Source organism: Streptopelia decaocto, assembly GCF_964273445.1.
Source record: "Streptopelia decaocto genome assembly, chromosome: 7".
Lineage (NCBI taxonomy): Eukaryota > Metazoa > Chordata > Aves > Columbiformes > Columbidae > Streptopelia > Streptopelia decaocto.
In genome coordinates this window covers 29,191,383-29,335,561 of record NC_138661.1, presented here as the reverse complement: position 1 = coordinate 29,335,561, position 144,179 = coordinate 29,191,383, and the positions used below count along the sequence as shown (strand labels likewise).

At 37.2% G+C, this 144,179-nt stretch overlaps 2 protein-coding genes across 16 annotated transcripts in view; both read right to left on the bottom strand.

Moving 5' to 3' along the window:
* Nucleotides 1-56,502, bottom strand: part of HECTD1 (HECT domain E3 ubiquitin protein ligase 1) — a 64,835-nt gene extending 8,333 nt beyond the window's left edge. Inside the window, exons 1-34 of one of the 8 annotated variants that reach the window (XM_082059282.1) lie at nt 56,334-56,502; nt 53,848-54,134; nt 35,939-36,173; nt 34,915-35,142; nt 31,221-31,502; nt 30,687-30,975; nt 30,291-30,367; nt 30,101-30,199; nt 29,646-29,760; nt 28,863-29,037; nt 27,288-27,426; nt 26,920-27,090; nt 25,995-26,217; nt 25,862-25,906; nt 22,572-22,835; nt 22,384-22,460; nt 20,937-21,071; nt 20,569-20,715; nt 20,096-20,190; nt 19,570-19,675; nt 18,459-18,593; nt 18,234-18,373; nt 17,333-17,656; nt 16,693-16,859; nt 16,336-16,512; nt 12,581-13,417; nt 9,182-9,403; nt 7,306-7,439; nt 5,120-5,276; nt 4,054-4,276; nt 1,456-1,510; nt 1,031-1,213; nt 487-697; nt 320-405 (exon numbers count right to left, since the gene is read on the bottom strand). In XM_082059282.1, the coding sequence (XP_081915408.1) occupies nt 320-405; nt 487-697; nt 1,031-1,213; nt 1,456-1,510; nt 4,054-4,276; nt 5,120-5,276; nt 7,306-7,439; nt 9,182-9,403; nt 12,581-13,417; nt 16,336-16,512; nt 16,693-16,859; nt 17,333-17,656; nt 18,234-18,373; nt 18,459-18,593; nt 19,570-19,675; nt 20,096-20,190; nt 20,569-20,715; nt 20,937-21,071; nt 22,384-22,460; nt 22,572-22,835; nt 25,862-25,906; nt 25,995-26,217; nt 26,920-27,090; nt 27,288-27,426; nt 28,863-29,037; nt 29,646-29,760; nt 30,101-30,199; nt 30,291-30,367; nt 30,687-30,975; nt 31,221-31,502; nt 34,915-35,142; nt 35,939-36,173; nt 53,848-53,987 (6,093 nt within the window). In that variant the 5' untranslated portion in view covers nt 53,988-54,134; nt 56,334-56,502. The remainder of the gene's footprint in view (nt 1-319; nt 406-486; nt 698-1,030; nt 1,214-1,455; nt 1,511-4,053; nt 4,277-5,119; nt 5,277-7,305; nt 7,440-9,181; nt 9,404-12,580; nt 13,418-16,335; nt 16,513-16,692; nt 16,860-17,332; nt 17,657-18,233; nt 18,374-18,458; nt 18,594-19,569; nt 19,676-20,095; nt 20,191-20,568; nt 20,716-20,936; nt 21,072-22,383; nt 22,461-22,571; nt 22,836-25,861; nt 25,907-25,994; nt 26,218-26,919; nt 27,091-27,287; nt 27,427-28,862; nt 29,038-29,645; nt 29,761-30,100; nt 30,200-30,290; nt 30,368-30,686; nt 30,976-31,220; nt 31,503-34,914; nt 35,143-35,938; nt 36,174-53,847; nt 54,135-56,333) is intronic. The other 7 variants (XM_082059286.1, XM_082059283.1, XM_082059287.1 and 4 more) reach the window with 7 other exon arrangements.
* A 19,322-nt stretch (nt 56,503-75,824) lies between these two features.
* Nucleotides 75,825-143,124, bottom strand: HEATR5A (HEAT repeat containing 5A). Of its 8 annotated transcripts, none has more exons than XM_082058470.1 (38): nt 142,970-143,124; nt 133,613-133,698; nt 131,878-132,107; nt 130,617-130,828; nt 125,986-126,094; nt 125,309-125,458; nt 124,900-125,071; nt 122,794-122,954; nt 120,101-120,356; nt 118,815-118,970; nt 117,708-117,958; nt 113,766-113,877; nt 112,713-112,865; nt 111,248-111,347; nt 110,390-110,499; nt 106,027-106,190; nt 105,745-105,920; nt 104,193-104,298; nt 102,815-103,005; nt 102,203-102,362; nt 100,960-101,149; nt 100,219-100,388; nt 97,171-97,197; nt 95,204-95,342; nt 93,933-94,115; nt 92,856-93,095; nt 91,943-92,124; nt 90,108-90,176; nt 89,534-89,713; nt 87,317-87,551; nt 86,623-86,871; nt 84,800-84,927; nt 83,742-83,889; nt 82,798-83,070; nt 80,298-80,522; nt 79,246-79,400; nt 77,706-77,919; nt 75,825-77,446 (listed from the first exon to the last, which is right to left on the bottom strand). In XM_082058470.1, exons 3-38 carry the CDS (start codon nt 132,001-132,003, stop codon nt 77,145-77,147), a joined length of 6,174 nt encoding a protein of 2,057 aa, XP_081914596.1. In that variant the 5' UTR covers nt 132,004-132,107; nt 133,613-133,698; nt 142,970-143,124; the 3' UTR covers nt 75,825-77,144. The 8 variants fall into 8 exon arrangements, with proteins under 8 accessions (XP_081914596.1, XP_081914598.1, XP_081914597.1 ...); XM_082058472.1 differs by having other exon boundaries at nt 79,246-79,397; XM_082058471.1 differs by having other exon boundaries at nt 93,933-94,112.
* Nucleotides 143,125-144,179: the final 1,055 nt, after the last annotated feature.

Sequence of the window (144,179 nt, the reverse complement as noted above, 5' to 3'; positions counted from 1 at the left end):
TGTTTTTGAACCTTAACACAATTAATTACCTCCGTTACAATGTCATCAGGCAGGCAGACATACACTACGTGTCAACATGCATGTTCTTTTTCATAAGCAAGCGATACAATTGTATTGCAACTTTTATTCTTAGAATGCTTTTATTTAGACTAGCCTGTTCTTACAGAATTTCCTCATCCAAAATATAGGGAAGTATCATATGAAACAATTTGAAAGTCAAAATAGCAAAGAAGCTAATAATTTCAAAAAGTTAAAGTACACTAGAGTCTCAAAAACAATATTACATAGATACATTGTGAATAACACATCAATGTAATACCTCAATCTGTTGCAGAATCTTTGTAGTAATTTTTTTGCTTGTGAATTCATCTGGTGGAAAGTTAAACTGCGGATGCTCATCACCTTCTGAAAATATCAAGAGAAAATTTGGCCTTTATTTTGTTTTCATTAAAACATTTCAGAAGCTCTGCTAGGTAACTAACTTACCTTCTTGAGAAGTTCGTGCTGTGTAAGGGTCACTGGCAACTATATACAAAATGCGAAGTAACTGCAGAACATCTTCTACTCCACAGGAGTTCTGCCCACTGCCAGCTTTGGCCTGAGGTTGTTCCTTTGCCAAACTAAGGATATCTGAATTTTGAAGAGTAGAAATGGCCCCTTGATTTAATCCAGATTTTGATCCATGTTCACAAAAATCCTGTAAAACAAGAATTGTTAAGAATGAAAACTTTGTGTTACTATCTTTACGACTGTGCACTCCAAGTTAGTGATGTGAAAAATGAGAATGGTTGCTGTGTTTAACCTCAATGCTTAGATGAACTGTGGATGCTTCAAATCATGATTCGAATGCATTTTAACTTGACTATATTTAACAAAAGACATACAGGGCAGCAAAAACTAAACTTGATATTGGCATGTGAACATTCGACTTTCCTATCCATGTCATATCGCTCCTTCACAAGATCTTTAAAGCTGCAAAACAAAGCACACAGCCATTCATAATAAAAAAAGGTTGGATGCAGACATATACCTTGTATGCAGCTATGAGCTGGGAACAATTTCTGTTTTTCCTAATACTTTTATTAGTGCCGGTTAATTTCCAGTGGCGCAGGAAAGCTGAGTCTGCATTCTTCTGCAGGTAGGTTATCAAGTCATTCTTTGGTAATTCGTCAGTGCCAAGGTACTGCTCCACATGCTCTACTGACCAGCAACCCTACAACAGGAACCACCAAATGTTGGTTTTTCCTGGTTGTAAAGTCTTCAAGATTTCACATGCATTACATACTGTCTTTTTTAAAGGAGCATGCATTTACAGATGTACTCACTCATATCCTTTAAGTAACTGAAAACTGTTAGTTTTTTTAATGTAGCATTTTGAAAACTGCAATTAGATTTGTTTTGCTTCTGTTTAAACATCCATGAAAACATATACAAAAGCAAAGAACTAAGTCTTACCATTTTTCCACTTTCTTTCTCTTTATCAGAATCCTTCATTTCTCTGTACATGATTCTAGACATCAAAACAAGAAGTTAATACTTCATTCTCATAACACAACTTCTAAATTCTGAAGTTATACACTGACTTGTTAGATATTAATTATATTTCTATAATATGATGTAAACCAGCAATAGCAGCTGCTCTTTGCTGCACAGAACATATGGGATACCCTCATGCAGCAAAGTTCTTAAACTCATATTTAATTTTCATTATGCCAATATTTATCTTGCAAAGTATTAATTTATGTTTCCTTAAGTGAGGTTTGAATAATCAAACAAACTTCATCATGCAAATTTCCCAGACCAACTTTAGGTTCTTCACTAAACACACACTAGCTCTTTGAAATTTTGGGTAGTTTGTTGTGTATTAACTTAAGAGATACACATACTTACAACTATTTCTCATGCTTTCCAACTAGAAAACACTTTTGTTACAGCACACAATTTTTGACATAAGACAACTTAGAAAATAGGTGTAATATACAAGCACTGATGAAATCTAAGATATGGAGTTTAAAAATGTGCAGCCACATCATGGCCGTTTTTGCTTTCATATAGGTTAGTTTCCTAGTATGACTGAAGTTACATTGGTGTAGTAAATGGAAAATAAACACAATCATATAGTTGTATAATTTCTGTCTATTACTACAAAGCAAGTAAGGTCAAATTAAGATAGAGAGAACAGTTGAGGTTGGAAGGGACCTCTGGAGTCCTAGTCCAAAGCTCCTGACTCAAATGTTATGTTTAAATGGAATTTCCCATATTTCAGTTTGAGCCATTTTCTTCCTTGTCCTTTCACTTGTCACAACAAAGAGTCTACACTCTGCCTTCCTTACTTTCCCCAATCAGGTATTCATATACATTGGTAAGATCCTACAAACCTTTTGTTCTCCAGGCTAGACAGTCCCAGACCTCTCAAACTCTCTTTGTATGACTTTAAGCCCCCTAATCATCCTTACGGCCCTTTGCTGGACTCCCTCCAGTGTCCACACGTCTCTTGTATCGAGGAGCCCTGAACTGGACAGACCACTCCAGATGTATCTCACCAGTGCTGAGCAGAGGGGGAACATCCCCTCCCTCAGCCTTCCTAATGAAGCCCAGGATGCTCTGGACTTTCTTTGCTCACAGGTTGCAGAGCTGGCTTGTGTTCAATTTTATGCCCACCGGGACCCTCAGAGCCTTCTCTGCCATGCTGCTTTCCAGCCACTTGGCCCCCAGCCTCTACCAGCAGCTATTTCTCGCCAGCAGCCAGACTTTGCATTTGCCTTTGTGGAACTTCATGAAGTTCCAGTCTCTCTATTCTTCCAGCCTGATGAGATCTCTCAGAATGGCAGCACAACTATCTGGTGCAACGACGACTCCTCCCAGTTCTGTCTGCAAGCTTGCTGAGGGTCAGCTCTGTCCCATCATACAGTTCATTAATGTAGATGTTAAACAGTACTGGACCCAGTATCAGCCTCTGGGGTACACCACTAATGACTGTCCTCCAGCTGGACTTCATACCAATGATCACAACCATCTGAGCCCAGCAGTTCAGGCAGTTTTCAGACACTATCTAGTCCATACTTTATTAGCTTGTCAATGAGGGAGAAAGGGTTGAAAGCCTTCATAAAGTCAAAGAAAATAGCATCTGCTGCTTTCTCCTCACCACTGGGCTAGGTTATCGGATTGCTTAAGAATTATTTCCTTTTCTTAAATCCATGCAACCTACTCCCAATCACCTTCCTGTCCTTCACTGTTTGAAAATGGTTTCCAGGAAAATTTGCACCGCTTTTCCAGAGATGAAAGAGAGAGTGACCTCCCTATTGTTCCCTAGATCTTTCTTGCCATTCTCGGGGGTAGGAATGACACTTTCTTACAGTCCTCAGAAATGTCTCCCAACCACCACGACCTATCAAAGATAACCAAGGAGTGGTCAGCTCTTGTGGGTGCTTCCCCTTGGGTCTCAGGGACTTGTATGTCCAGTTTCTTAAAGAGTTCCCTAACCTTTGCTCTTCACATTCCTCAACAGATCCTGGGACAGTAACAGATGCTGGGACAATATTACCCTTGGGTCACTTGACCCTTCTTCCATCTCTTAAATGCTTCCTTTTTTATGTTTTGAATTCTGTTGAGAGTTTCTTTTTCATCCATGCAGGTCTCCTACTGCCTCTGCCTGACTTCCCACATATTACAAAGGATTGTTCTTGAGCCTGGAAGAAGTAATCCTTGAAAATAAATCAATCATCTCTCCTGACCTCTCTATAGGACTACATCCCCATGGGATTCTTCCAAGCATATCCCTAAGCAGACTAAATTATGTTCTCCCTGTCAACTGCTTGACTTTTGGAATATTGTTAACAAGTCACAGTTGAGCATTAGAGGTTAGGACTTTTTTTGGTTTGTATTCAAAGCATTAGCTTTAAAACAAGTAAGAACATCCTGCCATAAACACAAGAAAAACTAATTCTAACATTGCTTCCTATGGAGTAAGAAGAAAAACTTCACAGTGTTTCACACCTGCTCCCTAATCAGTCACAGTGTTCTCTACACAGAATAACAAACTTGTGAGCTTACGTGTATGTTGGCTCCCAGATACGTCTAAGTTTGTCAGATTTCACATTGCCATTACAGGAAAGCTGTAACAACTTCTGTACATAGTAAAAGATGGTAGATCGAAAGTTTGTTAGGGGCAGCTCTACTTCTCGAGTTGTTCCAAGACCTGAAACTTTCAAGGTGAGCGCTAAACGTGGCGAAGGCATGCACTCAACCTCTTCCCAGAGTTCTGCATGAGGTGTACCTGCACGTGAAAAAACATTTGAGAAGCTGTTAATACAAAATCTATAATGCATGACAAATTGGCTTAAACACAATAAAGTGGCTCAATAAGGAAATGTGAAAATTTTCTGCACACATGCCAAAGAGATGATGCTGAGTTGTAACTATGAACTGTATCTAAGGGCTGTAACTGCAACACTTCTCTATATGTGAGTAAAGCTAACAAGAATTTTTGAACTATCTATTGATCCTTAAGTCTTGATAACATCCCCTTTAATACTATCACAGCACATGCATTATTTTCATACACACTATCTTCTTGTTGTAGGAACTTGTTTCAGTTCATCAAAATCAACAATGGCTTGTTTCCATATAAGATAAAGCTACACATTCCTTTCTGTAATGAACGTTGACTATACTCGCCCTGATAAACAAGAATGAACTAAGGAACAAGACTGGGTGCTTTGCTAGTGGTCATACAGACTGCTCAGTTTCTGTGGTAGTTTCCCTTGCCTCCGCTTTGGACTGTTTCAACAAGCCCTCTCCAATCAAAGCTGCTCTGGGTAGCTCAGCACACAGATTATTCCTTGCAGGTTGAACCAGAGATAGCAAGAAATATATCACTAATCCCAGTTAATTCCATGAGTATGCTTATTTTACATAGCGCTTAATTTACTTTTCCCTCAATAATGCTTGGAGCTGCAGAGTTAGATGAAACTCTCATTCAAACAGAGAAAAGCCACACAGCCACAAAAGCATATTGTACTGGTTAATGGTGACAGGAACTCCAGAGCCCAATGGGCCTTGAACAGTGGGTCTCCATCTTAAAGCCAGATCAAGTATCACAAATGTCCTGTCAGCACACCTGGTGGAGGAATTTCTAGGTCAGTTGTTTGTTGAACATTAGTACGACCAGGTCTTGGGTCAAAAGCAGGAACCAGAGCAGAAAACTGCCGTTTCAATACATAATCATCATCCCATGTTCTTCGGCGGCCACCTTTGGTTTCATACTCCTCCTCTTCCTAAAAAAAAAAAAAAAAAAAAGGAGTTGCTTTTAGATTCTGCTACAAAGAATCTTTTAATAAAAAACTTAAAACTTAGGGAATAGAGCAGTCATGTAAACTAAAACTGACATAAAAAAATATCAAAATGGCACATAACAGCATTAGTTCTGTTTAACTGGTCAAGCAAGAATCAAGAGAACTATCAAAACCACAGACAGAGAAATCAGCATAAATGTGTAACCTTACAGAAGGTGTATTTACAGTTTCGGGAAAGAATTAAACTTTCCATAAAGCACCAGAACATAGGGAAATACAGAGTAGTGTAGACCAGCAAACTTAATGTACATATCTTGTGTATTCTACAAACTTTGGAGTATCAAAGATGCGAATAAAATCAATGGTGTCAAAATTAACACATTAACTTTACTGAAACCAAGAGGTATTTTTTTGAAAGCATATACTTATATTGTTATATAAAGTATACACATTTTATCCAGAGATTAAATCAAACACCCAAATACTGAAACTATTATGGTGAAGAAATCTGATTTTCAATAACCTTTAGCAAGTATTAGTTGCTTACGCCTCTTCTACAACAAGCTTTTAATCTGTTCAACTCCTCATTGACAAGAATTACACACTACAGGGTGTTTCAAAAAGATGGACCCAATTTGAAGTCACTGTATCTTTGCAACCATGAACCTCCCATGAATGAAACTCTTACCACTGGAAAGGGTGGGACACAGAGTTTCAAGTGATGAGCACCAGATGCCTCTCCCAGCACACAAACAGCCCCCAGCCTCAGTCACTGGCACGATGGCAACCCCATCAGCTACACTGCTTTGAAACTGTGTCCATCTTTTTGAAACACCCTGTGTATCAGAGGGAACACGACTGGAACCCAACCAAGTAAAGCCAAATTTTCTCTTTCAGATCCAATTCTCTGCAAAGACTAATTTAGCTATTTCTGCTTCTTCCCACGAACAACAACAGTAACATCATGTAATTTCTGAAAAGTGATCAACAATCCACAAATAAGTTTCTTGTTTGCATTGTAGATTCATTTAAGTAGCACTGATTTTTCCTTTCCCAACTTTGCATCTTTGTGCAGAAGTGAAATAATAAAATATTTAGTAATATACTTGAGTTTCTCTTAAAAACGTAATCTCAGGAGGTTAAAATGCTAAATATTTTAAGTTGTGCATATTAATTACAAGAGGAATCTTCTATCATTCCATAAAGCAATATTCACATTTATGTAATAAACATTAAATTATCATCTTATATTTTTCCTCTTGGACCTTGCAATATCCATTCTGGTCACTTCAATAGTGGTAGAAGACCAGGCATTTATCATACCACTAAAGAAAAACCAAATGAAAAGCCAGAAGTCACAGTAACGTAGGCAAGACCTATATGGACTAACCTGCTGGGTGTTGCCTCGCCTTTTCCTTTTTTTTTTTTTTTTTTTAAACATATACATATATATATATCTCAGGCTGTTTTTAAGGTATTAATTCTGACCTGTAAGGTCTCAGCGTGTGCTGGCATTCAAAACCACTTTTCTCTGGAATAAATGTTGAAGGTGGTACCATCAAATTTGTACAGAAAGGCTACTATCACCAATCTAGTGCTCATTTGAATGCATGAGAAAAACAGCTTTCTTAATACTCAAAATATATGCAAGAACGGGGAAAAGGGACAATGAACTGCCTTCATAAAGTAGTATTGAGTTTGCAGCCCCTGAAAAGTACAACACAATTTTAACTTTAGCATTTTATTTAGAGTCTCAATGGATAGGCACTCCAAACTAGTAGTCCTCAATCTAAACACATCTGTTTTAATTAACAGAAAGATTATAGCTAGGACCTGATATTGTAAAAAAAAAAACAAAACACAACAACAACAAAAAACCAAACAAAACAACCCCCCCAAAAAAAAAACAAAAAAAAAAACCCAAAAAAAAAAAAACCAAAAACACAACCTTGTGCATTTTTAATGCATCTGTTACTCAATAAAGATATAATCTATGCTAAATATACTGTACCATAACTTCCTCATATTCTTGATCTTCTTGGTTATCATCTTCATTTTCATCATCTTCTTCATCAGGTTCAGGTAGATCCTCATCATCATCTAACTCTGCCAACAGAGTACTAGCTCGGCAGCTATCAAGAAAATCTATAACACATATATATATTTATATACGGAACAGAAGGCAAGAATAACTTTTAAAGCAAAATTTGGAAAATTAAGGAACAATAGCATTGGGAACACTGAAAAAACAAATCTCACAAACAAGCAGAAGAGATAACTAAAATATTGCTTATGGCATAAAAAGATTAAAAGCTATGATAAAAGCATACACCTGACAAAAAGTTCAGGAGTCCAGTCAATAGCATAACTAAAAAAGCACTCAACATATGTATAATTAAGAGTTATCAGCAGGACAGATCAGTTTCTCATTTGCTTATATCAAACATTTTAAAATTACACTTATGTTAAATTTCAAAAGATCACAAAAAATGCTACACAAATGTATACTGACTCTATGCTTAATTAACTTAAAAAATAGGTTAGTGATGTAATTTCCACTAAGAATGTGTGCCTTAGGCCTCAAATTACAATGTAAAGGGCATATAAAATAAACATTTTAAAGTGATATTTTTAAAGATTCAATTGCTAATTAATTTCTGTAACAAGAAGCTCAAGACAAATATAAAGTTCAATTTCACCCCCTTTGGACTAAGACTTAAAAGACAACCCCCAAAACCAGAAGTTCACAGCAATCCAGGGTGGACTGGGATGAATCTTTACATTTTTCTATATGCATATAAACTATCTATACCAACCAAACACCCTTTGAATTGTTGCCAATGCACCAACAGAGACTTGAAGGTAACTCTATTTGCCCAGCTGTTTATGATATATTTTAAGACTTGTCAACCAATCAAAATACCAAATGAGACTTAAAAATTAAAAGAATAATGGAGATGGCATATGTAGGTATTTTAATTGACCACCCCCAAGCAGCTCAATTCCAATATCCATTGAAATTACCAGGTGTTTTTCAAGCAATTTCAATAGGCTATAGGAAAGATGACAAAATAGAATGCAACCTTAATCCAATCCAATTTTAAACAAATCAAGAATCTTCTATTTGTAGAACATCTCACAATCCAAAAAACTTTACATTAGGAAGTATTTTGCCATATCTAGCCCAGACTTTTCTTGACTTCATTTCATTAACTTAATTTCCCCATATTATCAACCTAGTTAACCAAATCATCTTTCACAGTATTCATATCCTGCAAATAAATTCTGTTCTAAAGTCTGTTTCTCACAGAGTGCCCACATAGGTCTGCATTTTGTTCCTTGAATCATATCATTCCATCTTCTAAGTAATTTTCATTTCTGTGTTCTTTCCAATTTGTTTTGCAATTACTATTATGGTACTGAGATACCTGGAACCTCACCTACTATTTTAAGCGTATGATGTGCCTAATGGCAGAGACTTTTCAATCACTGAGCAACATGGGGTACCTCACACTGAGCCCGTAGCATGCCTACACAACACCATGAGAAATAATATTTTTATTTTAATTACAAGTTCATATGCAAACTACATTAGATACTAAACTCATTTGATTAAGGAAAAGATTAAGTGCCTAAACAAACTATACCATAAATAATAATATGGGACAGAAAATACTGAAAATAAAGATTTGAAAACATAAGGAAATAATGCTACATTAACATTATTTTACTTACTGCCTTACAGAACTAGTAATATACAAACAGCTCTATTTTCAAATACTTTTCAGTAAATAAACTACTACATGAGCAAATCATAACAATGGGAGAAAAGGGGAAAAAATCATTAATGGGAAGTCTGCTTATGTTCATTTAAAAATGAAACTTACCATATAAAGAATATTCTGCCTCCTGACCTGTATCGCTCTCACTAGATGTTGATGTTAGGCTAGTAGTTAGAGTATTACTAAGCGACTGACCAACAGATAAAACTGTAGTTGCTGTAGCTACATTGCTGCTGCTAGTAACACTGGATGTAGACATGGTCACTGTTGATGTGGTACCAGTTGTAGTCAGATTAGGGAAACTTTGGGCACCCATAAGAGGAGAAGCTATAGATAAAGATATGGTAAGATAAAATAAATAATTTGATGACTTGAAGAGCACAATTTACATGCATGAGTCCTGTGTTGAAAAATATATTTGGGGTTGAAAAATTATCAGATGGCTTATTTTACAATAAAGAATAACAGACTAGAGGGGAAAGGTTTCCCAATGCAAACGTGCACCCTACAACGCAAACGCCCACTTCTGAGCATATTCCCTCACATACATTTAAAACAAATAATTTTATTAAATAAATCCCCAAATCCCATTGTACATCTGAAATAATTTCATTTTCAACATATGAGAAGTATTTCAGAAATCTGTTATTCCAATATTGTGTCTGTCTTTAAGCCTAAAATTTAATTGAACCTCTAAAGTGCAACATAATTAAAATCATACAGGGAAAACAGTTTAACTATATATAAATTAATTGAGAACAGAACATAACAAGTGTGGAACTTGTGATTTTTTAGGCATTTTTCTAAAGTTCTTAAAGCAGCTCTGACTTATCTTTCACATAACTATTAGCACATATGTTAATGATGGGCAACAAGCCTGAGTTGGCAGTTCTGCAAAACATGTGACTTATTATCTTTCTTATGTTGACTTATATTAATAATTTTCAGAATAAGCAACAATTAAAAATTTACCTTTACTGCACATTCAACTAAAACACAGTAAAATACATTTTAGTTAACTGAAACAGGACTAAATCCACTGTAAGCTCAATTGAAATAATTTCAGGTACACAACTGAGTACATGTTATAGTAACTACACATTTGCATATCAATCTTCAGAACATTTTCTCACATGCTTATCTTCAAACACAGGAGGTTAACCACATTTGCATGTGCAAATTTGAGGGGCCATCTTTACTTAAATTTAAACCTTATGTTTTTCAATCTACCTTTTCTAAAATCTATTGAATGCAAGTTTTACAGTTTTAAAGTAAACATTTTTGTTACTGCAGCTTCTGTAAACTGAGGCACTGCTATCTTAGAAGAAAATTAGTTTCAGTTCTGAATTTCAGACTATTATTATTGAGGTTTGCAAAGGTTACTACCCCTGAAGAAGAATACAACTCAACTGGGATTCTTCTCCTAAGTGCATTTGGTAGCTTTTTGAAAAAAATAAATTTTACTGTTTCTATTTTTGTTGTCTGTTAGATACTTTGTGGTTTTTTTTCCCCTTAGGAATGTAAGTAACAGCTTGTAAAGAGAAACACAAACAAACAACCAAACAGCAAAGTTGACCGAAGCAGCCATAGTGTTTGAGATTACTTCTATGTGTGAGGAAGGAGAGAGTGAAGTTTAAACTTAAAGCTGTCAATAAGCCTATGCTCTAGGAAAGCATGGACATTTTCCAATTCAAAGGGTTTTTCTTTCGTTGTTTAAGAACTTGAAGATAAATCGTTCAATACTAACATCTTCCACTCCCTTCTAATTAATGACAATCAACTCTTTGCTGTTACAATAAACAGAAAAAGCCATTAAGTGCCAGCATTTCATTTGCTCTGAACTCTAAACCAAATTGAATTTGGCCTCCCCAGACATCACTTCACTCCTGGCAAATACTGATGTTTTTAAATGCAACCACCACAGCAAGCTCAGGAAGACTTACATCACTAATCATGATTTCAGAGTTGATAATTTCAGACTTTTTTTTTTTTGTTGTTGGTTCATTGTTTTTTGCTTGTTCTCAAACTTGGACAGGCCAAACAAAAAATAAATTTTAAAAAAATCTAAGCTTTTTACAATGCTCTAATATAACTTCGGTGAGCCTGCTCAAATTTAGTCTCTGATCTCTTTTTGCCTCACAAGCTCTCATTTACAGTTTCTATTTGTATAAAACAAAATAACTCCTACATGAGGGATAATTCTAAAGTAGGAATCAAATTTTTAGTGTGCCATTTTCTTATTTCCAATTTTAGCACTGTATGATATCAAACAGTCATGAAAACTGTTAAATGTGCTGTTGAAGTATCTTTACTGCGTTTTTCAAAGGTGCTCTCTCTCTCTGCACCAGCACAAATCTACTTCAGAACCAGAGGCACTGACTCTATGCCTAAAATGAGATCAATTACCAGAAATCTTCCTTTGAGTATCTTACTTACATTTTTAATGCAGGCTGAAAACAGTCCCCTACCATCCCCCCAGAATCACAAGATAAATGTAAGAACACATAAAAAAAAAATCTCCGCAAGAAAATACTCATTGTTAAAAAAAATAAAAATTACAAAAGCAAACACCATATTTTTAAATAAGAAAGTATACAAGTTCTAGAAAAGAATGAAAGCTGAACAAGAAACTATGTGTTTCTTTCTGGCTTGAGTAATTTTACTTTTCCTTACTTGCCTATCTCATGAAATGCAGCTCTCCAGTTAAAATGTTACCACCATCGCGGAACAAAATGCCTAAAAAGGCTGGTTGAGTAACAATTCTAATGGACCATGCTGAAAATTCGGAAGAGCTAGCTCACAACAAGCAGCTTTACAATTTACCTGCTAATACCTTGGTCTTACACATAATCTGAGAAAATGCAAATGTAAAAGCATGCACAGCCCACTTAAATCATAGTTAACTATAAACTTCCTGACACTTAATATGTCTGAGCAGTTTGCCAAATGTAAGCCTTAATGAAAACATACACAGTATTAGAGTACATTAAGTTATTCAGCCTGACAGAATGCAGGAATCTACTGAAATTCCATCACGCTACAGTCTACTTCTTTCTTTCTACTGTGTTCTCAGTTCTTAAGGTCGGACACTTCACAATATGCACAAACTGCCTTTCCCAAGGAAAATGGAAAAGTAACAGAAATCGGCAGATACAAGGTGAGTATGCAAAATCTACACAGATCAGAAAGTAAGAGTATCCCAACATTACCTACTGTTGCTAGCCTTCCAGCTTTGTAATCTAAACCATCTTCCTAAACATGTAATAGAAAATAATTTGAATTTGGTGTCTATTTGATGGGTGCCACAGTGTAACCTGACATCACAGGGCAATATAACACTTTCCAGGTGACCTGAACTCTGTGAGCTCTTCACGAGTCTACAGGTACACACAAGGTCAAGGCTGCTCTGAGTTCGTTTATCAGGCCAACAGAATCCAAACTTCTTTAAGTCTAATGAAAGCCAAAGAAACAACAAAAGCTTTAACTAAGATATAGCTTACTTACTTGCAGTACTCATGACATTTCTTCCCAAAGTATTAGTATTGTTATCACTGCTACTTCGGCTTAAATTCATGTTGTTTGTGGCATTGGTACGTGCTATGTTTGCCACTCTTCGTACAAAGGACTCCAGGCTGGAAGTTTCTCGAGATGATAAGTTCGGAACACTTGCACTGGAGCTCATCGGTGCCCCGGCAGCCAGCAAAGAACTGACTGAGAGTCTGTTACTTGCTGAAGAGCTCAGAGGTCGTTGGGAAGCCGCTTCTTTATTAGTCAGTTCAGAGACTGAACTCACATCAGGAGAGCTTACGCTAACAATTCCCATAGATATAGCACTGGACTCCCCAGGAGTACGTATTGAGTTATCAGGACCTAACTTCCTCTCTGCATTTTCGTTTCCCATGTCCGCTGTTAAGGTGCTGGTGCTCGCACTGGAAGATGACCCTACGTCAGCCTGAGGCACGCTATCAGCAGAAGACAGAACAACAATAGGTTCATGGACGTCAGTGCCTGAAACTATATTTTGCTCCATTACACTTTCTGATCTCCGCTCCATTTTGGTCGAACCCAAGCTGATGTCGCTGCTACTGGCCACGCTACACACAGAACTGCTGCTTCCTTTTCTACTTGAGGAGCCTGCAGCAGCAGTCGTCTTGTCTGGACAGTTGTTTTTCACCAAGCTGCTCCATGACTGCGTTGTGCCTGAAACAGTGGATGAAACAGGTTTGGGTGATGCCGCTGAATCAGGGTCGTACCCTGGTGCAAGCTTGAGGTCAAACTTTCCTTCTGCGCCCATACGGTAAGAGTTAGAGCCACCAGCATCCCAGGTGACATCAATCCAGCCTGGAAAGGGACAGGAGTTTGTGAGATCCAGCAGAAAGCAGACAGGAGCGTGTCAGACAGTAGCTCCACAATGTGGGATCAGCTTCTGATAAGGGCTGCATGTCTGAATTATTTAAATCACTAAATAACCCTTAATGCCAACTAAAAAGGAAGCATTAAAGTCTAAATGATTTGGTATTTTAAAATATTGTTAACATCGAGGCAGCAAGCATGATCAGCCTCTATCTTCAGGGTCCCAGAATCCAGCCAAAAGTAAAGTTTCCTTCAGGAAGGAAACAGTGTAATCTGACATCACAGGGCAATATAACACCTTCCAGGTGACCTGAACTCTGTGAAGGAAACTGGCCTAATAGGACACCTCAAACTTTTATTCATAGATGCTCTAATAACAGAAATGTATATTACAACATATCATAACTTTACTAATATGTGTCAAGAAACAATTATTGTGAGGACATTCTATAATGTTTTTCTTTGTTGGATGCCTATAGATAAGCATATTTACTTGACAGAAGGCATTTTATGAAGCTGATGAGTTCAGTATTTCTTATTCTTGCCCTATAAAGTGGAAGAATTAATTTACTGATACTCAACGTTTTAGTTCAATAATTTTCACAGACTCAACGTTTCCTATTCATAGGAAACGTCTTATGGCAGGCAGGTAAGTACTACTTCAAGAAAGATTTCAGGGTTGCAAAAAGAATACGTTTCATACAGCGAAACTTTATACTGGGACCAAAACAGCACTCAGAGATGCTACTCTTCAATCGCTTTATTAAATTATTATTTAGAGTACCAGGATTTTTTTAACAGTTAAATGTTATAAATCTGCAATAATGAGGGTAACATGCAAAATTTAGCTAACTAGGACAGAAATTGGGGCAAACCAATCTATTTTAACCTGTCTGAGTATGTACTGCAATCTGAGAGTCACCTAAAAAAGTTCCTTCTAGTATTTCTTATTATATGTTAACTGTAACAAAACTTGGGTGTCATTATTTTGATTGATACACATTTTCTTTAAAAAATAAAATGCCTAAAGCTCAGTCATCTTCCATAACCTCAGACAGAAATTTAAACAAGATGTCAGGTCCAGATGTACACAAATTTTTCTTTAATAAAACAGAAGAGAGTTAATTTGAAGTAAAATATTCTTTTTAGTACTGTGAGGTGCACTTTTACCTTATAACTATCCAAAAGTCATCACTTCTAGATCAAAACAGAAGACTACGGGCAATTTTCTATTTAGAAAGAGCACGCTGGAGGAAAAGTATTTAAAAATAAATTAAGTTTTCAGATAGGATAAGTAGACATCTCATCCCCACATGAGCAGGTTTAGATCACGTTATTCTTGTCTGATTTTTTTGTGTCTTCATGAGCTACTATATATCTGAGTAGCTTTATGTCACTAAACCTTTGAAGGGTAAAATTGTCAATGGAGTCTGATTTTTTTTTCCTTTCTACCATGTATTTGCCTTTCTTACCAAACAGAAAAAAAAAGTTCCATACTCTAGTTAAACAGTATTATTTTTCCCCTTTACGAATATCTGAACAGTGTACTTTGTAAAAGCATACTAAATAACTGTTCTTGGTTTGTATTGCTCCTTTTCCTAAAGCATTAATTACAAACAGCTTTAAATCTGCACAATTTTTTAATACATATTATGTACTTGAAGTCTTAGTGTTTCATCATTATAGCCCTAAACCAACACCTTGACTCTGTGTAAGCACTGCTTAGCAATAAGGAAAACATCCCTGTATTATGAACATTGTTTCCAGCACAAATCCAAATCACAGCTACTAAGAAGAACAGTAATGCTATCCCAGCCAAAACCAGCACAAACAACAAAAAAGGCAATGGGATACTGTTTTCAAAATTCTGTTTGAAAGAAAACTACAGCAGGAACAAGAGTCTTCTGATACATGTTTCACATTGTGGCATCACCATCTGATAAATGAACCTCAATTTCACCTATGCTTAGCAGGAAAGTTGTACTGGAATAGGTATGAAACCACTGATTTAGTAGAATACTACTCACCAATAATACCTAAAATCTTCAAAGTGAGAAGAAGGTAGCTATGGTACTGTTGCATCTGATAAGAACAACATAGAGATGACAGAAGAATCCCCTACAAGCTGTACTGAATTGCTTAATAGAAATTCAAAGTTTCAAAACATTTTAAGACATTGTACTTTGGACATTTCTCCATGTTTGAGAGCTGACAACTCAACAAACTAGAAGAAATTTTAAAACCTGGCAAAGAAGGAGCCTATGAGTGGCTGAAGATGCTTCAGAAACAAGGCAAGTCTTACCCCACAATAGGGGGAGAGGGAGAAAAAGGTGGAAAGCATGTTCAGCTGACAAGATCATCACCTCTTCTGGAGCCTCCTCAATATCTTAGCTTCCTGAACACTGACTTCCCCTGGCTGTTGCAGGTTTTTATTCTGCTCCGTAAGTTAAGTTTTGTGCTTTTAATTAAAAAATATAACAACTTGATCCCAATGAAGCTAGCGAGGTAGGAAAGGTACAGGATACAACAAAGTCAAGAAAAATATTGCAAATGCTAAGTTAGAAGAAATGAAGGAGGTAATTACAGATTCAGCAGGCCCAAAGCTTATCTAATCAGTTTGCATCCATCACCTTCCTATACTTTTTCTTCTTTGTAACAGATGTCAAAATAACAATTTAGTATTTTAATTAAGCAAAGCTCCACAAAAGTTTCATTTACAGCAAGAATTTATTTTCATGCATTAAAGTGGAATTTCACAGCTGCAGTATTTGCGTTCCTTCTCCCCAAAAGATTTAAAATTTTATCAACTTCTTCAAGACACTACAAAGAAAATATTTTAATGCTGCCCATTCCATATGAGCTGATCATGCTACAAACATTTACAAATTCATGCAATTTGTGCTCACCGTTATGCAATTCTCCTGTAACAGTGCCTTCACCCTGTGGGCTTCCATCCTGATCTCTCCATTTCCAATCAATTCCTCTGATTACACGAGCTCCTGGAACCATGTATTTCAACACCTGAGAACGGACCAGGCGTCGCTGCCTTCGCAAATTTGCTTCAGCTTCTTTAGCAGCTTTCCCTACAAGAAATGTAAATTGAAATGAAAAGACTTACAAGTATTGAATGAGGAATAATTTTGAGCTTAAGTTTCTAAGCAAGTTCCACTGCAAAAAATTAACCTTTTTCACACTGATTTTTATATTGTATGTTTATCAGTATTGTAGGAGAACAAATAGGATGTACACATTCTTTTTCTTACCCAGCTGATCTTCACATACTCCATTCACAGTGCCATAAAGTTCAAACCCAGACAGGGAGAGGTAGTGTGTTTGCCCACTGGCATTCTTTCCCATCTGTTTTATTCTAACATGTCTCCAGCCTTGTTTCTCATCTTTTGGAGGATCTAAAGGCCATGTTGCTGTAGACCTTTAAATTTATGAGAAAGGGGGCATGGGTGAGGGACAAAAAAAAAAAACAAAACCATAATGCTGATTATGTATGGATAAAATCAGAAAACTGCCAAGAATACAAGACACATAAAATATGTATGGATAAAATCAGAAAACTGCCAAGAATACAAGACACATAAAACCTATAAACACTATGGACATACTCTGGATGAGTGCTAATGTTACCATCTTCTCAAAAACAACAACAAAAACCACCACCAAAACTAGAATTTATAATGATGGCAAAGCACAAATGCTATTATGTGAGCCATACAGAGAACTTATGAATCACTTATTTTCCAGCCCATCCATGATAATTCAGATCACCTACCATTTATTTCTTTATATAGTCACATTATTACACCTCTAGTCCACATTAAATTAGTCTACAGTCAAGTATGGTTTTAATTGAGCTGATTTTATAAAAAGTGAAATAATGCACGGACATACCCTGGTTCGTTGAGACTACAGTCATCAACATGAGTATACAAAGTAGTCCAGTTCTGTCCATCCTTAGACACCTGGAAAACCCAATTTCTGAGAGCAGATCGTCCATAACCTCGAGCATGGCGTAATGTGTAAGCTGATGGTATAACCCAAAGGCCAAGATCTATGGCAAACCAAGCATTCTTATCATCGTTAGTATGACAATTGAGAGCTGAACTGTCACGGCTTAGGATGTCTTCTAAACGGCCATAAGGCAGATTTCTTCCTTCTGAGGATGTGACCACTACTAAACCATAGGCTGCTGGATTTACCCATTCATATGCAGTTCTATAGTAAAAAGAGAAATACACTGTTCAATTATTTCTTACAGTAAAAATCCCAGGTATTAATAATACTAACATTTGACATTCACTGTAAATTGCATATTACAGATGAGTTTATTACAAACAAAAAAAATTAATTTTAGATACTTAGGTAACTTTAGAGGTGTTCCAAACACCATTTTACTACAGTGGTTTAAAAAAAATAAAAGCACACACATACAAAAAAAAACAAAAAACAAAAAAAATAAAACCAAACCCAAAACAAAAACCAAACACACCACCAAAAATCCCCACCACACTGCCACCAAACAAAATCATGGCAAACAAAAACAAAGACACAAACCTTCCCACCCCTTCATTTCTTAGGTAAGCATACAAATTCTCAACACAGCTTCAGAGATTCATAATTTTCTATTATTTAAGTAGAGCAAAAAGAAATTTAATTCCAATGATCAACAGTAAAAGCAAAGATATCTCCCGAAGATACCTAATTTCAGTACGAATTGTCTCTCCCCATCCTGCCCCATGGATCACAGTTTATCACATCCGACTTAAAAAGATTTAGCTTGGAAGAAACTCACTTTGCATTTGTCCCAATCCAGTAAATAATTCCATTTTCATCAAAATCATGTTGATGCCTAAACACAAATGTTTGGCCTTCACGTAGTTTTCGTACAAAAACAAATGAAGCCCTATCAAAGTCGTACCATTGCTTTGCTACCTACATATGAACGAGAAGAAATCAAATATTAGAGATGCAGAATGCAACTGTTCCTTGTGAACTCTGTGTGTGGTATGTTGCTCACCATTTTCAGGAGATACTGTTCTAGAGATTCAACAGTTGCCAAAGGCTCCATCTTCAGCATTCTACCTGTCCGATCTATTAAAGAAGTCTCCCCTGAGGCACGTTCCAAACGAAATCTCAAGCGCCTTGTTAATATCTGAAAGAGTAGCCAAATATTAACATAAGCTTTTCTATTGAGGTTTTATCATTTTAAGAAAAGTAAAATATTTCACAACAACAGTTTTAGAGGTGTATCAAGTATTTTTGTTGTGCAGCTTAAGCAAACTATTAATATATTCTCATTAAATGCTTTAAAAAGTAATTCCCTAGAACTGCACTTCTTTCAATTAATCAAACAATTCTTTAATATGACAGTCTATAAGTCAATTAACACAAGCCAGTATTTTCTCACTTTTCATGTATTTTCATAGCTTTTATTTCTAAATCCTGTAGACTAGCAAATACGATAACATAAAAACGGATAATGCTTTTTCAAAATACTCAATAGCAGCAGTGTTTTTGCAACTCTCTGCAACTATTTTCTAATCATTTAACATTGAAACAGAAATATTCACACTTCACTGTCATCTTGCAAAATCCTGAAGTGTGCTTTCAGACAGAAAAAAAGAAGACTCCGCAGAAACTGGACAAAACCAAATACTTTAGCCTTCCTTTATAAGAACCTGCTGATCCTGCAGGTGTCTTGTATTACCAAATGAGCACACAGGCCTAGAATGGACCCTTTTAACTATCACAGCCCATCACCAGTCATCACTAATAAGCATGTCTCATAATTGTCTTCTACAAACTGCTGGTCCAAACAGTAAGGATATTTACTAGGGGGCATATTCCCATACAAAGAGAACAATACAGTAATATGAAAGAACAAACATTATCTCTGCCATCAAAACTTATTTTCACTTCACAGTGTAAAAGTGACAGTAGAGGAACACCGAAACATTTAGGTTAAGTGTTAGAGGAAATAAATGCAAAAAAGGTTGTTGTTATTTGCCTAATTTCATGTGCTTTTGCAAGAATATGCTTCATACAGACTTAATGAGTGTAACTTGTACTGAAATTTGCATATAACATTCAGTCGTGTGTATGATAAATTGTTATCCCAGTACATTTACCTGAAGATTATACGTAGATCCTGGTGTATCATACAAGTGGAGAGGTAGACGTTCGATAGATTCTAACACTGCTATTAACTTCCGAATTAATGCAACTGCAGGACGACTGTGAAAGTGAACAGTTACAGTGTTACCACACAATAGAGAAAAAAAATTCTACAGTATCTCAGAGAATAGTACCCAGCTGTAGCAAATATCTGGCACTCTACTTCTACTGATCTTCTACTGATCATCTGTTCTAGCCATAAGGTTACAGCAGAGTAAGAAAAATATTAATCTGCACAGTGATGAACAAAAGTCACCTCTATATTTGTCAACAGATGTATATTTAGTAGAGTTGACTCTAAGAGATAAAAGTAATCCAGTAAAATTTTCAATTCAATAGTACATGCTGTCTTTTAAGACCAATTTTCTATTTCAGAAAAAGATCAATTGAAATTGAAAGAGCAGTTCCTTTGCCTTTAAATTATTTCAAACATACTATACTGCTTCACAGACGAAAAGGGGTTTTTGGTTTTGTTTTTACCTTTCATCATCTTCATTTTCACTGAATGCTGTTTTGAAAACATTAATTCGCTCTACCAGTTGACTACAGTCTTGTTTCACATCTAAATCGACATTCTAAGAGGCAAAAAGAAAAAGTACATGTTACTTCTAATACAAAGCAATATATTCATTCTTCATACTGGCAAAGACATCTGTTCAGTCAGTCTCACTGAATTCCCCATTTAAAATCTGTACATGAAAATCTAAATGATATCAGCCACTAGAACTGACCAGTGTTGATTTAAAGATTTTTTGATGGTTTATTCAAAATAAAGCCATCTGTTGTGACAGCACATATTCAACAAGTAAGCCACAAACTGGAGCGAGTCTGCCTCATTTTCATCAAGACAGAAAAAGCCACATTTGGAACAGATTTTTAAAATAAGGGTCGTGTCTACTTTTTTTTTTTCTTCAGGAAGTTTTTCTTCAGAGACTTATGTTCTATAAACTCACATTATTTAGAACTGTAAGCAACGATTGAACTAAGCCACTACTGCACATTTCATATGGAGAAATAGTATTCTCATCCTTCAATAGTACAATTAAGTTTTCCAGAGCAGTCTTCATCAAATCTCTCCAAGTATTTTCTCCCTCAATACACTGGAAGACAAAAAGACAATTATGGTGAGACAAGATAACAGTTTTCACGCTTGCTTCATTTTAAAAATGTCCCACTAAGAAAGAATCATAGGCATTAAAAAAACTTCACATTTCAGAGAGACATACTGCAAATTTCCTTCACATCACAATAGACTAGTCTCAACATTATTATGAGATTTCCACTGACATCACACATTATAAACTAAAGGAAGCACACTTACCTGTCTGTTTGTATGAAGTTCCCATGCAGACTCCAACTGTGTTGCGATGTTCCTCAGTGTTACAACGACTCCCCGAGGCATGCTTTCAACAGCTTTAAAATGATCATCATATAAATCTCTCGCCATAGTGCGCACCTACAAATGAGTTTTGACAATCAGAAGTCATACCTTGCTGTAATGAGACTATTATTATTCTCCAAGATACTAGAAATTTGGTCATCTTTTTTAAAGACGACCATGATAGATGCAAAATAATAGGGAAGAACCAAAGTCTGTCATACATCACGAAACACAAAGGCTGTGAAATGATAAAAGTACAGAAGAAATAAATGGAAATACACATAATCTTATCAAACTTACAGAAACTAAGCTTACCATCATATATTAAATTACAGCACAACTGTAGGAGAACAGACAGGACTCTCAACCTGTAAATCTGTTTCTTTAGAACTGTATCATAGATCTGGTGATCTTTTTAGAGGTAAGATTAACGGGGTTTCACATGGTTCCTGAATGCTCTATTCACATTCCTTAAACCAATTCACACAAAAAGTCCTTATGTGACCTTCTATTAAGAATTAGTATTTCTACAAAGTATGGATGACCCAAGATACAGATTTGATAAAATAAGTAAACAACATTGTGCTTATAAGAATTTTCCCCAAAAATCTTTCCTTTTCATTATCATCACATGTCCCACAATAATACATTTTGCATGCTTTGGAGCTACACAATGCAATCCCAGGTATGAAAGAACACTGCCTTCCTTTCGTCATTCCACCTATCCTCACTCACATTTTAATTTTCAATTTAGTGTCATTTCCTCAGATGTAAGTGTCCTTACACGCAGCAGTTTTTTGGTACAGAACATATCAGCTGCACCATTAGAAACTGCAAGAGAGGTCAAGACTGAAGATTAGCTTGAGCCCTTGGCACCAGCTGGCCACAGAACGTACTGTTACTAAAATGAAGGTGTTTACACATTTTGCTTCACTACCACAACTTAGAACACAGCCTGTTCACTTCCATCCCCCCATCTGTCATAATATCCAGTCTAATATTAGTATCTGAATGTACCGTGCAGAACATATGCCCCTCTGATACAAATACAGTAGTGATCACCATGTCCTTTCTTTTTGCTTTAAAAAACAACAGAAAAACCTATAGAATTTTACAAATAAAGGTCAGGAGGATAGGATTGCCTTACATTTTTAATAGAAAATTTGTTTTCCTCTAGAACAGCACAAAGTTTACTAAGATGGTAAGATAAAAGCACCTGTAGAAGTGCTTTTGAGTAAAGTTTTCCCCTTCAGTCTTAGCATAAAATTGTGTCTAGCTGAAATCAGAGAAGATTTTAATCCTCTAAAAGGAAACTACAACTCCATCAGAATTTTATAAAACAAACTCAATTAGATTTTAAGGATAAAATCCACAGATTCTCACCAACCTTCTGCTTTGTCTTCTCCAGTTTAGATTTCAGCTTTCTTCCCCTTTTGCCTGTCCAGCCAGTTACAAATTCCGACCCTGCAACAGATGTTTAGAAAAGCCACAGTTTCTCACAGGTGTAAAACACACACAAAAATTACCTCATATACACTTGCTCCTACTTGACATAACACATACCTACATACTTACCTAAAGAGGTTTCAGCTGTAAACGAATGCTTTGTTCCTCTGTTAGATTCGAATACAAAGCCTGGCAGATCTTCTTTCAGTATCGTTGCCTGCTGACCATCAGAATTGTGAATAGCAATTTCTCCTTCTTTTAAACAGGTGAGTGACCAGTTTCCCACAGTCAGTTTAGTTGGCCCTGGTGCTGATAAAATTGGCTGGCTCGTAGTAGATGGTTTAACTTGACTTCGAGCTCTTTGCAGCTTCTCAAGGAACTCACTCCTACTTTCTATTTAAAAAGAAAAAAAACAAATTTTTTGCTTCCAACGATTGATTCTTTCATCGTATATCTCAAATAGTTTTATTTTATTTGCAAGAGTAAAACAACTGAGTACATTCAATGCAAAATTAAGCTTGAAATTAAGGGTCTCAAAGTGTTCTAAATTTCTTCCCACTATATTTCTGTACTTCAACAGTGGCTTATTCCACAATCACATCAAATTGGACAATGCAGTTCTTTCTGAATGGAGCTACTGACGGATGTATTAATTCATTTTTACAATTATAGTAGGAAGATCGAAGAAATTAATGATAAACTTGTAGTGTTGCAAAATAATTTATTTCATGGCCAGCATAAACTATTCTCAAAAGTGAGTTTTCAGAAATAGGAAATTAATCTTCCAACAGGAAAACAGCAATCAACTACACAGCTTAAAGAAAGTGTGGAAAAGATCTAGAAGCTAAATAAGAACCAGAAAAAAAAAAATCAGAATCTGAAAATAAACATGTGCTAAAAGGAAATTTGAGCTGAGATGGTTCTTTGCTCAGATTAGGTGACACAAGCGCACTGAGAAATAATTTATAAGCTATACTAAAACTTTTATTCATCTCTTCTGTAGAAACATCTACATTCACCTCGAGAAAGTAAAAAAAACAATTGCAATTATTAATACAGTGGCATGCTAATTCAAGTTATAATGCAGATGCCCCTACTCCTTTTTTAATAATTACAAGAAATTTAAGGACCTCTGTATCTCCAAGAAAAACATGACAAAATAAATTAAAAAAACAAACTAAGGGCACCACATGAGCCTTGATTAAAAGCTAATATTTACATGGAGATATTTAACAGATGACAAAGAGGATCACATCATACTTTTAGGATATGTAGGTAATCTAGCCTGAAATTATTCTAAACAACTATCCCAGTTTTAATTAAATTACATTTTGATATAGTAGTAATTAAAAAGCTGCACAATACATTTGAAATTATAATTAGAATAATTCCAGAGAATTTGATGAATTTATAACTTAAAAAATGAAAAGTCCATCTAAAATAAAAATGCAATAACCTCATTAATGTAAAGATTACATCTCAATTTCAGAGTTAACAAGTATTCTCATCTTTCACCACACTGATTTAATAAAATATAACTTTTGTAAAATTGCTGCTTTCCTTTTGCTGCAAAATTAATTTGCCATTTTTATTGTTGTATAATATAAAAATAAATCATCTATATGCAAAAATAAATATGCACTCTTTAGGTATAGCATTCTTTATTGCTTAAAGTTCATAGCATCCAGAGAGGAGGTTTATAAAAAATAATTTTGAAATTTCATATGCAAAATTAACATTCTGTTAGCAAAACCTTTGCAACTTTTCATAATTCCATTTTAACAAATTTATTATATAGCATGTCGCACTGAAAGTGCGATGATTGTAAATGGCTGGGAATAATTTTGGGTTCCCTTAGACACAATTTTGAGACCCACTTAAAGCTTCAGAATTACCATTAAGTTTCAATTTTTGCATTGAACTTTTATTTTTTTCTAAAAATTCAAACAAAACAAGTATTAAGCTCGTGGAGAGGGGTGAGTACAGACCTTCCAAAATGTTCATAGTACATATATTTCCCCCTCCCGGTCCAGCTTTCATCATGCAATACGCACTAACAAATTTCATTAAAATCAACCCTCTATATTCTTGCCAGTCATGAAGTTACTAAAAATTACACCATGAGAGTAACGATTTCAGACAGCAGAACATATAGTATAGTTCAGGACTCAAGGATACTATTCTGAGGCTATACTGTACTGCAGTAATTTTAGTTAAACTTAAAAAATACTAGTTTTTTACCTCTTATATAAAAGAGGTTGTTGTACACACTTAGAGCTAATGGTTAAAGTTCAGGAAAATTACAGTGCAAAGTCAGCATTCTTAGTAGATTTCTATATGACAAGAACTTGCAAGAAGTCTCATTTAACCCTAGTTTAGCTCCTTCCCTTCCCTTCCCTTCCATAACATCCATGCTAGGTATCCTGTTCAAAAACTTGGGATATATTAATTTTTTTTTTTTTTTAAAAGAGTCCATCTAACTACTTTTGGTTTAATTTCTCTTCACTCCAAATACATCTGAGCTATCCCCATTTCACTCATCTTGTACAGAAATAAAGTCTTATCCCCATGCCCACATCATTTGGAAGAAAGAAAGGAGAATAGGCATCCAGAAGCTCTGAGGATTTAAGAAATTAACATTACAGATCTTCTTAAAATTACATTGTATGATAAACTAGTATCTCAACACTGAAATTGTTTACCTTTAGAGGTATTAGCCTTGTCAAAAAGAATGCAAGGACACATTTTCTGACCAACTAAAACAAAATCTAGAAGTGGTTTCCAGCTGTTATAATCTAGAAACACACTATATTGCATTTTGTCTTCAAGCCCCCAAACTGATGGATAAAGTCATTAGCACTTCATTTCTATCCTGAATCATAATATGTTCTGTTATTTTACTCAATGTCTGGTTGAAAACAGTAATATTGCAAAGCATTTTATGTCTGCTGGTTCATAAATGCATGAACTGTTGCAAAAAAGATGAAACAATAAATGAGGGTTGTTTCTGCATCCAGAACAAATTGTGTATTCTGTACAGAAAATTAAAACCACCTGTGCATTGCCAGTGCATAAGGTCTGTTCCCTTATCCTCTCTCCAACAAAGAATTAAGACACTGTAATTTGTTTCCCAATCTCAATGAGAAACTTTCCATTACTTTGTCTTCAAACACATGCAATTCCATTCTGCTAGCTAGAAGCAAACAACAAATCGCCATTTCAACCTGCTTTTCCTGGGACGGCCACTACAAAGTGCTTTTAATGACTGGGGTGAAAAAAATTAAGTATGCATGGAGAAGAATCAAAACAAACCAAAGTTAATACACTTTTACTGGCAAGATGTTTACTTAACACAATTAACCAAGGAAGTAAAGTTATGGTCACATGCTATCTGATAAAAAGCATCACAATTAACTGACCACCTTCCACTTGTTTACATCCTTTACTATTTAGTAAGCCAATTCCTGCAAAACAAAATAGCTCCAATCAAATTATATAAACAAATATAACAGTCTCAAAACATAACTTGGAGTCGAACTGTAAAGAAACTACCTGAACTATCAGATCCTCCTTCAGGGCTGCCGCTGGAATACATTGTGGCCAGTTTTCCATCCAAGATAAATCTGAACCATCCATTACTACCATTAGATAGCTCCAGGGCTGCAGCATCACTCCAGATATACAGGCAGTCCCTTCCCCTGATAATTGACCAGTCTCTCCAGTGATACGGTTTACCCTGTTGCAGTTCTTTAGCATCCTCCTGTGGTTCATCCTCCTGTAAAAAATTGTATTAAAACAAAACACTCAACCCATTAAAAAAAAAAAACAAACAAATCAACAAAACACTACCACGCACACACGCACAAAAAACAACCAAATAAAAAAAACACCACCCAACGCACCCCCAAACAACTCAGAATCCACACTAAAAAAGCTTAACTATGTAACTGTACACTGAAGGTTTAACTATAATGACTTAAGTGAATGCATAACAGAAGTGGTTTGTTATCCACTCAGTTCAGCTGAGTGGTCAGTTACTATGACTGTTGCAAATTGATAAATAACTTCAAGATGCACTTAAGGTTTTCATTATGTAGAAAATTATTTTCTTTTTTATATTTTTAATATATTCCATAATGTTTAAAACATCTGCAATTATTCGATGCATGTACACTGAAAGAGATGCACTCTGTTCAGAAAGGATTAATTTCATTTACCAGTCATTTTCAAAACACTAGCCAAAAACAAGTGTCAATCAACTTGACCACAAGTAAGTACAAATAAGAAAACTCAGCAGATAAAGTGCTAATAGAAAATGAAGTTAAAGAAACAACAAAAACAATTAAAGCAAGTGGTATACAATAAATATTACTATAATAACCTAACTACCTTTCCGTGGACATTTCTGTAACAGCAAAAATTGTACTAAAAGTGTTGGTTTTACAGGAACAAATGAAGCTATCAATTCTGTACGTACCTTCTCAGGTTTAGACTCCTCTTCGTTTTCATCATCAGATGACGGCCCCGCCAAAGTTGACACTTTACTAATTACGCCAAGTCTAGCCAGTTGGTCTAGAAAAAGATCACCCCCTTTATCCACCAAATCCCTTATGATTTGCAGGGCAAGCAAATGGCCATCATCATCATCCTGGAATACATTGACATGGAAAGGACATTAAAAAGGAGATCTCTTTACTTAAAAATATCTTTACATGCTGAACTTCACACCTTGTCATGGATGCTGTGAACACTTTAGGGTTAGTTATTAATAAGTAGGTGGGATCAATGAGTATAACCACCTTTTTTTACACTGGTTTCATAAAAGAGCAATATCTTACTTCCTACCTCTTGATCAAGAACTGTAGCTGTTATCTCAACCAATAGCGTGGGCAGATTGTGGCCAGCATCAGAGTCACAAACCTCCTTCAGCAGCGCCTCAGAACAAAAATGTATCATCTTTCTAATGAGGGCAAGACTTGCTTTCCTTTAAAAGAGATCACAGGAAAGAAAAAAAAGATTCTGATGAAGATTAAGTAGTAATCAAAGCAACAAAAAAGTTCAAGATAAAACTGCTTTTGTACTACTTTTATGTGTATCAAAACAAAAAGTTCTAAAATGAGTTCCTGCATGTTATTGGAACCAAACTTGGTTATTGTTAACAAGTCCTCAATTATCTCTAGGAATAATTCACCTACTGATCTTTTTCAGTTCTGCAGCACTACGGGTCTAATGCATTTTTCTCTCCTCAACCCTTCTCTATGTAAACCTAGTCTACATTCTCTTTATCCACTTTTAGTGACGGAAATTCACTTCTGCACATTTCATCTTCCTCACAGGCACCCAGCCTTCCATTTCTGTCACATAATTCCTGTGGTTTTGTTAGATCCCTAAAGTTTTAAAGTCTAAAATTACTATTAGATCATATAGATTTCCATATTAAGAACTACAATTAATTTGGAAGCAAATCACTTCTGTAAAGTTGAATTTTTATTTGACTGACTTTCAAAAACATGTTTTACTTGACTCATAAAGAAGACTTTAAAATACAGAGAGTCAACTACATCTTTCCATATTCTGCAACAACAGCTAACCATGCACAGATTGTTTACATAATTTCTTATTTCTTTCATTTAAAATGACCTAGTTTAAGCTTCTGCTCATCAGCTCATGTAGAGTCTCTCTCCACTAGAGTCCCTTTTTATCTTGTATTTTCACCCCTCTAAGTACCTATAAACACTGGGGATACAAATAAGATATTAAGCAAATGTTGTATTTGTAGTGTAAAAGCCTGAGAGGTTATGGCCAAACCCAATTTATCACAACCATTATGCCACCCACCTTGTTCTTTTTTAAGTATTAAATTAGACTATATTCTTTTAATTCTCTCAGTAAGAGGCATCTTCTCCAGTTGATTAACTTTTAAACTGTTATGAAGCCTTCTATAACAGCTTTTTCCAGTCTTTCCAATTTAACAGTAAATGTATCTTGATATCACTTCATCAGTTTCCCTCTCAAGTTATTTCTTTCATTATAGGGGCTACAAACAGCTGTAGCCAAATACACAGTGTACACAGTCTATACAAGGTACCTTACGAACACACTATCACTTCATTATGCTACTCTAGTCAGAGTAAGCTTCCCTCTCCCTCTTCTGACTAACTAACCATATTTTTTCCAAAACACCACTTCCCCAGAAAGGAAAAAATGCTACTTAAAACACTAAGTAAAAATCAGACTCGCAACACTTTTCAAACCACCACTTCTATCCAAACAGAAATATGTTTAAGTGTCACTTGTACTACTTAAACTTTTAGATGTTATATTTTTACTGGAAAAAAAAAAAAAATCTACCTCAGCTTTTTTAACACAGTGTATCAAAAACTCAAAATATGCAGGGAAATTGCCTGTCATGACTATTACCTTATTGAAGGCAACATAGTTTGTTGAAATGTTTGTGCAAACACAGGCAATAATCTTTTCAAGTATATGGGTGCCATTTCTGGATCTCCTTTGGGTTCATTACATTCTTCCTCATCCTTGTTTGCATCTTTCTTTTTCTTCTCGTCTCCTTTGTTCACAGGACACATCCAGTCCCCTAGAAAATATTTTTCCCAAAAATGTTCAAGGGCAAAACCAACCAACCAACAAACCCCTTCAAAAAATGTATAAGTTTTCTTCATTAACATTTAAGTACCTGAATAGGAATATGCATTCCTAAAAGTACAATATTTACATGTGCAAGACTTCTTGAAGAAAACTGTTTGATAATAAGTACTAAAGACTACTCATAGGAAAAGCTCAGAGTCCTAAAAGTGAACTAATCAAGAACATATAACCACTCCAGCTGTACAGAAGCTTCACAAACAGGTAAAAGACAGTTTTCATGTAGAATGAAAGGATGGCAGAGAAGCTACCAAGGCTGGCATCCTCTGAACCCACAGCAAAATCCCAGTCTAGCCTTGTTTCACAGCTGAAGAGCAGGACCACTGGCACTGCTCAGGCCCAGTCAGTTTCTCCAATACTCCCCATCCCTTAACAACACCTGAAATATAAAGGTTTTGATATCTATTTTGCAGGTTAAAGAAGGTTGGTCACAAAATATTATTTTTTAAATGAATCTTAGAGTAAAATTCTAAAATTGAATTACTTAACATATACAGGCATTTCTACTACCAAGCGTATGGAATGAAAAACTGCACTCACCTGGAGACTGAAGAATAGCTACTACCTCACTGTGCCCCCTTTCGCGAGCTTTGTCTAAAGGAGTCTTCCCATCTTCATCTCTCAAATCAGGGTTTGCACCATGTCGTAAGAGAGTCTGAGAACAAATATTTTAAAACATGAAAAAAAATTAAGATTCTTTCTTCCGTAGTAGTAAACATGCTTTTCATACATCTTTTCTACACATTTCTCATGCCTGTAAGCAAAGTCAGAACATTCTGTGCTTTTCATGTCTGTAGAGCTAACATAAAACTTTTTTTATCATATTACTGCCCTATCATAACAACAAAAAGATATTTTGATAAACACTGTAAGTATTGTAAGTATATATAAGTATTTAACAGTGCACATTAAACATATTGCAAAGACATTTTGTATAGAACAAGGCAAAAAGTCAGTATGTAAGGCTTTCCAAAAGTGTGAGTTTAAAATCATACCTTTGCTACCTGAGGTCTTCCAAAACATGCTGCATAATGTAATGAGGATGACCTCTGACCTCTGTTAACATCAGCACCCCTTTCACACAGAAATTCTACCTGTTAAACAAGAAAAAGAAAACACAGGGTTTTTTCCATCGCTTTCTTTACATAAACAACCAGAGTTTAAGATTCTGTAAAATTAAATTACCATTTCCTGAGTTCCAAAAGCTGAGGCCCAATTTAAAAGTGTCTGTCCTACATCATCCATAAAATTTACTTCGAAAGCTGAAAGACACAATTAAATAAAATAATTATAGCTCCCAGAATTATAAATTAAACTTCATCAGTGTTCTTTAAATAAATGCTAGGTCTTAAATTAAGCATCCTCAATAATTCTAGAGAAGCATTTATGCCCTTAATTTCAACTTTAAAAAAAGCAGCACAGGAACTATTACTAACAAGACCTGTGGAGTATTTAACAAAATAAGTGAACTTATACATAAAGAATTTCAAGGTACTACCTAAGTATTTGTTATGACACCACAGATTATAAAAATAAAAAGATCCTTTATCTCATTTTCTTTTTCAGAGTATTTTTACTCACCTCCTGTGTCAATAGCATCTATTAGTGCATCAGTATCCTTACTGCGGATGCAATCTATCAGCTGCCGATGAGAACGTTCCCCAGAACTATCCAGTCTTCGCAATCCTGGGATTCTGCCTGTAGATCCAGCACTGGATTTTGGCAGGGCTTTTCTCCCTTCGAACAGTAGCACCAAAAGAAGATCTACTAACCGCATGGTATCCAGTACACATCTCTCATCACCCTGCAACGCACTTTCTATAGAATCTGGAAGTTCAGATCTTAGGAGATCCTGGAAATAATTAAAAGTCTGAACAATAAAAAATATACAGGGCTTTAGAAAATACTATCAGAATTGGGTTTCATTTCCATATGAAATGTTTCCTTTTATCCCCTCTTTATAAATAATCTGTAAGTGCATACATTTATATAAATAAAATCTATAAATCTGCATGTCTATATAAAAAATAGCAACACAATTCTTGCATATATTAAAGTACATGAAGGGAAAAACCCTATGAGAACAAAAAGCTGTAGCATAAAAGGATTTCTTACATGTGTTACTACTGGAGAGCCTCTACACAGGGTTGACAACAGGCTTACAATAGTTGACACCTGATTACTTAATTTAGAATCTGCAGGTGTAGATGGTGCTCCAGTGCTACTCCGTCCAGGTTTGCAAGCTGAAGCTGGTCCTGATGCTGTCCCACCAGCAGCTGCCATGCGAGATAACAACTCCTCCGTTAATCCATGCTTAGCTAATGGGGCTGGGTCAACTCCACGCCGTGTGAATCTGTCAGCTAATGAAGCAAAGCATCTCAGAGCTCCATCTGAAACCTAAGAAAGAAGAGCAAGAGAAAAGATGAAAAATGTGTTACTTAAGATGAGAAGATGCTAAGGTGATATTCACAAGACCACATAACACACAGAAGCAGCTTATTTTGCCAGGTTTCCTTCAAAGTCAATGAAAGTCAGGCTTTTTGAGCCAGAAACTCGAAGTCAGAACCCAACAGTGCTCTGAACTGCTCACTGAAGGACTGCATTTTTCCCCCCCTTTCCTGATTTCTGTATATCAAAGAGAAACTTTTTCTTTGTCTGAAGTTCGGCATTCTGAGCATCTCCTTAACCAAACGAACACAATTCCAAACCAATCTAGAAAAACAGGTTTAATAATCAAATTGCAAAATTAATAGATGTCAGAAGCAAGTTTTTAGAACAGTTTTTAGTTACAGATGTTGTTCTTACAGGAAACACAGCTATTTGTAAACCCCACTAGTGACTGTCCACTCTAACAATACTGTTTGAAAAGAACAAAAACAACCCATAGCTTGTATTGAAATATGGAGTGCTAAACCTTCTGGTTGTTCTGACATTACAAACTGTTAAAGCAACTTTCTAATAATAAAACTTAAAAACACACCAAGAAAATGGACTATGAGGTTTTACTACTTTCATACATTTGCTGAATTTCAAATTTGTTCCTCAACAAGAAATTAAAATAACTTAGAAATTTCTTTGCAGTTTTATCTTCTATATTTATAGAATATAAAATATAGTATCATTTGATATTTATAGTTAATATCATGTTAATATTGCAACACATTATATCAATTTGATGTTTCTATTAAAAGAAATGCTATTAAACAAGTCACTAGCTGAGGCACCAGCTCAAAACTCCCAAAGTATAAAACTGACAATGAAGTATGATAGTTGCAGTTGTATTTAAAGGTCTACATACTTCTCATAAGTAAAATAAATTTTTCAATCGGACGAAGCCTAAAAATAGGACAAACTGGAAAAAGCAGATTTTACCCTTAGATAACCCAGACTGTCCACTGAGCACCTGACCCGAGGATATGGAAGTATGTTTGTGACAATAAAATACAAACTCCCAAATCTAGGTTTGTCACTAAAGAAAAAGAAAGTGACACTGTAGAAACAAGGCTTACTGATGATCCTCTTAAAAATTCAGCAAAAAATTCTGCTGGCCACCTGCCCAGGAAAGGATCCAACTTCTTTTCATGTCAATGTTGAACAGAAAGGGAGATTTTTGCCTGTAACGTCTCTCCCATCTACACACTAAAAGTGTCTCCATATTTCAGATCAGGAGGTTTGCATGGTCATATAGAGACGAGCTGCTTCTGGCACATTTGCCTTCACAGATGTGCAGTAGCTAACCAGACTGGTGTCAAGAATTACTAAAAAAAAAAAAAAAAAAAAAAACCCAAAACAAAAAACAAACAAACAAACAAACAAAAAAAACAAACCCACAACAAAAAACCCCCACAAACAAACAAAAAAAACCTTTGCCCAAAAAAATGCAAACAAAAAAAGGCAAAAAAAAAGCTTTACCAAATTCTAAATTACTACAGTTCTTATATCCTAAAACATTATCTAGCACAGCACAATTACAAAATTATTGCCAGCTACTACATTCCAAGGGCTTAAAGATTGTTACTCATCAACACACAGAACAAGATTAGAGTATTAGCCAGATTTCATGAAGTCAAAAAGTTAAATCTTCATTAAGTTTTCAAGGAATTAAAAAACGAAGTTTCTCCTGAATAAATGCAAAGCATGCTAAACTTCTGGCATGGTCCCTGCATGCCAAACATTCTGATTTATCAGCACTGTTCTGCAAGGAATTTTTTTCTTTAACGATCACTACTCATGTTCTCTGGCATTTTGCTCCTTTCTTTGGCAAAATTGTTTATCCATCATTCTGTCAATCTCTATGTAATCTGTATACACTTTATGGATCTATACCAGAACAGTTCTCTCAGAAATACACAAGAAAGGTTCAGCTTATTTAACACAGGGCACTAGCGGCATCAGTTTACAAAACAAGAGAGTGCTTTAGAAGGTGTTTACATTTCTTCTCACAGCCTGCAAGGTTAGGAAACCAAACTTATAGATAAGCTGTTCCTGGGGCCACATTCATCTGGTCTGAATTCCTCCCCAAGTGCTGTCACTGACACCCCACACAAAGTAACCAAATCCAACAGTTTAAAAGGATGGGGTTGGGTGGAACAACAAAACTTTACAAAGTTACTGGAAAAATCCATAAAAACCCATCAAGATTCCGTGTAAATCCTGAGGCTTGTTTCACAGAAAATATGTTTCTCAAGGATATCAGTACAGATTTATTTATTATCATCTGGGTTACTCCAATCTCAAGCACATTTATCTTAAAGCTTAACTGCTAAAGATGAAGTTAACTTGAACTCTCATTCAAATCTCCAACAGCCCCAGCAACTGCTTTCTTTCAAAGACATTATAAATTGGGAAACAGTTAAAATACTACAGACTTGTGGTCTAAATTTGAGGATTAGCTTGCCTGAAATGATCAATGCATTAATAAAGTTACATAACATCTAAAAAACATGGTAGCTTGTTCTGAAATGGCTAGTGTGACAGTCCCCTGGCAACTGGGTCTTTCAAAAAGACCTAAAAATATATTAAAAAAATTTAGCTCACAGGCAAAAAGATTTAGTCTCCCAGATACAATGTGCTTAATAAACCTGACTGAGGTGGGGCAGGACAGGCAGGTGGTGTAGAGAAAGGAACAAGGACAGAGCGGGGGCAAAACGGCGACTGAGAACCGTACGGACAAGAAGCCTGGCAAAGTTACAAGAAGAATTTGGCTAAATGGCTATTGCAAAGCATTAGTATGACTTACACAAAAGGATTCTACTAGTAGGAAGGTAATTCCTCTAAGATTCATTTTCTAGATTTTACAAGGACTACTTGATCTCAAGTTAATAAAACTGCAATGAAGTGGTGCTGCACCTACAGCAGCACCATGGAAGCTGGCTTCCAATGTAATGCTTTAGCACTGATTGTGGATGGTTTTATTGCTTCTCTTAGTCTGGCAAATAAAAAACAAACCAAATTGATTTTTTTGTCTCTTATTTATGCTCAACTTAAAAGTGACTGAGGTACAGACGCAGAACTGTAATTACTTCAGAAAGTATTTCAAATGCATTGAAAGAAGTTACAGGATATTTTCAGCAAAGTTTTCAGAGGTTAAATAAGATCATAGTCACACAATGGTGCTTGGAGTCAAATGCTAAGCAATATTTTTATCCTCTTGTCATCACAAGTGTAAAGAAAACTATCATAATATCCAAATATAACAACTACTATATAAACATACAGTTGTGAAAGCCATATAAAAATACCTAGTCGTTCTTTTATTAAACATGACAGATGTTAAATTCACAACATATTGAGCCAACTGTTACACTACCTGATGGTCTTCGTGTTTTAACAAACTAGACAGTGATTCCACACAGATCTCTAATGAAGAATCCTGAGGCTCCATTTTGCCGCAGAGCCTGGATACTACGGCCATTGCTGAATGCAAAGTGTCTTTATGAACAAGGTGTCCACTGTCACGAATGAATGTCAGAACACAATTCAACCCTCCAGCTTCAAACACAGCTCCTGACTCACGGGTACAGATTAATTCCAATACCTACAACAAAAAGAAATTTAATTAGAATGAAGCATACAAACAGTCAGTTATTTGTTTATATCCATCTACAGGACGGGTTAAGAAAATGAAATAACAGAACAAAAAAAACAACCCTCCTCTCTTCCTCAATGCACAGGAAGGGTCAAAGCCTCCAGTACTCCAGTAGTTACTTGATTCTGTATTTTTGACGAAAACAGTATAAAACATCCCCAAGAGCACAGTCGTTACAGCTCTTCCTTACAGACAGCTGGATAACAGTGTCTTTTCCCGGGAGAATTAAGTCTTTGGATAACACACAACTGAGAGCTCTGAAACTTCCAAGAGTACTGTTGCCCCAGTACTTCAGTGACGCAGTTTTGAGTAGACGAGAAGTAGTGAACAGGAAATACATGCAGGAAGTCTGATGCCACAGTAATCAAGGATTCAAACTGTATGCTATCACATGGCCATGAGTTACGCTTTAAACAGGAGATTTTAAGGGTCTTGTAAATTTTTCTAAAAATCTCAAAAGGGTGAAGAGGAGCTGTGTCTAGTGCTACTGAGGAGACAGCGAACAATTTTTTTGACATCAAGTAATTTATGTATATCTGGAACAACTCGTCATTCCCTTATTAGCATAAAATTAGCCCTTAGCATTCTAGTCCTGTAAGATAAACAGGAAAACTTTGTTCTAATATTTTTTGTTTCTTTTTCTATAATTGTTTAAAGAAATAACTAGCTTTGAATATGAGTAAGCTCTTAAAAACCAGCAAATTTTCCAGCTCCTTCTTGAAAACAAGTTTTTCAGAATACATACCTTCACACACTGCTCAGCCAAATCTCTGCTGGTTCTATTGTTAAGTTCAACAACTACTAAACGATTACAAAGTGCCTTGATAGCTCCATCCACTCCCACAATCCTACGGGTGCATTCAGCTGATACATCCAGATAATACGTTATGGCACGAGCTGTTACTTCTAATACATTGTCTGGAGCACTTTCATCAAGAAAAATTTTACACAGTGCTGGTAAAAAAGTTCGAGGAGGGCATCTGCATTAAATAAAACAAACACACACGGTGAAACATTACTAAGCTGTGCAAGTTTATCTACATTAAGTAATTTCATATACTTTCATACTAAGAGATTAATGCTTTTCACACTAGTTATGATTTGCTCAATTAGTTTCTAGTTGGTTTGGAGCATTAACTTGGAATGTTCGGATGCAGACATCTCATACATCCTCCACAATTCAAACAAGTAATCTGAAAAGAAGCTGTATTAGGGGAAGAACCCAGCACAAAAAATATTCTTGAAATTTTACAATCATACAGGGAAAAATTTACCCTCTTGGGAAATAATTTTAGAAGTTAACTTCACATCACCACATGGAATGCATTTTTTCTTAACAGAGCTTCAAGATCCATTACAATAAATAGCTAGTTAACTATGAAATATTATTTTCAATAATAAACATAACGTTCAACTAAAGATTTTGGGTTTGCTATGCAATTTAATTCTCTTTCTTCCGTATGTGATAAACATTCTCATGTCTCTTTTTATCCTATTTCAGCTTTGTCCCCTCCCACCTCATTCCTTCTCCCTAACCATACTTAAAACATATTTAATTCATGTAGCTTGCTTCTATTACATTTTTTCTTCATATCCATGCGTCAGTAGCCTCTGGAACCCCTCTTTATTGTTAGCCTCATTGCCATATGCAAGGATAGTCAAGAACATCCCCACAACTTCATAACAAAATAAGCAAGCTGCAACAGTCCCTCTTCTATCCCTCTGACATAATAAGATTCAAACCAAAATGGATGGTCATAATAATGCTTTTCACTATTATGGCAGCTGTGGTTAAGATGGATTTGGATCAAAAGTTCTAAGATGTGGAGCTATACTTGAAAAGAATTTATCTTCCATACCATACTTACTCAGCAACAAATACATCATTATAATGATTGCTCACCACAGTGGTAGACGATTTCCAAGGTGGTGGTGGTGGTAGAATTAAGTGAAGGGGATATATGCTGTGACAGTAGTTGAAATTAACTGGATATCTCATCCCTAGATGTGGGAGATCAGAACTAAATCTACAGGAAGCAGATACTGCAATTCCTTCTTGAACTAGGGATATGGCCTAGAAAAGGTAGCCTAAACCTTTTCTAAATCCAAAGAGAAAGAACAAAAATAAGACCATGCTTTTTGGTCTGGAAAACAGGTAAAGTACTCAGTGATGAATAATTCTGAAAAATAACCCAGAGGTCACTCGGCCTCCCACCTAGTTTGCCCCAGCAAAGACACAAATCCCAGGACAGCAGAATGCTAATAATTTCCTTAAAGATCTGGCCATGCTTTCTGAAGTACTTAAATAATACTGCCTGACAAATAAATATATTACCCAATGATCCTTAATGACATAAATTGGTAAGTGAAGCTTCAATAAAGCTAAATTACATATTTAATACTTATATTAGCCTATCCAGCCTATACTCTCTGTTCTTAAGAAATTCGCTATTTAAGTCCACATCTTTCTTAAGAAGAGTTTACACAGTAACTCTGCATTTTAAAGACATTATCCACTAGAAAAAAAGTCTGAAATTTGTACTCATTATTAGACAATTACCACACAACATCACAAGAAGCATTTCAGCAGATAAAATTTAAAGCAGACAGTGCTACCTGTTCCAGTGTTTCAGTGCTGGATCTTTCACACTGCATTTCATGCAAGACCAGACAGATCACTAAAATATTGCTATAAACAGTGATCTTCAAACATTACATCGCAAGAAAAAAAAATTTACCAATAAACACAAATCCTTAAAAAAAAAAAATCCCAAACAAACCAAAACCACATACATATAACCAAGTGCAAGGTAAGAAGCTTCACTGTCTCCATTGTAATACTCGCAAGTTGTAGCAAACCATTTTTCATAGATTTCCAGAGACAGCAGCAGAAAAAAAAACCCTTTAGATTTTTGCAGGGAGTTAAAAGCAATACTTAGCAAATCTAACATTTACATTTTTTCTATGGTTTAACAGTTTATAAAGAGACAGCACAACTGGAACTTGGCTGCATGATTTGAAGATGGAAATTCAACATTTTGGAAGGAATCCATTCCTGTCCTTAAAATACCTGTTGACTGTAGCCAGTTACCCAGCAGATACAGCAAAAACACAAAGTTACTAAGAGCCTATGGCTTATATTGAATTCTTCACCAGCACACAAATGCCAGTGCACTGTTAGCAATGCTCTTCTCACACGAGCACAGCTCACTGGCAAAAACTTAAGGGTTTAGGGTTTTTTAAATTAATTTTGCCAGAACCTCTAGCTACATTAGTGAGACACCATAATTTTTCAATTAGGAAGCAAATAACCTTCACTTACTGTCAGAACATTTGTTTTCTGACTTAGAGGAATTATTTCCAGCCTTCCAATAAGGAAACCAAGTTTTATCATATGGTTTCAGGGAGAAACTGTAGATTTGTCGTACATTTAACCTGTGGGAATTACTTAGATCTCAAAATAAACAGCTGCCCAGACTTTTTCGGTAGACTACAGTAATGTAGTTTGAATTCCTAAAAAAACAGAAGTAATAATAACTTCACTTGTACTGAAAAAATAATTTTATCCTTTCTGAAAATAGCAACTGATCTAATTTTAACCCTAGCTTTCAAGCAGCTTCAACCTTTGAGCTCTTCTTTCTTTTAGCAGTTCAGGTTTGGTTTTCTGTTTGTTTGTTTCAGGTTTTGGGGTTGTTTGGTTGGTGGATTTTTGTTGCTCGAGGGAGGTTCTTTTTCTTCAGGTTTTTGTTCTGGGTTTTGTGTTTGTTTTTTTTTTCCTTTGTTGTTTGTTTGGTTGGTTTTGTGTTTTTGAGGGGGCTGGCTAGGTTTTTTTGGTTTTTGGTTTGTTTTTTGGTTTGGGTTTTTTTTTTCTGTTGATGTTTTGGGGTTGTGATTTTTATTAGTTTTGTGGGGGGGTTTGTTTGTTTGGTGGGTTTGTTTTTTTTTTTTTTTTAATTTTGTTAGATATTGCTAACAACCAGGAAGTTGAGAGCTAGAGTACACAATGTAGAAAAGGCATTTTATAAAGATTTATTAAAGACAATAATGAAAACTGAAGATAACAGAAAAAACAAACAACACTGATGCTCTAACTTAAGTGCAAAGCTCTTTTCCCCCTCCATTTTCCTGCAGCAAATCAAGAAGCAACACACACAAAATCATAGGCTTGAAACTAAAACAACAAATTTAATGTTTTTTTCTTTTTAAAAGCTAATTAATTTTATTTCAATGCAGAACTCATTGAATAATTTTAAACTGTTTCCTAAGTTGAAAAAAGTCTAGCCTTCTAATGGAATACTCTGGACCAACTATAAACCAATCTAAAAAGTCGTATCATTCATGTGTAACAGAAAAATGTGTAATGAAAAGGGTGAAAACCAGAATAGTTCATGAAGAAGCATCAGTCAAATAATGACGCATATAAAGATAATATAAAGCTTGATCGTTAAAGTTCATACAAATCTGAAAGTAATAGAAATGTAAACTTAATTTTTTCAGACATTATTATCAGGAACATTGAGGGGGAGAAATCAAACCAGAATTTTTGTCTTAGTCTCTAAAACAGCAAATGAGAGCTGCTTCTTGCTATTTTAGCACACAATATGTACAGTCATGTCATCATCTCTCCCTTCATGTCTCTCTCAACACAAACAATTTAGTTCAGGTTCTACACAGTATGGTAACACTAATTAAGTTATTATCCCTAGAGTCATACCAGGCAATAAAATGTGTGCAGAAGTCTGAAGTATTTCTGAGAAAAGCAAAACAGACCTGGATTCTATCAGCCCTGAGTCTCTGCCAGTGAGACTGTCAAGAAGTATTTTTAGTACTGTTTTATGAACAGCATCTTAACAATCTAGTATATACAGCTACTGCTTTTTCAAAGAGGTCATAGCTGGAAGGAGATCCAATTTGTTTTTTCAAGCCCCAGAGGATGATAGCAACACTGACATTGACTTTCAAAATAAAGTCAAGTCATCAGTTGTATTCTCAGACACAAAAGACACATTTGTCCAATGCAGTCCACAGTACACCAGTTTGCCTAGACAGGATCCCTATACTATCATGTCCACTGCTCTGTAATATTATTTCAGGTCAATATATTGCTATACTTTCTTCTAAGCAGAGTAGTTCTTTAACATATTGAACATGTAACTACATTATCAGCAGAAAAACTGTATACTACGCTAGCCAAGTATACAAAGTTCTTCACTATTCATTTATGACAGCTTCTCTGGTCAGCTACAGCCCTTTTATAATCTATGAAAACATAATTATCAAGTTGTATTTGTATGCCTTTCTGAAATACACCTTCAAGAAGCCATGCCCAAGCCTCTTCAGATAATCCGTGTGTGTGTGTGTGTGTGTGTGTGTGTGTGTGTGTGTGTGTGTGTGTTAAGAGTTTGAGACAAGACAAAAAATACATATGTAAATTATTTCCTAGGATTTAAGCAGTATTCCAGTTGTGCAGCTATGATGACAGAAGATGGTAAAATCCTGTGCTGAACTATACTGAAAGAATCCAGGATCAGGGGATTCTTGTGGACAAATGTAATTGACTGGCCTTCATTAATATCACATAAGCAACCAGGCAGGAACATATACACCCATGCACACACCCCCACATCCTGCAAGTTGAAAATACTGTTGTTTTTTCCCCGCCTTAACTTCTTGTAGTCTTGTGATCATTAGACATGGTAGATCAAGACTGAGCCTCACTCAGGACTAGCTCTGAACTTCTTACCGCATCGCCTTCTATCCAGAACAGTTCCTAACAATGTTTAGCATCTTCTCCTAATCCACTGACTGCGACACACAACTCATTAGTATTTGTCATCCTGTAGCATCTGAGTGCTCTCGTCACAGACCAGAATCTCCCTGCACTAGCAGAGCAAAACAAAAGGTTCCACCCTAGAACACCTAAATATAATTGCACAGCAGGACAGATACAGACAAGAGAATACAAACTAATCATCTCACGTTATTACACCTTATCTTGATATCTCAGTAGTGTTGACAATTGCGATTCACTGTTTAGCACATCACAACCTTACACTGGATTTCTTTATTCTACTTCCTCACAGCTTTTTAAAGCATGTTACTACCAGTTTACTGTAAGCCCATCACCAGCACCTTCTGCTTTTTTAATAGAGAGGTTCTAAGGAAGACAACTTTTTATTCCAGCTTCTTCAATAGCTATCAAAGGAATGAACCACACTGCTGTCAGTATGCCCACAACTGCTACCTGAATTGCTGGTGCGAATGCACATGCAAAATGACCAGGTAAGAATGATGCTCTACTTGCTTCACTTGGAGCAATGATATTCAGAACAAGAGGAAGATGTAAAACCTACAAGCAAAGTGATACTATTACACAAGGTCACAGAACAGCTTTGACCTTGGTTGTGTAATAATTAAATATATGTCCTTTGCAAAAATATTTGGTCCACGCATTGGAATATTTGGTAAAATCAAGAGCAGCAGCTGAATAAAGGGAGAGCAAATTTACTACACAACTAGATAAACTACATGGACTGCTAGAGTTCTAAATAGAGGCATTAACACACTTACGAAACATCCTCAATACAAAGCAAAAAAAACAAACTCCAGTATTCTGTAGTAAAACATTGTATTTCTTTCATTACGCAAACTACAAATAAGTGCTCCAGTAGAAAACGAACAGTTAGTAACACAGACACACTTACCAGATGCACACAGATTACCTTTGTAAGCACACACACCATACAAATAAATTCAGATTAGTTCAGATTCTTTTTGCCTGCAGAAGGCCACTCAGGCCCTAGCTGTCTCTCAAGTTTCTGCTGGTGAGGGAAAAGAAAGTGACAATTGTGTCTTTCACACACAGCCTGGCTCAGTGACTGACTCCGTAACTGCAGAGAAGGGTGCACCAACGCATCCCTAGTGCTCCAGCCACACTCTTCTCAAACAGGTGGCTAGAGTAATTACAGCACAAAATTGTACTGCTGTCATTTTGAAGAATTTCAGCCATTATGCTGTAGATAACTTTTCTATGAATAACTGTGTTACAAAGAGAACTGCACAGGTCAGCTTTATAGAGGTCACCCTCTAATCCCAAATCCGCACTAAGCTGTTACATGGGCGTCTCATGGTTGAAACTACAAGCATCTGCTCTATGTGTCTCAGGGACAAGAACACGCATGTGTGAGTAGTGCCAGAGAAAAGGACTGGAAGGGGTAGATGTGAGCAGCAGCACCCAATGGCAGCTGAGATGCAGCACTGCCACAGCCATATAGCAGGAGTTCAAAGTACGCCTCTCCATTCTGCCACACAGCCCCACTGGGGATTGCTGTGTGCTGGCACCTGACCCCTAAGAAAAAGGGAAAGTCTTCTCCTTACTTAGCAGATGGTCTCTACACCTCAAAGTTGTGCAAATGGGCTTTCAAAGTATTCCTTGGTTTTCACTCGATGCAATTCTGAGTAAAGGCAGCATGTTACTAAAGTGTAAACAAAAGCAGCCCAGGGAAGAAGAACCCACTGCTTTCTTGGAAGCAATTCTAGCAACCAAGCCCTGAGACAAGCACTTTCTCGCGACCAGCCTCTCTTTTTAACAAAGCGACAAGTAAGCAAATACTCTTTAGTTCCTACTGGTATTGACTGTAAGTCAGACAAGCCATGTTATATATGTGTCACTTTTATACATTAATTCTAAGGTAAATCCCTACTGGCTTCCTTAGGCAGGCCAAAATAGATCAAAGGGACTTAAAACTGTCTCAAATATTTGCTGTAGAAAATTAGGTCCCACCAGTGTTATAGACCCTAATGCTGTTCCAACTAAGACTATGCTCAGAACTAAAACATACTTACACAGGTAGTGAAGCAAAGCATTTCATGAGTACCTGTACCACAGTGGCCACATGTTGGATTTGCCTTTAGAAAACCATCTACACAGGAAAAACAAGGCTGCCAAAACTTGTTGGGACAGCAGGGAGGCCGAGCGTAGAACTACAGCACTGAACAAACTGACAGAACAGCACAGCAACTGATGTTAGGCTTTTAGTGCACTCCCATCTACTGAAATATTATGCTTCTGACTTCCAAGAGAAAAGAACACAAACCTTTCATCACTGCAGGCCTCAACCACCACTGAGGGAAAAAAAGCAAATAGCATAATTCCTAAACTTAAAACATCCAAGTATCAAAACCGGTTTCACCATGTTGCTTTTATCAAGTCCATATATTAACTAAAACAAGTAATTCATCTCAGAAAAAGAAATTGTGACAGAAAAAAAAAATTGTTGTTGTATCCTCAAAATTGGGGGGGGAGTGGAAATCGCTTTGTTTGTAATGAGCTATTTGCACTGGAACAAAAAAATAGTGGTGAGTTTGTTTTAATACAAAAAATATATCTATCTTTAAAAAGTTTTTACTCTTTCAAATTAGAAAACAATGGCTAATAGGTAGCTCCAAAATTTAGATTTCCATTTAGGCACTTCTACTGAATACGAAAACTAAAGAACATTTTTTTTTATTTCTAAGAAGCTATATTATCGTCACATTGGGCACTTCCTAAAGTATGAGGTTGGTGCAAAAGGAAATGCGGTTTTTGCATTGTTGAAATTTACCATTCAATATTGGAATACATTCTTAAATAAATGTGGTTATGTTAAACATCATTTTAGTGAGCTTTCCTCGCTTTATGCTTTTTTGCTACTGACTTACTACTTGCTGTTTATTTTATATTTTAGACTATGGAAATTATGTTAGACAAAAAGCAAATTTGAGCAATTTTCTTATTTGAGTTCAAAATGGGTCATAAAGCAGTGGAGACAACTCACAACATCAACAATGCATTTGGCCAGGAACTGCTAATGAACACGCAGTGCAGTTGCGGGTCAAGAAGTTTCACAAAGTAGATGAGAGCCTTGAAGATAAGGAGCATAGTGGTCAGCGATTGGGAGTTGACACCAACTGAGAGCAAATATTGATGCCAATCCTCTTACAACTGCATGAGAAGTTGCCAAAGAACTCAACGTCAACCATTCTATAATTGTTTGGTATTTGAAGCAAACTGGAAAGGTGAAAAAGCTTGATAAGTGGGTGCCTCTTGAGCTGACCAAAAAAAAAATAGCCTTTGTTTTGAAGTGTCGTCTTCTTCTATGCAACAATGATCCACTTCTCGATCAGATTGTGACGTGTGATTAAAAGTGGATTTATATGACAACCAGCAATTACTAGTTCAGTGGTTGGACCAAGAAGAACCTCCCAAAGCACTTCCCAAAGCCAACTTGCAACAAAAAAACTCATGGTCCCTGTTTGGTGGTCTGCTGCCGGTCTGATCCACTACGGCTTTCTGAATCCCAACAAAACCATGACATCTGAGAAGTCTGCACAGCAAATTGAGGAGATGCACCAAAAACTGCAACACCTGTAGCAGGCACCGGTCAACAGAAAGAGCTCAATTCTTCTCCATGACAACATCCGATCACAGATCACACAACCAATGCTTCCAAAGTTGAACAAGTTGGGCTACAAAGTTCTGCCTCATCCACCATATTCACCTGACCTCTCACCAACCGACTACCACTTCTTCAAGCATACCAAAAACTTTTTGCAGGGAAAATGCTTCCACAACCAGCAGGATGCAGAAAATGCTTTCCAAGAGTTTGCTGAATCCCAAAGCATGGATTTTTCCACTACAGGAATAAACTAACTTATTTCTCATTGGCAAACGTGTTGGTAACAATAGTTCCTATTTTGATTAATAAAGATGTGTTTCAGCCTAGTGATAATGATTTAAAATTCACAGTTCAAAACTGCAATTACTGTTGCAACAACCTAACACTTCAAGAGAATCCTCTCAAGATGAGTGATTAGGGATGTACTTAGTGAATTAATGAGGTTACTCTGTGTTACTCCTTAGCAAAAGACTGACTTTAGTGAGTTAATGACATTATTCTGCAACCAACACTACAGCTCTTGCTAATTACTTTATATGTCTCAGTTCTAGATGTCTACCCATCTTCATTGCTGTACTCCGAGGATAAGAGCTACTGCTACTTATCGTCTTGTGAGTCTTCCACCCTAGAAGACAGGTTTGCAAACAAGTTTTTAAAAGGTCTGAAAAAAGTGCTATCCAGTATCAGTATTTACCCTTTATAACCTAATCCATTAAGATTCTCATGTTAGAGCATTCTCTGCTCCCTGTACTGACATCAAGAGCTAAATCACACAAAAAGAAATGCTGATTCTGTATTTCTATGAAAAAAATATTCATGCTTTCAGTGTTAAAATGAGTTTATTAGATTGTAAAAACCATTATACACTAATTCTGTAATAAATGTTCTGCAATGGAAGAATGTAAAACCGATCTAAAATCATTTTCTAAACATCACAATCATACTGATGTCATAAAAGGCTAGGGAAATTTATCAATATAATTATATTACTACAGCTTTTACAGCATTATAATCAGCGTAACTCTGAATCTCTTCTTCCCCCTCATGGTCCCCCCTTTAGGAACAGGAATATCCATAGGGATGCAAACTTCTTAAATAGCTACAGTGGTAAGCTCCTGCTAGTGCTAAGGTCACAAACTCAAATGAAGTGACTCAGCTGATTTTACCGCTTGCCAGTGTAAAAAGATACCTGTAAAAACAAGCACTGTAAACTCATTTCTGCAAATACATTTTATATTTTAAATGTACTTATAAGCCTTAGTCAAAACAGCAACAACAATGGTAGTTTAAAGACTACTGTCGTGTTAAAAGCCAAAATAAGGAAAAAAGACAACCCCACTTGATCCCCCAAAACGGGTAGCACAAATGCCGATGGCTCTAGGGTGTGTTACCCGGTTCCAGAGCCGCCACCATGTGACAAAGCCTTGGGCTGCAGCCACCAGCTCCACGACATGTGACTTGTGGCAGAAAACCAAGCTCAGCTCCCTGCCAGCATTTGTGCTGGGTCTTTAATGCAAACCATCTGCTGGGACCAGTTACAAGTGGGAAAATATGGAATTACATGTGCCTACACTATTTAAAAATTATTGCATATGAAGTAATTATAAGTAACTAAAAATTAAAATACTGAATTCAAACCTCATTAGTGACTGTTCCTGAGAAAAAAATATACCAGTTAAATATTTACAAGAATGTGTCACGCAACTGTAAAGCTTCAAAGAAAATACAGCCTGCACAACTGATTTGTTCTTAAAGCAATAGTAACTCCATCTTATTTTTGATTAATTATTGTTTTTCCTTTCTGTAGTTCTTTCTATGGGAGGAGATCTCAGACTTTCTCTCATTGTTTCTTTTGCTGAAATACCATTTTGTTTCCACATAGGAATCAAAAACATCAGCACAGTAGCCAAGATCATCCACAAGAGAACCACCTGCACACCTGCATTGCCTGTTTGTGTTCTTCTGGACCCATTTCCAAAACATATTGTACACTGTTTTGTTACAATGCTGTCACAGAACAAATAAAGGCCAAAAACTATCCACTTACATATAAGACTTCAGAGATACCACACGATATTTTAAAGGTACGAGGATGAAGCAACTAAAAATGAACTGCTAGTTTAGGAACTATTACCACAATTATAAAATACTAAACTTTTACAACTCTGAATCTCTCTACCCTTAAGTGCAATCACAGCTCAGGTCAATAAAATGAAGTCAGAAAATTAACAACTCAATCCTATATCTATTCCAGCAGAAACTCTACATTATCAGAAAATAAAAGAAATTAATTTAGAAACCAAACTTGACATTTAGTAACACTTTCAAACTTCCTTTTAGCTAAATAAAGAATAGACAACTGAATCCTCTTCCAAGAGCCCGCTATTAGGAGGGAACGTATCATCTGAGTATTCACCTACACATTCAATAAGTATCAGTTGTGTAAAATGAAACAAAAGAAAAATGCACAAGAGGAAACAGTTTCTGCAGGATAACTTCCAAATTTCTAAATAAATTGTTAGCTTTGCTCTTGAATTTACAAAGGATGTGTCAGGCTGCCTTTTGCATTTTTCAGTATCTTATAAAATACATGCCATGCCTCAGGGTAGTAATTCCATATATGTTTGTTCTCCAGTCTCCAGAATTTTGTAAATATTTTGCAAAAACTTGGTCCACAATAGCTGAATAAATTAAAGAACTTGAAACTACATATATGTCTGCCTATGATTTCCACTAGTAACAGCCTAGGTTGTGCACACAGATAATGGTTTGAGCATACATTACATTTGTACACATTTCAAAACTAAATAAGCAATTAAAACAAAAAGGATTATTTTGTAGGTGTGTCTAAATATGTGCACCTCCCTACTAGCTTCTAATGAATTTTCAAGTGCTCAAAAAGAGAACTGACTTAAACAAGAAAACTTCACTTCCACATTACCAAGCTACTGAACATCTACACTGTCTGTGCCTCTTATATAGCCTCTTCATAAGAGGCCAATATTTAAAATTGTTTGACTAGTACAATCATTCAATAATGGACGCCCGATATTTGAAATTCCTCTAATAGCTATTTTATTATTGGTCTCATCCAATCTATTAGAAGATGGAATCTTTCAAAAGGTTATTAACTCACTGCCTTAAAATTCTGAACCCATCTTTTCCATAGTACTTGCACGAAATCACTTCAATTTTATCCCACACACAAAACCAAGGGTACTCGATGATACTACTGGAAAAAAAAAATGAAAACTGCAGACTAGTAAATAGTGACAAAGACAGTGTGATGAGTTATACAGAACTGTGTGGACTACTCAGAGGCATGGGTTCATTTAAACAAAATGTGTTTTAACACACACAAATGCCAAGTTACAGATCTAGGTAATACATCAAGCCATGCCTAAGAAGTAAGCAATCATACCCTGGAAAGCAACTCTGAAGATAAAGAACTAAAACCACACTTCCTGTACAATGTTTTGGAAACATTTAACTAAATCTGGGATGTATAACTGGTAACAGTAAGTTAAATGTACTACTATAAAGAGCATGGACAAAGGCAAGTCTGGAAAATATTTCTGAAAAACTTGGAAACTGAAGAATGTGGGGAGGGAGAAATCAAGAGGTGATGAGATCCTTGTGTCCAAGTACATTCACAGTAAGAACAGTGTTGGCTTTTGATCCAATAGGAAAAGTTGGACTGACTGCCTGCCACAGAATGCAGCAGTCCAGCCAATTCATATGGAAAAGGACAAGCAAACTTCAACAACGACGACAAACAGGCAGTAGATTAAATAGTGAAACAGCACGTAAAATAAGCTAGGATGCCCTACTGGAAGCATTAGCTATACTTCACGGCTGTATCAAACAAAATGCTCAATTCAGCAACAACCAAGTAAGATACAGAGGCCTACAACAGAAGAGAGGATGTCAATTTAGATGACCTCATCTTCCCTTCCGGCCTTTGCAACCATTAAGATTCCCAAAATGACTTGACAAGGCTAATTAACCTCCATAATACCTGTGACAATAAGGCCATAATTCCTATTTTACAAAGAGCAACCAGAAAGACTGTGTTAAAAGTGTGTTAAAAACTCTTACCACTGCAAAAAAGCCAACTACCCAACAACAACAAAAACCAGCCACAGAAACCAGAAATCGTTCTAACCATTATGTTGTAACAAGATAGACCCCTGAAAAATAAAGTACACACCCCCACTTCCATCTCAGAGCAGTCAGTACTCTTTAGGTTGTGTAAGATCCCACTGTACTTGAGTCCACAGAGTGAATGACTCCAGTGCTGGCATTTCACTGCTGCCACATCCTCTGCCTTCATTAAAAGGCAAAAAGCATTAGTAGGAATCACATGAGTCTTGCAATTGTAAAGCCTACAAAATTTAATTTAATGAGTGAGATGTCTGCATTAGTCCTAACCAATAATTCACTAAGAACATATGTTTTCCACGGTTTAAAATAATGAAAACTGTAGTCTATTGTTGACAGCAATACTTATCCTAATTTACTTGGGGCTGCACTCCAGCACAAAACTGTAATAATGGCCTGACTTTTTTTTTTCTTCTTAAAATAAAAAAAGTAAGCAAATATGCAGGACACACAAAATAAAACCAACTCTATATGAATTGAGCTGCCCTCTCAGACTGCTAGTTTAACCATGATTGTAATAACACATCTGTTAAAGGGCACTCTGCCACTATCTAAATTACAAAGATGTTTTGAAAGTCAGCCCAAACTTTAAAAACAGGCCTGAAAAACACCACTTGGGATTGCTGTCCCTGTCTCTACAAGACAAATTGTTTTTATCCATCTATCTAATTTTCATTTACTGGAGTTACACAACCCTGATAAACAGAGGAGCCTTTAGTTTTAAGCAATCAGGTGGAGGTAAAGCTAAACTGTTCCACATTATTCTACCACAGTCTCACTAGCTCACATCAACAGTCTTCAGTTCACTAGAATTACACTTGTTATTACACATGTTAGTAAATATATTTCTTCCCTTGTGAACATATACTTAGGAAAGAACAAGGTTTAATGTAAATTAAAATAAACATATTTGATCTAAAAATAAACTGACAGATTTCTGGTTTACACAGTAGAACCCTACATTCTGATCCTTTGTATAATTTTTTGTTTTATTTGTTAAAAAAGCTGATAACTCTTTGCTGACCAAGTCTGTTAATGCTTAATATACAGAGGTGACATATGGCACAGCCAAAGGGGAAGATATGCCTGCTTTCTCTTTCTGAGAATTAGTAAGGTTGTATAATTTTTTGTTTTATTTGTTAAAAAAGCTGATAACTCTTTGCTGACCAAGTCTGTTAATGCTTAATATACAGAGGTGACATATGGCACAGCCAAAGGGGAAGATATGCCTGCTTTCTCTTTCTGAGAATTAGTAAGGTCTATTTCATTTATACAGTGCAGAAAAGATTTTACTCAGGTTTTACTTTACTTGTTACACAACTGCCTCGTTCTACAAGTTTTCTTTGTAGTTAAGGAAAATAATTAAATAACATCTTCCTTGCTAAATACTTCCAGTCCTGCCAACAGGGAAAGAAAATATCAACACAAAGCCCAGATCTGAGTAGTTCTCATTTTATTTCACCAGAGTGAAACGATCAGGGTGAAAAAAGATAAACTGAAACACCTATGGAAAAGGGCTATATTAATAACATGAAATTGTAACTATCAGCTTCTACATTGTCTTCAAAATAACCTATAACAATTTAAATGCTAAAAATTTCATTTCAATTATGTTTATATAAAATGCATACTTAAACTCCTGTTAAAGTTGACTTAATAGCACACAGTTTAACAGTGGGATTAACACTTATAATCACAACAATTTTAACTATTTTACTCCAATTCAACTACTTAAAAGAACCATTTCTATTCACTTAAGCTTCCATAGTTCAAGCCACTGGCTTCTGGTGCTGGTAAAATGCTAGCCACTCTTCATGCCAAGTGACTAACAGTGTCTGTGACTCATCATCACCAGAAGATGAATATGCTGCTGATTTTTGTAATGCTAACATGAGTAACACTAAAAATAATTTAATCAGATGTAATATGTAAATCTGTGGAGAAGTAAAGAAACGTCAGTTATTTGACATCGCTACCTGTTATTGGCTGCACACCCCACAATCTGTTGCGATACTGCCAGAACTTTGCTGGAACGCTCCAAAATACACCACTATACACTTGTGCCTACTTCTGTTTTTCTGATTTGATCTGAAACACTAGTTTCAGTATCTATTACTCTTCTACAGAAACAAATTATTAGCTTTAAAATATACCATTTCCCTGAGAATATGTTTGCAAAGTAACCGTATTACTTTATGGCAATAATGAAGTGCAAGATTTTGAATCTATCCTTTCAATATTACCCACTCCCTCCTCACCCAAGTTTGTCATCTTTCTTTGCTAAGTGTATTGCCCTTAACTCCTTAACAAATCAGTCCGGAAACAGTGTTGTGCTTTTAGGGAAAAAGCATAGCATTCATGTCAATATTTTTCACGTGTCTGTTTCATAGCTTTGCCAGTTCTCACCATATGCAGCCTTAAATCACCAGGTGTACTTCACTAAAATGATGAGCTTTTTCCTAGTTTACATCATAAGAGCAAATAATTTCTTATGCAAAAGTGGACTTATACTTAATATTTAGAGTCACACTGACTGATCCCTGAAAAACATCATATTCCATTCTCCAACAAATTAAGATTCCACCTTCCTTCTTTCAGTTGTTGAATTCCACAGATGAAAACATAATTAATAGCAATAAACAATTCCAAGATCTTGAAATAACATCTGCACAGCTGAAAAATTAGGGAATTCTCTTCTTCATTAACAGAACAAAAAATGTTGTGAAGTCTACAGGTTGATGCTCTTACTGAGAGAAAAAAATGTCCACATTAAAAACCAGGCATACACTGAAAGCATTTTCAAAACTAGTTCCTGAAAAATGCGTTTGGCAACACTTATGTCACATAGTAAATCTCCTATTTAGACAAGCAGTAAGTCCTTTAAAAACATTGCTGAAAAACAACTTCAAAATATTATCAAAGATTATTTTAGTTATACTCCCTCAGGACATGACTACTCAAGTTCAGGTTGTGGCTTCTTGAACCATCATTTGGAAATCTTTTTAAAATACTTTCAAGACATCATCTATTTCTTACAGAGAGCTTAAAAAAAAAAAAAAAACAAAAAAACACCACAGCCAACTTCTTCTTCAGTGGGTTTCAAGAGCAGCTTGCTCTTTTAGGCAACTAGAGGAGTCCTGTAAGGCCTGACGCTGGCATGAAGCAAGAATATGGTTGGAAGGAATAAAAGTGGGGAGTGATAAATGGGAAGATGTTGCTCTCCCTTTTGAAGGTAATGAGCTACTATGTCAGCTGTAGAACCATACCCTCAGTGTATTCATGGTGCCAATTAAAAGCAGTAGCTTCAACTTTACTGTAAAATCACTTGAACAGGCAAGGAACCTTGATAACTTTTTCCCAATTTACACTTTATTCTGATCTGTTTGTCTTTGAGGGAAGCTTACAGCAGCAAAAGAGATCGACAACTCAGAAAAACAGTAAAATTAAATTCTACCAAGGCTCAAAACAAAAGTCAAAATGCCAAATGGCATTTTAAAAGTTTATTCTTTCACACATAAAACCTGATTTTAAAGCCACAACACTGCAATAACTATTTAATTCATTTATATTGAGATATAAGTCTGTTCTAAATAAAATGCATGAAACCCACAACTCATTTATACTTTAAAAGTTGGTATTTCAGTCCTGATTCCAAAATACCCAGAAGTTATCCTTGAAAATGCTTATGACCAAACTTCCTTTTGTTCCACACCAAATACACTGAGGCAGAAAGTTCACCTAGATTTGTCAGAAAAGTTCATTCTTAACTATAAAATTATTTTCTATAGCAGCAAATTAAGTCAGTAAATCATCTTTTCTGAGACTGAAAACATAGTGCTCCACCAGTAACAACGCTACGAGGGACAGATTAGAAAGTTGAATGCATCTCCCTACAACAAGTCTCTTTCAAGTCAACATGTTACCTCTAAGCCCGCCAAGATTAGGCAATTTCAAATTCCAAAGCGGTGTACAAAACTGTGCTCACTGTTATGAAACTAGTATCAACCCAAATTTTAGAGATGTTTGAATTTTACACTTCCTGTAATAAAGTAGTCCTGAAAGATTAACAGCTATTAAGAGAGAAGCCTGAAAACTGCTCTCTGTTGCAGTGTTTAGTTTTATAGCCCTAAACAAAACAGTCACCTTCTTAGATGATTCTACACCCACGCTCCTAAGAAGGATGTATCAGAAAGACAGTAGCCATACTCTGAGATGCAAAGTGAGAGTAATGAAAAAAAGATGGAAAGGAAGAACATGCAAAAGCATCAAAATACAAGCTAGAGAGACCAAACAAAAAACGCACCAAAAAATGTAGAAGATGTCAGATTTAAAAGCTGTGATTGTTTACACTTTTGCTACTTCCCTTTCCATACTACTGGTGGGCCCTCACAGGAAACAGTGTAACACACGCACAGCAACACTATTAAATAACAGAAGTGGTTACATCAGCATTTTGTACTGTGAGAAATACATGAAGGAGTAAGACCAGGCACTGACCTATATGAAGCGTACAAATGCAGTTGAGAAGTAGGGTGAACAGCAGTTCTTCAAAGAAGGGGCAAAATATTTGTGTGAGCAGTGGTTAATATTTGTGATTTTTGTTTGGATTTACAGAGCTCAGAAAAAGCTACTATATCTCTTGAGAAAAGTGTTGCAAGACTAAGGATGCTTAAACACATCTAGGTGATCATTATAGTCTTAACATAAAAAGAAGTTTTTTCTACCATAAAAAAAAAAAAAACAAAACAAAACAAAAAACCACCAAATAGAACAACTCCAACACTTCCACACTGCAACTTCAAACACATTTCTTTAAATTAAACAATCAGATCATGTGTCCAAAGGGGCACTGCAGATCACTCACATGACACTACATTTTTAATCAGGCAACAGCACTTCACACAACATTAGCAGAAACTCTTGATTTCAGTGATCTACACTGATTCAATCTGTAAAAACGCTTCTGAGGCTGAAAGTTTCTAGGAATGTTAAATGTTATATACAGCTATCAAGAGAGGAAAACAACATTCTGTAAATGAAAGCCAAAACTACTCACGTTTCAAAACAGCGATCCACGTTGTCTGACATCAGAAGTAGCATGCATAGCTGTTCCAATGCTATTAGCTGCATATCCCTTTCATCTCCCTGCCCCATCTGCAGCCATTCCAGCAATGTGTCTGGGTCCACATCTGCCATGGTTCTTTCTTTTTAAAAAAAAAAAAAAAAATCCACCTCTGCTTAAATTTAAAAGTACCAAAAATATCCTTTAATTGTTCAAGACAGACTAACTTGACCACAATTAATGTCTCTCTTCAGCCAGCCCCAGGCTTTTGCAGTTTTTACCTGGAAAATAAAAGGAAAACAAAAAACAATCATCAAAATCTTGCCTTTAAACTTTTTGGATTTACTCCTCTCTATAATGTATGGCATATTTTTTGGCTGACATTAAGAAAACTTCCACATATTTGGCAAGCAATTATTTTTTTCAAGCTTTATATGTGAGTAAACAGGAATTTGTTCTGTTTCATTGGAAATGAATTTCTAGTACCAGCTGACAATCCAGCAAGACTAAGAGCCTACTGTTATTTATAGCATAACTCAAAATTAAAACTTAAGTAGAAAAACTAACCTTAATCCTTTTGTATATTCTCAAAGCTAATATAAAGACTAATTCTGTTGTCTTGCCTATCCCCTTTCCTTTAATATAATTTTATTATAATGTCCAACTTTCTGAAAGATGGATTATCTCCTCAATAAAGTATTCAAATAGAGACAACAAATGTCACATTTTAAATACAAATCCACAAAACGATTGAGATGTACAACTAAAGACTTAGAGATTCTTAGCAGAAGTTTTATTAATCCTTCATCTTTTAAAATAGGATTCGAACATAAGGAAAATTAGCTTGTTAAGTCAAAGGATAAAGAAGACAATCTAAGAATCACCTCAATTTTCAAAATTTGTGGGTTTGTTGGTTTGGATTTTAGAAAAAAGTATCTAAAATCATGGCTTTAAAAAATGCAGTGAATAATTCAAATAATTCATGTACATATAAGGAAAACAACATTATTTACTGGCCCAATGCCATAGTTCTACATGCAAGCTGAAGACCAAAAAAGTCCCTTTAAAATGTTAAGAGATACTTTTGACCTATGTGCTTTTTACTTTGTGTTTTACTAACAAATATGCAAATTCACCTCTCATGCCTAAGACCAGTGCAAATATACCTGTTTTCATATAAAAACTAAAATAAATGTTACAAGCTGATCTCTCCAAATTAAACATACAAGGAAAAAAAAGGCTATTTTTAGAATATAGCTTATAAAAAAATAATTCGTTTACCAAACTCATAGGTAAATATGAAATACAAGACAGTGTCACCAGAAATTGGGGCAGGGGGGAGCAAAGCTCGATCTGGACAAAGTCTGCCTATTTGTTTACTTGCTGCCAATGACTTAATAGTTAAAAAATAACTCCATCAAGGCCAAAACTCCGAAAGAGAATCAGAAGTTGGTATTATATGGAGAAACTTACACCAAAACAGCAGTGTTCTTTCACTACATCTTTGAACTCAAAGATGTGACAACAGTGTGACAGATACGATTTGTTTATAATTTATGACCATAACGATATTACAGATCACTCAATTACACCTTGCCACATATATTTTTGTTATTGCTGCAGTCGTGCTGTAAAAAGTAATTCAAGCATTACCAAATTCATGTTCTGTACTTTAAACAATGGCCGTGATCCTCCTAGCTGCTTACAGGCTGTATTTCCTGTTCCGAGACTCAACAAAACTACTTTCAGCCAGTACAAGTGGGATCATACTGTAGGTATAGCACATCTCCTTACCGCGACTAAATGATTAACTTCGGGGGGGAAGAGGGCGGGGGAATGGGTGAAGGGGGGAAGGGTGAAGGCAACATAAACAAGAAAACAGAGTGAAAACGGGTTGAGTTAAATACAGGCACCTGCTGTTCTTCCACCCAGACGGGCTCTAACCAGACAGAAACGAACCACCACCGAGCAGAAAACAGAGCAGAGTGAGAGGCCGAGGCTCCCGGGAGGGCCGCGCCAGAAAAGGGGCCAGGCCGCTGCTGAACTCATCCCCCACCACCCGGGCCTACACACACACAGACAGACGGGCCCCAGTCCAACGCACGGGGAACCGGGGCCCGCTCCCCACACCCGGCCTCCCGGGGCAGGGGAGCCCTCGCACCGCCTCCCCCCTCCGCCGCGCACAGGCCAGCCGGCGGCATGAGGGGCTTCCCGGCAGCGCCGCCCCGTTCTGCCCCTCAGCCCCCACAAGGAAATTTTACGGCACCCGCCGTCGCCCTTGCCCAGGGCCCTGGCCCACAGCCGGGCCTCCTGGCCCGCTCCCTCCGGGCCTGCCGACACCGACCCGCCAGGCCCGGGCAGCGACGCTCGAGTTCCTGGCGAGCCGCAGGCCTCGCAGGGTGACCCAGCCTGGCGACTCAGGAAAGGCGCCGTCTCTCCAGCGCCAGCCGAAGAGGCCCCGCACCACCCCCACAGCTCACCTCCACCTCCCGGAGCCTGTTCGCCGGAACGGACCCCTCCTCAGCGCCGCGGGGAAACAGGGGGAGAGGCGAGGAGGAGGAGGAGGAGGAGGAGGCGGCGGCAGCAGCAGCAGCCCGAGCCCCGCAGCAGGCGGCAGCCAGCGGCATCCATGGCGCTCCGCCCGGCACGGGATTGGGTGGGAGGAGGGGGAAGTGAGCGGCGCCGCGGCCTCGGGGGGCGGAGCTGGCGCCGGCCGAGCGGCCGCTGGGGGCGCTGCGGAAGCGGCATTCCAGCCCCTCCGCGGCTGGGCGCCGCACCAGCGGGCGGGCGCTGGCAGCACGGCACGGCCGGCGGGGCTTCGTCTCTTGGTGCCGCCGCCAGCGGAGCCGGCGTTCCCCAGCCTGCGCCCCGGCGGCGTCCTGGGACGAGAAGGGCCGGGCGCTGCGGGCTCGGCGGCCACCACCCGGGGCGGGAGGGCGCCCACGCTACCACACCCGCCTCTGCAGGAGTCGGGGCCGCCGACCTGAGATCCGCGGGGGCCGCGCTCCCTTCGGGTGCGCCGCGCCCGGCCCCAGCGCAGCGGCCTCTACATGAGGGGAGCAGCCGGCCCGGCCCCCCCGTCCGGGCACCGCAAGGGCCTTCTCGGCGCGGCGCCCGCCTGGGAGCCGGGGTTGCGGCCCCGGGGCGCCCGCCCGCCCGCCCTGGGCGGTGAGGAGCGGGAGTCCAGGCTCGCCCGGCGTGTCCCACGACCCCCTCAGCCTTGGGTGGCCTTTCCCTGGCTGCGTGGGGATTTGGTTTTTTATGATTACGGATCACTTTATTTCCTGCTGTATTGTGGTTATTCATTTCAATATCACATTCTTCATATTTACTGGAGGGGGCCTTATACCTTGCAGGGCCCACTCTTGAAAACACTTTGATCCGACTCCAGCACCTCTGTTACGATGGTGACCAGATGTGAGTTGCAGCAAGGGCCTTTCAGCGCAGAGGTTTTAACTTGCCCTTACTCTGCAGTGAAACTGAGATACTGCAACTATACTGTGTAGCTTGAGACACGTTTTGCAGTAGAGTAGCTGCTGCTACGCATGCTGCAAAATGCAGTACAGTTACCTTGCATATGATCAAAAAAACAAGCAAACTGCTATAAATTTAAAATTAAGGACTAAAAGGCCTTTATAGCAAATTACTATAAATTTAAAATGGACTAAAAGCAAAGTATCTTCAAAATAGTTTCCCTTCCCGTAGGATAACATGCATTTTTCTTAGGAATTTAAGCCTATTAATGTAAGTACAGTAAATAAGATTACTGTACATTTGAATGTCACTCCTACCTACCTCATAGTCATTTCCTGTAATTAGGAGGGTAAAACTGCACACTGAACAAAAAGGCAATAGCAGTTGTGCTCACTTAAAGCTTGCCCAATGCAGAAATTGTTGTTTGGTGGTGTAATATCACATCTAGAAAGTGTAACCTTGACTGCTGTCATTTTTTTCAGAACACAAGAACAGTAGTTCCTTTGTCTATTTCTGATTTCTAAGGCAGCTTAGCCTTTCTGTCTTAGCGTATTACGTCTCTCTTAACTGCCTCTTGTTCCAGCCCTACCAAGATTTACACGTATATCCTTTGCCTGTGCTTCTCCTTCAGAGGTCAGCAGGACTTCTTATATGCTTAAAGTTAAGGACATGAGACAGCAGGAAGACTGATTCTGCAGTCTTTAAATTTAGAAACTTGATCTTCTTTCACTTTCACTGGTGCACAAGCAGCAGCAGCAGAATTAGGCCAAACTTAGGAGAGCCACATCTGCTAAGTGATCTTGTTCCTGTTGCAAGATGCTAGAACAGTTTCCTTCAGCTTTTTATCACGAAGAGAGGTTTCAATTAAAGCAATGTTACAAAATTAATGCTGACTTTCAATTGTAAACACCAAAAACTTTGAAATCAAACATTTGATTCTTTGCACATAGGCACTCTTTGCACTTTCTGTTTCAGGTATCTTTGGACAGGCACATGCTTATCCATTGAGAAGATGAAATTATCGAAGTATAGATCAGTTTAGCAGCAAAATCAGAAGTTTAAATATTGTTCATGCAAAGAATACAAATAATGGATTTTAAATACAATTAAGTAGGAATACAACACTTTAAAATACTGTAATTAGCTTGCAGTGCTGTCCATCTTTATTTCTAAATGGATAAACATAAATACTTCCATGCCCTATTGCATTAATTGCCCAATTTGAAGTATCCTATATTTTAATATATTAGAAGAAGTATACAGAATCATAGAATGTCCTATAAATGTACATAAAGTAATGTATTACAGCTTTAGTCATGAACTGGGAATTTTTTTGATTGTGATACATTTGTAATATTTAAGAGTTTTCTGGTGATTTTTGTTTGTTATTACAAGATTCCTTCTCCCTAGAACAAATCCAGAAAAGAAGAAATTATCTGCTGACTATATAATCTCTGTTATTTTGATTATATGCTTCTTACTATATATATATGTTCATGGTCTGATTAATACTTTTTCTATTTCATGTGCTGACTGGGTGTTCAGATTGGTTTTGGCAGTTGTCACAGAGTATCCCATTGAAATATATCACAGCAAGTAGTACCCCTCGAGTTTTTGTTTCAGACTCCCTCTGTGTGCAGCACTGATACAGACTAAGACTACCTCTGCAAAAGTGACTGCTCTCTCGTATTTAATAAAAAGGAAATCACTAGCAAATAAGAGTACAGTTGCTGGATAAGAAAGACATAAAAATTCCATCCACAATTTTTATGGAATTACTTGCTTTCATTTGAATTTTCATATGAACAAACTTTTGTTTAGACCCCCAGATTTCCAGGCTGTGGCTATCATTTGGTTAGTGCTAGGCCTAAGCCTCTTGAGGAGGAAGAAGGTCTTTCTGTGGCTTAGTGTGGCTGAACAGGGAAGGCAAGTTATGCCAGGCACTGAAGTGACAAGTAATGGCTCTTGACTGTCATAGTTGCTCTGAATAAAATCATGCTGAGCATTGCGTGGAACTTGCAAAACCAACTACAGTTCCCCATATTCGTACAACATACATATTACTCTAACACCAGCTGACACACACTTCACAAATTACCTTGGCCTAATCCCTTAATCACTGCATGTCTCTGTTTCCTCCTTTATAAAACTCCAGATAGTAATGCTAGAGTCAGAAATGTCAGCACTTATGAAACTGTGAGTTGCTGAGGTGTGTTACCATGGTAAGTCTTAGTACTGTAAACCAGAATTCCTCTTTATGACTACACTTGAGTAGACCACACGTGTCAGTGACTGAGGATGCTTTTGGAAATTAGGTCACATAGGGTCAATGTAGGCTGACCTTTGCAGAGCTTGATATTGGCCAATGACCAGCATTTCTGCTGTGTGTTTGCCTGAAAATTAAAACTTGGCTTTAAAAGAGAAAACATCAGTACAATTGCTGGCATAATATTAGGTCAGGAACATATGAACCACAGAGAAATATGCCATGGAGGACAGCAATGGTCAGGGATTGGAGGACTGCGGATGTAGGGAGCTTCTGAGATGTTACAAAGGACACCCCACTCGAGACAGCTACTCTCTAAGAAGACATTGTAGGTGTTCTCAAAAGGATTTGATTCTGTTTGAAAAGAAGTCATGTTCGGCTAGAATTTTGCAAAATCTTCTCCAACAGAAAGGAAAAAAGTTTTTTCACTTTAGCTCGAAGAACAATAGCATTTATTACTGCTTTTCTACTCAGGCTGGTGTTTTCTATATGGTTTTGGCTGATAGCAAAAGGAAAAATCTGTCATGGCTACTATTGGTATCACAGCATGATAGTAAGGACTGTCAGCTTCAGACAGGAATGACTGAGATTTTGTTGCAGAAAATACAAAACTCTGTCCAAAAATCTCAAACTGAAATACACCTACGGTTCAAAGAAAACAAGAAGTCTGAGATTCCTTGTTAGATTTTTAATTGATATGGAAGCTAGAACCTAGTATAATTGATGTTTTGGTTAGTTCTACTGCCCACCTCTGTACACCTGCCAAGTTGATGTTTCTAAAAATATCACTCCTCTAGAGTAACTAGATCAGAGGTGACATAAACAGGCCCTAACACCTCCACAAGCTTAATTGCATAGTTTATGCTGAAGGGCAGTGCGTCAGTGTCAAGTAAAACAGTTAGGATATTTACAGACTATTTATCCTTTTGCTTTAACACTTTCTTCTAAGCTACCCACACAATAATGTAATATAAAACACTGAAATTTCCGACTCCTCCAGAAACAAAATATGAATAATTCCATACACATTTAATTCTCTTGATGAATATTATACTTCTAAAGAAAAAGCTAATAAATGTTGACTACACATTCCAAAGCAAGAAGGTCAGGTATTACAGAAACTTCTTTGCTGTATCAGGCAGGGTTTAGTTTTACAGAATTTGGCTATTTAAACTTGTTTACATCTTATATTATCTTCTAGAAAACTTATTTTTTCATAAACAAACTGCAGTTGGTAAAAGCTTTTTTTGCTTAAATCCTACGTTATCCATGGTCCCTTCTCAGCTGCTTTACTTTTGCACAAGCCTGAGGAGCCCAAACCGGGTGTCATCGTCTCGACTTTCCAAAAGCAGGTGCTGGTTTTTGCAGCCCTGGCAATCACGGCGCTGTTCTGCGCCCACCGCTGCGGGACGCGAGGCCTTGCGCAACCTGCTGCGGCCTCCTTGGGAGCCCCAGGGCTGCAATGACACCTGTTGATGTGGTGAGCGTGTGACTGATGTTGGCGTGATAAATGTGCGTGCGACGCACTGGTGGCCTGTGAGTGACACGCTGCTGGCTGGTGTTTGTGGAGGTGCTGGGCTGAGTCATTGCTCCTCTCGTTGGGCTCCTCCTCAGGAGAGCGACACCTTCCCGGAAGGTTCTTTTCTTCAGAGATCAGTGAGTGAACACGGAGATGTACAGAAGAGCTTGGTTTTAAGAAAACTGCAAATACTCCAAAATTACCTTCTTTCTGAAATTATTGTTCAAAGTCATATACATTATAGCCCTTTTTTCCTAAGTAAACTCACCTATGAGTTTTCTTGGTTTGGTTTGGTCTTTGGTTTGGTATGGGTTTTTTTTTGTGTGTGGTTTGGTTTTGGGTTGTTGTTTTGTTGTTTGGGGTTTTGTTTGTTTGTTTGTTTTTAACTTTTTGGTGTTCCGGGCTGGGAAGTGAGCAGTAGGTAAACTTCGTATTCCTTAACTCCTATTACCTCAGTTTGTCTTCAGCTCTATCACATGTTTGGACATAAAATAGAAGGTAACCCATCATCACAGCCTGCCCTCGCTCCTGTCCCTTCCACTTCTGATTGCCAAAGGGAAAGTGAGGCAGAAATGAGGCAGCAGCTCTCTGTTTCAGGCTGTTAGCTGTACCCCAGCCATCAGTAAACAGGCAACAACCGTCAACCTCAATCCAAGGGAAGTGCAAGGAAAGATCAGTGACTCAGATCATAGTCTTTATTACTGGTTTTAATGGCACAGATTAGGTTCTGACCTTCTGAATCAGAAGATTCATCAAGATTTGGGATTTGTTCCTCCTAGTGTTAGGCCTTTGTTATGGGATCTGATATGGCTCCCAAAATTTCAATGAAGTGTTATAAATGAATTTTGATGATCTCTGCTGGTGAGAAGACTTAAAATAAGAAGAAAGTGTCTTAATCACCAAATGATGGGACATTCTGGGACTGAAAAACCCCAACTACTTTGAGTTTTATTGGAAAGAGTGTAATTTTTACATACTTAAAAGCTTACTAATGCCTTTCAATATTCTTGAATGAAATTGTGCTCTATTCACCACTGTTGAATGTCTTGTCATGCAAAAAGAAGAAACAGTCTCAGGCTCCTAAAACCTGAATGTCTGGATTAGTTGCTAACTGGAAAGAGCTAAATTCTTCATTCAGACTGGTAAAACCAACAGAATATCATAGTGGATCATAGCAAAGTTCAATGTTAAACTGTTAAAACTGTCCTAGGGCAATGAGACAGACGACAAAAAGTTGTACCACTTACTAATGAAACAGGAAATCTTTCTTGTCCCGTGGTGGATCTTAGGGAAAATGGGAAAGTACTGTACTTCACAAATGCTTTGTTCGTTCAGAAGAATAATCTGTGTACTCTGCAAGCTCAATTGAGCCTTGGATTGTTTGGTTTGTAAGAAAGTAGTAGTGAGATGAAACCAAGTTTCTACAGGTCCTCAAGTCTATATTCCTGCATGCAAAGAATCCACATTCCTTAAGGAAAATATTACAGGTAGTAAATGGTGTACCTGATTTTATCTTGATTAGTTTTTATAAATAAATAAAGGTCACATTGTGCATGTATTGGGATATGTCCTTCATTGTATCCTTGGGACTTACAAGCTGTATTAAATAGAACTGTCTGAAGGTGGGAAAATGATTTTGCAAAGAGAGACGAAGGACTTTTAATTTCAAGAGGGCTGATTTTGCTTCTTTGCTTATTGCTGTTGAATGCAGTAAATGATGCTGGGGGGATCCCTTCTATTTTCTTAACTTTAGTTTTACTCTGGCTACTCTACTTTTTTGAACTTCCTTAACATAAACATTTTTTAGATGAGCAAAAAAAAAAAAAAAAAAAAAACCCCAAAGCTCAGAGCCCTGAAATTCATTCTGTTATGCTGAATATAAGAACAAGGATGAGAAACACAAGCCTTCCCAAGACATTAAAAGCAAATTAATATATTTCTGTTTAGAAAGTCTCTCAGAAGAAGCAGGTTTTGAATGAAAAACTCTTATGTCTCAAATATACTTATACTAGGCTGTATTGGATTAAAGAGAACCTCTGGCTGAAGAAAATAAGTGGATATATAATGATAAAGGTTCAAAACATTCATCTTGCTCACTGTGACCCAGGCCCATTGAAGAAAATCTTTTTGATCTGAGAGCACAGAGCTTTGTGGCAGAGCTCCATGTTTGTAGGGGAATAAGTGGCTATGAGAGAAAATTTATATAAATATCAAATTATTTGCCTAAGAGTTTTCAGTTAACTATCTATTAATAACACAAACATAGAAAGATAAAAAGTACACGGACTTCCTAAGGCATATAATGCACTGTTATTGACCTATTTTTGAAAAGTTTCATCACCTGTGTTTTAACACCATAGGACTTCAGAGATCCATGTGATGAGTGAGTGAGTAGCACAGGATAAATGATTCATACCCGTTTTTCTTGTCGTACCCTATGTTTTACCTTTTCTACACTCAGCGACTTATGCTGGTGAGATGGGATTTCCATGAACAGGTCGCAGATTATTCCAACTACTGCATAGGATTTTGTATTTCCATTTTTGTGTACTTGGTATCAACACATTAAAAGATGAGGCTAGCTGTAAAGTAGTTACCATCTAAGTCCAGCACAAGTTGCTGCAGCTAAACTTTTAACACTGGTGTCTGTTTGCTTTTACTCAGTTATATATGGTAAGACACCGGCATTACTTTGTTATACAAGTATATAATACATGCTTCTACTATTGGTTCTGTGCTGTAGGGCTATATTTTTATACTGTAAAACATTAACTTGTTGGGCTTTTGCTGTCTGTACAAATTCCTGTGTAAACACTGATCTCAGTGGACACAGGTAACTTATTAAAATGACTAAGCATTGTGTGTCTGATCCTGCATCAAAGCAAGAATGTACTCTGCCCAGTTTTTTTCGTACAGTGCCAGCCTTAAAATCAGCAGGCCAAATTATCTTTGTAAAGAAATGCCGCTCTACTGAAGTCAATGAGGCCTCACCAGCTTGGGCCATCAGACAATTTGGCTCAAATACTAGCATCTATTAAAAGAGTTTAGCTAAACTGGGTCTCCAGAAACACAAAGTTTTGTACAAGATTCTTAGCTGGCTTGACATTTTAAGGTGAGACCCAGACACTGAAGCACTTGAACTAAACATTGTTTCTAGTCTTTCTCCAACAAAAGATTAATCCACTAGAGTCCATGTCGTACAATAACTATTGAATCAAGAACAGAGTTCCCCTCTGTAGAATTAAATTCAACAGGTCCAGTGGTGGATCTCACCTTTTCATTTAATGTGTAGCAAGTTGCAGATTTGAAGAGTACAAAGAGCTGATAGTGCATTTGTAGACTTTCTGCCCATATTTCAATAAGAAGCATTGAGATTGCGTCTTGCAAGCTAATTCTTAGGGAGCGTCAGAGTTATTTTGATAGAGAAATGTTACCTGCCTACAAGGTGTTGTCATAGTAAGTGGTGTGCTGCACTGATGATGTCAACAGTTATTGTTGGTAGAAATATTTGTGTGTGTCATTTTTGCAATAACATTTCATGTATAGTTATGTTTGCATGTAATTACAGCTCCTTGGCTACAACAATTACTCCTGTGTCCCAGTCCCTGCTCTGACCCTGATGAGAGAAAGTATAGCCCGAGGCTGCTGAATCTCGAGCTAGTGATTCGGAAGTATTTCATAGGATCAGTGTCGTTGGTAGGAATTTTTGATATTAAAGTATAAAAAGGCCCCAACTGAGATTCAGGCCTCACTGTACCTGTGTGATAAAAGACATCTCCACCCCAGAGTTTACAGTAAACAGAAAATTCAAAGGCTACAAGCCAGATCAGAGACTAACATAGTCCTTACTGATAAGTTGCTTAGTAGTTTAACTCTGCAGTCCTGCATCCCCACTTCTGCCTGTCAGTGGTCTACTGACTATATTGAGCAAACTTTTCCTTGTGCAGAGAAAGCCAAGAGAAAGCCAGAAGCTGTTTTGCATCTGCACTCCATATGGCTCATGGCTGCAAGCCTGCCTGTGTCTCCTGGCCCAGGAGTGACCCACCGAGACAAGGAAGGTACACCCAGAGGGAAGGATTCTGTCCCTGGGCTGGAAAGAAAACGAGCACAACTGGAAGTGAGCTGGTCTACCCAATGTCACGCCAACTCACAACTTCTTTCCCTATTGGGAAACTTAGATGGCAAATCAAAGCCAGAACAGAGTCCCATCTCACAGACAGGGCTAATACCTCTGCCTAGTAAGACTGCCCAAAATTTAGCATTACTAGTAATTCCTTGGGGAATTAATAAGCAATGTTTTGAGAAAAGCAACTGATTACTGGCTACAGAAGTCATATGCAAATATGCTTGCAAGTTGTCGCAAGCAGGTAGTCTTGGGAAGCAGGCTTAAGACAGACATTTAGGGAGGTAAATTGTGCCCTCCATCACAATATTGTACCCCACTGATGTATGAATTTTGGGATTAAATCAGTAGGTGTTTGTGCAGGTAACTGCGGGCAGAAATTCACTCAAAAGCAAATTTGAAAGTCAGAGACTTCTTCCCATGGTGTTAGGCAAGAAAGATGAGACTTTGTGTTCAGGGTCAGGCATCTCATGCATACTTTGGCAAGAACTATGCTGTAGCAACAGAATATCCTGTTTTAAATAACAAAGATAACGAATGACTTCAAGATTGTAGCCCTGTCTGCTTTTCCTCTTTACCTTGATTAACAATTACAATAGGAAAGAGGATCCTGGGACTCATACTCTAATGCCTCCTAAAGTGGTTAGAAGATGCATCAAAACATTCTTGGCTGTAAAGTGATATGCAACTTTGTCTGTCCCATAAGCCAAAGGTCTGAGTCACTATTGTCTTCCAGTATTAACTCATGTCTATTGTGGGATGATTTGCTCTGACACAGCAGTTTTGGATGCCCCACTTGGCTGCTTTAGTTGTGTAGCAGAAGCTGGAATATAAAGAGTTTTTGCAGCTACCAACTTCAGGCTGTAAATCATAGCTGACTATTTGTAGGGACATTCCAAAACAAGAGAATTTATCTTGGGGGAAAAAAATAAAAATGTCACCCTAGGCTAGTATGTCATTAATATTGCTGAATTCTATAGAAGGTGGCGCTGACTCTGTGTTAACTCTGGATTTGTTTCATTCCCCACGCCCCTTCTGTAGCAAATCTAGGCAGCTTTTTGCAGCTGGCAGAAGCCAGCACAGTGTGGGTGCAGACTGACAATTCCTGCCTTAGCTCAGCAATGCTGGATGCCTTACGCTGTGCTACAGTAAGCACAAACCACAGCTGAGGTCTAAAAGCAAACCTAATAATTGATATTAAAAGAGGCCCTGTCAGTATGAGTTGTGAGTCATAAAAACATAGAATAGCGTTGTGCAAAACTAATATATCTTGGACTACTGATCTTGAAATATGTAGTTACATTAGAGAAAGGAATAGAGAATTCTCTTGTCTGATGGCCTTAGACATAGTTATAGATAAGACTGGCAAGTGAAATTAAATATTTGAATTAATTTTACTAGTAGAAATGATGTGACTGAAAAATGATACTTCAGTATCACTTAGCAGTGATGCTGCTGAGTTTCTTTTCAGGCAACCTCCGCTGGTAGAGCTATTTGGTACAGTCACTCTGAAGACCCATCCTGACTGATAAAAATGTCTTTTTTCCTCAGGCCCTTTCATGTCAGATGTGGAGCATTTTGGGGTCTGTAGGAACACTCACCCTACCACTCCCCTGAAAGAGCTTCCCATTCTCTTTGCACATACCTAATGCCACTAACACCAGCTCTCTTTTTAGTGCAGAGTTTTCACAGGAGTTTAAAAGATTTTCAAGGAAACACATTTTGTCTCTACAATGCCTTAAATAGTTGTCCAGAATTAAAACTTCCATGGAGAATATAGTTTGTTGGGTTTTCCATACTTCAAAGAAACCTCTCCCACATCATCATTCGAATGACTGACACATCCTACATCTAGACTTATTTTATTAAGATCAAAAAGAGCTGATAGGAGGAAGCGAGGAGTACTGCAGTGCCTCCTCCACCTCACAGGCAGACCTAAATGCAAGCTGTCCTCTGCCACCAAACCCACAAGCTGCATCTTTGCCTCCTCTCACAGCCACACAATCAATCGCTCAGTGGGTCCATTGCAGTGAGCACCTGCAGGCCTGGGGGTCTGGGTAGCAGTGCAGGCTGTGTCTGCCTGACAGGACTTTGCAAGCCATAAATCATTTAAATACAAATGATATAACATTTATGACAATTAGCCCCTCTACTGCTTTTTTTTTTTTTCCTGCCCAGAAACAATGCCATGTCTAAATCCAATTTGCAGTAGGTTTAATGTTTTTCCTTTGCAGTCTGTCTAATATTTTTTCCTCCTTTTCTCCAGACTAAGGTTTACACACAAAGTAACTTGAAGTTCCAGGAAATTTCAGTATTTTGAATCAAGGGTTGGCTACCAAAATTTTTGGATCTTATTTAAATCGTGCTCAAGTATTACTGAGGTTATCGCTTTCAGCACCATTGGATCAGATTGCTCTTTGTGGGACAACCTTATGCTCAGCCTCATGGCAAAGTCTGAAGAGAGGAATAAGTGGTGGACCCACATGAAAAAAAATACTGGGTAACATGTATTTGTCTGTTTCAACACTTAAACCAGTTCCACAAACTTCAGCTTGAAAACCAGAGAATATCAGTGGCTAATCAGATTGACAAATACTTGAGAAAATGTAAGAAGATGAAGTTAATCTCATTATCACCCTTTCACAAAAGTATCCCATCTGTATTTTTGATTCTAATCTATGTTGAACAAAAAGTGGAGTAGCGTGATTTTAGACCAGAAACAACCCAGGACAAAAAAGCTTCCCTACACTTAGCTTATATAAACACTTTAAAAAGTAGTGATAAATAGTCAATTTCCTCAAATTTACAAGTAATGTTGTCAAATTGTTACTAAATTTTTTGAGGTTTCCAGGGATTACTTCGTTTTCAGAATGCTATCTTCTTTGTTACAACATTAACTGCTGAGAATGTATTCACCAGTTCTAGTGATTCAGTTAGTAGATTAGGAGTCAACAGTGACTGAATTGCAGTTCCGCTAAGAAATGGGATAGTCTTGGATTTATAAATGGGAAAAGTTTAAAAGTTCAGCCACTTCACAATCATCATTCTGCAGTGGAACAACTCTGTCACCAAAGTCAATCCATCAGCAATGGTGTAGCTGTGAATTAATTCAGAGGCTTTGATTTCTAGAGAGCATTTGCTACTGAGTAACTGTGACGACTTGTTAACCAGATAACCTGCGCAACAAGTATCTTATTTGCATGAAAATTTCCATGTGGCCTCAGTATACGTCTATAATGTTCAATAAAGCTGGCACTTTGTGATTTAGACCCTCTCAGGTGGAGCTGGGATGGGGGGAACAAACAAGGGCACGGCAATATTCAGTCTTTACTGAATGTTTTTCTCTGGCACCTCCATGACACGTTTCCATGTCCCCTCTCTTCCCAGAAGGGCGACAATCACATTTATTTGTGCTTTTGAAAACCAGTTCCCTTCTTAGGCCCTACTTCATGCAGCCTGTGTTGTCAGCAGCTTCCATTTCTTCAGAACTGGGGAGTAAGATCAAGCTGTAATTAAAGGCTGAGGGTATTTACCCTCTCTCTTCCCTGCCCTGAAGGAACTGAGTTGTTGCCGGCAATTACAGGCAGCCGGCAGTTCCCCGGGATCACAATAACCAGGAACCAGTAATCGCACTCTGGTCCCATCTGCCTGCCCTAGGAAAACTCACTGAACAGTGACAAACACTTCCCAACTCTCTCTGCATTCTTTCTGACCTCTGAACACTCTCCAAGGAATGGTCTTCGTTTCCAATGACTACTCACCAATTTAGGTAAAAATCCTAATCTAGAGACAGTGGAGAAAATTTTGCAATTCAAGTAACTTCCTATAAGTAATTTCAAAACCTTCTGACGAAAACACACAAAGTGTGTATGTCCGGGTGTTGTAACCAATACTGAAAAGGCCACAGAAACTAGAGCGTGTGTCTGCTGCTGCAGTTGGGTTGCATCACTTCAAACTTGTCTTCTGACTTTGCATTTTGTGTGGAAGTGCTTTCTGATGAAGTTTCTGTCATTGCAGTGACTGTTTTTGTGGTTTACTTACAGACTTCACAGAATGTGATCCAGTTGTGGCTGCTCTGCGTATTCTGTTGACAGGTATAGATTCTCGGTATTGCATGCATGCAGCTTTGCATTACTTGTTCTAGCAACGTCATTGACTTGTGTCATCCTGTGCTGCTTGTACGAAGTGTTTTGCTTTGATCTACATGGACGGCTGGCAGTATCTTTTTTTTCCTGACGATAACAGTCCAAAACAGAACACGCAAAGCTTATGTATCATAAAATTGTGTGAACTTTGTAAATTAGAGTAGGTTCATTTGTAAATTATTTTATAGGATTCCAGTCAACCATTAAGCTATGATAGCTCACCTGGTCTGTTTTGAAGCAATGAGTCAACCAGGTAACTGATTTAATTATTATTTTATCTTCCTTCTCTTAATAGGCATGCGTATGCCTCTTGCTCTTCTTCCCACTTCCTTCCTCTCCTAATCCTTCAGCATTTTTTTAATATATAAAATAATCACTCAAGAATGTTGTTGCTTCCTCTACAGCTTTTGTATTTGCTCCTTGCCTGCTGCTTCTCCCTCTGGCCTGCTCCATCCTCACAGCACTCTCTCTTGGTTCAGTCTGGAGCATGTTGCCCTCTAGGCCTTGTACCCAGCAGCAGTTACTCAGCAAGTCATGGCTGGGTGTTGGCTACTGGAACGTAAGGAGGACAACCAGAAAATATCTCTAACAATGAGTTGCACAGACTTCCAGGGTGTTAGCATGAACAGGAACTGGATCTTAAATACTTGCTTGTCTGTCTCAGTTCTTGCACTTACTAGAAATACGCAGACATGAGAAATGTAAAAAAGATTCAGTTGTTTAGGAGGCATCCTGTGTAGTGCAGGCACAGCTTTACAAACCTAGACAGTCAGGAGAGAATCCCTAACAGTTGATATACTTGTTACCTTCTGAAGGAGAAAATTATAGCACTGAAAGCCATACCTTTAGTTAATGGCCAAAACAAACCAGTGAAGAATACAGTTTCAAATCCTGACCACCAGCCATAAAGTTGATCCAGCTGAGATGTACCACAGCCTGGGACAGCCAGTTTCCACAGGTAGTAGCAGTACTTCAGGAGCTGCTGTGCCTCCTCTCATTAATGTATCGAAGTCACTAGAAGATTTTGGCAAATTTCACATAATGGAAAAAACGCGGCCTGTCGCATGCAGAGATGTTGCCTGGTGGCCACTTCAAGCTTGACAAACCAGGTAAGTTCCTTCTCCCTCTTCCCTTTTCCTCCTTACAGAAGCTTTGCAGTAATTGTCTTATGTTCCAAATCTGCTTCCATGGCCTCTCTATAGCCAGTTCATCCAACATCCTTTCCTCTCCTGTCTTGGCCAGAAAAGCTCCAAGAGTCCTTATGTGGACTGTTGCTTATCCTAAACCATTGCAGTTCATGGTTCCGAACGTTGCTGCAAGTGCACAGAGCTGAGGAGGACACTGCATGGATAAATACGCATGCGACAACAGTCAACAGCAACTGCTGCTCTGATGGACATCAGGGACAGATGAGCTTGCATTATGGCACAGACCAACATGCAGAACAGCTCTCTTCTATGCATCATTTGGATTTGACTTGTATTTGACTACCAACAGTCTCAGCATGGATCAAGGGCACTGGCAGTTACTGAGCAACACACGTACACCCAGCATTGTGTTCCTGAGCAACGGTAGCTGCATGGTCCAGAGGGATCCCAAAGCAGGTGCCTGGGTGAGCAGGTACTTGTAGAAACCAACTGGAAAGGTAAGAAGACATCTACTTGGAAAAGAGGAAACCTCTTTGGTAGTTCATACCATGCCCACTGTCTGCCTGTCCTCCTGGTACGGGAGGGCATGGGTATGGCCTTTTGCCACGTCTCCATGGCTTTATATGGGAAAATCAGGACAGAAGGCTGCAAGCCTTTTAGCCCCAAGGGTCCACATGTATCTATATTTACTGTATGGTTGGGAGCAGGGGTGTCAAACTCATTTTCACCGGGGGCCACATTAGCTTTGCAATTGCCTTCAAAGGGCCAAATGTAATTTTAGGACGGTATAAATGTAACTACTCCCACATTTATACAGTCCCAAAATTACATTCAGCCCTTTGAAGGCAACCGCGAGGCTGACGTGCACACCCAACCCCCCCCTGCCCTGGTGAAAAGGAGTTTGACACCCCTGGTTTAGAGGGTGCCTACAGATGGGCTGTGGCTCCAACTCCGGACCACTCGTTCTTGAGTACTTCTTGAGAATTCTCATTTTACAAAAGTAAATAATTCCTAGGTTAGTTGGTCTCAAAAGGGAACTAGGAGGAATATGGGCTAAAAAAAGCCCCACCCACCCTCCTCTGATCACATTATTGTGTCACTTGGCTCCCTGACAGCTAAACATCAGATTGCATCTTGCCTCAGATTGGAAGTGAAAAACCATTTACTTGTATTGCCTCTTCTATTACTCCTCTTCATGCCATCCTTGCTCATTTAATAAATATAGTTGAAGTAGTATCATAAAAGAAAATCTGATTTTTTTCCTGTATGCAAATTCTTTCATTCTTCTAACTCAGTTTCAGGTACATTTGGTGGCAAAAGCTTGAGCCAGTTATCCTCATATCTGTGTTTCCTGGAAGACATGCATACATCTGTGACAATTTTTTCTTGGTGTTTTCCATGAACCTTACATGAGAGAGGATGAGGTTAAGAGCATTTGCCTTCATAATGATAGGCTGCATTTTCAAATTGCATAATATTTCTATTTTTAGATGTACATCAAAATTGTTTCCAGAATCCCTGAGGCTTTTACTTCCACTGAAAACATGTCTCATACAAAACCTCCTTTTCTTGCAGAAAAGGACACTGAGAACTGAGGCAGCAGGCAGAGAAAAAAAACCCAACTTACAAAAATAAAATAAAATCAAAATCTTCCCCAGAGAAGGTTATAATAATAAAAAAATTTCCTACTAGGAGCAACAGGGAATCTCAGCAATTCTACATGGTATTTCATTAGCAATGAGATAATTCACATAAATTTTAATACATGAATATTAACTTTTTTTTTTTTTTAATTCCAATTTAGGTTAGACAATTATAATGCATAAGGCAGTAGCTTAGAAAAGGATTTTATCAACCTTTTCCACTACTAAATTCAGCTTCTTACCAGCAACTTTCAGAAACAGGCTTTCCTCATCTGCAAACTTCTTTACATATATACACAACACATTTTTCTGTTAAGTAGCTAGACAAATTGGCATATGTACACGGCAAAGAAGATTTGATGCCACATTCTGCCTTTTAGAATCTGATCCTGCACTTTAGATGGTGGGGACTATAGAAGTGAGAATTGGACGGTAGAGCAGTTTATATTTGGCTGCAGAGTGAGTGAATTTGGGTTAATCTACCACAGATTACTTCAGGAGGGTTTGGAAGCCTGCTTTTGCTTTGCTTTCTGTTTCTCAGAAAAAGTCTTCAGCCCTACTTTTGCTATATTTAGATGTCATTTCCCCTCTCATTGTTACATATAATAAACTGTTTATTCTCCAGAGAATCCAGAGAATATTTTAGGAAAAAAAAGTCTACAACTGTACATCAAAACTAAAATAAGAACCACACAACATTTTTGGGAGGTTGGTGGTGTAGCACTGGCATCTTTAGTGTTGTACAGCCAACATAATGTATAAGTGTATCTGTTCAGTTTTATTCTACGTAATCAACTTTCAGTATTCATTATCTAAAAATACATTAGGGGCAGGTAAAGCATGTCACACCTAGCCAAATATGCTTTTTAATTTTGATATCTTTGAAGCTATCGCCTACCATCATTAAACAGCTTGACCAATATACGTAAAAATGAACTGCTTGCTCCATACTTCAGCTAATTGGAGCCTGGCATGAAATGCCACTTACCACAACAACTCCACTGTTGCTCAGATGAGAGCATGGATGAGAGATGGACAAATCCAAGTGCTTCTTTTAACATTCAGCTGCATGAAAATACAGTTTATCTTATTGGCTATTTTTAAGGATTGGAAGTTGCAACTCAACAACTATTTCATTACGTCTTTATTTCAAGAGAAAGGTCGCCTGCGGGTGTGCAATCAGGCCACGGGGTTTCCATGCAGAGCTGGGCCGGGCCTGCCTGTGGGGACCGGGCCTGCCTGCGGGGACCGGGCCTGCCTGTGGGGACCGGGCTGGCCAGGGAGTGACTCTTCTGTGGTTTTTGACACCACGGTGCAGAGAAGTAGAAGAATAATCTACCTCACTGTCCTTTTATTTAAATATTGGACAGCGTGATTATTTTCTAAGGGTTTTTCCCCTTGCTTGAAAGTTTTACTGGCCATTTTTTTCGCTGGAAGAAGAGAGGAGCAGTTTGTTACCAGACCAACACTGGTCAGGAAACAACACGCTCTTTTAGGAAACAGCTTCTGACTTGTGGTCTACTGATAGAGGTACGTTTCAGGAGGCTGAAAACAAAAAAATGTATACCTAGCAGTGAGATTATGGATGAAGCTTTAGAGGAGATTGTCACAGTGACCCCTCATACGTAGTTATGGCCACAGACACATCCAACTTCATTCAAATTAAAACTACATTGAAATTCAATTGAATTAGCTGCCTGATCCCTACTAAGTAGTATTACTATTACTTCTGGCAAACTATCAAACTATTCTGGATCACTCCCTCCCTCCTGCAATTGCAACAACTCACAATTACTGCTGTGGCAGTCTTGGGAAAAAAAATCCCTTTGAAAATGCAAATTATTAACTGACTTTTATTAATAAAAAGCCTGCTATGCTTCCTGTGCATTTGGTAATCCTATTTTGGGGTGGTATGTGTATCGTTTGATGCATCTCTCAGCCTGAAGGTGTCTGCTTCACCTTGGAACACTCCAGATCAGTCTCAGAGTTACTCCAGCCTAAGCAGGACCATTAGAAACTTTGCTCATTCAGCTGGAGTGCTACGGACTTATATCCAATTAAAAACAACCACATCCCAACTGTGTGATGCTTTTGCTTGATTTTGACTAATTCTGTTTTGCTGCAGTCAATAGAAAGTTGTCTGCAAATAATTTTTGCATAGCACTTAAAAATGCTACTTTCTGTGATGTACCCATATTTTTATATACATACACACACCTAAGTTTAGGCATAGGCAGGGCCTTTTGTCACACAAAAACCTTTAAACTTTAAAAACAAATGGGGGAAACACAAAGTAAGTGTGCATGCAGGCCACATGCTTCATTGCAAAGACAGTTACTGGAATGTAAGAGCTGGAATGCCAAGCAATGCCTAAAAAAGCGTGTATTAAAACCAAAACTGCTCTGTGGTCTTCATTATTTCTTCAGGAAAAATAAATTTATGCAAATTCCTTGCAAAAAAACAAGACTGCGTAAAAGATATCTGATATATCAAAGCCAAGTTCTTTTTATAACTCAAACGAGATTATATCTGTAAGAGTCATTTATAAAATCTTAAATGAGTAAGTTTATTCATGGGGATCCACCTTTTTATTTTAAATGGACATGATAAGCACAACTCAGGGCACAGGTATTTTTACTTTGTGGATAAATCAGGCTCACACAGATGTCCTAATTTACAGAAGACATTTAGAACTAGTAGTGCTTCTCTTTATTGAACTAGGTTTTGTTTCTGCATTTAGGAGACACATATATGTTGAAAACGGTGCTTTTCCACATGTGGCAACAAGACTTGACCAAGAAACATCAAATCACATAACTACGGCACTTCTCAGAGATTCAGATGTGAGCTACTACAATGAGGTCATCTAAGAAATCTAGAACTAAGCTCTTCTAAACTTTAATTTTTGGCTTTTGACAGCTTTGCTTGGTGCTCTTGCAACTTAGGCGTGTTTCTTAACACTTTTGAGCAAAGTAGGATTTCATCAGATTGTATTATAAACATTAAAAATGTTAGTGAAAAGAGGTTCATGCTGTTCTTATACATTACTGAAAATGAAACAAGTATCCACAAATAATTATTGTAGTGGCTTACTTTCTCAGCAATATTTTTGGCCACTTTGACAGTAAACACGACATAAGTTTCATTTAAAAGTTTGAAATCCCCTAAGAATCACTGCCATTTCCCAGAAGTTGCCTTTGGGGAAAAAAAAAAAAAAAAAAAAAGTGTACCCAGGAAACTTTGAAGGGAAGATAATGAGAATTACTAATGAGATAAATGAGATAAGCAGCTGCCAAATTTCATGTAACTCCCTTTCAATACAGACAACAACTACAAATTCGACTGCAATGAAGAGGTGGAACAAAGAACTGCTGGTTCTCTGGGGAAAGATGGAAGGGATTTCAGCCATCGTTCACACATCTCAGCAGCTGGCACAGCAGAGGGATTTACACACAGCAAGTCTGTCTCCCCAGTCCCACCCATTCCCACACTGTGCTGCACAGAACAGAGGAGCCTCTGCTGTGCTGAGTCACAGGCTTTGGTGCATCAGCCCAAACTTTTCTTACAAGTTTCCTTGCGGCAGCTTTACATTGTTCTTCTGTTACAGAGTCCTTAGAGCTCCTTTACTATGGGTAAAATGACTAAGACAAAACTTGAGTGAAGAAAATTAGCTTTATTTATGTAAATTAGAAAAATGAATTGTTAGAACTTTGGTCAAATGATTAATTCTGTACAATTTACAATTATATTTATATACAAAACTTATAATAATAAAAATACAGTACATCACACTTTTCCTGAGTCACAGTGTGTTTCTCAGTTCTGTAATTTTGTGGTTTTTTAAAGTAATTAGATTCAAGAAGGAAATGCTATCCTCAGTTTCATAGTGTCTGGTTTAGATAATACTGGTATCAAGAAAGAAGTCAATACACTACCTGTATAAAATACTTTATAGCCATTGCAAGCTTGATAGTTATTTTTCTATATTAAAATATGTTTCTTGATAAAAATGTTAATTAAATACTTCATATCATGAGTTTGTTGCACTTAATTTGATACAGGACATGCTGACTTCAAATATGTCCATCTCTCATTGCAGAGATACATACATTTAGGTGAGTTATGAGTACATATAACCGATCATTTAAAGATCAGGAAACACACATCTGGATAGAGCAGATGTCTGAATCGAGGCACAGTATATTAAAATTGCTGTCCTATCCTGGACAAGATATGTAAGCTTCAATTGCCTGGCTAGCCTAATCCAAAATTAATGCGAGTATACACCCTGAAAAGTGAGGCTGTGTCAGGCAGCGCAGTGCCAGCCTGCAGGTACTTACACGTGCAGAATTGTCCCACCGGTGCTGCCCTGGGAGCCACATTTGCTACATCTCGGCCAGCTCAGGAAGTTATTAGGATTAAAGCTATCAATATTACCTTTATTGAGTTGAGAGTTCTGAGATCAACAATAATCTATTGTAAGGCTTACAAGGATATTTAATCTGTTTACTTAATGATGCAGTGTGTTAAATTAGTAATTAGGATAGATTACAACCTGCAAGTAAATTTATGTCCCGGTTAAATCCAAGAAGCAATCAGGGTAACTTATTTTTGACAAGCATTGATTTAAACCAAAATTAATTTTACTTAATGGCTAAGCGTGGGCTGCTCCTAAATGTATCTATGGTAAAGTTCACTATACTTATGTAGGCATGTGCATTTCTGGTATTTTAGTCCAAAATAATCCAAAAATACTAATTAGATGGATTCTGATAGATTTATGCATAGTGTAAAAAGTCTTACACTAACAGAAAGTTACCTAGAGATTTGCTTTCTCTTAAAAACTTTTTGTAATACTTCAGTGCAGACTGAAATATGAGAGGTCGACTCACAGGGATCCTGCTCTTATTAGAAATTAAAAGGGACATTTTTTGTTGTTGATATCAAAGTGCATAAAATGACAATATGAGACTTTAAAGAAAATTGGTCTTTAGCTGAATGCTTGAACTTTTCCCAGGATTCTTTGCATGTTTAGCAGTCTTCACTTTGATGCTTTCCTGATTGCCTTTCACAGCTGACTCAAGCCTGGCTTTCATAGTTGGAGAGGAAGCTATTAGTTTTTTAAAAACTGATGAGTACTGGGGACCAATCTGCATCAGGTTTTGCAAAGCAAACTCATGTAGATTTTTTGCTGAGTTTGTAGCAGAAACCAGGGCATTTTCATCCAAAAGAAAGGAGATAAGGATGGGAAGAAGGCAGGCCACCAAAGGAGCACCTGTAAACATGGAAAACACAACTTAAACACACACTTTTAAAAAGCATCTTCAGATCCTACCTAGAAGTATTTCTCTAAGTTAACATTTAACACAAACTATACAGCTCAAAAAGTTATTTGAACTGTATGGTAAAAAGAACCAACATTCTTGTTAGCAAATAGTGCTCAGGACTGGATTTCTAGTGCTCATCTTGTTTTGTTACTTATGGCAGCTTCAGCATGTCTAACGCTTTGGATACTGGTAATGGATGTAACTTACGGTGCTCTTCCTCAGCAGCCGCTGTAAGAGTTGTAACCACTTTTATTCCCTCCTGAATGACTTGAAGTTCAGCAGCATTTTCAGGTTTTGCTTTTTCTGTTTCCTGCAGTTTTCCCACAATGTATGGTGCTAGAGAACGAATATAAGGATATGACACAGTTTTGTTTGGATGCTGAAAGATGGAGTGCAGCAGCTGGTAGCACTTATGCTGTACCTAAAGGGAAAAATCAAATTTGCAGTTACAAAGTGTTGCACTTAAAAATACATGTCTGACTGTTTTAGAACTCACAGCTTGTCAGAAAAAAATTTAGGGAAGAAGAAATATGTGTCTTACAGCTTGAAAATTCATCAGGTTGCAGGTCTCTAATGTATAATACTTTATAGGAGCATTATAACTTGTAATCAAATTATTAAGAGAAATTAGATCATGCTTCCTGTTTCTTTCCACCGAGTCCTACATCTTCCTACATTTTTTAGTTAAGGAAAAAATATTATTTTTGTGTGAAGATTGTGTCTTAGAACTGTTTTGAAAATAGAATCTTTCTTGCACAAATACAGATGACTGAAAACAGGTGCTTAAAACACAAGCATTACCTCTGCCAAACTGTAGGCACAGTATTACAAAGCCTCAAATGGTTCAGTAGTTTGCAGTTCATTGGAAGTCAACAGGACCATAACCTTAAAGTTCCTGCACATTTTCTGAAAGGCTAAGATGCCTAAACACTTGGCTAAAATTTGCAAATGCATACTACCATTTTCTTGCAGCCATATTCAGCATCCCCAGTTTCCTATGTTACTACACAAATATATACAGAGAAGATGCAAGAAAAACAGTTTATGGCAAATTGTCAGTCAAACATGAAATCTAATGCATGTTCTTTTCAGAGCTGGACTTTCAGGTTGAGGAAGTCTCAACTCCCAGAAAAGCCATTTGTATTTGCAGTGATACTAAATACAACTTTTTTCCCTTGATACATTGTTTTTTTAGGTGAAGAATAGTAACAGATGAACTGTAGCAATACAGTCTAAAGCAACTATGTACAAATATGAATACTAGGTCAGAACAAAGCATTGATCTTGTTCAATATCCTGCCTCCAGCAGTGGCCAAGAGCTGATGCTTATGGGACAGTACAATGTAGTGGTACCTGCTCCAGCTCCCAAAGACACAGAGGTGAGGGATTTCCTGTGCAAAAGACAGTATCTGTGTTTTGAAGTTAAAATGAACAAATAAAATGAAACAGGTGCCTGCAAAACTACATGACTGCATCATGTACTTATCAACATATAAAGCTCTGAGTCTGATCCAATAAAAAAAAAACTATAGGAATACAGAATTGTATACAGAATAAAAAATGAGAAAATGTACTTCTGGACATGTGCTTGCTAACTTGTTCGAACTGTACTTTAAAATACAACAGATACAGTTAGGACAGAATTAACTGGAATCAACACACAGGACAAGCGAAACAACTGCACAGAAAATAAGCTAAAATCCATTTAATATGATACTGATTTTCTTAAAACTTCACCAATACTTACAAGAGGATCTTTGGAGTCCAGTGTGATTTTAAATTTCTCAATACAACGCTTTTGAAGGCACTCTATGGTAGTAACTTCTGGACTGGTAGACATAACAAATACTGTAATAGCAGTAAGCAGGCTAACTTCATCCAGTTCTTGGAGAAGCCCATCTGCTGTCAATAAAGTAAGCAGACTGTTAGGTTTGCATTAAAAAGTAACTCTATGAATTCAAGTGTTATTATATAAAGAGGTGGAATAGAAATATCAATGCCTCTGTTTCTTCAGGAGTCTCTTATTTTAAATACATGACGTGCTCTGATGCACTGATATGGACTTCTACTGTAATAAAAGCCAAGGCCAAAAAAGGGAATTAAGAAGTGGTTATGTGCACATTTAGAAATAACAGCATACTCCTATTACATTACTGTATAAAGTACAATAAATATCTTTGAAGAACTGGTATGATGTATTAAGGTACAACCTATTTTTAGAATTGTTTACAATTTTCATTAAGAACATATATACTTTTGCTATAATTTAAAAAACCAGCACTCTAAACAAAAGTTCCATCAACAAGTTACAATTTGGAGATTAAATGTAAGGAATTTTAAAAGTACTACAAACTCAGAAAGCTGAAGAAGCAGCACACAGAAAACTAACTTTAAGACAGAAATATTTTTTCTTCACCTACTGTTTTAATACCCGTTGCTTCAATACAGACACTAATTCTTTGTGCTGAATCTGCATGCAGTACAGCTTTTATACTAAACTGTATGCTGTAACCCCTGTTTATTCCATCATACCGTGTAGCTACACTGTGGCACTACAGAACACAGGGGTCAGCCTGCAACCCCACATTTATACCTCCACAGGTGATGACTTCTCATATGAACTGTAGGGACCAGTCTGCACCATAGTTTCAACATGTACTCAGTAGCCAACTAATTCACCCGTGACTAAGATATTAGTCTTTTTTTAAAGACAGGCATGAATTTAATTTAAATAAAAGCAAACAAGATTTCACCCCCCCCTTTTTTTTTAAAACATACAGACTCAAAATTTGTGTTTACCTTGATCCCAGCAGTCAAGCACTGTGACCAAAGCACTGCGCAGAAGATCAGTCCAAGCTGTTCGACTTTTCTCTGCTCGAGCCATTGGAGAAGACAAGAGTCCCTTAAGAGCTTGTAGAGATGCAGCAACCATCAACGGTAACTGCCCATCTTGCAATTTCACAGCAGTTTCTCTAAGTACTCCAATAATCAGGTACAAGATAGTAGGAAGAACTGAAACACTTCCTGTAAAACAAAGCAACTTAATGTCACAGAAGTTTAAAAAATCAGGTATGTTTTACATTAGAAAAAGAAAGAGTTTTCTTGGATTCTCTTTTTTATTTATAACTTATCTTTTTTAATCTCCTATCTGAATGGAGGCACTGGTAATTTGCAGTGTGATCTGAAATATCCTACAACTTGCTATAGCAAACATGGAGTCAGACTGCTTAAGTGAAGTTATTGTATATCTTTGATGATTTTATTATATGAAGTGTGGAACTACACCATGTTCAGAGAAAAGCAAGAACAGAAAGATCAGAACCACTGAGGAACAGAAGAGAAGCTATGGAAGTATACAAAGCACTGAATAGCAGAAAACAAATTATAAGCATCTATGCATATTTTGCAATGAAGACAATACAGTGAAGGAAATTAACAGAGAGTAATTTCAAAACTAGTAAGAGGAAACACTTCTCCCATGTGATGTGTAGTCAGCCAAGGATGTCATTGCTCCAGGAAATCACTAAAGACAACAATTCAGTACAATCAATAAGAGAATCGCAGATTAAAAATGCCTAACAAAAATTCCTAGAATTATAATAAAAACCTCAAACAAATATTTTGGAAAAGAGGAGACCTAAGCAGAGAACAGACTGTTGCACAGCCTACTGAACAGATCTTCATCTCTCCCTGAGAATCTGATGGTTGACATGTCAGAATAAGGGACTATTAAAAAAAAAATAAATAAAATCACAGGAATAACTTGGAATGGCAGTTTTGCATGTTCTTTTGTCTTTGAATCTAATAGTAATTCAGACTTCTGCACATATTGGAGACAATCTAGAAAACAGCATACTTATGTGCTGTTTCTGTCTTAAGTTGTGATTTAGCAAAGCACAGAGTTAAGCACATGGCTTAATATGCTTATGTCCTTCCCTAATCAGCAAAATGCTTCTGAAGATTTTAACATAATGATGTTCAATGAATAATGAGGGTCTCTGACTAATGCGTAAGTATTTTCTGTACCTGAGGACATCTACCTTCTATTTTTAAACAGCCAAGTCTCTGAAAAATGACTGTTTGAATTCAGCAGGAAATGCGGTTCATTAGCATCATTTATTTGAAAATTTTATTATGCATACATATCATGGCAAGTGCCTGAAGTAAGAGACATGGTAGTCACAAGACTGTAACTCCAGTTACCTATAAAAGGGGAAAAAGTGATGCAATTCCACATAGGAATTCTCTTCTCTTTGATTATATGCATTGACTTTTGGAGATGCTTCCTTATTCAACTGACTGCATAACCAAGCTTAAGCTTCTCATTTTAGTCACCTGACTTAAATGCTCAAGTTCTCTAGTGTAAACATCCCATCTAGTCTGATCCTGCAAGCTCTTAGTTTGTGGAACAACTTGAAGAGCTAAAGACAAAAAGAATTATAGTGAAAAAAGAAAAATCACACATTATTTTTCATACAAGAGAGTTGCCCTCTTATCTAAGTGATTCTGTTTGTTTCCTTTTGCTTTGAACTTACAAATAATGAGGTGCAGATGGAAAAGAGAAATCATATCATCACCCTACAGCAAGAACTGCATACTATTTCATTAGGAGCACATTATCCCCCAAAGAAGAATCTTGTAACAGAGAACAAATTAAGAAAAAAGAATAAATTTCCAGGGCTGGTAAGTGCAAAAATTTGTATAAAGTATAACACAGATACCTAAGGTGGGAAGAGAGGAGTAGGGCAGAAATGGTTTGTAGGTGTGACTGTAACAGTACTGAAAGATCTCTGTATGAATACGATATTGGGGGAGGTGGGAACCATCTTAAAGATTGGAGTGAACCTAAAATTAATCATGGGTAAAAGTCAACTAATCTGAGAAATCAACCATAACTCCCTACAGTGGTTTCCTAATGTTCAAATGATGGCTTTCAGTGAAAGGTAACATGATACATTTCCTTTTCAAATTTAATTTGGTCTGCATTATAAATTCCAAAACAGACTCAAGTAGAATAGAATCATGTAGCTATCTCATACTTCCCCTGTAACAAATGAATCTATTAATTGCATTGCTATGTGTGGGAGGAAAAGAAAAACTACTCCTTTAATTGCTTCAGTTTTGTAACTTGTTTTGTAATCTGACAGTCAAAAACATAATTAGAACAGGAAACTGTCACAAGCAAATCAACAAAACTTGCTGCCAGATTTATCCAGCTGAGAAAATTAGGTAATAACAAAGGGGCTCAGAAGAGCCCAATATTTTTTCATTAATCTTTCCTTGTGATGAAACAGCATACCTTCAGGAGAGCAGATTGCAGGAACATCAGAGAGAATAACCAATGCTGCTGCTACCAGTCTACTTCCATCTTCTGACAATAACAGATGTTTTCCAGACTGAACTGCAGGGCTGCAAGTTAATTTAGGGTTGAGCTGGGGAAGCTGTCTGACAAGAATACAAACACACAACTCCAGTGTTGCGAAGACTAATGATTTCCCAGGCACCAGTCCTCCTGTATCTTTGCCTTCTCCAAATTCTGGTAACGTTTCCTTTTCTGCAGCACCATCATCAACTAAAACAAAAAGAAGAAATATGGCAGAAACCTGCAGGCTGTACCTTGTTCCCCAAAAGTTTACTTAAGACTGTTTCATCACCAAGTGATAATCTTGATACATATATATGTGCATGCATATGTATCCAAAGTTCTATGGGCAAACGTCCATCCTTCTGCATAAGTAAACTATGGACCGATTGTCAAAAGACAAAGGTGCATGCAATAGATTTTGATGTACAACGTGCTGAGGCACCATGCCAATATGATGTCACCTGATAGAAGTGTTTTGTTTCTTCTCCCACCTTTTTTTCTTTTAGAAAATGAACCTTAGGAAGTTACAAGCAGAGTAAGTAGTGGAGTGTGGCTTGTCACAGTCATGTGTGCAGAGTCTCTCCCTTGCTGTACTGCAGCTGATTCCAGCTTTTCACCAAGACTCCTCACTCCCTGACACCACACAAGATTATCCCAACTGCAGTTTCTCTTCACACCATCTAGTCACCACCAAAACCAACTGCCAACATCATACCAGCTGGATTTTTAATGTCAAACACCTGGACTAAAGAAAACCAGGATTAGTCACCAACTGCGATTGGTGTATCTCTGAATACCACCTTCAGGAATCCAGTTTTCCAAGAAATAATTGCTTTAACCCAGATTATACGTATTAAACATCTCACACATTACTATACCTTCTGCACTTCTCCGCTTTTCCTTCACGTGTTCTTGAGCTGCAAAAAGAATCAGCCGAACCACTTCAAGGGCAGCAAGCTGAATATCAGGTGATTCTCTGGTCAATATCAGTCGATGCAAAACATTCAGCAGCTCTACACCCAGCTCCTATGGTAAGAAAAATGTTTAATATATCCACATATCAATGCACGAATTTTAGAAGCTTGTTAAAGCCAACAATATTACTCTTATTAATCTCAGTAAAGAACACAGTATAATTGATACCATCACAGGAGTTGGTATTTTGTCCAACATCTAGCTCCTAGCTCCCAGTAGCAGCAGTCCTGTTCAATTCTCCCACCAAACAGTAATCACAGTAATTTAGAGATAAGACACTTAAAACTACTAAAGAAATCCCCAAGTAATCTTTATCTTATGTCTTATGGCTTTTTAACTCTTGAAGGTGGGATACTACATTGTATCCCTCCTACAGTATATGCATCTCCTTGGAGAGAACAATAGACAGCAGAATTTGGGCGTGTCCACAGGATTTATTGCTTTTCCTGTGTTAGACAATTGCATGGCACACAGGATGGTATAGAGCTTACTTTAAATTAAAAAAAAAAAAAAAAAAAGTTTTTGAAGTTACTGCTTCCTAGGTTCACTGGCATTTTTTTGGTTTTGCCCTTTTGTTTTGTTTTGTCCTTTTATCTTCCTCAATAATTGCAACAGAATTAATTCAACTGCTCCAGGACAGCGAGAATAAAGTAACTTTTTTTCCTGGGATTCTGTCTTTACCTGGATGTCATCCTACTCATCGCTCCTTCCTCATGAAATAATCGCTGCTTCCTGATGAAATGTCCTCAAGTTCTCTGCCCCTCACCTATCCTCTTACAAGTTCCACGTTGTGCTCTTTTTCTCTCCTCCTTCTACAGCTTTGGATTTTGGTAAAGGGTATATATAATTCACCTACTACCTACCTGTTGAAGATTCCTGGATATACAATATAGAGTACAGATACTGTTCAAACTGAAATTATGCCTTAATTCTGAGGGGCTTACAATCATTGAGACAGTACCTGATCACCACCTATTTTAGACCTCGGCCACGGAACATCGAAGAGTGCCTGCAGGGCACGTAAACAGGCTATAATGTTCTCCATTGCTGCATCTGATCGAGGAGAGCAGAGAAATTCCACACTAACTCCTGTAAGCACCAGAAGAAAAAACCCGTATGTACTTGAAATTTGAAGTAGTAATTTCGTCAGTTACTAAGCAATGTAACGGTAAGTTGAGCAAGTATGGAAATGGCATTTACATTTTATATTAAGTAAATTAATCTCCTACTGCCAAAGTCTTGGGGCAAGAACTCCATTTCCCTCAAAACAATGAAAGAACTTTAGCTTCTAGACAGTGTTAGACATGATTATAACTGGCTATTAACATAAATAAATTTTTAAAATAGAGCTATTTCTGACTAAAACACCGAACACTAGGTCCAATTAATAGGGAGACAATTCTTAATGGGCATAAAACAGAATATTTGCCAAATCACAATGAATTATGTAATAGAAGAAAATAATGGAGAAAGTAGTAGTTCACAAACTCAAAGGCTGAGGCTTTATCTTCCCATTTCACAAAAATGCTAAAGATCACAGCTACCACAACTGGATCACCAGCAGTAAGTAAATTACATGGAACATAAGCTTGCAAATCCAAGAGCAGGTAAAATCAATAACTTTTTTTCTGAGCTTTCAGGACTCTTCAGATGACATTTTATAACATTGGAGATAAATGTTATATACTCTGTGACCCATATTCTCATTCCAGTTGAACAGCTGTAATTGGAGAATGTGTGATGACTTGCGAAACTGCTCACTGTACACTACAGAACAGCTGTGCAATGCAAAGTGTTGGTGTTTTCAAGTTCTTTCTGTTTCTCTGCGGGAAGTGAAAATGAACAAGTGGAATATGTTCAGAAGCAGAATAAATAAGCCAGGAGTCCACAATAAAGTATATGAAATTTGAAGCACTAATCCACTAGCACAGGAAGCAAGGAAAATGAGCAGCTTTGTACCAGAGGTCCCACTTATAACTGAGGGAGCAATGAAGTTCAAAAGGAAGCTGGGTCTGTGTAGGAAGACTGAGAGTCATAAGAAGCCACATGCAGCTGGGTCATACAAACCCATTCAGAAAAAAGAGATTACAAAACAAGGATACAAAAGAGACTGAATAAAAAAAAAAAATACAACCAGAAATGCCTGATAGTGTAAACTTTGAGAATTTGGACTGAATTCAACTGCCTGATTAGCCTCTGCAGGGGTGGAGGCCTAAACAGAGTTTGATGTGAACTTAAGGAAACACTTTTTTACCATGGGGGTGACAGAGCACTGGCACAGGTTGCCCAGAGAGGCTGTGGAGCCTCCATCCTTGGAGATATTCAAAAGTCAGCTGGACATAGTCCTGGGCAATTGGCTTTAGGTGGCCCTGCTTCAGCAGGGAGTAGGGGACAAGATGATCTCCACAAGTGTCTTCCAACCTACACACTATTAGGTCATGTAAAATTACTCTTCAGTGACGATAAACCGTACACTGTAACTGTTGTGCTACGAGTGCGATAAAATCCACCCTTGAACTTGCATGTTTTTGAGCAGAGCAATAAGAACTTGTTTAGGACTTGGTCAGTTCACACAGTTTTTTTTTCTACCAACACATGGGAAAACACTCTACAATTTTCTCACTGGGACTTAAAATACCTTTTTCTAAGTACCTTTTTCTAAGAGATGCAACATTCAATGATGCAGTTAAATCTAAATAATTAAATATTTGTTTGCTAACAGTTATATCTATCAAAAATGGCATTTTGTGTTACAGCATCTAGACAGATTATGCACTCACTAACCCAAGATAAGATGAAATCTGTCAGTATTCACATCCTCAGGAGATTTCACCAAGGGCCTGGTAGAAGAATCTTGACACATTGTAGTTGGGGTGACAGGTCTAGAGAGATTAATAACTCCTTCGTCTGGATCAGCAACAATGAAACCTGTGCTAGTGAGCCATAATGCTGTGGCATAAAGTATCAGTGCCCAGGAGTTGTAGTAATGAGGTCTGGCATTTTCAATTGTCTCTGCTGTATAAAATGTACCACCTACAAGAAGAGAAGTTACAGTTTTAAGGGTGTAGTTTATTTTCAACTACCATATTTTCACATTCTTATAAAAGGGAATTCTTCTTTTTATTGAAATTATATTTATTGTATTTTATGTATGACTTCTTTTTGGTAAATATTCAATATTAAAATGCAGGCCAATGAAGGCACTTCATTTAGATTTATTTGGATAGAATCCAATACAATTACCTTTTTCTTCTTTCAACCATAAAATTACCCAACAAAGAAGAATACCAAACAAACTATTTTTCACATCAGTGAACCCTCTGGTCTCAAAAGCAGTCTTTAACTTTAGATAGGTAAACAAGTATGCATATTCTTCATACAATTTAATCTTCTTGTGAACTTAGCACAAGTCAGCTAGGACGTTAATGATGCGCACTTACAAGCGACCTGTGAAAACACAGTTGACTTGCCTTCTTACCTTCAGCAGGTAGTTGTGATGCATATTCTGAAGGGAGAGTTAAGAGAGCAAAATCCTGAAGTGCAGCAAGCCAGAGCTTGCTTAGTGTCCCAAGATCTGCCTGCACTAAGTCCAGAAGTCCACCGGTTGAAGATGTTAAATCTCGGTAGTTTTCTTCTGCAGAGTTTGCAATTTTTAAGCAGTGATTGTGTGCATCACTTTGTTTTTTCTGCTTTTCAACTGCAACTATGTAAACCTGTTTATATATTTGGAGAGAGATTTACAAATATTAACACTTGGAAAACTACTGTGATCATTAGCACGACTTGCCTGTTGATCAGGCATGAGGCTTCCTAGAATGTATTCCTGCTTCATGTCCAGTAGTCATGGGTGAAGAAGTACTTATTTTCTAAACCTTCTGAATCCACTCCCCCAGCTAATCTTAATGCAAGAGTCCCAATAAAGTGAAACCCACTAAAATTCGTAAACATTGCTGCAGTCAACTTCCCTGCCCTTAAAAATTCATATATTACTTGTCCAGTTTCAGCTTCCAGTCACCAAATCCTGTTATAGCTACAAGAGTGAAGAACTTGTTGTCAATATAATATACATATAATCACAGTGAAATCATTCCTAAATAATTTTAGCTGAAATGACATACTGCACTTGCAACCAACTTCTAAAAACTATTTATTACTCTGTGTTAGCAGTAAAGAATGAAGAGTACATTCCTGCATCATTTGCAAACTTTGGCTGATACTATCAGTAGGTTGACTTCAATGTGAGAAGGTTAATTTCCCTAGATGCCTCTCTAGTTATTGAAAAAAGATAGGCTTGAGAATGTTTCAGACCAGCAGCCCTCTTCAGCCCCCAAAATGCCCCTGGAGGGAAGCTCTACTCCTTAACAAAGGAGATTCAGGACAATTTGAATTTAGCTTTTGTGAGTATCCATCTCCTGCAATTTTAATTTCTGTATCTTTTTCAAGTTTGCTACTTGTAGCAGGTTGACCCAGGCCAACCCACCAAGCTGCTCTCTCACTCCTCCCTGCAACAGGATGAGGGAATTCCTTCAAACTCCGGAAACAAGAAGTAGGTAAGATCCTAAGTGAGAAGGAACTGCCTAGGGTTTAAGCGAAATATTTGTAAATTACAGGCCACAAGAGCTTATCCCCAGTTTACCTTGTCAGAGCTTCTCATATCTGAGATCCAGTAGAGGGTTATTCAGAGGGTTTTTTAAAGACTTCTAGTGATCTTAATTACAGACTGGAACAATCCACAGATGTTCACTTCTTACAGTTCAGCCTCACATCTAGTCTGATTTTTGTCCCAGCTTCTGACCAGTGATAAGTTATGGTTACATGCCATTAAAAACCTTTTCTCCATATTATAATTTTCAATTGATTGCAGCACCATATCTTTTCCTGAATAAACAGGCTGATCTACTTATATCTCTCAGTGTAAGCATGTTTTCAAGATTTTTATTCCCACTTGCTAGCTTTTCTCCAATGGCTTTCTTATTTTGCCAATAACCTTTCTCAAGTATGGACACCAGACATCAGTACGTTTTTCTACAAATGTTCACATAAAAGCTCTCTATTGCCTGCTTTCTCCTTCAAAATAGCTTCCGGTTTATACACAGAAATATCAAATTAACTATATAACATGCTCATATTTAGCTGGTTATCAGTCATCAGCATCCAAACTCTTTATCAGTGCTTTTTAAGACACATCTTCTAAAGATTATGTACATTATTCACATTTTTTATTTTTAAATATCTAACCTTGCATTTACATGTATTAAAACAAGCATTCATGTGAGCTGACTTTAAGGCAGTTAGCCATTGCAGTACTGAACTGACATTGTTAACTTAGAAGATCTACCTGTAAGAAATGAAATGCCAATATACAATGAGAAAAATGGCACCTATTTAAAATGGTACATTCAGTGGACCATCATCACAGCCATTTACATCATGCCAATTTAAAATGAATAATGAAACATTAGAACATGTTAAGAAATTAATATTGCTGAAGTACCAGACGTATTTCTTAACGTGCAGTATAATACAGTTTAACTAGCAGTGCTTTTCTCAAGATTACAAAGTTCATGAACTGTTTAGACACATCAAAGCAAAGCAAATGACAAGCAACTTGTACTTAATGAAACATGTAAGAAATTCCTGAAACCATTATAAGTACCAGATATCTAGACTTTCATGACAAAGCTGTTACACTAACCTCTGCCCAAGCCTTTAGCACAGCCAGTACCTCCATAGTTGAGGTGCTCTCATTGTATTGTTGACTTTGTGCTTCTTTCCCAGCCTGCACTTTGACCAAAGAGGATACGAGCAACTGGTGAACCCTTCGAAGGTCATTAATATCACTCACTACACCACTTGCTATCCAGGCACTGCATACCTAGTGTTGTAAAACAGAAATAATGAGAAATGAGAGCCAACCACTGGATACTGGTTTTTTTCATCTCTAAAATTATGAAAACCAGATTTAATTTCTACTGAGATACAGTTACTCTCAGTTAATAATCAATGTTAAATGACATTATGGTTTAGTATACAAAAGTAACGAAAGTCAAAACAATCAGAGCGATGTCATAAACAGCCAAAGGATCAACTGTAACTAAGTTTCTCAAAAGATTTTGAAGTGCATAAAATGGAGGTAACATGGGTGACATTTTCTGTGTACTGAGGATTTGAGGCTAGATGATTTATTTCCTTTTTCTTGTGTGGTGTATCAAGCAAAAAGAATATTTCAGAGGGTCTATTATCTAAGACTTTTGACTTTCAACACTTGCCTGACATGCTTTTGCTGTGACATCAGGAGGAGTTTCAGGAGCAAAGGCAGGCCTAAGTGCTGCTCCAACCTAAAAAGAAGTTAAACAACATTTAATACATAGTGAACAATTAACTAAATAATTACTTTTCATAAACAGGCTTTGTTGGTGTTTTCTTTAGTTTTCCTCTATAAAACATAGTTTCCTTTTCACTTTTCCACAGACTTCCAGTGAGGTTAAAGAGCAGGGAGACAGCTGCAGTCATACTTTTATTGTTTTGTTTTGTGTACACTGAAGACATGTTTCTCTTTGAGAGGGGTCTTCAAAGTCGATCCTATTTTTTGCATCGTCTAAAACTGAAACAGAAACCTCTTCCTTCCTGAACTCTTGACTTGAAGAGTAGCCCTCAAAAAGCAAAACAATGTTCCAAAGCGTGAAAGACTTGCAAAACATGTAATGAGTGACATTTCCTTACTCCGAAAGAATACAGATTTAAGGAAATAAACAGCTGAAGTTGGTCAACTTTGCAAAGTCAAAAAATGGGAGAGCACAAACCTTTTTTGCCTAATAACACACAAACATACTTACCAGGTTGCAGAGATTTTACCTACTCTCACTGTTGAAAGCTATTTCACTAAAGGGCTAAAGAAAATTTCCTTTGCTGCTTTAGCCAATATCTGAAAACTCAGACTGAAGTCTGGTGCTCTTTGGGATGAAAGTACAAAGTGTAGTATGAGTACTACAAACACTAGTTTTTGAAAATCAGTGAAAAGGTGTTGTTTTTAATGACAATTTTAACAACAGTTAATGACAGTTTCTTAAGACCCTCTAAAGCTCAGATTTCACAATATTTCAGGAAACCACTACTTAAGTTTGGAAAGATCTGTATCCATCTATTTCTGGTTATTGTTATGGAAAGAAAGGACAAGAAAAAGACTAGATATTTAACTGCTTCACATTTCTTCAACTACTATGAAACAGTTGATGAGACGTTCTATGCATAGTATTAGCAGAAACACCTTAAGGGTAGGGAAGGTTATAAGAATAATTATTAGCTCTACTTGTGACCTGCTTGCTGGTTCCGGACAGCAAGGACAGATGGTGTATTCTTCCCCTTGGAAGTTCCAGACTAGATCAAGACACTTCTCCTTTCCCACAAAGAAGTGTCAGTAGAATAGAATTCTAATGGCAAAAGCAAGATCAAAGCAGGTTAGGTTGTCTTCAGTGTCAAGATCTCTCCATTTCTGTGAGACAAAGTGCTCTGACTTATTCAATGCCTGCTAGAAATTGAAGAATGGGAGCCAGATGACTCTTAATACAGCTGCCTGTCATATTTAACACAAGTGCAGTCTGGAATACAAAATGCTCAGGACATCTTTTATTTAAGTTTCAACCAAGACTCAACTGAAACCGACCATGCTTTTACCTACCCCCTCTAGCTTATTTATTGACCAAGATCTTCTAATGTGAACTCCGGTGTGCAAAGGCTACTTTCTTCTAAGCAGAGTTTTAAATGATAGTTGTTCTTAATATTTCTTGGAATACTCCCACACTTTGAAACCAATTATTTCTAAAAAAACCCCACTCTTTGTTCTATTTTCTTTTTGCTGTATTCAAAAAGGAAAGAGGGAAAAATGCTGAAACTTGAAAAATTCTTTGGGGCTAAACCATTATATGCCAACTGAAAAGATGCTTTCTAGCTTTCTAACTAATTTAAGTGCAAAGAAATTAATAATAATAGTTTCAGTAACTAACTGAAACCCAACTCTAGTGCTATGCACTGCAAAAAAAGCAAATTTGTTTTAGTGATAAACTGTAACTCTAAACTTTTATAAGTTATTAGCAATGGTGCTTACATTGGCTTGATATTGCTCCAGAATTACATGACCTGGAAACTCCGGTTCTGGAACAGATGCAAATTTCCGAACAATAATTAACAATGTTTGAAGCCCAGAAAGACGAAGTTGATCACTGTGATCTGTGGCAGCCATAAAAGCCATCCGGATCAAGTCAGCTAAATGCAATACCAAAAAGTCATCTGAAGAGAAAGCAAACATTGAAAAAGAAAATAGTTTTATTAAAATTAGATTTAGACAGAATATATTTTATAAGACAGCTCCCAACATTTTCAAAATATCTATTTTACATTTTACCTTAAAACATATCAAAGATTCACTTAAGGCAGCTTACACATACAACAATCTTACCTGAACATCTTACATTAGCTAATCTAGACTCTTTTCCATTTCAATGTAAAAAAAAAAAAACAAAACCAAACTTAGCATAAAGAATAAATATCTTTATGTATGAGGCAGATTTTCTAAAAAAGAGTTTCCCACAAAACACCTCCACATAAACATAGAGAGGTACTGAAAATTTGCACTGTGTTTCTACTAACAATCATGCAAATTATGGAAAGAAAAAAAAAAGTGGCATTTTTTTAGTCATACTCCCAGATACCAAACTGTGATGTCGTAGGCTGGTGCTAACTATCACTTCTGACTGCCAATGCTTATGCAGAAACAATGGCTTCCTACACATATGCCATGGTACTATAACCAGGAAAGCGAGGGTAAATGCTGCAGTGATATGCCAATATTTTGGAACATGAAAATTGCTCTACAACTTAATAAATATAGGCTTCTAATCAGAGTAATTAAAGGTTTCAACAATTACAAACAATAAATTTTTGATTAAGATGCAAACAGCTAACGCTTATTTTAAGCATACTTTGCATTCTGTGAAATTCTTTCAGGGCTTAACGCATACCTCTTGAATCACGTTGTTTTCCTTCCTGAGCCAAAGTTACGTCAAAATGTGCGCTGCCTGCATTTTCACACTGGCTTATAATTTTACAAACACACTCTGCAGCAAAAACTCTGGTAGACCATCGTGGATTACTGAAAGGATGGAACCTCTCATCACTGTCAGATGTTAATACAGATGCATCATCTCCTTTGGCAGTTTCCTCTTCTTGAGTGGTATCTATTGAAGCTACTGTATTGAAATCTGTATTTAGGACACAGGGGAGAAAAGAAGAAATATCATATTCTTTCTTACTGTAACTGGACTCATAAAGTAATCTCTTCAAAGTCCATCTCTAGCCTCCAACTCACTATGACTCTCTTCAACCTTGGTGTCCTACAGTAAATGATAGAATTAAAAACAAATGCAACAAAACTGTCTGCATTTGGTTGATATTACTTGCTGGAAGACAAGATCAATACCACGAAAGTAAATGAAGAACTGCAGTGAAAGAAGTCAAAGAAAAAAAATAATTAAAATAAGTGTGACACATTAGAAGATAGTACCTTTCCAAATAAAAAAATCTAAATCCAAGAAGTTTTCTTCTTGTACTGCAAGTAAAAGAAAATAATCCTACCCCTCCACCCCAATAATCAGTATAGTAATTAATTTTATCTGCTCAGGTGTTTCTTATGATATAGTAGGTCTGCATCATTCCTATTATTAATTGAAGAGAGGGTCTGATTATTTTCCTTGTAGGTAATTGCACAAGATCCACAAGTTCAAATGTATTCTGAATTTCCTTTTCTGATATGGAAATAAGTTAACATTAGAACCATAAATCAACAAGAACACGAACAGGCAACACATACTAAAATGTTTACAAAAGCGCGTTCAAAGGGAAAAGGCAATCGGAAGGGAGAAAGTCATGTTCCTTCTGAAAGGACTAAGTTACGGGTCCAATGTTTCAATATGAAGTACAATGATACACTTCATAGATGTCAGACATTGAAGAAACAAGACTACTTCCCCTCAGGACACACTGCACTGCTGCAGCCCTTATTTTCATTGTGTTCTCAACTAAAGTGTATTAGGACTTACCAGCTGAGGCAGCAAGAACATCCTTACACAGCTTCAGCCAGAAAGAGAGCTTTTCAACTGCCATTGAAGTAAGCATGTGAGTCAGAGTCTCTTTGATATCTTGGCACAATCTTTGATCCAATTCTTTGTCCAGCAGGCCCAGCAATGCCCCCTCCAGGCCTATTTCTCTGATGTTAACATCTGCTAAGAACAAAGCCTGTGAGCTGAATGCTGTTCACCACAGAAACCCCACTGAAGGCTGCACACAGAGTATCCTCTGGACAAGTATCTAGCCCTGAAATACTTCAGAGATAATACCATTAATTACTTTAATACCATAGGTCATCTGAGTATAAAACAAACTTTGAACTTTTACAGAAACATACTAACAACAGGAAAAAAAAAATAAAGAATCCTACTTTGAATTTCACAGCATTACCATCACCATGGCATCTGAGCTCCCGAAAAAAATTATCTTGGGCCACCTGATTCTTCACACTGACTCATATAAGATAATTCTAAACCAACTTTCAGACTAGAAAGGCAAGTTAAAATTATTCTCCAAAGCAGCTCAAAACCAGACACACAGAAAAAAATTGTTAAATGAATATGACCAATTTTATTTTGCCCAATATTACCAATTTTAAAACGCAGCATTTTTACAAAATGGCTACAGTCTATCTTTTCTGAAAATTTCCAAATGAGCTTGAACTGAAATCCAAAGTGAAATCATTTATTACCATGATCCCCTCACAGGAAGACACATGAGGATGAACTACTGATCATTCTCAGGCCTTTTAGCAAAAACCCCAAACCCTTAAGAAGTTAAAAATTCAGGGATCCTAGCTGATCATTAACTAGTTCTCCGAAGAGCTCAATAGAAACTTTCTTCAACAGGCTTGATACACCTCCCTCAATGACAGATTTTTAATTTAAGAAGAGATTTATGTGGGAAAATAAAATTATGAATATGCATGTAAAATGCAGGACTATGAAGCAGTTAGTGGCTAGATATAGAAAGGCTTAGGTTTCTCTGGATCTCCACTTGTATTTTCTCATTTAGTGACCCTTACTATCTACAGTATATGAAAAGCAATAGTATCTCCATTACATCACTAAGAAAGGGTTTGGATGCTTCCATAATTTGGTACCATATAGAGAACTGAAGCAGAAAACTTTTTTGAGTTAAAGATTTCCAGAATGTAGCAAAGTTTTCACACCCATAGCAGAGTGTGTTTAAGATTCACTATAAATATGTCAAGCTCTTGGATCTCAAAACTTTAATACATTACCTGGAGTAAAATCTTCTCTGCTCTCTTTAACCAATGCAACAGCATATTCTGATACCTCAGCAGCTTCTCTTTGCACAAGCTGACGTAAGCAAGCTACCACTGCACGTCTCAATAACAAGTATGAGCTACAGAGATTCACCTGAAACATGCAAAAAGAAAGATGGCTAACAAACCTTTATATAATAGCAATACCTCAGTAAGGCAGGTATTTTCTGAACAATTGCAGTTATGACAAATCTGTGAAGTCAGGAAGTCAGTAAGCAGGTAATTGATGCTATCTTGGCTAGGCTTTTTTATTTTATTTTTTTTTAAACATATCAGTACTTCTAACATTTTCTCTCCAAGGGTAACTTATGAGGCTGATCTGGGGCCAAATCCATCTCCCCCAGCTCCCACAGGTATCAATAAAAAGACCCCCATTAACTTCAATGACAGCTGAATTGTGGTCTCATTGAATAATTAACTCTATTCTTTGACTACAGGGTACATATAATGGGATTGAAAACTCAGTTCAAGAGAAAATTAGGCAAATTATCCTCAGATGTAACTAGAGAAATGCCAACGTAACCAAGGGTGAGACAGTCAATGAGGCTTTAGTAAATCTCCATGCATGAAAGGAAGCTTTCAAGAAAGGGCAAAGAGAACACTACTGCAATTTCATCACAAAAAAATATTATATACTCAGATTACATTAAATTACATTCTAGAGAAGGTGAAAAGAAAGGTGAGGGTTATTGGTGAATGTATCATGCTGAGACAAGTCAGCTCTCCTGAGCAGTTTCTAGCAAAAAAAGTTTATAGAATCACCATATTTTAACACCACCAGGCCAGTGTTTGGTATTTATATTGAAAAATACAGCGTAACAGATTCATTATTACAGGAACAAGGAAAAATACTTAAAAAAGCCAAACCAAACCAAAACGAAGATATAACCTCTTTTTGTTACAGTGGAGCTTTCTGATTATTATACGCTTGCTTTCCGTTTTAAGAACATTCTGAAGAGGATCCCAAAGACAAAATGAACCAGTGCCATGACCAGGCAAGATGGCTACACCAAAACTTATGCAGCTTATTTTAAATTAAGCTTAGGCTATCATAAAAAAAGTTACTTTCTACAAATAAGCAATTCTGTACCCTCAGCTGTCACCATCCTCAAACAGACAGAGCTGAGTGTCTGCGGCAAGGAAATCTTGCAGTAAGGTCACGCTCCTCATTTGTCAGCAACAGGTCAATACATATTAGTCAAAATGACTAGTACACATTAGTTCACATACAGTTGAAAAGAACAAGTGCAGGACAAAAAGAGTAAGTGATACAGAATTTCAGCTTTGTTAAATTCACAAAACTAAGCTTTGTCTTCTGAATTTCTATGCATGCACACGAATCTACAATAGACAGAATGACACATTTAATACACACAAAGATACACTCTCTGCATAATTCTTCTAAAAGAAAAACCTAACCCTATGTACGTCGGCAAAATACTTTAATTTAAACTTTAGAAACAACAAGTGAGGCATTTAATGCAACATTTATGCAAGCAGGGTAGGCATTCTACTGCAAGTTGGACATGCATAAATTGCGTGCTCGTTTTTAATAGGGAAAAATCAGAGGATCCAATTAAGACTACTGAATAATGCAAGATGCACATTTGTCATCTCTCTCATTCTTTCACATTCTAAGCAGGGGACAGGACTAAATTACAGACACAAAGTGCAAGCATCACATACAAACTTAAATGAACAAACAGTTCCCTTTCTGTGCTTAACATGTTAAAAAACAAAATTATGCCTCACTAAGCACACAAATGAACTGCATGTCTACCATCTGCAGAAAGTTAGGAAGGGTCACTTGACATGCTAAAAGAAATTACATTAAAATGGTTAAAAGGAAAAGATAAAAGATGAAATAAAAAACACCACTGCAAACTGCTAGAGTTTATGATTAACAAGGCACAAGGACCTACCAACACAGAATTATCCAACAAGATTTCCTGCACAAAAACAAATGACAAACCAGTCATGACAAAACCAAAATATAGATATCACAGTGATACCAACCACACATGGAGACCATTACATGTAAATTCAGCATATATTAAAATTCAGAATCTTATATCAAACATACCAAAATCCTAATTTGCTTAGTTTATTTATCTTATATTGAATGTTGAACACACTTAAATTGCAAGCCAGCTGCCCCTAAAGTTAGTACTTAACAGTACCAAGACAACAGGGCGCCATAGTTACTGACATTGTATACTTATTGTACTTCAAAATATCTTTAATGTTTTGCAGCTGAAAACTGATGTTTGCTATATCACAAGTTTACAGAGATAAACTCTTTAGAAGTATGTGCTCACATAAATTGGCTTCAGAGCTAATGTTAGACGTGATTAAAAGCATACGATTTCTATTCCACTGGAGCCAAGAATTTAACTGACAGGATAAGCAATACTGTTAGATGCACAGCCCCATGAAAAGACTTCCAATTGACAAACAAGGAATACTTTCAGAAGCTGAAGAAGGGAAGTTAGATAATGACAGGCACATGTACACAGTTAAAAAAAAAAAAAGAGCCAGTGAAGCTGCGTATCCACTGCCCGAGTCGTGTTTTGTTACTGCCAGCAGAGTTACAAATGGAACGGTCTAAATACTCATGCTCCAGGGGGTGGGCAGGCAGGTGGAGCAGGCAGCTTGCAGCTGCTCGCAGAGGTTGTGTTGGCATGCCCAATGCCACATTTATTTTAAAAAGAAAAGAAAAGAAAAAGAAAATGTCTGTTGCAGAATTTTAAAAAGGCGAGTTTGAAAACACAGAAATTTTCTGGAAACCCTGGGGGAAAAGGGTAGAGAGGGAAGTTTGTTCAAATGTCACTAAAAAAAATTATTTGCACATTTGTTTTCAATATTTTATGAGTGAGAATACATGTTTCTATGGACAGAAGGGGAGAAGATTGTTTATCTGACCACAGATTCTCTGCCTCGCCTGTTTTTCTGCCTTAAATAAAGAATGCAGTGGTGAATATCTACAGTATCTAGCACTCAGCTTTTATACTCTACTTCCCTTTAAGACTTCAAAACACATTGCAAAGGAGGACAGTCACATCTTTTTCTCCACTTGCAGGAAGTTAAACTCATGGATTACAACTTGCTGAGGGTCACCTTGCAAGCCAACAACAGAGTCAAGAGCAGATTTCAGGTCCAGTCCAATAGTTTATTCTGCTTCCCTAGCAAGATGGTGATTTAGTGGGTGGAAACTACATGGATGGATGGATGGAGAATTCACAAATGCAGAATTCTGCCTGTGCAATGATCTTCTCACAGACCTGCAAAGCACACACTTAAACCTTCTTTGTTTATGACGCTCTTGAGAGAAATATTGTCATTCACCGAATTGTCAGTATCAGCAACATTGGCCATAGTTTTGTAACAAGTTCATGAGAATAAGAAAAGTTCATTGTGTAAGGCCACCGGCTTTGGTGGAACCCTCTGCGTGAATCTCACAATAATTTCTGGGGTTGAGGTGAACACACACATCTGTACAAATGCACAAACACACACACTCAAGTCATGGACCATGCTTCTTCTCAAGTGAGTAATTTAATACTGTGTGAAGTACTTTGAGACAATTTGTAAAAACAATAAAAATCAATAATATTGTATAGACAAGACAACTTTATCATGACAACCTTTTTATTAGTAGGTGCTTGCTATTAGTTAGAGAGGTCATACTGTACATGGAAGCAGACTGCACATGGACTTACATATGATCCCAAATCCTAATACATCCTCTGAGCAAGAGAGTGTCTTATACGAGTTGTTCTGATTTTATCAATGTAAGAAAAACTGTTTTTTACTCAGAGAAAATAAAATCATAACTGGTACATGTTAAAAGAAAGAACATGTCAGGTGAGTTCCAGTTCTTCTGCTACTATTAGATCCCTGCCTAACACAATGTGAGGCTAAAACTTTTTATTTTCCAATTTTTCCTGGCTCCCACAATCATGTTTCCAGTCAAACTGAATAAAGATAAATAGAAGGAATCCAAACTTTATACAAAATCAATATATGGTTACTATTGGTATACTAGAGCTACCCAGGGGAAGATGTGAATAAGAACTGTGTTAAGAAAGATGAGAGATTAAAAGAAACCCACCATACTTTATTGTCTAGGTTTTTTCTATTTCTCTCTCATTTACAGAGGGACTAGGCAGCCTTACGTAAGAAAAAAACAACCAACCAACAAAACACCCTAGTTAGCCCTTGAAAACGCATGAAGGCTAATAACTACCAGAAAATTATTTCTTGTTTCTGCTTTCTTCATAGAACTAAGTGCTTGGGAACACCAGCTACTCAAAGACAGAGACTTTTGGGGAAAAAACAAACAGACAAAATCCCAGCAAACAAACAACTCCCCCTGCCACTTTGTCAAATGGGGCTGAAGAAGAGTTTTGGCTATTTTTTCCAAAGACCTAGCTTGGCTGTTACTTATGTAAGTGTCAGAAATTTTTATAGTGACTGCCAAGAAGTCAGTACACTGAAGCACCGGTGCTGCAGAAATTACAAATTACATCATGAAAAAAAATCCAAACAGAACAATTCTCAGCAATTAGTACACACTTTTTTTTTTTTAAATCAGTCCTTCACCTAAGCCATAAAAAGCAGCAGAGGAAAAACACTGGCCAACACCAAATAGCTGGTAAAAGCCCAGCCTAAAACTGAAATGGATGTTACATCCTGCCAGACAACTGGCCTTAATAAGAGTAGCAGAATGTGCTTGCAAGCAGTTCAGAAGGCCAAGATTTCTACAGAATGTGCTCATCTTGTAAAGGGGAAACAGAAACTGAAGAAAAAACTGAAAAAATAAAGAATACTTGCCTGTAGGAGGATATGAAACACCTCACCCCTACATAAGGATCAGTTTATCTGGTTAAAGAAGCATCTGCATTTTTTTAAGTGTTTCTGAACAAAGCATTTTAAAATACAAAGATACACACTAGTAAAAGTGTACTCACACACAGGCAGCTGACAAGGCTGGACAAGTTGACATGTCGAGGAGCAAACATGTGAAGCTGCTGAAGGCAAGAGATGGCTTGAGCCTGAACCAGGCAGTCGGGATGATCCTGCATTACTGCGCAGCCCAGGAGACAGGAGGTTCTTAAGGCTGAAACTGTCGCACTGCTGCCTACATTCAGAAGAGAAAAAGGGTTTAGGTTTTTCATTTTAAAATATCAACTTTTTTATTTTTTAAAACTTGATAACCTGTCTTTTTCCCAAGCCAGCACTAACTGCCATTCTCTTGAAGGATGCTTTCTGTAACTGTGTTATACTCTGATATCAATGAGTAACCATCACATTGCTCTGTGAAAATTTCAGTGTCCAGGTATCCAAAAGTTGATTTAGATGCAAATTTTAAATGTCTGTGTCATAACTAAGACATAGACTGGCTCTCAACTCTCAAAACATGAATACAGTATGTTTTCAAGCTGAATATAAGACTTTTCAGCCGAAGGTAACGCTTGGAGAACCAGTTCAAATGAAGGAAAAGACGTCAAAAAGAGACACTACTTTTTAAAAACTAGGAGTCATGTCATCTTCACAGCACAAGCTCACAGCCTGTGAAATACTGTCTTACAATGATGAAAAATACTCAGCACGCAGTTTCTTGTTGATAAAATTTGAATTACACATTCATACAATGTTTAGCAATTTTGTTGCTAAGCTAAACAAAGCTGACACTGTTGTTTATGGCCTACCTTGCAACTCAGGGCCCAGTGTGGTAATAAGTGCATTTAAACAGCGACCAAGGCTTTGGTGAACTTCTGCGTAAGCAGGAGGCACAGTCAACAACAACATGAGAACAAGAGATAAAGTAGGTTCCACATGCACATGATACAAGGGACCAGCTAAATCTATTATCAGTGACAGAGAGTGTAGTGCCCATGCCTGCAAAAGAAAAGAAGCAGTCAGGTAATGTCTACATGATAGAACAAACGTAAGATCTCTTTAGAATTTGATAGTTCAAGTGAAATTCAGTAATTAAGTGTAATGAAGATTGCACTTTTAGGCTCCAAAGGGGCAAATGGAGAGGTTACAGAAAGAAACTTTAAGAACCTGATGCTTGATAAGCCATTTTGAATATTTTATGAGGAATTCTATGTTCTGCAATGAAAGAACTGTTTTAAATTGGTAATTTTTAATTAAAAAAAAAAATCAACCTAATAGTAAATAAATTTAATAGCGATTATTCCTCAAATACATCATACTCTTTGCAAAATTTCTTAGTTCCATGTGCAAGAACAAAAGAATTATGAAAAAATACTACAACAGAGTTGCTGAAACAACATATTGTTTTAGTCTCCGTTATTTGCACCAATAGCCACATCTGTTTCATGTCAACCTACAGTTCTCTGTGTAAGGATATTGTAGATAAAGCTTAAAAAACTACTTAAGCGAGATTTAGGCAATTACATGGAATACACTCAATGTCTCTTAAAGCTATTCTGATAGATAACAGAGAAATAACTTGAACTAGTCTTCAGAACATCTTGTCTTATCCAAGGCCTTACTGACCAAGTTCTACAGCATTCAGGCTACAAATCCCTGTTAGTTAATACATAACCCTTCAACAAGAAACACTGTGAGGTAAACTCTGTAGCAGACACTGACACAAACAAAAAACCTAGCTACTATCTAGTCGAGGTGAATGTGAAATTAGTCAATTCCTAAAACATCAGGTATTGCTTTTGAAACCAGTGTATCTCAGCCTTAACAACCCCATTGAGAGCTAAATAAGAACCTCCCACATGTCATCATAGTTCTTGCTTGAAGGTGGATTTCAGTAGGGACTGTGATTTTTATTGCCTTTGTGCTCCACCCATCACCTATGAGGTACATCTAAGAGGCTGTGAAGTGTTATTCTTACAAGAAAAAACTTAATACTCCAGAATATAAATCAGTTCATGTGTAACATAACATTTTTAGATAAGTGACAAGTACCTGTACATCAGGAGAAGTGTTGTCCTGAGATAAAGTATAAAGGATTCCAACACATGCATTCAAGTGCTGAGTAGAACCTATTCCTCCTAGGTACCTATACAGACATCCCAGAGCCAAAGAATGACCTGTTCTTGACACCACATCCCTAGCAGATTTTAGCCTATTAATTACAAGGAAAGAAAGCTGTTAGTGTAATGACCAAGACTAATACCATTTAATAAGCACATCTACAAATGGCATTTATACTACATAAACACAACAATATTTTATTAGACATTGATATTTTTCCAAAATTCTAAGTTAATTTATCATCTCTTATCTGAAGGAAATACCAAAAATATTTTAGATATATGTAAATGATGCTGCTAGAACAGCAGCCCCTTTAATTTATCTGAAAGTCTACATGCTTATACAATCTTCCTAAAGAACACAAAAACTAAGAAACACATGCAGAAGCCAGGCAGTGCTTTTTCCTGATAATTTCTTAAGTAACATCAAATTCATAAAGGAAACCAGCTTTTAAAAATTGTTACCATAATAGGGGCCAGGTAGATTTTCTCAAATGTGTTTATAAACTCAACCAGTAACTTACCACACCTTTTTTGATCTTACTTGTCAAAACTGACTTGTGCTAATCCAGCAGTGAAGGCACTGTCAGAAACCACCTGCGCCAATCTGGCCAAACACTCTGCAGCAGCACATCTCAGGAGGGGATTATTGCTTTCCAAGGCACCCATTACCAGTGTCAGGGCAGACCTTCTAACTTCTTCTGGACCTAAATTTCCCCTGCAGTTAGCCAAGTGCTAAAAATAGACAGCAAGACAGGGTAGTAATCAGAATGTGTTTTCCTGTCAGTCATGCAAAAATTACAAGACCTGCAGATGGAATCTGATTTTCTTCCCCTTTTGTCTGAGGAATTTCTCAATTTTTATTTGTTATTTTGTAAGTTAGAAGTCTAACTCAGGTAAGTGTAAATCATGGCACATTATAATATCAAAATTCTGATCTTAACAAATACCGGATAGACTGCAGTAGAACACAATAAAACCATGCATTAGCATAACATTCAGGAAGCGATATCAAGAAGAAAAACAGCGAAAACAGAATAATGACAGAAAGAAAATTCCCAGGCCAAACAACCAATGATAAGACAAGGGGTAATGGGTTCAAACTGGAACACAAGAGGTTCCACTTAAATTTGAGAAGAAACTTCTTCTCAGTGAGGGTGACAGAACACTGGAACAGGCTGCCCAGGGCGGGGGTGTGGAGCCTCCTTCTCTGAAGACATTCAAAACCCACCTGGACACATTCCTGTGTAACCTCATCTAGGTGTTCCTGCTCCAGTGGGGGGATTGGACTAGATGATCTTTCGAGGTTCCTTCCAATCCCTAACATTCTGTGATTCTGTGAAAAGCTACAGCTGGTATCTGGATTGCATATTAAATATGCCCCAAATACAAATACTGAACAATGAAAGATCTTGCCTATTCTGAAAACATTTTGCCTTAGTTTGAAGAAAGCCTAAGAAGGGAAAAATAAAGCCTGCCCACAAACAAAGGAAAATACAAATAAAGTATCACGGAAAAGCAACAAATGGCAGATAGTTATGAGATTATCTTACCAGTCATTACTTTTTTATTTATACAGTAAGAAATATGAAAGAGACAGCGATAAAGACAGAAATGATACAAACAGAATTTTTCCATCTTTCTCTTATTTGAATGACACTAGTGTGGATGACAGTGTACTAGAGTGTACTAACCCTTTAACACTATAAAAAGGGAAAAATTAGACTGTGACTCTTCAGCACTTAAGGAAAGTGTGACATCACCAAAAAAAAATGTATTATCACAGAAAATAGGACTGATCTTCACCTTGACTGTTAATCAAAAGAAGAACTTCTGTGTAGACACATTTGAACCAACAGATGCCATGTTTTAGTGACAGAAAAGCAAAGGAGAGAATCAAAGGAGAGAGAGACGAGATTTACCTTTAAGGAAGAAGAAAAGGCTGACACAACATTTAGTTGTACTATTTGTTGCCGTGAACCTTTTGTTTGCTTTATGGAATTCAACAACTGTTCTAACACCTGGAGCCTAAAATAAAAACAGAAAAGAAACCACAGAATTAAGGAAACAAATCAAGCTTTTAATTTTTTTTTCAACACATAACAAAGCCTATATATTATAGAAACAGAGGTGGAACAATTCTATTACCCTAACTGTTGAGTATTTTCCTTCAACTGACATCCCTGTCTACTACAAAAAGAAGTTGTATTCCATATTAGAATAGGTAATTACGTTACGAACACGAACCTTTTGCCTTTGTTTCCTTATAACATATGTATTCACAGATAATCACTTATATCTAAGTAACATTAGACAGATGTTATTAAAAGGAACCGTGTACAGGAATGATGCATTTTGACTTCCACTTGAGAAAGGAAGAGGGAAAAGAAAAAGAAAAGGAAAATGCAGTTATCTGCCACAAGTACTTCAAGTCTTGAGAAAAGGTGAAGAAAACCAACCAGCATTCTGATGACAGTAGGGACAAAAAGCTCAGAAAAATAGAAAGGGGGGGAGGTGGGGGGGCGAGGAAAGGCAGTCATTGAAGACAGAATGAGGAAGGAAATACAAGTCAGAAGAACGTGTCATAAAGCATGTGGCAATTTTATTGGCAGGTATGTTCATACACAAACAGCTGCCTTAGGATGACACTAAATCCCAAGCATTCTAAACAGGGAAGATTGGACTCACGTGCTAAGCATTCATCCCTTGCAGGAAATTACAAAACTATCACCACCTACAATGATCATGATCTGAGTACTAACTAGCTGGCTTTGAAAATATAAAGCTGTTTAATTTAAAAATAATTGATTTGCTCAATGCTGCGTTCAAAAAAATTACCAGCAGTACACAATAAGCAACAGAGTGCAGAAATCTTGAGGAATGTCGTGGTTCAGCAATCGGTGTGCATATAAATGTGAAAGAAAACTAAATGCCCTGTGTGCAGTAGGAAGATACACACGTATACACAAACCCAAGTCTGTGATCCCTTTCAAGCATTCTTGTATCTCGACAGAATCATTATAACATACACTCTTGTTTCTCCCCGTCTACTTTTTATGAAGAATGAGGCAGCATAAGGGTTAAATTTTACTGCAGCTTCCTACCCATTTTGTCCCTCTTTGGTTCTACATCATCTAGTAATTATGTGTTGAACACTATAATAATTGTGTAATATCTCTTAAAATAACTTCTATTTTCATCTGGCTATTGAAACAAAATATTATTTTTCTTGATCAACAGAATTTATTATAATGACAGCAACCTCTTACTGGATGTGTGTATTCACTCTGAGTAACTTTAAACAGAAAGTCTAACAATTTGTTAGTCTGAATTATATTATTCAGATGGTTTACAGAATCCACTTATACAATTCATTATTTTTCCAGAATTGTTTTCGTATGTGTTTAATCTCACACACTGTGACCATCTTTTAGCATCTCCCAAATTCCCCAACAGTTAGAGTTACTACTTTACCTGTGAGATTCTGCTACATGGGAAAACATAACTCCAAAAAGATGAGTTGCTGCGCTGATAACAGACAATACAGGAGGTAGAGGTTTGGGTACTGAATCCCCTTTTGCAACTTTCTCATAAATTGCGTAAGGGTCATACTCCAGGCTGCCACCAGCTATGCTGTTACCTAATAGGAGCTGTAAGAAGGAAAAAAAGTGATGACCAAGTCATAACCAGCACTGAGCAAAATAACTAGAACTGTATGAAATTATAATACCATCATTATACTAGATCAAAAAGTACCTGCTCTTCAATAAATCGGTGGTCAGTGTCCTGCAGTAAGGGACCAAGTAAAAGGAGATCATTCTCATGACAAAGCGGTGGAAGCAAGAATGTAGAGGTATCGATCTGGCTATCTGGGACAGTCAAGTCAGCCACTAACTCTTTTAGAACAGCACAGAAGTTTCCTTTAAATTAGAAACATATTCAAAATTTTTGTTAATTATTTCCTACAAGTAACTTTGGGAGCAATATATTTATATTGCAATAGCAACATTGAACTAACATTTTTTCTTACGTCTTCAAATAGTTAATTGGAGAAAACTACAGGCGAAACAACAGACCCACCACCTAAGATAAGCAAACTAAGCACATACAGCAATCTAGAAGCTGAAAACCAGAGACCTTTACCTTTACAGACGGCATAATGCCACACAACAGCTAATCCAGTAAGTTAGTTACATTTACAATTGAAGTAGAGGAAGAAAAGCAGTTACAAGCACAGACATATGTCTACTACAAATTTCCTGAAAATTAATGCTGTGGAATGCATTACATAACCATGCAGGAATACTTGGACTTGGCAAGCAGATGTAATTTCAAACATACATCAGTTTGATAAATAACCAAAAGCTGCAGAATGTACTCCCCTATTTCAGGACTTTACACTCAAAAAGCAAACCACGAGTAACACACCGTAGGCTACGTTATGATAATTTATGCTGGTAGTTAAAACTTTCACATATTCTTGTACATAATATTTCAGATAAGACTGTGCATTATACATCAACAACAACATTAGGCATTCTAGGTTTGACTATTTTAGGTTATTAAAATAGTCCCTGCAGAGAGAGAACATTTCCAGTGCTGAACCACATGTGATGAAAAAGGTCTGGCTTATCTGGTAAGTTGTGTTGAAAAACACTGCAAAATTGATCTTAAAGAATATACACACTCTTTATGCAAATATTACATAAGAATTTACCTCCAGAGCATCAAGATTGCAAAGTCAAGCCCTCATGAACTGGGAAATATCAGCATTAAAGGGAGTTTAACTTCACATATCTAGGTCTTTGCATTCAGTTTGGTTGTTGGATGATCACACAATTACCTGTTTGCACTGATTCTAACCTTTCAACACACAGAAGTTCCAAAAAGTGGGACAATGCTGTTATCAGCACCTCACGGGCCTAAGCAGAACAATTTGTATAGCTGGAGCTGGTAGCTGCAACCAGCTGGTTTACCCTTCCTGAGTCTTGAATCTCTTCTGAAAAAGCTGATCACCTTCCCCTACCATAAACTCCCCCGGCATCAGCCTCTTCCCTGCAGGCATCTGGTGCTTTGCTCTCCTCCCTGACTAATTAGCAAGGATGTCAGTCCCAAAATGCTTATCTCAAATCTAAATGTAAAAGCTCAGCACTATCAGATACACACGATCATGCACAGATAGTGTGTGAAAGGGAAAGAAATCGAGCCTTTTTAAAAACAACAATAATTAAAAAGAACAACTAGAAACTGCTTTTTCATTAGTTATTACCCATCACAATAAAAACAAAATTTGAAAAATCCAATTTATGTGAAAACAGCTTTTCAAATAAAATGTAATAGAGATACTTAGCAATTTTTAACCAAATTAACATTTATTTTAGTCCCAGATATTTGGCCATTCTCAACATGTCAAATAATATTATATCAATGTAAAGTAGCTCAAAAAATTGAGCCAGAATGTGGATCCAGCATCCTAACTATTCATCACATCCTATTAAGAAAGAGAAGTAAATGCATATATCCAATTTTATGGCTTAGACAGTGGAACATAACAAGCACAAAAAGCTGAAGAATGAAAATAACCCTAATGAGTTGTCTGACAAAACACGTTAATTTCAGACCACAGAAAATGTCAACAAATCTAATAATCAAAATTAAAACTCCTGAAATTATTTGTATGAAATTACCAAATTGGACATTATAATAATTATTTTTTTTTATATCAACTCACAGGAAATAAATGTTTTAGTCTCAAAAACATGAGCACAGCAGCATCCAAAACTAATGAAATGTGAAAATGATCGAGAATATAAATCACCATCATAGAAACAGAACCTGCTTTTCCCAGCTTAACAACTTCATACTTTGCGTCAGCTAAATTGCAATGTCTTAACTGTTCACGCAGGAGGGAAGACAGCACCTACAACATGCTAAACATTTTTCACTGATGTTCAAGTTAACCCAATACACTCTTCTCACATCTGTCATTTCTGAAATACTGCAAAAAAATCCTCTGCTACTCGTGCACATTCACAGTAAGCCTTCATAATTTTGCTGTTTGAGCAGATACTGATTTTTACTGATGACAGAAAGCAGCAAGAGAAACATCAGCGAGGCTGAACGACAGCAGGAAAGGACCAAACAGAGTCTAAAAAAGTTATCAGAAATCTAAAGCTTGGAGTTGAGAAAGAGGCTTGGAGCCATCAATAAAGAATCTGTTTTCAACTGTTTATTTTGCTGGGTATTTTGTTTTGTTCCTCTTCTGCTACAGAAAAAAAGCTTTGCACATTATTTGCAAATACTAAAAGCTTGAGTTACTATTCCTACTATATGTCCCCATAACAAGTTTTCTCAAAAAGAAACAACTTGCATGTTTCTAGCATCTACCCAGGTTGAAGAAAATGGAAGGAAATAAACCCATGAACTGGTGAAAGCTTCTCATTCAGTATGTCACTCTGAGCCACGCAAAATGTGCCAGGCTGTGCAACACAAGGGTGCACCTACTATTCTTCCTAATCGTAATAACTAAAATTATACAGAGAAAAAACACTCTGGGTTCCATATTCATATGGTTTTCCCAAATAATTTATTTCAAAAAGTCCCAGTATTTGCAAAGACACAGTTTCTGCATGAAGCTGTCATAATGGAAATAACATGGAAAGAAAACTATTTGTTTCAAGTTCTACCTTAAAACTTTTTTTTTTTTTTTACGTATTCCTAAATGATATATACTTACATGTTAAAATACATAACAGACCTTGACAATAAGCTCTGGCAATATATGCATTTCCATTCTTTCCCACATCTCACACTGATGTATTACAAACAGGTGAACAACTCTGAGACTACATCTGACAAATTACTGTTTTGACTCTAAGTCCATTTACAAAGCTTTCAGCAGGGTGACCACTTATTTTTAACAAACCTTATAAGCTTTTTCTCTACTTATTGGTTCTAGATTGCAGCATCCCCAGCTAGGATGCTCTCTCACCATAGTCAGACTTTATGCTGTAAAGTATTGTCTATTCTTCAATAAAGTTACACCATATGCAAAAATCCCAAACAAACTAAGAAATCACCAAAACCATCCACACTCAAATATCTGTATTCTACAGTACATTGCCCCTGTAATAGTATAGAAGAACCAAAGAAGTAACTTGCTGTAAGGGATGTAGGTGTCATTTTCAGCCAAGTCCAAATCACAAATGAATACTACACACTACGCTTCAAGCATTATATACAGACTTCTAACGTGACAAAGCCAAAGGTCAGTGATTTGTCCTTATAGAGATTCATTTAGCAGTTACCACTAGATGGAGCAGATTATTTGAGTGAGGATTCCCTCCATGACACAGAGGATGCAGCCAACTGAGCGCCTGGTTGGCCCATATTCTCTCTGTCCTAATGAAATACCCTGTACTTCTTTTTGTAACCACCAAACACTCTGGTTCCTTATTTCAATCCATACAGTACTCTATGGCAAACATGACAATTGAAAGACAACAAAGGTATTTAGTGTTTTGGTTGAACTGCCAGACCTGTCTAACCATAGTGCATAGATATTGGATTAGAGGATTCTATTTTAAATACTGCCAGTTATGTTCCACTACAGGAAAGTGAGCCTATCCCCAGATTTTTTTGACATTTGTCTTTAAATACAAATTTTTCATCCACAATCTGCACAGGATCAGATTAATAGATCTGTAATATATAAATCTACTTGAAGCAATTAAATTCTTTTAATGGACTATATTCAATTGGTTTTGCTATAATTACACCTTTTGGACTGAGGTTTCAATGAAAAGTAAAACAGGCATCAGAGTAAGTAAATTCTTCGAGTAGTTTAAAACTGTATGGTTGTCTGCCTTCAAGTTTCAACTAAAAATACAACAAAAGTCTGTATTTGTAATAGAAGAGGGGAAAAAAGATGATAATGAACACTAGTTTTTCAAAACCATAGTAACTTCAGTACAATTTCATCAAATCTAAACAGAAGGAATAAAATTTGTTTATTAGAAGAGGTGGAACTACTCCTTGCTAACTGAATATATGTTGAATAAAAAGTTAAAAATGAGCCCATGATATTTTAACAGATATCTCTTTGTAAGGAAATACATACCTTCATAGGTCTTTGGAGGCAATACTGCTAGTAATTCATAAAGTTTATGTCTGTAAACTGTTGATGATGTTTTTAAGGAATTTCCATATGATTTACATATTGAAGAAAGCCTTAAAATATGCAAAGCACATCAGAGATGTTAAAGACTAAGCATTATGTAACACTCCAGTTTCATTTGTACCACTTTAATGAATATTATTAAAATCTATACATACAAGTACAGTTTTGATTTACATTACCAACAGTAGAAGCAAAACAATTTATTTCACATGTTCTGACAGAACCTCTGTTCTCCATTCCCAGTCATTAATTTTATTTGATACTAGATAAATAAATAAGGCTTTCTATTGCCTTTGATTATATGTATACTTATTACAATTAACTTTTTTTGTGGATATATCTCTGTAAATTTGAGTTTAGATCCCAAATACTACATACTCTTAAGGCAAAAGTTTAAAAATTATAAAGCCCTTTTCCAGCTTAGCTCTGAACCTAAATATAAAAAATGCCCATCTTGAAAACTTTTGTCCAAGCGTATTCTTGAACTTTGTTATTTTATTAAAAAAATGATCATGCTTAAACATAAATGTGCATGTTTGATTTAAAAAACAGAATAAAAGCACTAACTTAACAACAGCGTGCAATAATTTCTTCCCTCGCTTTTTGAAATGATACTGGAAAACATAAGACACATTATGGCTACTAAAGACTTCAACTATACAGCTGAATTCTATACTCTAATTTTTGTACTTCGAAAAAAAACATTGTTTAGAAAGTGCACTAAAACAAATACAAGAAGATTGCTCTGTAGCTTTTCAAAACCAGAATCTCATTTAACAGTTCGATACACACACTTACTGTGTCAATAAATCAACAGCACTTGGGAGTGGAGGAAGAAGTCTCTGAACAACCTCATCTGTAAGAAGACCAGCACAGTGGAAAACAAAGCTCTTGATAGCTAGAAAAAGAATTGGATATTAAGTTACTTAGTATGAAACATGTAGAAGGGAAAAAAAAAAAAAAAGAAAAAAAATATCACATGAGTACAGTAATAACATTGTTACCACGCTAATAATTTAAAGGTAGAAGAAAGCATGCAAAAAAAAAAGTTAAGTATTTTGACTAATAATTTAAGAAACTGACAAGAATCTCAAATGAAAAAAGTCATATTTACAGATTCACTGTTTTGGTGTCTTAGCTTGGATGTTCATACACTGACTTTTAATTGCATATATATATGCAAGCATTTTTTGCTTTTTCTTATGGAATATAAATCTACATGATAATTCCATGATAATAACTAAAATGATTTAAAAAATGGGAGAAGGATGATAACCAGATGACCTACTGCTTACTTTGCTAGTTCTCTATTTAAATTTAACTTAATGACTGTACTTTAAGACACTACTTATATGTACATGACTATTTTTCATTATTTACAGAAAATTAAACTTGAGTTCATAGTTCAAAAAGCATCTAGAGAATACACAGTATTAAAGACCAATTTCTAAAAGGAAAAGAAAATATTTAAAGTTTAACTATTAGGTTACTTCTAAAATTAATTTACCATTGAATTCCACACTTTCCAATAGATTTTAACAGTGAGAGAGAGGGGCAATCACTATACTAGGGCTCACATTTCTGCAACGCCAAGGATCCTTGAGTTCTCTGGAACACATAACTGAAACTCTTGAAGTGTTTAAAGATCACTGGAGTTCTCTCTTGGAAACTCAAATTCACAATATTTCATTATGAAAAATTGCAACCTACCAGATAGCAGCCAAACACCCAGTACTCTTCACTGGCTGAGAATTGCAACTTTCTTATCCTAATTTTTACGTGAGCCTTCCCACTCTCACAAATGTGTTTGACTGACTCCCCAACTCTATTTTGCTTACAGTAAGACAGCTACTAGGAAAGAGAACTGCTGTTTACCAAATATAACAGACTGTAAAAACAACAGAGCATACCCTGGTTCGGGTCCTCATTAATTACTGTGACATATATCTGTTAAACAAAAGAAGAGAAGCAACCTTCCTGATGTCATTTACCACTTGGAAATCAAACGATTAGAAGAACAAGAGAAAAAAACTCTTGGATTTTTTTATTTGTCTATTTTTTACAAAAATGAAACATATGTATATAGATAGACATTTAGGTAAATATTTCTCTACAAGCATGTATGTTGGGGAATTAATACGTTCTTTACCATTCAGTGAAAAAAATCACTGAGAAGTATTGTCATTCTTTCAGAAAGAAAAAAAAAACCTCGCAGTCAAACTATAAATATGCAGAGTGAATATGCACAGTAAATCCCACTTACCACAGAGAGCACCAGCACGACCTTCCAGTGTTACTTGCCAGGTAAATGAATCTCCTCGTGTCTTCTCTGTTTCTAGGTCTTTAGGAGATAATGGAAAGATGCATTTCCACAGTAACAGCATTCGTGGCAGATGGTGTTGAACAACTGCAGGACCTGTAGGTGTTGACAGTTGTCATGTTAGTATAAGAGTTAATAAAATTAAATTTTCTCTTTGGTTCTTTTATCTATGTTCACAAAATCATTACAGCCGTGAAGAAAACTTTATGCTACTTTTCCAGTCATCTCTCAGATAATTTCTCAAATCTTTACTGTCTTGGTACTACATTTTCATACATAACTACATACTCACTGACACATTTACAATTATGTCACCAAGCCAACTACAATCTCTGTTTTACTAAGTACAGACCCTGTGGATCATCAGCACAAAAGAATGTAATAAGCAACACTGATGTTCAGAAAAGCAAATATTTGTTATAGGTTAATGTACAAGGTGTGTTTTCCCTAATCTAAGAAACAACTGGGAGCTGCTGGGCACAAGTAAACACTGAAAACATGAAAGGTACCTTAAAAATACAAACAAAGCAGATAAAATATGTTCTTCATAAGTAATTTAGTGATCACAATCAATAATCTGACCAGTAGTAAATATCAGAAAGTTCTGTAAGGTTTCAAATGCCTGACAAGAGGGAAATACAAATCATTAGCTGATTTTGTTCTGGGATACATCTTAAAAATATCAGTGTAACTCTTCATGACCAAAGACATTTGGTTAGATTGACTCTGAAATTTATCTTCTACATTTAATTAACAACGGTCTCACCCAGCCACTGTTTTTCAGACATTGCTTCCAATGAACTAATAGCAAATTTGAAAGAAGTGACATTTTTATTTTAGAGAGTTTTTCTAAAGATTCCAATTTGCATTGTTTTTTAACAACTATTTTGCAGTGCTAAATTAAATGAAACATCAAAAGAACTAAAAGAACCAAAGCCAGAGAAAGAACACAGAACAGCTTAATTTAGTTTAAGAAAAATTGTAGAAAGCGACTACCTAATGTCATGAGGGCTGCTATCAACAGCCATCCAGCCTGTGTTCGCTGCAGAGAAATGCGACTGTTCTGAGCGGCAGAACACAACAAATCCTCTGCTACTGTCATGATTACCTTCGAAGTTAAAGAGAAAAACAGAGCATCAGCATCTTAGTAACTAACAAATATTTTTCAATACTATTTGCGGTGATACTTAACCCTGTTTCAGTGTCCCTGAATAGAATGCCCTCATCTTCTCACACTACAGCAAGAAACTCGGACTCATGAAGTTAGAATGACCAACTTCAGTACCAGCCTGGAACACCTTCAACATTTCCTGTGGCAAAGTTACTTGGTGGCTTAGTCTCCTCCTTTTATCAGCAGTAAAATGAGAGCTAACAATTCTCAAAGGAGTATGTGTGGTGAGGATCAAAGTGTTCCCATATTTTGTTTGTGACACTATGTAAAAAAAGGACAGCAGGAGGCCTATGAATTAGAACTAAGAAGAAGTGGTGAAAGGAGTAATGATCTTTTTATCCCTCTTTTAGAATAAGGTCTACCATTCTCTCTGACAGTTTTTAATCAACAAATGGTACAACTAAACAAACAAGTTAGAATACTATGGTACAGCTAGAATTAATCCTATCTTAGCTTCTCCACAATAATTGCATGTGCCTACTGTTATGTGCTAAACGCGAGGCAACAATCTACTCTTGTTACCAGAGCCCAAGCTACCCAGAATTTCCATGGAGGAACAGAAAACACGTCCATGGACAATTACCACAGTATGGCTACAACTCCAAAAATATTCTGCAGATGGTTTGCTTCAATTGTGTTTCATATACACAAAAAAAAGTATTTCTTAAATATTGCATTATGTCTGGTTGCCAAAACAAATTGCTTGTAAATTAGTATTACAAGTAAGAAGTGTCATTATAAATAATATCATTAAAGCCTCAGTATAGTAAATTTCCTTCTATATTTTTTTTCACACTATAATTTACTTGGACAGGACGAACAGCATTCCTCTATAATTTATTTGAAAAACTGTCCAAAAAAAGTTAGCTTCATGGAAGTTTGAAATTTGTATACTTCCAAAACTTAATGAAATACTAACAGTCCAAAAATAATAGTTTCCCCAATTCCATAATGTTACCAGATGCTTATAAAGGAAGACATTTGACAGATTCCTTATAGATTTAAAGTATTTCACTCTAAAACTAAAATGGCACCCTTGCTAAAGTATACTATTAAAAATTACTAACAGCTTAGTATAAACCACCTGATAAAGAAGAATCCTAAAAAGGATTTTATGTAATTGTCCTGGTTTTGTTAAAAACAAGTTTCTCTTTCAGTGAATTTTGCCTGTCAGCTAAAGCCTTCATATTAACTGCATTTTCCTGGAGAACCAAACACATGTTTTGGTAAACCTAGCAATGGAATGCAAACTTATTGATAAGCACGGATGGACATCTCGCGAGAGGGGCAACGAGAAACGGGTGACCAAGAAACTGACCAACTGTGTGTAACATTCCATTCACGTGAATACTTCATATAAAGTGGGAGATCACGAGGATCTCGTCCCTTTTTGCCTTTGCTTTTTCCCTTCTGCTTATGGCCGACCTTAGGAGAGGACCTTGCTAGTCGTCCCTGCGAACTGAGGCCTAGTGAGAGACTGAATCCAGCCCCGCTTGTTTGCAGAGTCTAATCCAGGACTTCGGGTGCCAGCTCTGCCGTTGCTGAGACTTTCAAGATTGGTTTTGTATATTTTGTATTATTTTCTCTATTCTTATTAGTAGCATTAGTAAAACATTGATAATTTTTCCAACTCTCTTCTCTCTGTCCTTCTTTCCCTCCCGATCGCCTGTGCTGAGTGGGAAGGGGGGAGAGGGAGGGGCAAAAAGGGGGAAGTGCCGGGGGAGAGGGGGTTAACAATACATCTGCCAGGGTTTTATTGTCACCCCGCAATCTTAACCCTTGACAGTAATGATTTCTGACAATTTTTCTGTTTGTGTACTAAGAAAAATGTCTTATTTTTGAAGGATTTTTTTGAAGTGAAGTATTAGCATTAGTGCAGCATGCTAAATGTATACAAACCCACTCGTTACTTTGTTCTCTTGAATAGGTTCCCCCTGCAACTCTAACCACTCCCTCAAAGGAAAAAGCATTAATATAAAACAGCTTCTGTCCAGGTCACTACTGTCTACGTTTTATATTTCCTTTTCAAAAGTGCTCCATTTAACACTGGTCTCTTTCAGCTCCTCAGAAGAGGAGTGAGTCTGGAATCTGGCAGTAGTCCTGGGAGAGAATGGAAAACAGCTTTTGTCAGCTCCTCCGTTCACCCCCCTGCCAGCTCAATGCAGAATCCAGTGTTTCTCCCACACTTTTCTGAGCCCTCTCATACCTCCTCCTGGCCCTATTTCATCCTATTCTGTTCTTCTAAAAGAAATCTTTAACAGAGAAACTTAATTCTTAATAAACAGAAACTTTAGCTTCGTTTAGGTGTAGAGATTTGAATGGCACTTCTTATCTATACAAATGGGCAAACGATACTCATTTTGTTCTCTCCCAATGGACTTTCACTAATCGCAAGGAAAAGCTTTTAAAAGCTAAGAAAAACAGGCCTTTTTTAACATTTATAAACTGTTTCATCAGCAATTAGGACTTTGAACGTTGAGAACTGCAGCTAGCAATGTCTGTTAAGGAGTGGTGTGGAACTGTCAGTACCCAGCAATGCTGAAAGGGTGGGCTGGAATCACTGCAAGGGACATTGCGCCTAATGTACTAAAGCACTCCTTCCATCTTACAGTAGTGTAATAACAAGAAAAAAGCCCACAATCCTTGTGGTGTCAAAGTGTGTCACTTCTCCACTGGCTCCCAAACAGATATTTTCAGAATTGAGAATGGAGGTTTCCGCACTGTGCAGAGAATTAGCATGTACTGCTGAGACCTGTGTTGCACCATGGTTTTCCAGCTGTGAGTAACTCCACAGATAAAGTTCACGTTGAGATGGAAACAGGTTCTTCTCCTGGTCTATGTTTCTACGTCTGTACGTCCCTTAAACTTGCGAGCACAGTATATCCTGTCTGCACTAGTGGAGAGATTGGTACCAACATCTTAGGGTATGTTAATGCAAGAAATTGGTTTCTGTCAAATTCTGTAAAACAAAATAAAAGCGTGTATCTGTTGGACTTGATTAAAGATTTTGTTGGGCTTAACCGAAGATTTTCAAGACAATACATAATTACTGTTATTGGTGTAAGCACTGACTGAACTGTACACTGGAGAGTCACTGGTGGGCCTGGGGAATATTAATATGGTTTAATCTGTTGCTGAATGAGTTTCCTAACAGGAAAGTTATTTCTAACATCACATCATGCAATAAATCTGTATGTATACTTCTAATTATTTTTTAATAAAAGAAAGATATTTTCCTTTGGCAAAGCTTGATGCATTTCAGCCTTTTCTCACCATTAACACTGCTGAAAAATCAGATTTCTAATTTAAGCCAATGTCAAACTGGGACAGAACTGCAGAAACTTTGATCTCGCTGTAAAGAATTTAGTTTGAACTTCTAAAAAAATTAACTCTACTCATGAAATGTTTTGTCCAGATAAACCTTCTCTTAAACTGTTCAATTTAAGTCCTTATAGCTCCACAGAATTGACCTCTGTCCCCAAACAACAAACTTCCCCTCTAACAAACTTTACCACTAGAAAAAGGTAGCAGTATGAGTGGCAAATTAAGTAATAAGTGACATTTCCTGAGAAATTCACAATCCTGACACATGTGAGAAAAATACTTGCTTGTTTGAGTTACAGTATACTTCAAAATCCCTTTCCTGAGGAAAGAAAATATCTCATCAGTATACTGGGTTATGTGATCACGTAATAAAGAATACATGCGAATACTGCCATAGTGCTAAATTAAATGAATTGCCTGTAAGTAAAGTATTCAGAGCATACCTTCCCTTTTCCATGTGGAATTCCTAAAGGACTGTGTTTTACCGCACCCAGCAAAGCAGCAACAGCAAAGCTGTAGCCAGTTACTGATTCTGGGGAGGATTTCAATGCACTAAGACGTTCAAGGCAACGATCCAACAGCAGGGACACGTAGGAGGGCAATGCTACTGCAATACAGCGTAAACACCAAGCTGCTGTTAGCCTAACTGAAATGCTGGGATGAAGAATGACAGAAATTACTGCTTCCAGAACTCCTGAAAAATAAAATTAATAAACACACCTAAGAAATAGGCAAGCAGATTGTCAAACAAGCAAAACTGTATACAGAGGGCTGGTGAACATCCCACTATCCAGGTTCTGCACTTCTCTTTAAAAGGTACTACTGACTTTTATTGTGAATTATTTCTTATCACTTTTAAATATATCAATACTTTTCAAAAAAGTTACCCTGAACGAAAAGTAACAATATGGAGAAAACCTAACATACTATGCAGTTATTCACCAGCATGCATAGAAAATATCTGTAAGTGTTCTCAAGGAAGCAGAAATCCATCCAGTGGAAACAGATGTCCACTTGAACTCATCCAGAAAAAAAGAATCCTCACCGCAGTTAAACGAAAACAATGAAAGTAGATTAATATACCCAGCTCAATCAAACTGATTTAGTATAAACTTTACGAAGTGTTGACTTTAAATACAACCCTTAATGGAGTTAAATTTGATACGGATTTTTTTTACTTTGTTTATTTTAAATTTTTCATACTAGTACAGGCCAGAGAAGGCACTGAACTCTTTTAATTCTTTCTTTGGGCAAAGCCTGATGATTTCCTACAGCATGGAAAGCAGCCAACTTCCTCTCCTTCTTTTTTTTTTTTTTTTCTTTTTTTTCTTTTCAGTACAGTGGAAGAAAGCAAAAAAGGATAGAAGAACTAAGGTTGTCCAGGTGAGGAGACTGAACACCAGAAGAAAGGTTGCTATAGTCAATGCCAGACAAAGGATCCCAACAGAATGAAAGAACTGACAGTCTAGCCGTAAGAAATCAGAGAAGATCACAATGAACAAGGAAATATATTTTGTACTCTGATCCACAACATAATTCAGGGCTTGTACCTGCACTGGAATCTTGCAGTAATGGTGCTGCTGTGGTTCCTAAGCCATGGATGAGACTTCCAAGTTCTTGAAGCGCACACACAAGCACGTGCTGACTTGCTGTTACATCTGTCGCACTAATTCTTGTTTCCAAGTTACTGTCACTCATTGCAGCATCTGGTAACACAATATAGGAAGATCCCCATCAAATCATTACCAAAATGAAGCAAGCAGATCAAATTCTGCATGATAAGTTGTTTATACTACCAAATGAGATTTTACCATTTTATTATTGGCCAAATGGGTTTCATAAAAGTTTACCTTCACTGAGACAAGTACATTTCTGTTACTTGGACAGCATAGTAACATCTGTGAGGGCAGGAGGGCAGATAAATGGAAACTACCAAATTGCTTATCTTTAAGTGATGGGGAACAGTGGCTAGTAAGAACAATGCTATTCTCAGCCCCACCAAAAGTGACTTGAAGATGTCATGCTTTGATATAACTTGCCAGATTTTACTACATAGTAGGAAAAAAAGAAAGGGAAAGGAAGAGTGAAAAGGGAAGAGTGAAATAGCATGAGAGCAAGAGAGCGAGATGGTGGGGGCAGGGTATAAAGAGAGAGGGAGAAACCTGGAGGTCTTTGAAAGTTCATCTTTTGAGACAGTATTGTATCAGTTTGGACATTTAACATTTAGATAGTTACTAGTATACAGGATGCAGCTGTATAGCAGGGGATGACTGGTTATGCCCACTATTCTCTTTCTTTTCCCCTACAAGGGTGACGATGGGAGATGAGCAGCTTTTCTAGGAACCTGTGTACAAAACTTTAACATGGAAGAGAACTGTTTTCTCCAAGAGAAATGCTCAGTTTGGCAATTACGAACAAATGCTTCTTTTTTGAACCATCAGCAGTGTCAGCTGCTCTGAACAGGAAGGCAGAATCTGGCTAGACATATATTAACTGCCAATTTAACTTATTTTACAATAACATCTATATTTCATTATGGCATATATTTATTATTTTATTATATTTGTAATTGGTTAAAACTATGTTGTCCAGGGAAGAAGTGTTAAAAAAGGCGTCTGCACTTGTGTGGGTACACACATGCCAAAACACAGACATACACAAACAAATAACCAGCTCAAGTTAAAAACAAAGCAGCCCATCAAAAGCTTTCTACATTATTATGGTAATAGATCAGCACTATATATTCTGTTTCTGCAGTCTCTGGATTAGGAAGTTGGACAATCACTTAAAAAAGGAAAACCAAGGGTTCGAATGGATAATCTTGTTAGACCCATACCCACAACTTTCTTCAGTTTCCAGATGGCCTGACAAATCTCCTTGGCAGCTGCAATTTGAGCTTTTTCCCCAAGAAGGCCTCCTACTGTAGCTCGAAGGATAAATGAAATGCAGCGGCGACAGCCGATAGCATCCGTCTGACTCTGAACAGCCTTAGGGTGAGACTGAGACACGAGATCTAGAATATGGGAAAGGAAGGCAGAGAAGTTCCTTTCAAGCCATCTTGCTCCTAACGTAGAGACAAATACCACATACGCCTGGAAGAGATTTGAAAAGAAGCCATATTTTAGAGCAAAATTATCTGGAAAACCACCGCCAGCTATCCTACATATATATTTTTTTTTTATCTCTGCACATTGCCACAACTAGAACATCACTAAACTGAGATTATTAATGCATGTATGCATCCATAAATCACATACACTCTCACTTCAGGTAGCTTCAGGTTTTTTTTATCTATTTAAATAATTTTAATTACTATAAAAACTGCGCAAGCGATACTGCAGCCTTCCTTCACTGTACGTTAATTCAAGCTGCTTGCCCATGTTATTTCATTCCAGAGTGTGAGAAATGGCAGTTTACCCTGCACAAGCACTTGTTATGTAAAACATTGTGTTTGGTCTCACTGAACAACAGCTTCCAGCTATTTAACATTCTGCACATGGAACCCAAATTTAATGTATGAATGCATTTTAAGAACTACTATGTTACAAAACTATAACCCATAACCCTGAGAGAAATCTGTTATTATAGGCTTTGAATTAGGGAATATTTGCAGCCCTCAAGCACTGTTCTTTATCTCAATGAATTTTAATTGTTTGTCTTGCAATGGAGGTGCCATAAGAAGACTATGTTTGTCACAACAAAGAGAAAGAATGCAGAGTCACTTTACAAACCTAATCACCACAAGACCACTTATTTTGCCACATAATATGCTCCCTTACAAATGTGTTCCATGTGCCTGTGTTAGATGTTTTTTAAAGAACAGATGTGCTAGCATCAAGAAAAGGGAATACAAAAAACAAGAATATGCAAATGAACACATAAAATTCCTCATAAGAAAGTTCACAAATACTACATATCAAATACAACAAACTTCTCTATTTGCCTCATACATATCGTCTCATGTCTAATATTAACAACTAAATTATTCATGTGGAAGAAAGTGAAGTAGTTTAAATGGAGAAACTGTACTATTAGATCCTGTCAGCATCTAATCCTCTACTACTTGGGCTTCATAATGTACCAGGACATTACTCCTGTTTTGCAGATTTGAAAACTGAGGAATTTAACGGGGTAAATAGACTTGTGAAGAGTCACACTGCCATGGCTACATCTTGAACTGTATCTTGAACCTGCCTGTGTCTTGGACAAATATGAATTCTTCTTCCATATGTAAGAAGTCATCTTCAGTGTTTTCCTTATTTTTAAATTTATAATAAGCTGCAAGTCACATAATAATTAATAGAAAATTTACAACTGCAAGCATTTTCTACTTAGAAGCACTGATGTATGCACAATTTCTCAATTTTTTCTTACGGAAAGGTACAGTTAGAGCGCACCATTTAGCACAGGTACTATTGTGTTAACATAGAAATGCATGAAAATGAGACAGCCTCCAAAAACCAGTACAAATAGTCAAAACACTGAACTGAAATATCTATTCCTGGAAAACCAATAAAACCACCATGTATACAGAACCCCTAGGAGTCTGGCACGCATCTTCTAGGCAAATAGCTGCCAAGGTATTACTGTTCCCCAGCTTTTCAGTTTCTCTGCTGCAAGTTAATGCTTCCACCCAGCATGATCTGAGCACAGAAGACAATTTGTGAGCACTTTCTAGCTGTTTCAGTGCAAAGTCTGGCACCTTCTATCAGTAACTCAAGATAATTTACAGAATTTTTGCACTGCAGAAGTTGGAAGGCACTGAAAAATTCCCTTACAGGTGAAGAGGATGTAACAAATAGCTGTGTGGACTGTAAGATATTAAAATAATGACAGTCATTTGATATGTAAATGTTCATCATGACCTTTAGTGCTGATTCACAGGTTTAACATTTAGATATCTAGGTCTTAGAATGTAAATCATGTTTACGATAATCTTTACAGGAAGAAGACTGATATCTGAAAAAACTATACTGCTTTTATCAACATGCACTATATAGCCTGACTTCAGTTCTGCTCAGTTAACAAGACGCTATCCTCTAAATGAGCATCCTGGAACAAAGCAAAACAGATATTAATTTTTTTCCACCAAATTCTGTTTTCCTTATTTTTCACCCACTTGCTCAAAGCAGAATCGTTCTTTCAGAATGGCACTGGGAACATCCCTTAATAGAAGGAAAGTATTGCAAGTTCAAAGAATTCTTTTAACTTCCCCCTTTCATCTTCAGACAAAAGATATCAAGTTCTAAATTAAAGACTTGAGGAAAATATTTATTTATATCACTTACTTGAAATTTATATCATGCGAAGCTTTCACAAGTAATACATATCTGATTTTGAAAATTTCAAACTATCAGATAAACATTAGAAGTCTCTTTTCTTTTCTAACGTAACTCAGCATGCGAATCCTTATTTTAAATTACATAAATTTCATCACAGCTTCAAAAAAGGATGAAACAAGAGAAAACAAAATAATTATTATAGGAATGTTTAGCAATCTTAAGAAGTCAGAAACAACATAATCCAAACCTGAGTGACTCCAACTCTAACATCTCTGCTGACTGAACTGGTCCCTTTCAGCATATCACCACTGGCTCGTAGAAATCCACAACTTCCACGCAGAAATCCAGTTCCCAATAGCTCCATCACATCTTCCAAAGAGATTCTGCGGAAGTTATGCCTGGTAGATGCTAAGAACAGATGTAAATCTTTAGAGAAACAACGCTGTAAAACTTGTTACATCTTAGAAGAAAAGTTTTGACACTTATCATTTTAGAAAAAACAAATTGCACAAGTTTGGTAGCACAACCAAATCTGAATACTGTTGGAACATAATTTCACAACAGAAACTAAGATATTTTAGGACTTGGTGCTCCAGCGAACCACAATATTTCTCCAGTTTTTCTGCTTCAGCTGTCTTTAAATAGTTTGGTCATCATCTAATATGTATACATATATTTATCCTCCCCCAGTATTTACCATCTAATTTAAGCTCCCTTTGCAAAAACGTGTGTCTGGCCTCCCACCACCCAAAGCTTCATGGAAGTCCTTGCCTCTAACTCATTCCCACTTACAGCCAAAGACAACCTGCTATTCCACACTGCAGGCAGGGCAGAATTACCATCCTGCTGGGCTTAGGGGTGCTCTCTTATGAACAAAAGCATCTCAGCTTGGTATTTAATTAGATCTCCAAAATAATGACAATAGAACATGTTTACAATCTTCTAGGAAAATTATTTATCCCCAGTTCCTATTCTGTTGTTTAATTTCTTGATAGAAAGTTCATTTAAAATACGTGCTGGGACACGTGATTGAGAACGTTGCACAATGACTGCATAGCGTGCAAACTAAGTGACCCAGACTTTCACTGCATTTTTCATTCTCTTTGAAGTATTGTATTGGGGAAAGAAGTGAGAGAATTTAAGATAATCATGTCCAAAAAAAATTTAAAAAAACAACTCAACATCAGCCTGTTATAAGATACAAAGCAGAAACCTCAGGACTAGGCAATTCCCCATGCATTGCTTCCTGCACTTCCCCCCCAGCCCCTTCTCCCCCCTCAGCTTCTGTCTCACTTAGCTCTAACCTGTTTTTAACCAAGTGCTTTCCCACTAAAAATAACCAACCAAACAGCTGATGAACTTCTTGTATTTCTAAAGTGCTAAGGTAAGATTATATAACTATATTGCTTACAAAGATTAAAGAAAACTACTGATTTTATAAAGAGGTCAGAGTATTTTTTTAACTTCTATTGGGAAAATAAAAGTGCTGATTTTTTTCTGCAACACAATAATTGTCTCCAAAGCGATTCTTCAAAATATACTTTATAAATCAAGACTTCAGAGTCTCCAATGCAAATACACAGCCTCAAGAATTTTGAAAGGCAGTTAGTTGGGCTTAAAGGCATACAATTTTGTCATTTGCTGCTTATTGCAGTGAGGATCTTCTCTGATGCCATTAAAAGCAAAACAAAACTCGGCATGCTGTTGTATTTCATTTAGATTACAGTCAAGTATTTAGCTTTGGACTCCTACGATTGGACTGAACATGTCCAGCTGGAATGGCACGAGAGATTTGAGATGTTAATTTTGTGCCAGGATGCTTCAGTTGGATCAAGTCTGTCAGCAAAAACTGCTACGTACTCTGTCGAGTCAACAAAACTGCACGCTCATTTCTGCTTCTGGTCACATTTGTACTGCTAGACAATCCAAAGGTGGTTGTGATGATTGTGGAAACACAGCTTGAAAAGATATCCTTAACTCTTTAAGTTTGACAAAGAGACACTCCCTTAAAATCTTAGTGTTTTCTACACTATTGAAATTAACCTTGCCTTTAAATTCTCAAATTCTCAAATTTCTCTCCATATGATACCTAATTTTGTAACAAAGCCAACTAGTTTTTGATAAAACTTTTCCTTGTTTATTATTTTATAAATACATATGTGAATGGGTTAACACAACAAAACACGGCACTTCACAAGAGAAATGGTACTAAAAAGACGAAAACGGAGATACACACAGTCAGATGAAGTTTACATTGTGATTTTTAGTTCAGGCTTCAACAGAACTTGAGAGTTTCTGATCATCTGACAGATTTTTACAGCTGAGGAGTCAGCAAACAAAGTACGTACTTTACCTGTTGTCTGTTTTGATGTTAGAGCTCTAGCCAATACTGTGCCTAGAAGTTTTGAAACTGCTAATCGTACATCATAATTGGAACCTTCAAAGGATTTAAAACACAAGGTCACAACGCTATCCAGGTCTGTACTCCACATAAATACAGCTTCATTCTGAAGTTCAAGAAGACACTAGACAAAAAAGGGAAATAAATATCTTTATTGATGTGTAAAAGCACTCAGTACAAATTTTAGCTTGTTACATAATACACAGGTTCATACTAAAATGACTTGAATTTTTGCTGCCAAAGCAACACCAAAGAAATAAAGATAAGCAACCTATGTATTTACTGCTGTGTTGACCATCCATTAAAAGAGAATTTTATTTAGGGAGCTTACTTAATAAAAACGGCTATTAGAGCACTTTACCTTTGCAGCAGCACAGCGGACTGCCATGGATCGATCTGTCAAACATGATCGGGCAGCTTTGTAAATATCTCTATGACAGGGGATAGCAGCAGCTCCTAAACCATTTAATATGTTTTGCAAACTAAGCATGATTTCGTAACGACCTTGAGACTGAAAAATGAAAAAGAGAAATGTTGAAGTTTTGTAACCCTAAGCTCCTTGGAAATATAAAATGCCAACTACCGAAATAGGTAAGCAATGGTTTGGGGCTTTTAGAGTTCTAGAGATCTTTTTATGTGGAAGTGAGCTAAAGCAGATAACTCGCACTATAACTGTAAGCAAGTAAAACCAGTAATTCTGTGTTCTAGTGGAAAGTACTCACTAGCAGTTTAAAACTCAAAAGGTGAAGTATAAGCTGGAGCAAAAATATTCTCAGGAATAAGGCAATTAGATTTTCTAGTTTATCAAGTTCTTTCATGAAACCAGCTTGAGAATAGCTATGATTAATCCTTTTAAAGACATAATCCATTAACTCTCTAGTAATTATTTGGAATTTAGACATTTATTTGTATCCTATGACTTTCCATAATTTTTACATATTTTGGTATCATGCACTTTCTCCTATTCATTGGTCCAGCTACCAACAGTAAACATCCTATTATTTTTCCAGTCATTTTTTAAACATGCTGTTCCAATACCTCTGCATTCTTCATTGCTTTAAGTACATTCCCAACGGTGTCAGTAAAACTGTTTCCCAAAATTCTTCCCAATTTTTTGTATAAATAGCCCAAGCATACCACCGCAGCACTAAAACAAAAGCAAATCCAAAGACGCGTGAAAATGAATGCAATAATAGATGAAAGGGATTAAGACGACTAATGTAATCAATGGGCAAACAACAAAATAACTAAATAGAATGTCCCAAAAATGTAAGTGGATTATCAAAAGGAAAAAAAACCAACAATGTCTGTGTGGGGCACATATGTTCTAGGAGAAATGCAGATACAAGGGTTGGGAAAATAATTTGGATGATACAAGAATTCAGGTAATACAATCTTCCAATAAATTTTACAATAAGAATAGAATTTTCATATCCACCTTTACAACTTAACATTAATTTCTAACTAATCATGCCTTGCATTATGGAGTCTATGGCACTGTGCTACAGCAGATGCTATTAGAACCAGCCAGGGACAGTTTTATTTACAACTCAGTGATCAATAGTAGAGTGTAAATTGTCTAGTAATTAAAATTCTGCCATTTATATATAATATGGAATAATCAATCACCTTGAAAGAAACAGAAGTATAAGCCTATGTCCTTTTCACGGCACACAGATTCTGAATTTAGTTTCCAGGTGAAGTACATGACAACTGGAGTCTGTGTGCTCATTGGCAACTCCTTTAGCAAAAGTAAAAATTGCTAAACATTGAGAAAAATAAACAAATAAACAGTTGCTTAATTAAAGAATGTTTTCCTTTGAATAATTAATTAAGGAAAACATTTTGGTTTTATATTGACACGCCTATAACTAAACCAATTAATTCTACGAATACAAGGGAAAAAGAAATTCTATCTTCAATCAGCTTTCAGCATTTTGGCCAGACCTACTTAAATATGCAGTGATGCTGCTCAGCAGCCCCTTCAAGAAAACAACATTTTACTTATTCCCTAACTGATTTCAAATTTCACATAAAAATTTTAAAATGTCATACTAAATACATACTTAATTAGAAAAATGCATTCAATATTAACAGTAATTCCCTAAATGAAAAAGCACAGTAAGAAAAACAAACATATTCTTTACCTCTTATCATACCAAAATCCTATTTTCCTTAAAGCAACATTTTTCATTATTGTTTTTATGCAACTCAGTGCATGCCAGCAGTTTGGATTCTAATTTTGTTCATGGTATAGCTGGATATAAAATTAAAATGGCACCATCTTACTACTAAATTGATCATCTGATAGTTACAGATACTCTTTTTAATTAGCTTCAGGACTAAATAATGTATATTCCACATCATAATCCAAAGAAGGAATATTTAACAAATATGTACCAAAAAAACCCCAAAGCAGAGCTACCTTATTACATGACGGTATAACCTGCAAACACTCCTACACAGTTGGCTGTGCTGCCATGGACTTCAGTGTTGTAGGAAAGAATCAATCCATCACTGTTGAACAGTGATTCTAGCAACAAAGTGGCAATATTTGTTGATGAGTAAGTAACATCTAGTAACCCAATGATGAGAATCCAGCTACTTCTGCACATCAATATTTGAGTTTCTAAAAAAGTTCAAAGCAGGAGACTTAGGAAGCTCTTCTGGCTGCCTTCCAGGAATGTATCATGACTCCAGTTGTCTATTTTTTTTTCCACAAATGCTTCTTCACTAAATCCAAACTGTATTAAATATTGAGTCAGTTTGTCAAATCACAAGCAACAGCCAGCAGTTTCCAAGGAAGCCTGTAAATTTATATGGGTTTTGCAGGGAAAAACTCAATCTGCCTGTGTTTTTTCCTCCCTGGCAGCACACCTCCATTTGGATATACAGCTCTATATGGGATACATTTAACTTGTTTTCTCTGAAATTTGGCCTTACCTATTGTAGTTGGAGAAGAACCAACAAAAATGCAGAACTAAGATACTTAAACATATGCTAAAATAGCACTGAGATCAGCTACGAAAGTTTGCTGACCAGCCAAATGTTTTCAAAATGCTTATGGTTTCAAAGCAGCCCTACTGGATATTTTTAAAACTTTGTAATGTAAAGTAATAAGTGGTATTCACACTACAGAACCTGTTTATCTGATCTGATATAGCATTCTCATCACACTCCGTTTTAGTAGGAGACAAGCACCTAAGGTTCTTTTTAAAATGCTTGCCTACAACACTTCCACGTTTTGCCTACATTAAAAAATAAAAAATTTAATTTATGAGATAAGAGAACAATTCTCTAGAAACTTTCCTTAAATGAGTTTCCAGCTGAATCAACACATTGTGAACAATGATGGTGAAGTGTTGTTACCAGACAACATGGACATGTATGCTAAAGAAGGACAGAAGACAGAGACAACACTTTAATCAAGATTAAAAAAGAAAAAAAAGCAAAAAAGCAGTCTTTGTCACTGAACACCAAGTATTCTATGTATGTGCAGCACAAGATTAAAGATTTTACTCAATAAAGAGTTCTGTAGTTCCAATCATTTTTCTGTGACCTGCTGTCTCAGTGTCAGTACTTCAACAGACCCCTTTTTCAAGCCTCTTTTGAAGTACACGTTACTAGTCCCCTTTTCTCCACTTAATCTCTTATTTCCTTTCTTTGCTCCTGCTTCCATACCCAGCAGGACTCTGAACACTGGTACCTCTCCCTCACTCCTGCAGCTACTTCTCTGCCTTCTGAGCCTGGATATCTGGGTATATGCCAGTTCTGTCTCTGACATTTCTGCCTCACTGCCCATGGACTCCACCATCCCCCCGTCTGTCCTGACATCGTCCCGCTTCCCCCAGTGCCGCAGGTGAAGCAGGGGAGACCCGCACAACTCCGTCCCACACTGCCGCTCACATATAATGTTAATGCACCTCACTGCTGAGAAGCCAGTAGTGTAGCAGTTATTTCCTTTGCAGGACTAAGACCCTTTATAGCAAACTTATTCTTAACTCAAAAGACTGCACAACAAGTCAATTGGAACATGAGGGAAACAAAAAAAAATATTATGATATTGGAAAATACAACTGATTCCTTGCAAAAATCTGTTTTCAGGAAACTTCACATGGGTTGTTCAGAAACAGGATGAGCCTGTGAAGCAAAGGTGGACGACAGATTCTGCTCTGCTTTGTATACTGTATCATTAATGCACAATGATATTTTACTACCTCTACCTTTAATTTTCTTCGCCATGGTGAAAGATGTGCGTTGTTTCAGGAATGAAGGTTATTAATAATATTTCTGCACCTTAAGATTTGTTTTCACATCCTGCAATAATAGTAGACGTTTCTGTCTTTTGGCTAGGCTCTAGGCAGTTAGTTACAAACAGTTCAGATGTTTCTAACTATATCTGGTTTCCTAGCTGGATTAAGAATTATACTCAATAGCTGTGTTTTGCATCTGGACTTTTACTTCTGCTTTACTGCAGTATATTTACAGCAGTATATTTACCTTCTCTTTGTTTTTCAAACACCTGCCCCCTCAGAACTCTGTTATCCATTGCTGGTATTCTCCATGTCCTGATTTTCAGTTGTCTGGCTGGAGATCACCAACTGCCTTCTACCCTTTTGCTTCTTGCTGCACACATACAATATCTCATACTACCACATTCTTTGTTTTATCATCCGTCATAAGTTACATATGAAAAGTTTTCTTCAACTTTTTTGTAACAAGCAGTATTTGTTTGACTTGCTGTAAAGCAAGGTTTCTTCAATATGGCAATATGTATTGCAAGCTGCTTTTGTCCTCTCACTGAACAAAAACCAGCCTCAGTTTACCCTAATACAATACAGTATACTATGGTCATATACTTCTGACTGACAGCAACAAGGTCAGCCTTCCTACAGTCCTAAATGAATTAATTTGGCCTAGCTTTCAAATCACTCAAGGAATTTATTTCCAGTGGATCCAGCAAATACTAGCTAGCTAGGTCAAATTTTGTTCTCAGATACACAGCCTACACAGACTCCCATTAGTCACCAGTTGCCTCTCTGTTAAATACTTCAAAGGTAATGTGTTTTTAAAGCATTTTAATGTGATTGACTTTATGTTATATTTATGTGAATCATAACAAGAAACTTCTAAATAAGGAGAAAAAATATATTTTAAGCTTATTAAACTTTCAAGGGCAATTTAAGGTTGTAAAGCGCTGACCACACTTCCCCCCCCGCACCATGCAACTGAACTTCTTACTCAAACCTTTCCAGTAAAGATACAGAAAGGAATATATAAAATGCTACCCGAGTACTTAACCACTCATAATTCTGCTCTCAAGGCAGCATATATTAAAGGATTAAACCAAAATTGTTATAATACCTAGAGGGAAGGAAGCAATTTGAGTTTTGTTTCAGATCAATTCAGTTTCTCTTTGTAATACTCAGGTCTAAAAATGTTGGAGATGTAACACCAAAGAAAAAATTACTTTTACAGATGGATACACCCACAATAATGATACTAATCAGGGATGCTCCCAAATTCCGTGTGTCATATGGTACAAACTTCTACTGGACAATGGGCAGACATGAGGGAGCACACCCTCTGCTACATTAACTTCTCACCATGTAAATCTGCCTCTCTCATTATTACTGAATTTGAAGTTTGAGGTTAAAAAAGATACTTACAGTTTCGTAGGCAGATAACTTGGTGAATCATCTTTACTCCGAATGAGTTCATTGCATTTGTCAATTGTTTGGTAAACAGAAAAAGTGTCTCCAGTGCTATAAAGTACAGCTAAATTCTTGGCAACAAGCCGTCTGGTAGGAGGTCCTGGTGAGTTGTTTAATAAAGAAGTCAACTGTTCAACCAGTATCTTCTGGTTTTCCCTTATATCAGCCTGGAAATAAAATCAGTAACCAGTTATATTTCAGCTAAATTTAAAAGTGAAAGATAACTAATGCTAATTCTCTTTACTTTTCATTATTACCATTCTGATACTCTGGCATTCTTAATTAAAAATGAACATTTTATTGCACCTTTCTACTTAAAGCCATCTCAAATACATGATTATTTTATTCTTATTTTTTTTAAAACACATTTTGCAGAGCATAATTATTTCTAGTAGCATTTCAGGAGTATTTTCCCCATGGCACTTGAATCATTATATCTTGCTAAAACAAAATCGTCATTTCTTGCTTCTTTTATGTCCATTTTAAAATAGAAAAATTTGTAGAAATATGGTAATTTAAGTATGAAGGAAGAACTTCAGCAGAATTTCAAGAAGTTGAGCATTGGAATGGAAAGAAGTTCCCTTAAAATAATAATGTATTTCAGTATTATCTCAATTTTTAAATCCTCTTAAAAAAAAATAAAGAGCCTGGCTCTGTATTCCATTTACATATTTTAACACAAATAACATAACTCTTCAATAGCATTACCTAGGTTGGTTTACTGTTCACTACCCACGTATGTTATTTAATATACACTAAACAGTGAACAAAACAATCGGACAGTTGGCTGGAAACATGATTAGGAAAATATAAAGCAAAGAGAAAGTTGTTAAATTCTTGCTTGCTAGACAACAAATAAATAATTTGCCATGCTAGGTGGATGCATGACTGCCATTCTTCATCATCGGGTCACAAAATCTTGCAGTAATAATCTGAGTTAAAAAATAATGAACTAAAAAAAAAAAAATCACTTAATGCTTATTTCTTAAATACCTTTCATTGGATAAGTGGCTCTGCCCCTTGAAAGACTGTGATCAAAAACTTGTAACTTCTAGAAAGTTGCTGCTAATACTGAACGAGCTTTCATTGTGTGTATGTAAAAGACATGAAGCAAATGAAAGTGAAAACTGCTCTTTTTTTTAAAATAAAATAACAAAAAAGACAGACAGAAATAGCTCTATAACATGTTTTTCTTGTCAAGTCTCATTATACTTACTCTGCTAGTCACTGGTAAAAGTTTTTCCAAAAACTGTAACCATTCAAAAATGAACTCTGCTTTTTGAAATTCACCAAGCTGATTATACGCTTCTTCATTAAGGAGTAAACTGTGAGCTAACTCCATTCCTTGAAATTTTCCTCAAATACCGTAGAATAATGAAAAAAAAAAATAAAAAAAATATATATATATATGTGTATATATGGTGACTGAATCAGAAGTTTAAACACCTAAACAGAAAAAGGAAAAACAAAATTACCAGCAAGTCAGTGATCATATTATACTTATGCTTGACTTATTAATACTAAACTTTCAAAAGAACACTTAATATTAAAAAAAATACAGCGGTTTTATTTAGGTGGCTTTAGTAATACTCAATGGTTTTGGAAATTTAATAATGGTATTGATGTCATTATGAATTAAATATACTTCAGAAAAATAAGAGGGATTCTCACTGAGCTATTTTTTTCTTCATCTTGTTTTGCATGAGCAAGGTTTACCAGGACTTGGTCATGTGTATACCTGAAAGTAAGGATCATTTGTCCCGAGACATAATGACTTTTGCGACATAGAATTAAGTGCAACAACAGCAGTAACCTACACCTAGGAAACTCATGTTAATTATATTCACAAATATAAATGATAACATCTTGTTCAAACACTTTATGTATTTTCAATGTCAAGCAAGGCGTAAATAAAAAACAGAACTTAATTACTGAACAAACCACTAATGCTTAAAAAAAAAAAAGCAAAACAAAACAAAACCACAAAAAAACACACAAAACCCAACCCAACTCCAAAAAAAAGACAAAACAACACATACCTGAAAAAAGGATGTTTCAAAAACTATATTTTACTTATGTATCTCAGACTATTTTGGAAATTTCCACATTGTCAATATTCATAACTAGAAGCATTGCCCCACTATTTAAATGTCCTATAGCCTCAAACTACAAAATATAATATTCTGTATGCTTTGCAAACAAAAACAGTCAAGGAGATTCTGGTAAAATGTCAACTGTAATTTAAACTCCCAAACAAATTATCCTTTCTCGAGGTCACTGAGGTTGCTGAACACACATATTTTTCCTGTGCAGTAACAATATTATAGTGTAAAATGATCCATCAAACAGCAAACGTGCAATACAAAGCAATGCTAAATAATTCAGTACTCTGATTGCCATCAACTGCACAGCAGAAGGTTATCTTTACTACTTTCTATACAATTTTATGTAAAATTTACTCACAGAGGAAATCAGCCACATCTAATTGACTATAATGAATGGTCACTTCAAATGTACCTGAAATCCCAAACAGGCTGACAAGGCACCACACTGTAAAATGGCAACTGGGGATAAATATACATACCTAAGTATACCTGTGTGTATTTAACCCGCGTAGGTACAACAAATGTTCACAATTTACCAGTTACCTCACTCCTAGAACACCCACAAAACTCAACTCTATCCTCACATTTTCTGAAACATATAAAAAAGTAGGATTACTTGTGTCATTGGATATTTGAGTAGAATTTCATCACTACTCAGCATGGAAATTACATGAACAGGTCAAAAACCCTCCTTTGTACCTCACCCAAGGCCTGTCCCAATGTCCAGTATATCTAAACCACCTACTACCACAGCAACTGATTCCACATACATACAGAGCTGAGGATTACAACTCATCACTGTTTTCCCCAGCTGAAAAGATCACCGTTCATTGCCACTTAACTTACCCAGCAGATAATTTCTCCTCATTGTAAAAACTGTCTCTCTGCTGCTCCAGGTTCTTGGACAAAGGATGTCAAGAGCTTGAGATTTTCTAGGAAAACAGTTAACACAAAAATCAGCTTTTAAAAAGCACATGAAATACAAGTGTCTGCTCTACAAAAAAAAAACAAGAATTCCAAAGTCTGCCATACTGACAATTTTTATTAGCTAATAGGCCACCGAAAGGCACTAAGTTCCACAAATATTATTGGCTATTGGTATATTGCATTTGAATTGGGCCAACTCATCATATTCACCATGCAATTTGATTCATTTAACTACTGAAACCACCTTTCTTATTTGTGTCTTAATTCAGATTAATTCTAAAACAAACAAAAAAACTAAGCTCAGACAGCATAATACTATAATTATTTTCTCGAATGATGATTTCAGTGCCTTCATCTGACTTGATATATCTAAAAAGCATAAGTGGAAAATATTTATTATATTAATCTGGAATGCTATCACGAATGACCATCTCCTTATCGTTAAGTCATAAGAATACAACAGCATTCACGTCTAAATCAACAACCAGCAGAGCTGGCAAAGGTGAGTCAACTGTTCTGAAACATTCGTGTACAATAATACTGATACAAAAAGACATGAGGATTATCAGTCCGTTCTCCCAGCTCCCAGATATAATTTTAATATTAGAATCAATGGGCAAAAACTTCCCTTTTAAACCTCATTCAACTTGAACTTTGTCTGGCAGGACATGAAATACAGGTTGCATGCTATTTTAAAAGCAATCAGTTTTCAATCAGTCTTTAAAACAATGAAGTTGGGAGTGGATTAAAAGCACATGTAGATTTCAAAGTAATCTAAACTGCTGTCAGGCTGGGGACCCAGCATTCAGCCTGGCAAAGAGAAGGCCCAGGGGGATCTAAGAGCAGCCCTGACAAGGAAAGAGAACCAAGAAGACAAAGACAGGTCCTTTACTGAAGTGTACAGGAGGGAATAATACCAGAAGTATGATAATTGGAAATGGGGAAGGTTCCAACTGAACAGAAAAAAAGCAGCATAAGGATTGCTGGCCACTGGGACAGATGCTGAGAGGCTGCAGAAGACCCTCAGGGGTTTCTAAGACCAGGCTGGACAAAACTCTACGCAACCTGGTCTGAACTCACAGTTTGAGCAAAAGGTTGGACAAAAACAGCTGCTAGGGCCCCTTGCAACCTGGGCACGTCTACATGTTGTCGTTATCCTGCCCAGAACTCACACTGCTGGCATACCTTCTTCTGTTAATGTCAGTCAAAGGTAAAAGTTTATGTTATTCCACTGAAGTTATTATCATAACATGTTTCTTTATATGTGCTACTTCTATTAAGCAAGGATATATTTGCAAAAATCAACTGGAAATTTTTGTTTGGTTGGTTGTTGGTTTTTTGGGGGGGTTTTTTTTTGAATTTTGTAGTCTAATTAAAAAATAAAAACATTGTGGTGTAGTTGCTGATCTTTATAATGAACACCTGCTAATTAACATAGCTAGAAACAGAAGCATTTCTCAGAGGGAAGACTATCAGTTCTGAATTACAGAGGCTGATTGTTCATTATGCAAGATTTAGTTTTGTAGAAACTGAGAACTAAACACTCAGGAGAAGAAAAAAAAAAGATCACAGACCTGATCTTTCCAGTGCTGGCCAACAAACAAACCCTGGCTCCATGAAGCTACATATGAAGCAGTACACTCTACATCCTATCAAAAAAACTTATCCCAGACACCTACTGAGACACCCTTTAATGAGCTGTAAACCTGCACACCAGAGAAACTTATGAAGCTTCAAAAATAATAATAAAAAAGGGCACAGGCATACAACCTTGTGAGAAGAAAAGTAAGAATGTAAGGAATCAAGTTTTTACTGCAACATGTTGGTTTTGCAGCCATACTGGAGAGCAGTACAAAAGGCACGGTGCTTGCAAGGCTCTGCAAAGCAGCATGAGGACAGAATGTGAGGATGAGCTGGGTTTGATTAATATTAAATATGTCCTTGCTATGTGTGCCAAGACGTTACTGGGCAATTTCTAAATGCAGAAGGAAACACCAAACCTAACCTAAACACATACAGACCAGACAAGGGTGCAGCTCTGTCTGCTCCACCCTGCAGAGCCACAGGGTGGGCCGGGCAAGCAAGGCCAGAGACCAAATGTGATGCCAGTGGTTGTGGGTATTACAGGGTCTTGAACATCCTCACACACCGGTAAATGCAAGTACAAGCTAAGCACACAAAGATGCATCCAAATCTACATGACACCCATGTTTAAAAATGTTGAATTATTTGAAAGTCCCTTTCCCCTGATGTTAGGATTTGATCCTTCTCAATCTGAAAAGAAACCTGGAAAAATAAATATGAAATTTCATTGAATGAAGCACATGCTAAGCCATCAATAAAAATGAAAAGGCATACATGGCTGATAAAAGTCTGAGTTTCCTAGCTAGCACGCCATACCATCCTTCTGGTTTTGTCTTTAAATAACTGAAGTAATTACAAGATTTGCTTTCCCATCAGTGCTACAAGAGCAGACGAAAAAAAAATAATCCCCCTTTTTTTCCTATGAGGCATTTATTTTACATTTATCCTATGCTACAAAACTGTCACAAAGATTTATTGGACAAGACAGAAGTTGTTCCTACTTATTACCGATGAAAAATTCTTCATTCGCCGACTGCCAATTTGGCAAGCAGAATTGTCCAAGACTGATTAGAAAAGAGCTCAGAAAAGCTCTTAGAACAAGCACTGGATGGAATGCTGCCCTGTAAATTGAAAGGAATACAGGGTAAAGCAAGCATTAAAAGACAATAGCAATTGAGTTTCAAAAGTCCTGATAAACCACAAACAGAAAAAAGGGACTTTTAGTCTTTTTTTTTTTTTTTTTTAAAAAAAAAAAAAAAAGAAAAAAAAAAGGTGACTGAGCCAGGGTAAGACTGATCTGGATAGATCTGGATAGATCTGGATAGCTGCCTTTAGCAACTGGCTTTAAAATATGAGAACCAACAGATCACTCATGACAAAGGTATAGCAGAGCCAAAAAAAAAGGATGAAATTCAAAACAGATCCGTTACATGTATCAAGATTGTTCTGAGACAGCCAATCTCCTCAGGCTTTAAAAGCTGAGGGAAACAGTCCATAGGCTTGTTATTTCTTTCATATGAAAGCCTAAGACAAAAATTAATACATAACAAATGGAAAACTACAAGCAGAAGTGGTAACTTAAAGAATTTTACTTTTCCCCTTCCTTCTGCCTCATAGCATATTTTGTGTCTTGAAAAACAAAAACAAAAAAGTAATCTGCAATAAAGCAGACTCCTAAGTGATCTCCCACTAAAAAAATTAAGCCTTTAAATTATGACTCATCATTTCAAGAGAGATCAACACAAGTAATGGAAGCTACTGCACAGATCAAGTATGTACTTACATATGTATTTTCTTTTAAGAACTGCTCCAGCAGTTTGTCTCTCTTTGCAAGGAACAAGTGCTGCTCAAACAGAAATCAGACCAACCCAAGATGTCTGAGTATGATACCGAGATGAAGATCTAGTATACAATCTAGCTGAGGATCTAGCTCCTTTACATCTACTATGCAGGGAAGAAAATAAAGTGTCCCATAACTTATACTAAAAATAATCATTAATATTTTTCTAATCTCACAGTATTAAAATGATTCTGTAGTACATCTGTTACACAGCATAAAGATAATAAACCTGACATGTTCGAATTTGTACCAAACACTAGTCTATCAGAGAAGTAAAAAGGACATTATTCTTCTAAGAAATGACCACTGTCACTCATTGCCAGTAATGAGTAATAGTAAAAATGAGTAACAGTAATGAGTAAGATTTAAAAATGACCAGTAATAACTACCAGTGTTTTCATAACAGCTGCCACTGAACTGACTACACAATCATTGCCATAACCATCATACTGCTGAAAAACAGCGCTGAAGCACATTGACTAGCTTCAAGTTGTCCTTCACTGCATCACAGTGGTATTTTAACTGACTTCAAAATCCTAGGTTTTTTTTCCTCAGAAAGCAAGATTTATTACCATCTATTTAACAAGAAAACCAATACATTTAAGAGAAAGCCTTCCAGCCTGACATGTTCAGTTCTAGTCATTAACAGTTGAGATCAATGTTACTCCTGCAGCACTGTTTTAAAAGTTTAATGGGATGATCGCTACCCGTGCGGTTGAGCAGACTGCAGGCCAAGCCGGTCAATGCGCAGGCCTGTGTTAAGCCCTTGCACGTACCTGTTTAGAGCGTCTCCCAAACATAAACAGAACTCCTGCCCAGCTCCCTTGGGTTTATTCTGACACAAGAAACAGAGTACGATGCTCTTTTTGCAAGCTGGGCTGAAAAAACACCTTAAAGCACCAGCCAAATTCAGCTATTAATGAACGAAACGTAAACCAAAGTCCAACAGCTACCATATGTCATTTATGGTAGTAGGCAAACATCAGGAGGCAGGGAGGCCTGGAGAAGGCAAAAAGTGCAAGATCAAACTCCCAGCAACTTCAAAAGCAAGATCCAATTGCCCAGGGAAGGAAGCATCGAGTTGTTTTCAGCTGTAACTAGAATTTCTAGCACACAAAGAAATCATCTGATTTCCATAAACTACAATGACAGACTCTTAATAATTTAATAAGAAGTAAATTCTGATTATTTTGGTGCCAAGAACTAAAATCCCAGCTTGAAAAAAAAAAGCTGACAATTTCATGCGTCCTTTCACTGCTTTCTTGCATGTAGTTTCAAATAAAACATACAAGGAAATTTGGGGCATTGCAGCACCAAGACACCAAAGGAAGGAGAAGAAAAAAAAAGAGAGAGAAAGGAAGAAAAATTTAACTCCCCTGGAGACTGCTTCTGTCTTTAGCATTGGTATGTTGAATTGATTAAACTCTCGATAAGGAAGACTATGAAAAGGTTATGAAACCAGAGCCCAGTCTTTCAATGCATACACAGACATGCTTCAGTTTATCAGTGATCGGTCGCATCAATTCGGACCGAATTACTCCTTGACATCAATTAGACTTGATTTCTTTTCATCCAAAATTAATATGCCATAAGGATCCAGGTATTTTGCGGTGTTATGTTATACTGGTCAGCAGTGGGGAAATTTGAAGCCAAGCACAGAGATGGTGGGACTGACTGAGATGTTTGACAGAGGTTTGCAAGAACAGGCCATGAGAGAAAGTCATCACAAGACCGCAACTCCGTGCACACAGAAAAAGAGCATCAGGCCATGGAGAAGAAGGTCAAGGATTTTAAGACTTTTAAATCCAGCAGAACTGTAACTCTTAATACCAGATTTTAAGTGCCCTAGCACATGAAAAACACACCAGATAGTAAATCTGACAGTTGAGTACCTGTCTGTTTTAGTACATACTCTGTTATGAAGGGATTCAATTCCACTCACAAATAGAGCTACCTTTCTTCTTAAATAAAAATATGTACACACTTGCATCACATGCTTATCCCAAAGAGCAAAAAGCAATGAAGAATGTTTGACTATGAGCAATAAAAAATAACAGATTATTACACAACCATCCATTTCCTCTAATTACTGCGGAAGATTTCAGATCGGGACAACTTCCACTTACATTATATTTTTGCATGCAATTATCCAGCTTAGAAACATGATTCTGAAATCATAGATGTTGAAACAAGAACCCTTTCTTTCAGGCTCTTTGCTTAAAAGTGTTCCAGACTAAGCAATGTGCCCCAGGAAAATTATGCATCTATTCTACCACTGAAAATTTGGCAGCATTTGCGCAGGTACTTGTTAAAGATGCAATCCAAGTGCATCTTCATATACTGCATCTTCCATGTAGGTCTTGCCATATTCACACCGCATTTCACGCTGTGCTACAGAACAAATATCAGGCAGCCCGAACAGAATTCCTGTTAGTTTCTCAGCTATTTTCATCTGTGTTGAAAAACAAAAGGGCTGTATTTTGATGTTTTGTGAACAATAATGCTCACACAAAGTACTTGTTTAGTCCCACAGGGATAGTTCCAAATGACTGGCTTTCCTGGAAAAATGCTCATCAAATGCTATTGATTTTCAAGTTTCAGAAGAATCACCCTGTATCTGAAAAAGCAACAAAGCTTAAAGGCAACAAAGATCTAAGTGAAATCTATCAGAATCCTTGTTCTGGGCTTGCTGCTTTTAAAAAATATTCACACAAAGAATGTGACCACCCACAACCCTCATACATAATGGTGACATTGATAAGAACTACAACACAATATACATTTGCTGAAGTGTGAAAGAAATGAGAATACAATGTCTTCTAGGAATGCTGAATTATTTCTGTGAAGTTTTGAGGACAAAGCTTGACATAACTGGAGAAAAAAACCCTGAAAAAAATGTGCTTGGAAATGCAATAGCTGTTGAAGCAACGCAAAGCATTCAGGACATTTTTTAAAACTCAGATTTTGGAAGACGCTCATTCATCACGTTAAAAAGTAGATATACTTTGCTTTCATGTTTTTTATCATTGCTTTAAATCTCCACATGAGAAGAACTGTTCCAGGAAACCAAGAAACAGCTACTTTCAGTTATTGAGAAATACCAACCAGCCATTTCCTGAGCCCCAGAGCAGATGCTACCAGCACACTCCATCCCCCCTTGCACCCACAACTCCTGAGTATGAGTTCGGTTCATTGCTGAAGGTTTCAGTCAAAACATAAACTTGGCTCTATTAAAGGGACCTCTGAACATGATTTTATTTATAGGCAATCTGGCAAACTGCATATAAATAATTAAACAATACTTCTAATAGTTAGAAAAATAGTATCATGTCTGGAAACCTGATTCTGACAAAGTGAGTTTAAAGGATTTTTTTTTTCCAAAAAAAATGGATTAACTAAACTTCAAAAAAAAAAAAACTAGCTTCAGTCTGAACAAAAATGCACATAGTGCTTTGGTTTTATTTCTTTGCAGGTTTGTAAGCTGGTGTGATAGCAAAGCAAGTACATAAAAAACACGAGTATAAAAATTCACCTAAATCCTAACAATAATTTCAATTTATCTCTGAACATCGCTTTATTCTTGACAATGTTGTAAATGATATTGTTTATCTAACATAGACAAAATATATCAAACTGAGTATAGTGACAGGGCTTTTTTGATCACAATGACAGGAGTTTCATGAAATTAAGTTCTTTGTTAAAATGTTAAATTGACTCACAGTAGGTGATATATATGCATATGGATAAACCAAAGCACAGGTTGATTTTAGTACCATTAAGGTAAATGTGGAATACAGTCCAGCTTAGAATCAAATTAAACCAAGGGACATTTTTGCTGAATGTTCCTTGAAATCCCAGAAAAGTATACTTATTTTTCCTGAAAATGACTATAGCTATCATAGTACTATGATAGACTTCAACTGCACTGATATCAACACAGAAATTCTGCAGCAGCAGAAGCCCTCGCAGGTGTATACTCCGCAGGAGACTTGTTTGGCAGATCAGAGACCACTATCCAGAAATAAATCACTGACATACCTCACTGCAATGGTTGATTCCCTAGATGCTTTAAATGGCTGTTCTCCAATGAAAACTCCAAGGCAGCTCAAAAAATGTAACTGCATAGGGATTTCTTGATTTTTTATTTTGTGTTGTAGATGCAAATATAATTCATGTCATTTTTGAGGTTCTGCTTCTTTAAAAAAACAGTAAAAACTGCAAAGGTAAAAACTGAATAGAACAAAGATCCCACAATCAAAAAATGCTTTTGTGAAAAGGTGTTCTAACTTCCTGCCTAATTAGGATGTTCTGAATTTTAAACCAGAAGATCATCAACATTATGAAGTAGTCAGTAACTGACATATTTTACTGACAATAAAAGCAATCCTCTGTTCAGGAATCAAGCAGGAGTTTTCAATATATTGAGAGACTTAGTGTAACATTAAACTGGCTTCCTCTTTCCCCTCACCCCCCTTTAATTGTGTCAAACCACCAGGAACAGGAAAAGAAACCCAAACTTCCTTCAGCACACGACCAGAAGCAATCTATCTTCTGGGCCTTAATTGTTATTTCACACATGAATTAAGAATATCACATGTCATATAGACAAAACACAAAAACATACTATTTCTGAAGACAAGGAGAATATTTCTGGCATATAAGACTAAACTAAAGTTTAGTACAATTCATGGACACAACTATAAACATTTAATCCTACTAAATCAAAACACAAACTTAAAGAAACATTACAAACAATGAATCCAAACTTCCAAAAATATAGAATTTCATTCACACAAGCACAAAGCTGAACTCACCTTATCTTCCTTCCTCCTATCATCCTTCCACCTGTATCTCAATAAATTTTACTCTAACTAAACTTGGACATCTATTATTCTTTCCCTCACTCCAAACTGTCAACACTACCACAACTTCACAGGTTTCACATCCCTGTGCAAAGTCTTTTACCAGTTATATACCGTGGAGTTGCTCCTTGTCCTATCTGGACAGCCAAGAATTCAAACTGCAAAAGCCTGCAATAACACTTTTGCAAGTACTGTGCTACCAAATACTGCCGCCCTTACCTAAAAATGTTCTTAATTAAAAAGATTTCTGAGAAAAGATAAAAACAACCCCTAAAAACATGTACTCTCCGTGTAAGCGAATGCCAAATCCCTCCCTGCAGTCCCAGGAGCCGTGTGGTCGGGCACCAGGCGAACACCCACCCACGCCCGCACCCACTCCCGCTCACCCCAGCCCGCAGGGGTGGTTGTTCTCCCGCCCCTCCCCGTGACATCCCGGCAGCGACACTCGGACGGCCCCACGCGTGTGCCCGGCTTCCCTTCCCCCGCCCCGGCGAGACCTTGCTCCGCTCTCGTCCCGTCCCGGGGCTGAGACCTGCCCCGCAGCGCCGGGGGCCGGGACGGGGCGGGACGGGCGGTGCTGAGGGAGCCCGGGAGCCGCCCGGCTGCCGGCTTTAGCGCCGGCTTCTCTGCCTCAGCCACCCGGGCGGCTTCGGGGGTGATCCAGCACTTTTCAGGCGCAGGCCTCGGGCAGCCCCGGCCGCTCAGCGAGCCCCCCGGCTCCCCTCGGCCCTCCCATCCGCCTGCGCTCCGTGCCGAGCCCGGGCATCCCGTCCCGCCTGCCGGGGGGCTTGCACCCCGCTGGTTTACGGTCATTCCCGTCCTCCTCCCTCCCCGGCGGCTCCGCGCCCTCGCCCAGCCGGCTGCCGAGGCTTCCTGCGCCCCTCTCCTTGCCCCTTCGGGAGCCCATTCCCTGCCTGCCCCGGCGGCTGGGGGGCAGGACCGGCACCTCCGGCACCTCCCGCCCGTCCCGTCCCGTCCCGCCCGCGGTACCTGGCTGGCACAGCTCGGCTTGGCTCGGTTCGCCGCAAGGCTCCCGCGCCGCTCTGCAGGCGGCGGCGGCGACGCTCGGCTCGCTCCGTCCGCCCGCCCGCCCTCCTCCGGCGCGGGGGGGGCGCGGGGACCTGCGCCCGGGCCGCCGCCGCTGCCGCCCGCCGGCGGGGTTGGGCCGGGAGGCCGGAGGGCCCCGCCCTTGCTTAGGGCTGTGCAATCGGGCCCGGAGCCATCGAGCGCCCGCGGCGGCCGGAGCGGGCCTCTGCGCTCCGGGGGGCGGGAGTGGCCCGGGGGGAGCGCGGGGCCCCGGGGCGGTGTCGGGCGGGAGCCGCAACGGCGCGGCGGGGGGCGGAGGGGACCGAGTTGCGGCGCCGGGGCTCGGCAGCCACAGGGGCGCCGTGGCGGGGAGCGAGCTGCTCCTGCTGCAGCGTGAGGGCGGCACAGCCAGGAGCCAGCTCTCTCCCACCGAAAACAACAATAACAAAACCTTCTCAGTGATTTTTTCTTTAAGATATCTGGGTTTTGTTTTTATTTTTGTTTGTTTGTTTGTTTTTTATATGACAGCTCAGTGGCACTGTTGAGATTCGTACCTGGACCTGATGAGAGTCTATCATGACTTCTGATTTTCAGTCCACCCCACAGGCACCCATTTGCGCTTGCTGGAGGGGAACCCTGGCACTACACCAGCACAGTAACATAAACACCTCGTTTATATTCGTAACCGTTTGTCAAGCTCAACATTTGCAAAGGTTGTTACACTTGGTTTTCACCAGTGCAAGCTTTGAACCCAAATCGAGATGGGATCCCAAGCCAACAGGTCATCCTGTATTTTACCAATAGTCAGACACAGGCTCCTCCAGGATTTTCCCCTGGTTTCTTCTACTGCATAGGTGCTCCAACTGAAAGTTTGCTATGCCATTGGGAATTACTTCCACCCTTGAAAGTTTTTGTAAGTGAATTCACTGATCATGAGAAAATTTCTGTTGGGGTGGGGTTCTTTTTCTGAATTCTGCCATCAGAGTTTAAGTCCTGTCTTGATAAGGGGAAAATATGTGTCTCTCAACCATTTTTAGTTTAAAAATAAACAAACAGTAATCTTATTGTAGTTTGGTAGCCGATGCCCAGCCGTGCCTGGATTGTTTTTGCATCCTGCTGACCACCTAGCAGAGCAAACTGGAACGCAGACACCAGGTCGGTTTCTGCTGGCAAC

Coding starts and splice junctions, on each gene's coding strand:
- HEATR5A (XM_082058470.1), bottom strand. CDS start 132,003: ATGGAGTTAGCTCACAGTTTACTCCTTAATGAAGAAGCGTATAATCAG. Junction 113,878..117,707: donor TTCCACATGGAAAAGGGAAG/GTATGCTCTGAA, acceptor TTAACTTCGAAG/GTAATCATGACAGTAGCAGA. Junction 102,363..102,814: donor GCACAAGTCAGTTTTGACAA/GTAAGATCAAAA, acceptor TGTAATTAATAG/GCTAAAATCTGCTAGGGATG.